This window comes from Candoia aspera, chromosome 1, assembly GCF_035149785.1.
Source record: "Candoia aspera isolate rCanAsp1 chromosome 1, rCanAsp1.hap2, whole genome shotgun sequence".
Taxonomy (NCBI): Eukaryota; Metazoa; Chordata; class Lepidosauria; order Squamata; family Boidae; genus Candoia; species Candoia aspera.
In genome coordinates this window covers 121,596,137-121,740,315 of record NC_086153.1, presented here as the reverse complement: position 1 = coordinate 121,740,315, position 144,179 = coordinate 121,596,137, and the positions used below count along the sequence as shown (strand labels likewise).

At 40.0% G+C, this 144,179-nt stretch overlaps 2 protein-coding genes across 4 annotated transcripts; one reads left to right on the top strand and one right to left on the bottom strand.

Moving 5' to 3' along the window:
• Positions 1-23,590: 23,590 nt before the first annotated feature.
• SLC17A5 (solute carrier family 17 member 5) lies at positions 23,591-51,819 on the bottom strand. 3 transcript variants are annotated; one of them, XM_063313028.1, is made up of 12 exons: positions 51,709-51,819; positions 51,164-51,450; positions 39,850-40,046; positions 37,092-37,325; positions 35,385-35,472; positions 35,038-35,124; positions 34,297-34,415; positions 33,696-33,854; positions 30,306-30,438; positions 28,039-28,186; positions 25,285-25,375; positions 23,591-24,162 (listed from the first exon to the last, which is right to left on the bottom strand). In XM_063313028.1, the coding sequence occupies exons 2-12, from the start codon at positions 51,249-51,251 to the stop codon at positions 24,025-24,027; spliced, it is 1,482 nt and encodes a 493-aa protein (XP_063169098.1). In that variant the 5' UTR covers positions 51,252-51,450; positions 51,709-51,819; the 3' UTR covers positions 23,591-24,024. The 3 variants fall into 3 exon arrangements, with proteins under 3 accessions (XP_063169098.1, XP_063169114.1, XP_063169106.1); XM_063313044.1 differs by lacking the exon at positions 51,164-51,450 and having other exon boundaries at positions 51,709-51,818; XM_063313036.1 differs by lacking the exons at positions 51,164-51,450; positions 51,709-51,819 and adding an exon at positions 43,618-43,788.
• A 1,692-nt stretch (positions 51,820-53,511) lies between these two features.
• CD109 (CD109 molecule) lies at positions 53,512-142,439 on the top strand. The gene is given in 35 exon segments (XM_063291051.1): positions 53,512-53,517; positions 57,107-57,251; positions 67,131-67,159; positions 72,503-72,733; positions 73,658-73,783; positions 74,205-74,243; positions 74,741-74,823; positions 79,237-79,330; positions 81,348-81,471; positions 82,231-82,340; positions 82,870-83,094; positions 83,665-83,763; positions 83,861-83,923; positions 86,044-86,220; positions 95,617-95,769; positions 96,611-96,685; positions 96,921-96,981; positions 99,134-99,272; positions 101,566-101,680; positions 103,453-103,566; positions 105,146-105,364; positions 106,360-106,498; positions 107,306-107,482; positions 110,838-110,919; positions 113,795-114,020; positions 115,379-115,476; positions 118,691-118,737; positions 126,961-127,151; positions 128,065-128,139; positions 128,141-128,222; positions 128,289-128,347; positions 135,260-135,402; positions 136,999-137,155; positions 139,645-139,747; positions 140,343-142,439. Coding segments are annotated over 35 exon segments (4,131 nt in total). The 3' UTR covers positions 140,468-142,439.
• The last annotated feature ends 1,740 nt before the right edge of the window (positions 142,440-144,179 follow it).

Sequence of the window (144,179 nt, the reverse complement as noted above, 5' to 3'; positions counted from 1 at the left end):
GCAAAAATTCAGGTGATTTTAAGTTGGGAACGTCCCCGCACCCGGAGGGAATTGCAAAGTTTCCTCAGGTTCAGTAATTACTATCGCCAATTTATCCAGGGATTCGCTGAGATTGCCTTGCCCCTCACTGATTTACTCTGTACCAAGGGCTTGGGGGAGGCACACAAAGTAAAAAACCCTGGGGCAGTGCTGAATTGGACGCCTGAATGCCAGGCAGCATTTGAGAAGTTAAAAACTCTCTTCACCGCTGAGCCTATTCTACAGCACCCCGATCTTGAACGCCCCTTTGTGGTCCAAGTCAATGCTTCTGACTCCTCAGTTGGGACTATATTGTTACAGAGAGATTCTGAAAATCACTTAAAACCCTGCACTTATCTGTCCAGAAAACTTTCTGAAAACGAACTCTGGTGGCATGTTTGGGAAAAGGAGGCGTTTGCTGTAAAAGCCGATTTGGAAGCCTGGCATCATCTCCTTGAAGGCGCTAAATGCCCTTTCGAGGTTTGGACCGATCACAGGAATTTGGAAGCCCTCCGCACCCCCCAGCATCTCAGTCCTAAACAAATTCGCTGGGCTCAATTTTTCAGTCACTTTAACTTCCAGTTAAAATTTATTCCGGGAAAGAAAAACTTTCTGGCCAATGCTTTGTCACGTTTACCTCAGGACCTTGACCACATGGCAGATGTGGTTGGGACTGTTCTCACTGAACCACAACTGGGCTTAGTTGCTGTCACTCGGAGCCAGACCCGTGTGCAGGCAACCCCGCCCCCAGTCCAGTCTGGGAAGCGGAAAGTGCAAGTTCCTTGCCAGTTACAGAAGGACTTTCTCCAGGCACTGAAATCTGACACTTGGTTGCTAGCTAATAAAGACACTGTTTCTTTTGAAAACGGTCTGGCATGGGTGCAACACCGCCTTTATGTACCCAAAACTTTAAGACCTGACATTTTACAGTGTTCCCATAATGATAAACTTGCTGGGCATTTTGGTTTTGTTAAAACACTACATTTGGTTCGTCGTCAATTCTGGTGGCCTACCTTGAGACGCGATGTAAAAGATTATGTGGCTTCCTGTCCTGTTTGTGCAATGTCAAAACGTAAGGGGGGGAAACCACAGGGGCTTCTACAGCCTGTGGCCAGCCCGTCCCATCCCTGGGATGAGATTTCTATGGATTTTATTGTGGATCTTCCTCCCAGTCAGAAGAAAACTGTCATTTGGGTTGTAAAATATTTTTTTTCCAAACAGGCACATTTCATTCCATGCACATCAATCCCGTCAGCCCCGCAATTGGCGTGCCTATTTCTCGTCCACATCTACTGTCTCCACGGTAGCCCCTCCCGTTTGGTCAGCGACCGCGGGACACAGTTTACTTCCCAGTTTTGGAAATCATTTTTAAAATTGATTGGCACCAAACAAGCGTTGTCCACCTCTTCCCACCCTGAGACTGATGGATCTACTGAGATTTTAAACTCCACCCTTGAACAATTTCTTAGAGCATACATTAACTACCATCAGGACGATTGGGTGGAGTTGCTGCCTTTTGCTGAACTGGCTTACAACAATGCTGTCCATCAAAGTACCGGGCAAACCCCTTTTCGTGTGGTTTCTGGTCACGACTTTGTTCCCATCCCTGAACTGCCACAACCCCCTTCCCAATCATGTTATGCCTCTGACTGGGCTGTTAAGCTGGCTGATTCCTGGCCGGTGATTCAAGAGGCTTTGGCTGATGCCCAGGCTGCTTACAAGTTTCAAGCCGATAAGCATCGTTCTTTGCAACACGACTTCAAGATTGGGGATCAGGTGTATCTATCTACCAAATTTATCAAGTCACCACAACCCTCTAAAAAACTTGCTCCCAAGTTCATTGGTCCTTTCCCTATTGTTGGTCTTATCAATCCAGTTACTGTTAAATTGGACCTGCCTCACAATTTGAAATGCTTGCACCCTGTTTTCCATTGCAGCTTGCTCAAGCCTGTCCACCACTCCTCCCGCTGGCATCCCCAAGCTCCTCCTCCTGCTCCGATCATGATTGACGGCCATCAGCACTTTGAGGTCAAGGAGGTCGTTGATTCTCGCAAGCTTTGAGGCACCCTCCAGTATCTGGTCCGATGGAAACACTTCCCTCATCCTGAATGGGTGTCTGCTCACCATGTTAATGCTCCTGATTTAGTTTGCCGTTTCCACTTGGCTTACCCTTTGAAGCCTGCTGCTTAGTGTTTTCTTTCTTTTGGGGGGCAGTATGTCATGTTCACTGTTTCAATGTACACTGTACATCGTAACGTTTCACATGCCATGGTGCTGACATGCGTTTCTGTTTGGGAGGGAGCTGCTGTGAAACCTTGTACCAAGCTCTGTATCTGTGTTCATTACAATGGAATGTGTTTGGGTTATGTGCTCTGTTCAAGGACTTTTCCCGCAGACCATCAGAAGCCGTTAGGAGCACCTGGGATTGTGAGCCTGGGAAGATTCTACGGGGGGAGGGGTTTCATTTGCACTGAGGGTTTTTAGTTTGCATTTGGCACGTTTTTATCATTCTCAGCTTTCTTTGTGATCCTGCATACTATTCTTTAATAAATCATATATCTTTGAATTCCTGCTCATGAGACTGATAGTGTTTTAGAATAGGCATTCATTACACGAGGAGGAGGTGCTGCAGAATGCAGCTCTTGTCCCTTTCATCTTGCTTGCACGCAGACATTTCTATTCCACATAGAAACGTGTCTACAAAGAGCCAGTGATGAATAAGTGCTTTCTACTATGCAAGATGATGCTGTCAAGGTAATGCATGCAATATGCCAGCAAATTTGGAAAACACAAGAATGGTCATCAGATTGGAAAAAATCAACTTATATCCCCATACCAAAAAAGGGAAACACTAAAGAATGTTCAAACTATCGAACAGTGGCACTCATTTCACGTGCCAGTAAGGTAATGCTCAAGATCCTGCAAGGTAGACTTCAGGAATTCATGGAGCGAGAATTGCCAGATGTACAAGCTGGGTTTAGAAAAGGCAGAGGAACTAGAGACCAAATTGCCAATATCCGCTGGATAATGGAAAAAGCCAGGGAGTTTCAGAAAAACATCTATTTCTGTTTTATTGACTATTCTAAAACCTTTGACTGTGTGGACCATAACAAATTGTGGCAAGTTCTTAGTGGTATGGGGATACCAAGTCATCTTGTCTGCCTCCTGAAGAATCTGTATAACGACCAAGTAGCAACAGTAAGAACAGACCACGGAACAACAGACTGGTTTAAGATTGGGAAAGGAGTACGGCAGGGCTGTATACTCTCACCCTACCTATTCAACTTGTATGCAGAACACATCATGCGACAAGCTGGCCTTGAGGAATCCAAGGCTGGAGTTAAAATCTCTGGAAGAAACATTAACAATCTCAGATATGCAGATGATACCACTTTGATGGCTGAAAGTGAAGAGGAACTGAGGACCCTTATGATGAAGGTGAAAGAAGAAAGTGCAAAAGCTGGTTTGCAGCTAAACCTCAAAAAAACCAAGATTATGGCAACCAGCTTGATTGATAACTGGCAAATAGAGGGAGAAAATGTAGAAGCAGTGAAAGACTTTGTATTCCTAGGTGCAAAGATTACTGCAGATGCTGACTGCAGTCAGGAAATCAGAAGACGCTTAATCCTTGGGAGAAGAGCAATGACAAATCTCGATAAAATAGTTAAGAGCAGAGACATCACACTGACAACAAAGGCCCGCATAGTTAAAGCAATGGTGTTCCCCGTAGTAACATATGGCTGCGAGAGCTGGACCATAAGGAAGGCTGAGTGAAGGAAGATCGATGCTTTTGAACTGTGGTGTTGGAGGAAAATTCTGAGAGTGCCTTGGACTGCAAGAAGATCAAACCAGTCCATCCTCCAGGAAATAAAGCCAGACTGCTCACTTGAGGGAATGATATTAAAGGCAAAACTGAAATACTTTGGCCACTTTGGCCACATAATGAGAAGACAGGACACCCTGGAGAAGATGCTGATGCTAGGGAGAGTGGAAGGCAAAAGGAAGAGGGGCCGACCAAGGGCAAGATGGATGGATGATATTCTAGAGGTGACGGACTCGTCCCTGGGGGAGCTGGGGGTGTTGACGACCGACAGGAAGCTCTGGCGTGGGCTGGTCCATGAAGTCACGAAGAGTCGGAAGCGACTAAACGAATAAACAACAACAACTATGAAGCTGATTGTGTCCAGATCTACTGAATAAATATAAGCTACCTTTTTTTCCCCTCTTCATCTAACTACTGTGTGAAGACTGAATTTATTTTCTGAACATAATTAAGCTTAATGTGTGAGTTTCTTTTTGGTTCATGCTTCTACTTTGTAAGATTGTTGTTAGATGCTTGGAATTCTCTTATTAACCTTTAAAAACTCCATCAAGAACTTGGCTGTTACCAGATATCCCACAGCATAGGCAGCTGGATACAAGTGTCTTTACCTGAGGCTGGGCTCCAGGGTTCAGATGAATTGTTCACCCAACTGTACAATACCTTATCTAACTGAGCATCTGGATCTGTAGCAGAGCTGGTGTTGGATTTCCCCAGACTGCATTTTGTCTTCCTTTCCTCTTCTACCAAAGAGAGAAGGCAGAAAAATCTTAAGTTTATTTCTCACACTTTCTTGCTTTTCTGGGCTAAGCTCACATTTTACTAACTGTTGCCATTTATCTTCTCCAAGGTCACCTCTGTACTCCTCTACAGCTGTCAATAAAACTGCACGGATGCACCATCACTAACTGAGCTCAACTTGATCTTATTTGACCCCTGTACATTACATATTACAAGGTGGTATCAACTTTTTAAAAATGTGAAGCATTTATTGTGGGGGGAACCCATAGTAAGACTATTTTTTCCATTCTCTGGAAGTTGGAAATACACTATTTTCTGTATAATTGGGGACTGATGAGGCATTGTGCTAACAATGCAATGCAGAGAGATCCTCAATTGCACCTGAGAAAGATTGTATTGAATCTGCACAAAGTATTATGAAACAAAGCAGTAACAGCTACCAGGAAATCTTAACTTTCAAAGAAAGATCAAAGGAGCTATCATCATAATTGAAATTTATTACAGGTCTGACTTGGAAGTTGTAACATCAGTCATTCTGTTTGGGTAAAAAAATTAACATTTGATCGAGAAGCAAAAAAATAAGGATGAACAAGAGGAGAGCAGACTGCTTGTAAACAAGAATTTAGAATGAGCCCAGGCTTGCATTTCTTACATGTTTAGAGTCCTGTCCTCTAAACCTTCCTAGCCTAACTTCATTTTCTGGCATAGCTTTTGCTACACTTCTTGAAAGGGATAATCACACACTCATGCTGTTGTCATAAGACTGGTTCCACAAGTTCAAGTTAATGGAAAAAGGCTCAATAATAATACCAATCATCTTTGGCAAATGTTAGAACAAGCTGCTGATCATAAAACTAAGTCATGTCAAGCTGCATTATTAGCTTTTTAATTCAATACATTCTTCTTGGTAGATTGTACCAGGTAGACCATATGGTCTTGCCTGATTTCAGATGAATGAGAAGAAGGCAAGATTGAGCAGGATTTTGCTTTGTATCCTTCCTCTGATCCCCATGCTTTTAACTTAACATTCATGTGCATTCCATTGTAACACCATTTTTCCATGCTATTGGGATGCACTGTAGTAGCAAACCATAGAAAAGAGTATTCCTGCCTAAGGTTCTGGGTTTCCAGCACTCCATTCCATTTCACCACCACTTCTGGCTTTCCACTACTGTACAGTACATTGCCTGAATTGTCAGTACCCCATGACTTAAGGGCATGTTCAGTTTTCATATGATTGTTTTGCTTTGTTTTGAATTAACCTTCAGAGCTTGAAGCTTCTGCAAATCAACGTTCTAAAACTGATTTGGTTTCCAGTTCAACTCAGCACCTAGATCTGGACAGAGTTACAGATGAATGGAACTTTATCCTCTCATGTGGAGTAAATGGTAAAATAAAGGATCTTCACATATTCATAATTTTACTATCTTTCAAGACACATACATTTTCTGCTGACCTGGAAGCTGTGGCCAGGAAGGTCTTTGTCGAACTTCAACTGGTGTGTGAATTCCAGGTCTTTTTGCACCAGGAGGCCTTGAGAGGTCTAGAAAGACCAATATGAATGCACTTCCCCCATCCAGGTCCCAAAGTCATCTGCTAGCACAACCAGTGCTATCCCATCCCATGCCCAAACCTGAACCCTGACTGAAGAGGGTCCAAATAATTTCCTTTATGTGCTCTGTGGCTGTTCCCCCAACATTTGACTCAAAAACCTTGTAATAAGGGAAAGGCGCCCTCAGGGTCAAACCAGCCCCTCCTCTGAGGTACTTTGGTTCAGAGGTCACCCACAATTAGGAGTCAACAGTGACTGGCAAATTAGGTATCCTTGCTGCCACCACCCCTTCACTAGAAACTGGTTTCTCCCTTCCACATCAGCCCTCTGGGGAACCAGGAGAGGACTGAAGGGGAAAGTCTGACTAGATACAGAAAGGGAGACCAAAGAAAAATGTTTGGGAGTCAGTAGCTCAGCCAAGGTGAGGCGGGTGATAGAGGGCAACTGGTCAATTCCAGGACTGAAACAAAAATCAGCTGTATTAAAGGTATAGAAAAAACAAGTTCCACACACACAACACACAGCTTAAATACCCCCCCCCCAAAATCCTTTTGATTTAAAGGGCCAGCTGTTCCCCACTACAAACCTTCCATAGAAAGGGAAATTTGGAGAGCATGCAGTAGTTATCTAACTCTTATGGATTCCGGGAGGACCTCTTTAGGAGGGGGCACACCATAGTCTTCTTTAAGACCATTGGCAATGCAATGAGGCATTGACATCTCCTGGATGCAAGGAACTACTCTCTCCCCAACTCAGCTGTACAAAGTAGCCAGGAGAGGCAAGGATCCAGCCCTCAGATGGCAGAGGACTCCCAAAGAGCACTTTATCCATTTCATTGGAGGTTACAGGCTAAAAGGAATCCACATAACATGACAGGACAGTGCCCCAATCACACCCTAGACCCTGCCCATGTGGAATCAAGACTTGAGTGTATCTGAGCCATTTTATCCGCAAACTGTTGTGCTTATGGGTCACAGTAGTCAGGCAGGAGCTCTTGATGTTGACTCTTCCCCAACAGGGGATTAACCACCCTAAACAAAGATGCTGGATGACAAACCACTGCCATGGAATAGGCCTGAGCACATGAATGTACCCATGCTTGGTCAGATTCACTTTTTGTCTTTCTCCACTGATGCTCCAGGTATTGTTTCTGCTCCCATTTCATCTCCTACAGGTCTTTAGTAAATCAAGAATTGTAATGTATTATACATGGGGCTACCCTTGAAGACCATCCAAAAGGTGCATTTGGTCCAGAATGCATCAGTGTCTCTTTTTATGCCCATGTGACACCTCTACTCTGCAAACTGCACAGGCTCCTAATAGGCTTTCAGGTGCAATTATAAATTATCACCGATAAAGCCCCATATGACATAGGGTGAGTTATTTGGGGGACTGCCTACTCCCAAGGGAATCTGCTTGTTCCACATATGGAGGACACACTCCAGGTCCCTTCCTTGAAACCGTGTCATGTTCTGGGACTCAAGAGGCATCCCTTCTCAGTGTCAGCTCCTGCCCTTTGGAACAATTTCCCCCTCAACATACAGCTGGCTCCTGCCCTGCAGTCCTTTAAGAAGGTGGTTAAGACCTGGCTCTTCCCCCAGGCCTTTTGGCCAGGATGAGTGGAGTCCCCATATTGAGGAGGCATAGTATGTTTCAGCTGCATTTGTTGTTTGTTCTCTACTTGGTTTTAATGATATGCTTTTTTTTTTAGTTTTGACTTTTTTCTTTCCTTGTACAACACCCTGAGTCACTTTGTCTAGGCTGGATGGCCATATACATGTATTATATAAATAAACAAGTAAATAAATTTCAGATCCAAAGTATGATTATGGTTCCCATTTGTAGATTTGTAACACTTATATATTGCTGTGAATTATGAAGATGCTTAAGAAAAAGGACTTCAGCAGAATTGCCATGAATACTTTGTTACTAGATATATAAGTATGGGTATGAAGACTTGGACAAGATGCAAAGCCTGAGCAAGTTTCTGTACTTTTAATATTTCTGCAGAAAAGAGGCTTATTCTACTTGCCTTTGGCCATCATAATGCTGTGTCCATCCGTTGTTTACTGTGGCTTGGTAATTAATTCTTTATTGTTTCAGATGTGATTTATAAAAGACAGAAACTATGCTGCAGACTCAAATAGTAACTGACATCATTTTATGCTTGATTTGATGCTCATCTTTTCCCAAACTTTCTTTGTATTTTCCTCCTTCCTTATTTTAGTGAAATTATTTCATGTTGTCATTTTTCACCTTGCTGGAATATTTTGGAACCATTACAATTCCACAACTCTTTCCTGTAAGATAGAATATTCATTCAGGGATGGGGGAAGGGCCCCATGCTGCAAGCAATCCAGCCGCAGCTCTCTGGATTGTTCCAGAGGCAGCCCACGAGATTAGCTTTGTGTAGTGATTCCTTTTAAATCCCTCTCTTTGTTTCCTCCCTCTGCCAGGAACAGAAGTGCTAAACAAAGTAACTTGCTTGTATGGTACATTAGGGAAAAAGCATTTAATAGCAGTGTGGTTTAATCGTGAATCAGCCCAAAGGCTACCAGTCAGTCTTCTGGGTGCAAGTTAACTTACAGCTATAGATCCTCTACAGGAAAAGTTGTATACCCTGACTTTTCTTTAAAAAGAAGAAAAAAAATCTGTCTCACAAAAGTGTGTAAAGTTCTTAGAAACAATGCAACTTTCCTTTCTGTGAAGTACATACAGGTAGTCCTCGTTTAGCGATTGTTTGTCATGAGTAAGGATGGCGAGCAGGGGGCTCCCATCCAGACTGTCAAGCGCATGCGTAGCACTGATGAATTGTTCAGCCATTCAAAGAGACACAGATCAGGACCGCCTTCACCCTTGGGGGTTATATGTCTGGGTTTTCCCACGCTTCTTCAGTTTGTTAGGATTCCTGTTAAGTACTAGCAATACATATTAGAGACCAGTTCCTTGTCTCAGTGTGTTTCCTGGTTGTTAGGACATTGTTTGCAGTTACGACAGTGATGAAAAAGTAACTTTCCAACCAGTCCTCACATTTATGACCTTTGCAGGTCTGAAAAGCAAAGGAAAGCTGAAGTAAGATTATAAGTACAGTTACAGTTTCGCTTCTTCAGCAAAGGATTGTTACCTTGTCATGGTGCTGGAGCTTGAGCACCTCAATGATGCCATGAGCTAAACCGTGAAGGGCCACCCAAGTTGGGAAGGTCATGACAGAGAGGTCAGACTAAATGCGATCCCTGGGGAAGGTAATGGCAACCCACCCCGGTATTCTTGCCATGAAAACTAAATGGATCAGTACAACCAGAGATACAGTATGTCGGTATGCCATCGGAAGATGAGACTCCCAGGTTGGAACATGGTCAAAATGCTACTAGATGAGTTCAACTAGCCCCAGACGTGATGACGCAGCTAGCTCAAAGCTGAAAGGATGGCTAGTGGCCGACGGTGCTGGTGGTGAACAGTGAATCTGATGTTCTAAGGACCAACACACCATTGGAAGCTGGAAAGTAAGATCTATGAGCCAGGGCAAATTGGATGTGGTTATTGGTGAGATGTCAAGATTAAAGATAGACATTTTGGGTGTCAGTGGACTAAAATGGACTGGAATGGGCCACTTCACATCAGATGACCACCAGATCTACTACTGTGGACAAGAGGACCACAGAAGAAATGGAGAAGAAACTTCATAATTAATAGTCAAGTGGCTAAAGCAGTGCTCGGATGCAATCCAAAAAATGATAGAATGATCTCAATTCGAATTCAGAGCAAGCCTTCTAACATCACAGTGATCCAAATATACGCCCCAACCACAGATGCTGAAGAAGCTGAAGTAGAGCAGTTCTATGAGAATCTGCAGCACCTACTGGACAATACATCTAAAAGAGATGTTATTTTCATCACAGGAGACTGGAAAGCTAAGGTGGGCAGTCAACTGACACCTGGAATTACAGGTAAGCATGGCCTGGGAGAACAAAACGAAGCAGGACATAGGCTGATAAAATTTTGCCAAGACTACTCACTCTGCATAACAAACACTCTTCCAACAACCTAAGGGATGGCTTTATACATGGACTTCACTAGATGGACAACACCGAAATCAGATTGACTACATCCTTTGCAACCAAAGGTGGCGGACATCTGTACAATCGGTAAAAACAAGACCTGGAGCTGACTGTAGTTCCGATCACGAACTTCTTATTGCACAATTTAGGATCAGACTAAAGAGATTAGGGAAGACCCACAGATCAGCTAGATATGAGCTCACTAATATTCCTAAGGAATATGCAGTGGAGGTGAAGAATAGATTTAAGGGACTGGACTTAGTAGATAGGGTCCCGGAAGAACTATGGACAGAAGTTTGCAACATTGTTCAGGAGGCGGCAACAAAATACATCCCAAAGAGAGAGAAAACCAAGAAGGCAAAATGGCTGTCTGCTGAGACACTAGAAGTAGCCCAAGAAAGAAGGAAAGCAAAAGGCAACAGTGATAGGGGGAGATATGCCCAATTAAATGCAAAATTCCAGAGGTTAGCCAGAAGAGACAAGGAATTATTTTTAAACAAGCAATGTGCGGAAGTGGAAGAAGACAATAGAATAGGAAGGACAAGAGACCTCTTTCAGAAAATTAGAAACATTGGAGGTAAATTCCAGGCCAAAATGGGTATGATCAGAAACAAAGATGGCAAGGACCTAACGGAAGAAGAAGAGATCAAGAAAAGGTGGCAAGAATATACAGAAGACCTGTATAGGAAGGATAACAATATTGGGGATAGCTTTGATGGTGTGGTCAGTGAGTTAGAGCCAGACATCCTGAAGAGTGAGGTTGAATGGGCCTTGAGAAGCATTGCTAATAACAAGGCAGCAGGAGATGATGGTATCCCAGCTGAATTGTTTAAAATCTTGCAAGATGATGCTGTCAAGGTAATGCATGCAATATGCCAGCAAATTTGGAAAACACAAGAATGGTCATCAGATTGGAAAAAATCAACTTATATCCCCATACCAAAAAAGGGAAACACTAAAGAATGTTCAAGCTATCGAACAGTGGCACTCATTTCACGTGCCAGTAAGGTAATGCTCAAGATCCTGCAAGGTAGACTTCAGGAATTCATGGAGCGAGAATTGCCAGATGTACAAGCTGGGTTTAGAAAAGGCAGAGGAACTAGGGACCAAATTGCCAATATCCGCTGGATAATGGAAAAAGCCAGGGAGCTTCAGAAAAACATATATTTCTGTTTTATTGACTATTCTAAAGCCTTTGACTGTGTGGACCAGAACAAATTGTGGCAAGTTCTTAGCAGTATGGGGATACCAAGTCATCTTGTCTGCCTCCTGAGGAACCTGTATAATGACCAAGTAGCAACAGTAAGAACAGACCACGGAACAACGGACTGGTTTAAGATTGGGAAAGGACTACAGCAGGGTTGTATACTCTCATCCTACCTATTCAACTTGTACGCAGAGCACATCATGCGACGTGCTGGGCTTGAGGAATCCAAGGCTGGAGTTAAAATCGCTGGAAGAAACATTAACAATCTCAGATATGCAGATGATACCACTTTGATGACTGAAAGTGAAGAGGAACTGAGGAGCCGTATGATGAAGGTGAAAGAAGAAAGTGCAAAAGCTGGCTTGCAACTAAACCTCAAAAAAACCAAGATTATGGCAACCAGCTTGATTGATAACTGGCAAATAGAGGGAGAAAACGTAGAGGCAGTAAAAGACTTGGTATTCCTAGGTGCAAAGATTACTGCAGATGCTGACTGCAGTCAGGAAATCAGAAGATGTTTAATCCTTGGGAGAAGAGCAATGAGCAGAGACATCACGCTGACAACAAAGGTCCACATAGCTAAAGCAATGGTATTCCCAGTAGTAACATATGGCTGCGAGAGCTGGACCATAAGGAAGGCTGAGAGAAGGAAGATAGATGCTTTTGAACTGTGGTGTTGGAGGAAAATTCTGAGAGTGCCTTGGACTGCAAGAAGAACAAACCAGTCCATACTCCAGGAAATAAAGCCAGACTGCTCACTTGAGGGAGTGATATTAAAGGCAAAACTGAAATACTTTGGCCACATAATGAGAAGACAGGACACCCTGGAGAAGATGATGACGCTAGGGAAAGTGGAAGGCAAAAGGAAGAGGGGCCGACCAAGGGCAAGACAGATAGATGATATTCTAGAGGTGACAGACTCATCCTTGAGGGACCTGGGGGTGGTGATGACCGACAGGAAGCTCTGGCATGGGCTGATCCATGAAGTCTCGAAGAGTTGGAGGTGACTAAACGAATAAACAAACAAAGAAAAAAACAGTTTCACTTAGCAAGCACTTCACTTAATGACCAAGTTGCCAGTCCCAATTGTGGTTGTTAAAGGAGGACTACCTGTACATACTTCCAGGTAGAGCACATAAATAGTAATATTCATTGCTGTCAATTTTTAGATCAAAATTGGAGGCCCTTCAATAGCAATACGAGGCAACTGTCATGAGTACTGATGGTGAGCAGGACGGGGCCCCTATCTAGGGGGGATAACACATGCGTAGTACTGAGGAGTTGAGCAGCCATTCAAAGAGACACAGATCAGACCCACCTTAACTTTTGGGGTTTATCGGTCTGGGTTTTTCCCACGCTTCTTCAGTTTGTTAGGATTTTCTGTCTAATGTAGCAGTAATAAACATTAGAGACCTATTCCTTGTCTCAGCATGGTTCCTGGCTGTTAGGACAACAATCCTAACAAACTCACTACTCCCATTGAAAGAGGGAGGAACAAAGAAAAAAGGAAGAGACATTTGGGAAAATGTCTTTGGAAAACCAGGAAATTCGGCAAGCCATCCAACAATTGGCAGCAGCCCTGCAAGAACACCACCACCAACTAGATCTCCAGATCAGCACTTTACAAGCAGCTATGCTACAGCAGTTACAACAACCAGCTCCGGTTAACCCACAACCAGTGCCAGCAGCAGTAGCAGCACCTCTGCCAGTAGTCTTGAGATCCCAGGGCAGTCTACCAGAGAAGTTTGGAGGAGAAGCAGGACAGTTGAGAACTTTTCTCACACAGTGCACAATGTTTTTCAACAGCAGACCGGCAGAGTTTCCCACAGACAGAACCAGAGTCACCTTCATTTTAAGTCTGCTAAAGGGTCCAGCAGCCAAATGGGCTATTCCCATGGTGGAGAACAACGACCCAATTCTCAATGACTACCAGAATTTTCTGGCAGGGTTCCAAGCACACTTTGACGACCCGATCAGAGAGGTCACTGCCAGCTGGGAAATTTGGAAGCTCAAGCAAGGCAACAAGAGAGTGGGAATCTACATTGCTGATTTCAAGTTGTTAGCAGGAGACCTGGACTGGAATGAGAGTGCCTTGAAAGACTAATTCAAACAGGGGCTGGATGAAGAAATTAAAAATGAATTAGTGCACCAGGGAACACCAGCTCTAGAAGGTTTATATCAGTTGTCTGTGGTCATAGATGCCAGGCTAGAAGAGCTCAGACAGATGCAGCTGGTGAGAGGCAGAAGCCTCAGGGTGCTTCCAGGATTTCCAGCTCTCTCCGCAGCATCTCCTTACTCAGGACCAGAGGAGCCGATGCAGATTGGGGCAAGCAGGAGGCTTATTTCCGAGGCTGAGAGACAGAGAAGGAGAGAGAGAGCCCTCTGTTTCTACTGCGGAGTCCAGGGGCACATGGTGAGAGTTTGCCCAGCAAGAAGCCAAGCAAATTCCGTAAGAGCCCCAGGGCAAGCAGCAGAACCAAGAGCCACCTCCGCCTCTACTTCCAACCAGGGAAACTCCGTTGGTCTCCCTCCACAGAGCTCAGCAGGGAGACCATCAATCAATTAAGAAGGGCTCATTCCAAGGATTCCAGGCAATCCCTTTACTACTTACCAGTCATACTGCATGTAAACCCAGAGCACCAGGTCAAGCTAGAGGCCCTCGTGGATTCCGGAGCTTCCACCAATTTTATTGATGTGCAGACTGTACAAGACTTCAACATCCCGACCATAGAATTGCCATGTCCCATAGAAGTGGAGACCATTGACAGTCAGCCCCTCAAGGCAGGGCTGATCAGAAGGTTCACAGAACCTTTGCAACTAACAAGAGGTGACCACACTGAGTGGATCCAACTTTATGTTACGGCATCACTTAATGTGTCTATAGTCCTGGGCACACCTTGGCTGAAGATCCACAACCCATTGTTGAACTGGACTACGGGAGCAATCTCCTTCCCAGCTAAGGAATGCCAGCACCACAAGATTCAAGCCACTCTCCTCTCTCCAGCAACCAACACAGTCATGGAAGCAGGGGGGTTCCAGTTACCAGCCAAGTATGCAGATTTCGCAGACGTTTTCAGCAAACAAGAGGCCACAGCACTACCCCCCCATAGGGACTGTGATTGAACCATTGAGTTGATACCAGGAGCCAAGATTCCAGCAAGGAAACAATATCCCATGTCCCCCAAGGAACTAGCCACCTTAAAGGATTACTTGGATTCTAATCTCCAAAAGGGGTTCATACGACCATCTACTTCCCCAGCATCTGATCCTACCTTCTTCGTACCAAAGAAGCCTGACCCATTGGCACCTGCAACCCAGGAGACACCCATGAGAGTGGTCCACGATTTCAGTTCCCTCAATAAGCTCACGATAAAAGAAAATTATCCCCTCCCACTAATATCTGATCTGCTGGATTGCTTACAGAAAGCACACATTTTTACTAGGTTGGACCTCAGGAATGCATACAATCTGATCCGGATGAAAGAGGGGCATGAATATCTGACTGCCTTTGATACCAGGTTTGGTAAATTTGAGTACCTTGTTTTGCCCTTTGGCTTGTCTAATGCAGGAGCCATATTTTCCCGATTTATGAATCAAATTTTCTCTGATTTACTAGATAAGTATCTGGTCATTTATCTAGATGACATATTAATTTTCTCTGAGGATGCTACAACTCATGTAACCCATGTACGGAATGTTTTACAAAGACAGAACAAGCTGTTTGCCAAGCTAGAGAAGTGTCCCTTCGATTTAACTGAATTACATTTCCTGGGCTATAAAATATCAACAGAAGGCATATCCATGGATCCTTCTAAGGTTCAGGCAATTCTCTCTTGGCAACACCCCCAAAATGTGAAAGAGGTACAAAGATTTCTAGGGTTTTGCAATTTTTACAGGAGATTCATAAATAAATTTAGTGACAGGGCTAGACCCCTCACACAACTTTTGAAGAAAGGATCAACATTCATTTGGGGGAGAGAGAGCAAGCAGCCCTCCAAGAATTTAAGCAACTCTTTGCATCCCAGCCATTTTTAAAGCACCCTGATCCCACGAAGTAATTCATAATGCATTCAGATGCTTCCGATATTGCCATTGGGGCGGTGTTATTGCAATGTATGAACAAAACCGAGAATACCTTGCTTCCTTGTGCCTTTTTTTCACGCATGCTGTCACCAGCAGAGAGAAACTATGATGTTTTTAACAAGGAGCTGCTAGCAATTAAAGCAGCATTTCAAGACTGGAGGCACTGGCTAGAAGGTGCAACCTTTCCTGTGAAAGTTTGCACCGATCACAAGAATTTACAGCTTCTACAAAACACCAGATCCCTCACCCCACGCCAAATCAGATGGAGCCAGTTTTTCTCCCATTTCAATTTTGTTATTTCTTATGTTCCCGGGGCACAGAACTGTTTGGCAGATGCCCCGTCTCGATCCATTCAGGCAACCCCCGCTACTCACCAGGAGGTACAGGCTACTATATTACAACCTCACAACTTTCAGCAGTCTATGAGGGGGAACCGGACAGAGATTTTAGCAGCAGGCAGACAAGCAGAGGACCTATTTACAAGAGTCAGAGCTCAGCAGCAACAGGACCTGTATGCCAGGGACAGGATGGATGACCTCCAGAGCGGCCCACAAGACACTGCCTCCCCCTTTAATGTGGAGGCAGGAATCCTCTGGCATAGCGAGTGATTATACATTCCCCCCTCATTGAGGGAAGAAGTACTGAGACTTTGCCATGACCATCAAACGGCAGGCCACGGAGGTGTTTTGAAAACTCTCCATAGAGCTCTGAGAGACTACTGGTGGCCTAAAATGACTGCACAAATAAAGGGTTACGTTGCTTCTTGTCATACCTGTAGATGAGCCAGACCTCTCCCAGGGAAGCCCACAGGACTCTTGCAACCCCTACCCACCCCCAGTAGGCCTTGGGATACAATCTCCATGGATTTCATCACTGATTTACCCCCGGTCCAGGGGCTGACTTCCATACTAGTGGTGGTGGACCTTTTCACTAAAATGGCGCATTTTATTCCTTGCAAGGGCCTCCCATCTGTGCAAGCCACAGCACCATTGTTTATGGACCATGTTTTTAGGTATAGAGGCATGATAAATCACTTGGTGAGTGACAGAGGCCCACAGTTCACTTCCAGGTTCTGGAGGGCCCTTTTCCAGTCATTAGGGGTCCAGATCCACCTATCATCATCGCATCATCCGGCTAGTAACAGGCAAGCTGAGAAAATTAACCAATGGTTACAGCAGTATCTCAGCTGTTACACCACTTATCAGCAAGACAATTGGCCAGCCCTGCTCCCCATGGCAGAAATTACTTATAACAACTCTGTGCAATCCTCTACCAAGATGTCTCCTTTCCAAGCACTCTACGGGGTTAACCCTCGGGTATTGCCCACCTCCTCCCAGCAGGGAACTGTCCCAGCTGCGGCTGATTTTCTTAAAGAGCAACAAGCCGCACAGGAGTTGTTAAAGGAGCAGCTGAACAGGGCAAAGAGTGCTTACAAGAGGTCTGCAGATGCTCACAGACAAGAGGGGCCAGCGATTGCGGTAGGAGACAAAGTGTGGCTCTCTACCAAGTTTTTAACCTCTACCAGACCCTCCAAGAAGTTGGACTCTAAGTTTGTGGGCCCTTTCACTGTGGTACAGCAGATAAATCCAGTGGCTTATCGCTTAAAGCTGCCAGCATCCATGAAAATCCATCCAGTCTTTCACAGAGCCTTGCTAGCCAAAGACCCTCCCCCAAGTACCTTACAATTGCAAATGCCCCCCCCCACCTCCAGTAATTGTGGAGGGGGAGGAGGAATACGAAGTCGAGGAAATTCTGGACTCTAGGAGGAGGGGAAGGGGCATCCAATATTTAATACACTGGAAAGGGTACCCTGAGGAAGAACGCATGTGTGTAATGGTTGCCTAGTCCAAATACTCAGACTCACAAGAGGTTGCTAAATGAAATCTGATTTATTAGGAAACTTATGGCAAGTACAGAGAAAGCTGAGAATGACAGAAAGCGCGCGAAATACAAACTAAGACCCCTCGCTGCAAACGTAACCCCGCCCCCCTACCAGCCGATCCACCCGTCCCAGGTGCTGGCAACGGTCAGCTCTTCTAGCCTGGGAAAGCAACCTTGAACACATGAGATAACCCAAATACATTCCGAGCTGAGAGCCAAAAGATAAACAAACTCTGAACAGGAATCGTCCTCCCTGCAAAGATGAAACACGCAACAAGCTAATGACATGCAAAACGTTACGATGTACCAAGCACATTGAAACGGTGAACATGACATACCGCCCCCCCAAAAAATTTTAGGGACCCGGTTTAGATGGGTAGATGGAATGGAAACGGGCAACAAGGGTAGGAGAAGCCACGTCATGGGCAGCCACCCACTCAGGATGAGGAAAATGCTTCCAGCGAACTAAATATTGGAGAGTATTGCGAAGCCGTCGAGAGTCTAAAATTTCTTTAACTTCAAAGTGTTGTTGACCGTCAATCATGATGGGGGTTGGAATTGAAGGTTGATCATGCCATCGGTCAGAACGGGTAACGGGCTTAAGCAAACTGCAATGAAAAACAGGATGTAAGCGTTTCAGGTTATGAGGCAAATCCAGTTTAAAAGTGACAGGGTTTATTTGAGCGGTAATGGGGAAAGGACCCACAAATTTAGGTGCCAACTTCTTGGAGGGTTGAGACGACTTGATAAACTTTGTGGACAGATAAACCATGTCCCACACTTGAAAGGCAGGGTGAGGGGCACGCTTCAGGTCAGCATAGTGTTTGTAATCCGACTGTGCATCGGCTAAGGCATTTTGAATGACCGGCCAGAATTCAGCTAGTTGCGTAGACCAATCGGCCGGCGAGGCCGTTCTGACTGAGGGCTGCGGCAGAGCAGGGATGGGTACAAAGTCCCTGCCATGCACAGTACGAAAAGGGGTTTGGCCGGTGCTTTGATGAACTGCATTGTTGTAGGCAACCTCAGCAAAGGGGAGGAGGTCAACCCAGTTGTCTTGTTGGTAATTCACAAAAGCCCGGAGGTATTGCTCCAACGTGGAGTTTAAAGCCTCCGTGGCCCCGTCCGTTTGGGGATGCCACGCCGTAGACAGGGCTTGCTTAGTGCCCAAAAGTTTGAGGAATGCCCGCCAAAATTGAGAGGTGAACTGTGTGCCTCTGTCCGAAATCAAGCGAGAAGGACATCCGTGCAGCCGGTACACGTGTACAAGGAAAAGTCGGGCCAGCTGGCGGGCGGAAGGAATTGACACGCAGGGAATGAAATGGGCTTGCTTAGAAAAATAGTCTTTTACAACCCAAATCACTGTTTTGCGCTGGCTAGGAGGTAACTCCACAATAAAATCCATGGACACCTCATCCCAAGGGCAAGTTGGACTAGCCACGGGTTGCAAGAGTCCCTGAGGCTTACCGACTTTACACTTTGACATCGCGCACACAGGGCAGGAAGTGACATAGTCCTTTACATCCTTGCGTAAGGTGGGCCACCAGAACTGCCGCCGGACTAGGTGTAAGGTTTTCACAAAACCAAAATGTGCCGCAACTTTGTCATCATGTGAACGGAGCAAAACGTCTTTTCGCAAATTCTCAGGGATGTAGAGACGGTTAGATTTCCAAGCGAAACCCCAGTCAATTGAATGCCGTTTTCCACTCATCACCCTCCTTGATCCTTACACGGTAATAAGCTTCTCTCAAATCTAGTTTGGAGAAGATTTTCCCTTTGGCCAGATGTGACAGCATGTCTTTTATCAAAGGCAAGGGATATTTATTGGATACGGAGACTGCATTTAGCCCCCAGAAATCGGTACAGAGTCTTAATGTCCCATCCTTCTTTGGGCGGAAAAGGACCGGTGCTCCCACCGGAGAGTTGGCTGGTTCGATGAACCCACGCGCCAAGTTTTTGTCCACAAATTCCCGAAGTAAAGTTAATTCCTTTTGCGTCATTGAGTAGATTTTCGGCTTAGGTAATTGGGTGTTAGGCACCAGTTCAATGGCACAGTCCATTTTCCGATGAGGGGGCAGTTGATCCGCTTCTTTTTCTCCAAACACATCAGCAAACATCTGGTAATCCACCGGTAGGCCCTCCAGAGGAGGGGCCGGGCAATGCGGAGTTGCAGCTGCCGCTACCCCCACCACCTCCTCTGGGGAGTCCCTTCCCTCCGGTGCTTGATAAAATCCATCCTTAAAGGTGACAGTTCGATAAACCCAATTTATTTGGGGATTTTGCTGGACCAACCAGGGCACTCCCAAAACCACTAGGGGACCCCCCACCGGAGCCACCACAAACGACAACCCTTCCCGATGGCTACCCATTTGCAAAGCCACTAGCCCAGTAAAATGCGTGACCGGTTTGCCACCCGCCATGGACCCATCCAATTGCGTAAATGCAATGGGTCGTTGCAGTGGGAAGGTAGGTAGCTTCAGGGCCGCTACCACATCGGGATGCATCAGACACCGGGAACACCCCGAGTCAATCATGGCCCACACTTCTATTGTCTTAGATCAGGAGCCCAACTTTAACTTCACTGTGAGAATGCGATAACTGCCACTCACCAACGTAGGCTCGCGCCCTTCTTCCACCACCTGCCCTGCGGCGCCCTTTAAAGCAGGTGGCTGGCGTTTCCCGCCGGCTGCAATAATTCAGGTTCCCCCTCGTCTTCATAGAACGGTACGCTGTCCACCTCACTCTCGCCCACCGCTGCTTTCATTTTCCTCGGTAGGGAAGGGGACTTCGCTGTCGACCCTCCGGGTCGTTCCTCACCCTTCGCCCTCGGGCACGCCGCCGCACGATGTCCCTCTTTACCACATCGCAAACACTGCCCCTTGGCATATCACCTCTCCTTCTCCTCTTCCCAGAATCTCTGACCGGTTTTCCCCCCGGTGCCCAGCGGGCGACTAGGTTTCCCATCTCGCCCCGACTTCGCTGTTCTCCTCTGGGCGAACACCTTGTGTGCGTGTTCCACCCTCCCCGCGAGCTGGATCCACTCGTACAAACTGTACGGGTCATCTTGTCCTAGGGACCAGCGTAGCACTTCTGTGTTCAGGCCATCCTTGAACAGCTCAATGATGGTTGCTTGAGACCAGTCATCCACCTTCCCCGCCAGCGCCTTAAACTCCAGCGCATAATCAGCCACTGACCTCGATCCCTGCTTGAGTTCTTTCAGGGCACGCTTCGCCCGCTCCTTCGCTAAGGGATCCTCGAAATGCTGCCGTAGAGCCCAAAGGAACTCGTTGAATTTTTCCAGTTCGGGAGCTTCCGACTGGCACATCTGTACATACCAGTCTGCCGCCCTCCCTTTAAGTTTAGTAGCAATGGTGATAATTTTCGCTTTTTCCGAGCGAAAGAGCGACCCCCACTCCTCCATGTATGCCTTGGCATTTGTTAAGAAGAATGAGAGTTTTGTCGGGTCCCCGTCGAATTTGACAGGGAAGTCCCTCATCCCGCCCACCGACGGGCTGCGCCCCCCCACTGACGGTTCGGGGGGTCCGACCTCTCTTGCCTGCCGCCATTCAGGGACTGGCGGCGACCTTACGGGCGGCGACGCTAATTCCACTCGGACAGCCTGGTCCCCTTCTCTTGGACGTACCACCCTTCTCCGCTCAGGGGACTGCCCATGGGACGAAGGGGTCGAATGCCGCTGGCTTGACCCCTCCCGCGTCTCCTTTAGCGAGCTCAGGTCCAGACTCATCTGTTTCAGGATCAGTTCCAACGAGTCCATTTTTGACTCCAACACTCGGATACGGTCCAGAGTGGGAGAGTCCCCTTTGGGGGGCACTTGGATTACTGTAGGGGATAGTGGGTACCTCTGCTTCCATGACGGGCCCCCCACCACCGAGATGTCCCCCCGGGTTTCATCCCAGGTGACCAATTCGCCCGGTGTGGTTACGGTGGTCTCCGGCGTGGTTTTCATGCCCGCTGCTTCGCCCTCCAACCCAGAACTCGCCTCTTCTCGAATGGCTGAGAGCTCACCCAGCTGGGGAGGCCGGTCGGGGCGCATCACGGTCGAGTCCGGTTCCCCGTCACTCGACTCCTCACTTTCCAGTAGCAGGATGTCAGGTTCGGTCATCGCTAGCACTCTCCCTCACAGGGTCGGACAAACTTGTCTTCTCCTGGAAAGGGGCCAGCGGAATTTCGAGTTTTATGATTCTCAGCTTTATGTAATGGTTGCCTAGTCCAAATACTCAGACTCACAAGAGGTTGCTAAATGAAATCTGATTTATTAGGAAACTTATGGCAAGTACAGAGAAAGCTGAGAATGACAGAAAGCACGGGAAATACAAACTAAGACCCCTCGCTGCAAACGTAACCCCGTCCCCCTACCAGCCGATCCACCCGTCCCAGGTGCTGGCAACGGTCAGCTCTTCTAGCCTGGGAAAGCAACCTTGAACACATGAGATAACCCAAATACATTCCGAGCTGAGAGCCAAAAGATAAACAAACTCTGAACAGGAATCGTCCTCCCTGCAAAGATGAAACACGCAACAAGCTAATGACATGCGAAACGTTACGATGTACCAAGCACATTGAAACGGTGAACATGACAATGTGGGAGAATACCAGAGATGTACATGCACCAACGCTGGTTCATCATTTGTGAGCTTTTCTCTCACAAACCCAAGCCTTGCACTCTACTAGAGATTCCTCACTTGGCTGAGCAAGCAGAGGAATCCCAAGCAGAGGAGTTTGTAAGTTTGCAGCCTCCACCCCTGCCTGAAGCCTTGAGACCAGAAACAGAGGAGGAGGGAGAGCCACAGCCCTCCACCTCGGGCTTGCATTTCCTAAGGGGGAGGGGGGAAGAATCTTCTAATTATCTAGCTATTTTCCAGCAGCAGCCACCTGGGCCAGAAGCATTATCAGACCTGGAGAGCAGCACTGATTCATCCTTGGAGTTTTCCTTTGAAGAATTTCCATCGTTGCCCAGTTCCCATGGGAGCTTGGAAGGAGAGATGGACTCTTATCAGACCTCTGGAAGGGAGGGGGCTGAAATGAAATGTGAATCTGGAGGGGAGGGTGATGTCATGAGTACTGATGGTGAGCAGGAGGGGGCCTCCATCCAGGGGGGAAAACGCATGCGTAGTACTGAGGAATTAAGCAGCCATTCAAAGAGACACAGATCAGACCCACCTTAACCTTTGGGGTTTATCTGTCTGGGTTTTTCCCATGCTTCTTCAGTTTGTTAGGATTTTCTGTCTTATGTAGCAGTAATAAACACTAGAGACCTATTCCTCGTCTCAGCGTGATTCCTGACTGTTAGGACAGGTTCCTTTGGAAATCACGATTTATTTAAAAAATTATTTCAAATTCGGGCAACTTCACATTAAAGAGGTAAGTTTCATTCTTTATTTTTAGTTTAAGAACACCATTAATGGATATATACAGGCCTACATAAGAAACAAATATAATGATTTTGTGATTTCTGGCCTCTATTTGAGTCTGAATGTGCAGGGGTTCCCCAAGGCCTGAAAAATATTTCAAGGGTTCCTCCAGGGTCAAAAAGTTGAGAAAGGCTGGTCTAAGTTATCTACCATTGCCTAATATTTTTTCTCTCTCAAGGAAGGGGTAGATTTTCCTGACATTTCTACATCTCTTATTATGTACAGGAAAGCCCCCTCCTAGTTTAGTGCACTAATGTCAAAGAGGCAGTTTGGGATAAATTTTTCTATGAAAAAGGAGTGATGCAACATATTGAAAAATGTTCATATTTTATGAACATAAAATGTTCATATTCTATGAAAAAGGAGCTATGCAGATATTCTGGATGATATCATAATCAAAATAAATTGACATAGGCCTTATTGCAATGTAGATTGGTACAAGTGAGGTACTAACAGTAGGTTTTCTGATAGTACTTGGGCACATCCAATCCCTAAAGACAGTGTGAGTGATTATAACTGAAGATGAACTAATTGCCAGACATATTTCTGCCAATTGCTGCCTATAATATTAGTATGCTTCTGTGATCATCTTTATTTTTATTTATTTATATGGATAAAGGGGGTTGTTTTTCAATCCCAGTACTGGGAGGGTAAGAAAGAGATAAAAGTGAGATGTCATACTTTCAAATTTTTCTTTTCTGACAGAATGAAGCTGAGGATTTGGGCTTATTCTCCTGAATCATCAGGGTGAGCTACCTTGATTTGTGGAAACTTCATAACAGATTTATGGGGAAACATGTAAATTTTTAGAGAACGTATAATTTAATTTCCATTCGCTTATTTAAATTAATAAGACAAGAAAAGTAATACAGGTAAAATAGTAACAAATCTAACAAGCTTAAGGTAACACAAAAACATTCTTCACTTCTTTTTCTACATTATCACTTATTTACTACTTACTGCCATTTTAACAATCACTCATATTCCATTGATTTCATAAATAAACATTTAAAAAGTAGATACATTGATTAAAACATGACACATCTTCAGGTATCTGCTAAATGAAAGTGTAAATCTGTTGGATTAGATCCCAGTTTACTACAAAATCAGCATATTAAAATGTAAAATGTCTTTACAGTTTCAGGAAAGGAATTCAGTTAGTTTTATAGAGATCCCCATAGAAGGCATTCCGAGTGATACGATTGTAATGCTTTGTGATTCTCTCCAGTGTCCCTTTAGTTCCTATGCATATGATAACCATTGAGTGCCCAGTTTTGTACTTCTCCACTGCCGAACAGTGCAAAGAAAATGGCTCCAAATAAGTTAATGGCACCGGCAATATAAAACACGACCTGCCACTCTCCTATAGTGTTCTGGCAAAAGAAGAATACAAACAAGGATAAATCAATATAGAAGGATCATTCATTCATTCATTCATATTTTGAATTTTGTCACCACCCATCTCACTCAAAGAGAGACTCTGGGTGAGTCGGAAGCGACTAAACGAATAAACAACAACAAAATACAATAAAAACAATATTCTTAAATAACAATATAAATATAAATATAAAATCCAAGATGGGGATGTTAAAAAGTTCTTAATTAAATTCATGTAATTCACAGAGGCACCTTCAAGGCACTAAGCACCCCCAGGATTGATTACCCCTCCTCCTGCCCCAAGCGAGATGGCAGAGCCAGGTCTTCACCCCTTTCATTCTTTGCTAAAGGACATACTTTTACAGGGTTCTATCAATAAATATTAGGAGAAAATAAATCCTTGGTTGGATTTACTTATTAATGAATACAGGTAGTCCTTGCTTAACAACCACAATTGGGACCGGAATTTCAGTTGCTAAGTGAATCCAACCTGATTTTATCACTTTTGTGGTGGTCGTTAAGCGAATCACCACAGGCATTAAGAGAACCATGTGGTCGTTAAGTGAATCATGAGGCTCCCCATTGATTTTGCTTGCCAGAAGCCTGATGGGAAGGTCAAAAATGGCGATCACATGACCACGGGAACACTGCAACAATCATAAATGTGAACTGGTTGCCAAGTGCCCAAATTGTGATTACGTGACTGGGGGAATGCTAAGATGGTTTTAAGTGTGAGGACAGGTTGAAAGTCAGTTTTCCCAGCACTGTTGTAAGTCTGAATTGTCACTAAATGAATGGTTGTTAAGTGAGGACTACCTGTATCTACTTTAAGACACTCTCAGGTCAATCTTATCTTCTGGAGAGTATCTAGACAGATTCATATGATTTTCTTAAATAACAAAATGTGATTTAACATTGCCTTTTTCTGGGATGTTTTTCCAATTTCCCAGTCCAGCCTATAATCTTGGGATTTTGTGGTGATCTCCTATCAAGAACAAACTAGATTCTACACTGCTTAGCTTTTTGAGATCAGCCAAGGGAATACAGTTATTATTCAACTAAGAACAATGCACATGACAAATTTTTTAATCTCTAAAAGTAAAATAAGTGTGACTTACATTATGAGTCAGAACCTTAGCAACAAGCGGTCCCACCATTCCTGGAATAGTACCAAATGAATTTGTGATTCCAAGGAGGATGCCGGCATAGCTAAGTTAATAGGGGAAAACAATGGTTAGTACTTGGAATTTTAAAGCTCTAAATTTTACAATTCTTTTCCTGCCCCTTCAGAACCAGATTAAATTATATGTGTACTTCCATAAGGGAGGAGAGAATTTTCTCAACCCCAGCCCAAGCATTTTGGCATCCAAAGCCCTCCTGACAGATTGAAATGAGAGACACTAGAAAGAATTTCACACATGATTCATCCACTTGTCTGCAAGGGATTAGAAAATCTTCTCATATGCCAAGCATCTCAGGCATTAGCACAGGGATTCCCACTGCAAATTAAATGTTCTCCCTGCAACTTGATTTCAGCACACACTTGACAGCCTAGGTCAAACTACACCTTCTGACAGTATTGTTATTTAATAAATATATACTGTATATACAAAAATATGGTATATATCATGCAAATGTCAAACAAAGCTTCTATCCAAAACAGTTCAGTGCAGCATTTTTTTTCCATGAAAAGATCCTCCTCCCATTAAGAAAATGCTTAGTTATATAATATTACAATGGACCCTTTTGACAACTATGCCACTTACAAGAGAATCACCACATACTCTTCACACATGCACACACACACACACAACTGTGTTTCTGGGAAATATATGAAACACTGGGCTGTTAGTAGGTATAGATTTACTGTGTACTGGTATCAGAATGCAACTGCTGCCTTCTAGATATTTTGCACAATCAATTCTTACATTCCCTCTCTCAGAAATATGGGTTTCCTTTCACTGGATATACTTAAGCTGTACGATATCTGAGAGAAACAATATAAAATTTAATTCTGTAAGTATAACCAGTAATTAGCATTATAATGAGAAAAGCCTAAATTACAATTTAAAAACAGCCAATCAGTTGCATGTATTAGAAGAAACAGGCTGTATCTAGGAAAGTTTATGATAGAATACATTTCTTAAAGATGCCATAAGAATCTGTGTTGTTTTTGCTGCAATGGATTAACAAGTAGGAATTTAAGCATTAAGTTCTGATGTGGCTATTGCTTGAGATTATATTTGCAATGACTGTAGAAGAATTATTAATTTATTGTATCTAATATGCTAGAAAGACTCCAGAAAGTGAAAAATAAACCCAAACATGTCCAGCTGTTTCATAGTTTCTAGGGAACTGAATGGCACATGGTCCATGTATCTGTAGTGAGGGAACAAAAAAACAAAACACACACATGCACACAAAGCCCAAATGGATCAGAGGAGCATTTGATGATACTGGAAGGTGCTACCGTGATGAGAACTACGGCAAGGAGGAGGAGGAACAACAGCTGTTGTCAGACTCCACAATCAAATGATTGATGAATCGTCTGATTGTGTTGTCTGCCATGATGAGTCAACGTGTGTCAAGAACCAGTTGGGAGGGGGAACACCAAGGAGTGTGAAACTATGCTGTTTGGGCTAAGGGGAGAAGTCAAGGTCGTACCATCAGAGACATCTGCGCTTGGCATGCCTGGCCATTGGAATTAAGTGGGAAGAAAAGTAAGGGGGGAGTGGGGTGGTTGCTAACTCTTAATCAAGCAGTTTAGGCAGGAATCTTCAATCACAGCTTTTCTCTTGAACTGTACACATTCTCAATAAATCTGAATTCTGCGTATTTTAAATGTGTATGAGTCAGGCCGTTATTGGGTTTCAAAGTGTCAGTTTCTTACAGCTGTACCCATCTGTTTGTCCACCAGCTCCAGATGGCAGTATGTAGTTGTAAGGGAACAGAACATCTGGTGGCCACTACAATGAGAAGGTGGGAGGAACCATGTTGAGGACAGCATACTTTCTGTTCATAACAAAATAACTTTTTTCCCCAAATTGTCTCTCTGAATTCTTTCGTTCACTTTGGAAACAAAGAATGCTTCTGAATGGAGTTCTCAATGGTAGATTTGTAAGACATGGCCGCACCAAAATCTCTCTCCTCCATGAACATGCCTGGAGGTGGTTTCCTTTGACCAATACCAATGGAGCCAACTACAAAACTATTCAGCAGTCATACTTTGAGAACTTAGGAAGGTAGCTTCTTCTGACTGAGGACACCAGAAAGGGAGCCTGAGATTTGCTTTTTAAGTTTGGCTTTGACAAGTTTTTTGGGTTATCTCCTTCCAGATGGGAGACACCATGGTTAACATGGCACAGCATGCCTAAAATGGGAGCAGGACTGGGTACCTTTGTAGAGAAACTAGCTTTTGTCAAATGCACTGTATAATCTCTCTAGTTTAAACACAAAAGTTATTTTAAAAGACTTCAAATGTTGTTATCTTCTATTTGTCACCCTTCCACATTCTTCTATATTTATCTTTTTTCTTAATGGAAAACTAACAAAAATATTAAGGATGAAAATACTTTTCTCTTTTATTACTAAGTGCTGTCTACCTGGAAGAACCCATAGTGGTCCTCTAGTAGTTGTACCAGTTTTGGAGGAGAACATGCCTGATTTTGATGACAACAGATAATAAAAATTCAAGAACTTGTGAGAACCTCTTATGAAGGGAATGACATGGTTTGCAACAATAATCTACAATTGTCCTTTTAAAAGCATTCTTACTTAATTGAATTCTGTGCCTTATACTATACATAGTAATAATGAGATTATATGTTTCAGGAAAGCTTAATCAACAGCTAGTAAGCCTTAAAAAAACTTACGATGGTGCAATATCCAGGTGGTTGATACTGTAACCAGACATAGAAAACCCTCCAAGTGTCGTTGATATGGTTAAAAATAAAACTGCCACTTGATAATTGCAACCTATAAATCCAGCTGCTATGAGGAATACTGCAGGTCCAACCATTCCTTAATTAAAACAAAAAATAGTAACCTTGTAAACCACTTGTTTATTCTTTCCATGATATTTTGTGTAGTTTTGAGTTTTGTTTGTTTTATACAAGTAATTATACAGAAGCTTTCAGCTCTTGACCTACCACAGAGATCACTGAAGTGTGATTTCATCCTTCATCCCTAAATAAAGAGATAACATTGTCTAAAATAGTCAGTAGCTTGGGCTCTACCATAGTATATTGCTAGGGAACAGGAACGGTCATACATATTCTTTGGAATTCACAGGATGGAGCAAGTGTATTCTCCTCTGATCTACCCAAGCTTAAAGAATCCACTACCACCTTATCAAATTGGCACAAGAAAGAGAATACTTGGAGACACAAGGGATCAGTAGCATGTAGATATTTGGAACCAATCAAAGACAGCATGATATTAGAAGAAAGCAGGTAGAACAAGGGGCACATGTGGATGAAGGTAGTTGTAATTTGATGAAAGCAGAACATATGCACTTCATAGAAAGGTTCAGTCCCTGATTTTTCCATAAATTCTCACTAGCAGGAATAAGATATACATCCTCTTGAAATCCTAGAATATTGCTGTCAGTCTAATTCAACAAACTGATCCATGATCTGAATACAAGGTAGCTTATATAGGAATGCATTCACAAGATAGAGGCATTTCAAGGATGGTTCAGTATATTAAACAGGCAGGAATCTAATGTGGTTACTAAGAGAGATTCAGATTATTGCAAAATGGTAGTGTTTGCTGGAGTAACCCTATGAAACTGTTTTTTTCTGGCTTGCCTCCATTACAGTTGTGCTTTGTACTATCCCATATTATAAAATGTGCATCAAAATTCCGGCTAGACTTTCTTGGAACTTCAACTGCACTTATTTCTAAATATTTGTGCATATGACTGCATCTAAAGAAATCAGCAACTGCTTTTTAATGCAACCATTAAAACCAAGCTAAGAGTTGTATTAATTTGTGTGCTCCTTGTGACACTTTGAGATAGGATGCTTATTACTATTTTGCTATGATAAAAAACTAAAAATTAAATCAGAAAATGTTGAGTGATTATCCTGCATTCTATTGCCACCTAGTGTACAAAGAAACTATAAAAATCAGGTGGCGGCATCAAGCCTTTGAAGTTTTATAGCAGCATCCAAGCTGTTGGTGCAACTTTATTAAAGACAACATACCTGTTTTAAAAATCAATTGGATCATTAAAAAAAACCCAGAACACACGAAGTTATTAATAGTTTTTGTTGTGTTCAAAGCTACTTACTTTAAGACAGGGCCGCAAAGGCCAATGTGGGAAAGAACAGAACTGAAGAATTATCAATAAAAAGATGATACCCATTCTCTTATCAAATTATCTCAAAATTAATTTATGCAATATTATTTCAGTTTGTTTCAAGATATTATGTTATCAAGGGCAAAGGATTGAGGGGGAAGCAGGGGCACGGTAATTGTACTTAAATAGGCAAGCGTAAGTAGCAGAAAGCATACTTGAATCTCTACGTAATCCTGGAGAAGATGTTTGCCTGAACTTTGGGAGAGCTATTTCTGGTCAGGACTACAGAATCTACTTTGTACATGACATTGTACCAGGTGAGCCAAAGTCTGATTTGGCATATGGCAACTTCCTATCATCCTACCACCAGTGGGGTAACTTTGAGCAAAGTTATAATGCCAGCATGATTTGGACATGCTTTCCCCTCCAAAAAATGTTCCTAAAAATTTCAAGGTGATCTTTCTTATTGTTAACAGATTCATATCCAGTAGGACAATCTTGTTGTAGGAATCACGGTAATACAAGATTCATGTGGTTCTTGTAGGCTCTGACCTTCACACATATGCAAGATACGTTGGGGCTGTCCAGGAAGGAGCACGGTCCTCTCTGAGCAACAACTATACTGTAATTGGAAAAGCTCATCTTGCATGAGAAATGCCATGGATTTAGTTTGGGAATGAGTGTGTGTGTGTGTTTAATTATTCAATTCAAAAAATTAAAGGCTGGGGTTGTATTAATGATTAATTATTTAAAATACCAAACCAATTCACTTTCATGACATTCTGTCAGTGTTCTCAATGAATTATAGGCTACATTAAAAACAAATACTTTTCTTACCTATCGCTGTAAATGTTTTGCGAACACAGACTGTTGACATATTTTGCTTTTCCCGTAAATAGTCAGCAAACTGGCCAGATACAATTATACAAATCCAGCAGCCAAAATAAGGAAGTGCAGATAAAAATCCATTCTGTAGAGGAAAAAAAACAGATTGGGATTGGTTCTGTTATTCCAAGTAGTTTGAACAAACCTTTGACTGATCATAGATACGACCTATGATATAAGATAAGCATGAGCAATGTATCATATTGTTAGATATGATCACATAGACAGACAGATAGAGAGAGAGAGATAGGATCATAGCTTTAAGATAAGCATGAACAGAAACAAATCATATATTAGTATAATGCAGGGCAGGTAGCCAGTAATTAACATACAGCTTGCTGTGACTCTTTTTTTGATATTGATGCATCTTCAGGTTACCTCATTCCTTCCAGCCATCAAACAGGTGTTTGGCAAGATGAGAAAACTATAGCCTCTCTCTGGGTTACATTCTGGCCTCCTCTACTATAAAAGCAGAGCTTGTGTGTGTACAAATATGGATATGGCACTCCCAGGCAATTATTGAAATTGCCTGAAGCCTTTGAGAATGAAAGAAATTACTAAAAAAAAAATGAAGTAACAGTTTTTTTAAAAAAACACAACGGAAACACAAAGTAATGAATCTTAAGTAAGTGGCCAAGATGTACCAACTGTTTAATCAGAGGCACACTATAAATTTAAGATAAGAAGCTTTTTTCCATGATTTTGGATTAGAATGGATATTGCCACTGCCCTATCTAGTTTAACTCATTTTACTGGGGGAGAGGCAAATATCAATTCAACAGCCCCTTTTGGATTTAAGGCAATGCAGCAAAAAAAAGTATCAGTTCACCCCAACATACAAACTATGTAAAAAGAAGAAAGCAAGATCCCAAGCACTGATTACATGATAATATAATTGAAGGGAGCATTTAAATTGCTCATTCATACTACTAAGATTCCTCCCTTGTACTTACTACGTACATAACCTTCTGAAGAAATGCAAGTATGCACCAGGCAGTACATGGGAAGCCAACAACTTCCTCCATTATTGTTCCTTTTGGAATAGACCACCCAGAAGACATGATTGCTTGTGAACAGACCCACCAACAGAGTCCATAACGTCCACTCATACCTAATCTGAAGGGGAACACACGTTCATCAGCAGTCCCCCTGTCCTACAGGACTCAAGCCTCAAATCTAATTAGAAAGTTTTCACAACACCCTCTTTCTAGTTACTCAAAGATTCTTTCACCATCTGTACAGGTCTGAGAAGAGCAGGAATGAAATGTGCCAGGAGGAGGATAAACAAGGAGACTTTAAAATTCGTAGTAGCACCTGTTGGCAATCCCTTGGTAATTCTGGGGATCCCCTGGTTGACCTATCGAAGCCCATATATAAACTGGGAACACAGAACTGCGACTTTTAAAGATGGGTTTTACCAAGCTCCTACAGCGGAGAGAGCTTCACGTGCGGGGGTTGGAAGGGCTGCAACTGCCATGCCGCACCCTAACTTAGCACATTTAGAAGGCTTGCCTGATCGATACCAAGACTTTGCAGATGTTTTTGGGGAAACGGAAGCAGATCAGCTACCCCCCCATTGGAAAACTTACTGTGCAATAGAGTTGGTTCCCAATGCTCAATTGCCCAAGCCAAAAATATATCCAATGACTCAGAAGGAGCTTGAGGCATTACGGGACTTTATTGACAAAAATCTGTCAAGGGGGTTTATTGAACCTGCAAATTCCCCAGTTGGGGCCCCTGTGCTATTCCGGGAAAAGAAAGATCGCACACTTCGACTCTGTATGGACTATCGAGGGTTAAATTCCGTCTCAATTTTCAACAAGTACCCTCTTCTGCTCATGAAGGACATGTTAGCTCACTTGTCTAAGGGCAAGATTTTCTCCAAGCTCGATCTTCGTGAAGCCTATTTCCGCATCCGCATACGAGCTGGAGATGAGTGGAAAACTGCTTTTAATTGCCCACTGGGTTCATTTCAGTACAAAGTCCTCCCTTTTGGGTTGGCAGGGGTGCCCGGAGTCTTCATGCAATTGATTAATGAAGTATTACATGATCATTTGTTTAAAGGGGTCCTGGTTTATTTAGATGAAGTTCTCATTTACACTGAAACCGAGGAGGAACACCAACGCCTCCTCAAACAGGTGTTAAGCAAGCTTAGAAATGCCACTCTCTATGCCAAACTTTCCAAATGTGAATTCCACAAGACCCAACTTGACTATCTGGGCTATAGGGTGTCTGACAAGGGTATTGAAATGGAGCTTGCAAAAATTCAGGCGATTTTAAGTTGGGAATGTCCCGGAGGTAATTGCAAAGTTTCCTTGGGTTCAGTAATTACTATCACCAATTTATCCAGGGGTTCGCTGAGATTGCCTTGCCCCTCACTGATTTACTCCGTACCAAGGGCTTGGGGGAGACACGCAAAGTAAAAAACCCTGGGGCAGTGCTGAATTGGACGCCTGAATGCCAGGCAGCATTTGAGAAATTAAAAACCCTTTTCACTGTTGAGCCTATTCTACAGCACCCCGATCCTGAACGCCCCTTTGTGGTCCAAGTCGATGCTTCTGACTCCTCAGGCAATCATTACAGCAAGTCTGCCGTTCTTCCTCATGGAAAAAAGTTGCTGAAACATGTTTGTTGCAGGTGTTCACTCTTGATAAGCTCATTTAATATAAAAGATTAAAAGCATTTTCTCTCAAATAAAGAATTTAGCAATGCTTAGAGCAGAAACATCAATCTTATTGTCTGAAGATTCTTCCCAATTTACATTAGTGCAGCTTCTCCTTTGTTTCAATCTTCTCTCTTTGAAAAAATGACTAAAGAAGATAGCAGGGATGGAAAAGAGTACTTTTCAAAGATGTTTCATCTTACAGACCACTTTTTATCTGCACATGTAAAATCTGGAAGCCTTAACTAAAAAAAAAATTTAAAAACCCAAACTATTTCTATAACATAAAAGGCACACAAAAAGTTGCTTTAAAAAGCAACCAGATATTTTCAAAAACTGCACTGTAATTGTAGTAAAATTACTGGTCCCAAAACTCTCATTTGTTAACTAGAATGAATCTCCAGGAGCACACACAAAAAAACTAATTTAACTGTATCCTAGAAAGATTATTTAATACTTTGGTTCTTACAAAACTCTCAACTTCTGTCCAAATATAAAGAGGGACAGAAATGTTAGATGTGAGCCAAAGATTGGGGATCAAATTCTCATTCAGCCTAAATACTGAATTACTTCAGGCCAATTGTTACAGTCATAAAGTCTCCTGAAAACTAGGCTCACAGTTCTACCACTTTGGAATTAAAGTTAACCTTGGTAAAATTGGAATGCATGGGGTAGCTTACCTCCTGCACATCAAATCTCAAAATCTCCTTCATGTATGTAGGCAGCAGAGTGAGGAGAGTGTAGAATGTCCAATTATAAGAAAAGTGTGCTACAACAATGGCCCACAGTGGAAGAGATGTCAACATGGCTTCCCAAGGCACAGATTTCTGGGTAGAAAGCTAAAGAGAAGGAAATAAATTCATATTGAAATTCAAAACCTTTAGATCTCAAGGAATTTGATTTTTAAAGAGCCTGTTGTTATTCAGCATTATGAAGGATTAATTCTGACATAATGTTAAGTCTTTGACTCATAGATGCAAGACAAAGAATAGGCTCTATGATCAGATTCCTCACTGAGTCTAAATCTTTTTCATTGGAGAACTGCTACCACCATTTCACTATAGTTTGTTAAGCTGTGTTAACTCAAGATGAAAAGCATGGGTCTGAAGAATGGCTTTTTGAAGATGCATGGAACCCTTAGGCATTCTTGTCTTTTAATTGGTAAAAAATTAGCAAGATTAAAAGCATATTTAAGGGTTACTTTTCTCTTTCAGTATACAGCGGATATTTATATATTGTAATTAACTTGGATGATAACCAAGTTTTGGTGATGGTTCATACCTGTTGTGAAAGGGAAGAGACAATGTATTCTTTTTCTGCAGGGGAAATTGTCTTGTGAGTTTCGGGTGTGTCACTAACCATCCATATCCAGAAGAGGAACCACAACACACCTAGAGTACCTTAAAGTGAAAGAAAAAAGTGCTTGTGTTTTAAGTTGAAGGCAGAAAAAAGTCTATGCCTAAACTAACTAGAAATGATCTGCATGCAAATACAAGAGCCTTGTAGTAATCCTTGGCAGGAAAAAAAAAACCTGAAAGATTACAAGGCATTTCAACCTACAGTATTGTTTTTATGAGTGATGTTTGCAAGTACATGTCAATAGGTCCCAAGTATATCAAAATCAATTGTTAGTATATGACAGATATTACTTAACAGATTAACTTTTAGATCAGTTGGCTCTAGTATGGCTAAAGATGTTAAATGTAAAATGATGGAAGCTGGGAGGGGAGAAGCAAACAAAAAAAAGTAAGGGAGATGTTTAGAAAATGGGATTATTACATAAAGACTGAGCTATTAAAGAAAATACAAGCCCACACCCCATCACTGCTTGGAATCATCAAATTTCTTGACAATTTGCATGCATGCATTTCCCTGACAGAAAAAAATCACATAATCAAAAGCTCCAGAAGTTTGAAAGATAAAGCATCTGTGCAAGTATAGTAGTTTAATTAGCTGCACTATTCTAGAATTAAATACAAAAAGCCTTAACCAGAGAATTATGCTTACAAAGAGAGTACTTACCAAATATGTAGAATACATAACTCCAATCTATATAAAAGCATATTAAACCAGACAAAGGAAGTGACACAACGGTTCCTAGCTGTGCACCTACAAATTAAGGATTAAAGAAATGCTGACAGTTTGTATCTTAGTAAACAAAAATGATTTATCAAGCATGGCTAAAGTAACAATTGAGCTAAGGATCACCTTGGTTAAAGGCAATGCCTGCATTACAGTGAGCCATAGCTATGGGTAGCAGGGAGAATACAGGATAAGGGAAGGGAGGAAATTCGCAGTCCTGCAACATGTTCTCAGGGCCACCCCATAGTCAATCATGGTCAAATCTAAGAATGTTTATAAAATCTTACCTGCATATGAAATACTAAGAAGTTTACTGCGTTCTAATGGAGGAGCCCAACTGGACCACATGGCATGCATGGCTGGAAATGTGACACCCTGGAAAATATATCTGCTTATACTATACAGTAACATATATGTCAAAAATAAAATGAACATTCATTTGTTAAATAATGTATTTTATTTTTAATGAAATGTTTCTCCTCAATAAATCCTGGGAAAGCACTGGTTATATTAGTATGAAGCTGTTTTTTTCAGCAAGTACACAGAGCTGAAAAGCAATTAAGCAGACCTAGTTTCCTGCCCACCATAGTTCTTTAGATGAAAATGTTTTGTGGACAATTATACTGAACACTTGATTTTTGCTAAGTAATAGCTACCAAAAGATTTCTTCAATATAGACTGTAAATGCTGATATGTAAGGAGGCAAGATGCAATGTAATCAGGCAGTGAAAAGTTCTTAAAAAAAAAGAAATCTTCATTCTTAAATTAAACTAGAACCCAGACAAAAATAAAGTAATGCAGATTTTAAAATAAAAACAGTAAGGAACAATGTTTAAGATGCAAAGGCCTAAATGCCCCCCCCCCCATTTTATGATCAGCTTCTAACACACTTTTATGATCAGTTTCTAAGAAACTAGTGTTTAGTTCTTCACTAGGGTGGTGAGTTTTATGGGCAGAGTCTTTTCCATAATGGCTGTCATTTTGGATACCTCCCAAGAACACTAAACAATCTTTTATTCAGGTCAACTCTTCAATGTTTCAATCTGCTGACACTATTTTTAAAGATACTCTTATGAGTAGATGTGTCGTATTTTACATTATGAATTTGATTTAATGGCTGAACTATTTTGAGTTCCAAAATACTGATAACTGCCTAGAAAGTGATTATGAAAAAAGAGAGAGAAGGCACTCCATTAAATCCTGCAAGGTATGGGTGGAGATGATGTTTGTCAAATAAGAAAATGGCATTGGATGCAGAATTCCACTGAGGATTTGGACTTCCTGACTGGTTATATGCCATCAGGTTGGTGTCAACTCTTAGTGGACATATAGACAAACCTTCTCTAGAACAATTTTATATTGCCTATCTCCATATGGTTTCTTGGAAACATGCAGGAGTGGTTTACCACTGCCTTCTCCCTGCAGTATGGAATGATGCCTTTGCCATTGTCACTAAAGTGACCTTTTGCCTTTGACATCTTCTTATATCACTGTTGCCTGATACAGGTGCCTGCTGGCATTAGCTGGGTAGCTGGGATGACCCTCATGCCTTGACTCTGCTGAGAGTTTATGGCCTTGGCACTTTTGGTCATCCCTCCAGGGAACATCCTCTGCCAACGTGAGGCAGCAGAACTTGATGGGGTTGGATTACTCAGGTACAGAATAGCACACCGCCCTTCGCATGTACAATTTTTCACAAAGATGGTGCTTTACACACCATACAATACACTTGTCATTATAAACAACAGAGTTGCACCCACAGAAAAGTCATTATTTTCATCGGAAATCTGGAAGAACTGAGAGAAAGGAAGGAATGCTCAAGTCCCATGTCCAAGTCCAACGTGTTCAAATTCTGTGACTAGACTAAGAGACTATTGAGCCAGGAGCTGCTCATGTAAGAAAACTATGAAGAATGGTTGGTCAGCTGGAGAGCTGGTGTCACCCCTCTTATTTCCTACTGTTTTGTCAATATTAAAGGAAAAAGAAGAGATTACCTCACCCAGGCCTTCCAAAACTCTGACTGCTATGAGGAATCCAACTCCTAAATCTGCTGCTAACGGTGTGAACAAGGTGAAAACAGAAGTACCCAAGACGCCAAATCCCAGCAGCAGCTTTCCCCCAAATCGGCGTGCCAGATATCCACCAGGAACCTGAGTAATGATGTAGCCGTAGAAGAAGGACCCAAGGATCCAGCCTTGCATATCAGCATCCCAAGCATATTTTTTTCCCTAAAACGAGAGGAGGAAGAGGCAGGTAGGTCTGGTCAATATTTTTCACATTGTAAACAAAAACCCCCCAAAGCATTGTGTTCTCCCATTCATTAATGGCACATGATCTTTTATGGCATTTGTTCCCAGCTAGACTGGTTAACAAATTCCATTTTCTGTAATAGTGATCTCTATGCTCATTATTATGAGATGAATGAAAAGAGCTTCCTATACTGTATAACTGCTACAAAAACAACGTTATTTTCCAGACATCAATTATTTTTACTCTATTCGCTAATTTAATTCTTACAGTATGTCAAAGAGAAGTGCAATAAACATTGTTTTTAATAATTTAAATAATATATACATTGTTTTGGGATCCTTTTCTTGTTTCCTTTTTATCAATGAATTCAATTGATATGTTACCACAGTCAAGACACAAGACATTATATACTTTTGTTAACAGTCCAAAGAGCATTGTTCCAGGCATGAAAAAAAGAAGTGTCTTATATCAAATCTGACCACTGATATGTCTAGCTTTGTTCTCTGTCTGGCAGCAGCTCTCCCAAGGTTTCAGGCAGAATGTTTTGTATTCCATATCAGAAGATGCCAGAAATTAAATGTGAGGTCTTTTGCTAAAAATTATTTGCTCATTGTGCTGAGCTATGGCTTTGCATGCAGGATTTTTTTACTTCTACTTTCAATAAAGCAGTACCTCCTTCAAGACCTGGCTTTTCCCTCAGGCACTGGGGCCAGAATATTAGTGGAGCCTGATATGTATTATGCTGAGATAAGGGATGGTTTGTTAGGCATCTTGATTGCATTGTATCACTGTTTATTTATATTGTGTTATTTTAGGTTTCATGTATTGTTAGCTGCCCAGAGTCACTAGGTTGAGATGGCTGGCCATCTGAGAGAGAGAGGGAGAGGGAGAGGGAGAGGGAGAGGGAGAGAGGGAGAGAGGGAGGGAGAGAGAGAGAGAGAGAGAGAGAGAGAGAGAGAGAGAGAGAGAGAGAGAGAGATGACAGAGTTGAAGGCATGTTTTCAAATACTCCTAATGCTGTATGGTGGCAGGATGAAAAGTGATTAGCATTCTTTTGGATTTCTTGTCCAAATCAACTTTCCAGCTCATGCAATTTTTAAAAAATCTTGAAGAACATTTTTAATTGCATTACCCTCCCATGGACTTACAATCTTCAGGGAAGATCCTGCTCTTCGTGCTTCAGCCTGCTGCTTGGTGACAACACAAAGGATTTTGCAGCGGCATCTATCTTGTGGAACAAGTTTGTCTTTGCAGTATACCTGGCTACAGTGATGCCGTGATGTTGGCATTTTTTAATAAAATCTTCTAACACTGCCCCACCATTAAATCACCCTAAATCTGTTTTTATAATGGATTGTTTTTATATTTTGTGTACCTTGGTAGAATGTTCGCTAAAGATGGGAGAATGTATGGGAAAATTTTAAGATGTGAAAATGCTTGTAAAAAGGGTAACATATAATCTGTTCTGAGGGTGTTCGGCAGACAAAGTGAAAATGTCTGTAAGACTGTGCTCTTGTCCTCTGTGTTATAGGGAAGTGAGAGCTGGGCATGTCAGGAGAAAGATAAAAGTTGAATGAAGTCGGAATAGGGACTGAAGAAGCATATGTGGCAAAACAAGAAAAGATGAGGCCAAGCATGTATAGGTGCTGAATGTATCTGGGCTGAATACAAAAGTGAGTGACTAATATGAAAGAAGTATGTTGAGGTAGTCTGGTCATTAGAGAGAGAATGAATGAGAATCAAATAGCAGAACAAGCATATAAAAGAAGAGGGAGGGGGCTGGGAGGAGGGAGAAGACTCAGAAAATAATGATTGGAGTTGATGAGACCATCAAAAAGAGGTGAAAAGTCAAAGAACAAAAGGAAATGTATGGACTTGATGAAAGCAAAGATGGTTTGCAAGGATAGAAAGGAATGGTGTGATATAGTGAATGATGTTGGTGTAAACTAGCTTTACTGTGTTTCTTTTTCTTATCTTATGCCATTAATTTCTTTGGATTACTATTTTTTACTCTGTTTCTGTGCCCTGAATAACACTGCTTCCCCTGAAAGGGAATAGCATGATGTATATGTATCTATGTACATACTTATATATTCATAAGGGGCCTTATTCAAATCCAAAACTTCACATACAACGCAATTCTATATAAATTTATCTGACTTGAGTTCCTCTGTGTTCAAATGGCTTATTCCCTGATCATATGTGCAGGATTACAACCTAAATACATTCAGTTAGAAATGTGTACATTACTTTAAAGAAATAGCAGGGCCTCTTTTCCAAGCCTTTTCACTCTAGAACACATCTTTTTGAAGGTTGAGAAACCAACATATGCTTGTCTTTGCTTTTTATCATTTCCACAGACATTCTTCCTGAGAGGAAAACAAATACTCTAACCAATAAATACTTGCAGAAACCCACTGTCATCTCAGTCTTCCAGTACAGATCTAGTTCTTAACAAGTAGATATAGCTCACATTTTCAAAAATAAATTTGTTAAAATTACCGTAGTGTTACGAGGAGCCACTGGAGTGGAAGAATGCTCTGGGCACACATTTGAGGTGATATTCTTGTTCAGGCTTGTATTTGGTTTTATCATGTCCACTAAGGCAACACTTAAATTCACACGAAGTGCATACAAGATAAAGAATCCAAAGAAGGCCCATATTGCTAAACTGAGACGAGCAGAACACCATATTGGCACTAAAAGAAAAACATACAACTGTTAATAGCACTTCCTTCCAAATGCAAATCCTTACAGTCCTGTTCAGCTATAAATTTAACTAAATACAAGGGCCAACACCATTAGGACTAGCCTATTCCCTTAAAAAGCAAGATATAATCAAGGTGCTGTCTACTCCATTAACCTCCAGCAAAGAACCATAGTATTGGATTAGGTAAGACTGTACATGGGAGTAAATAACTGAGATTCACAATAAAATAAACGACTTAATCAATAGAGGTAAATTATTATGGCAGCTTCACATGGGCACAAAACAGGGTAGGAGAGCTGATGTTGGATTCACTTTGATAAATGAAGGGCTTTTGGACACAATAGTTCTATTTCTGTTTCCATCTTACTTCCAGAACACTAATACAAGTATGTTTTTGTCTGCAGAGTTTTCCTTGGTCAAAATTGAGGCTTCCAAAGTAGAGATAGCACGTTCATCCCTAGTAGATGACCACCTACAAGCCTGACCTCTGGTATCAGGTCAGCAAGACTAAGCAGCTAGTAGATCAGCCTAAAGTAAGGGAAAGCTCCTGGTGAAGATTTAATTCCAGCAGAGCGAGTAAAGACTAATGCAGATTGGTGGGCTCCTATCTCCCCAGATATCACATTCTACAGTCCATAGAATTAAACTGAAAAACTTGAAATTCCAATGCTTGACCCCTCTTCAGCTGACATGATCCAATTAGTCATGATGATTGCTGACAAGAAGGGGTGGTGCAGGTGGCAATGATCACAGAATTCTTGTAACACTAAGAACATTAACAGAATTAAGAACAAATGGAATCTGTAAATTGAGTTGAATTCACGGCTGTCTCTTCAAAACTCAGGAACATAAAAGCTGCAGGCAGCACAATCATTTTGTTCGTTTGATTGAAATAGCTGCCCATCTCATATAAGTGACTCTGGGTGGCTTACAAAGATTAAAATATTACCAAAACAGCCAACTCCTCTGCAGGGCTTCTTCAGGAGATCCAAGCTGAGCACACTCCCTTCAGTAGCAATTTCGTGGCAGAATTTATCCTAGAAACTCCAGTAGAGAAGTGACCTCCATTCCTGCAGCTCCCCACCCCAACTCATGGAACCATGATATCACTTGCTACCCATTCACTACCTGAGCTTTTTTAGAAGGAGTAATGATTATCCATACACAGTAGCAATTGTTCCTTCCCTAATCATTCTAGGTTTAAAAAATGAATTTACCTTTATAAATAACTAAATGCTTAAACATTAACTGATTATCTTATGATCAACCATACAAGCAGGTTAAGATCGTATACATATAGTCCTCGCTTAACAACTGTTCATTTACCAATGGTTTGGGGATATGACAGGGCTAAAAATAGTTATGACCTGTCCTCGAAGTTATGACCATCACACCACCCCCATGGTCATGTGATTACAATTTGGGTACTTGGCAACTGGCTTATATCTACAACCGTTTGCAGCTTCCCACAGTCATGTGATTGCGATTTGCAACCTTCCCAGCCAGCTTCTGACACACACAAAAATCAGCTGGAAACAGCTTTACAACTGCTGCAAAAATTGTTGTAAAATGGGGTCTGGTCACATGGTGCCTTGCTTAACTGCATCGCTTAGTGACCAAAATTCTGGTCCCAAATGTGGTTGTTAAGCGAGGACTACCTGTAGATGCAGGCTGCATTTTATAGGGAATAAAGGGCTTTGAATTTTAAAAGAGTCATTTGGAGTTAGGACACGATTTGAGATTTGGGCAGCATGGATATTTGTGGTATGATAAAAGCATAAAATCATTATGTCAGACGTGCCATATTAAGAATATGGAATAGATACAAATCCAGGTTGTGCCCAAAAATGCCTTTGTGGCTCTCAGCACAAGAAGCATATTACAGACAAGAAATGATAAGCAAAAATAAATGGTTAACTTACTGTGTGATACTAGAATTCTTTCAAAGGGAATGTAAAATAAAATCAAGATAAAATCTAGTAGCGGAGGGATATACTTGTCAATGGTTTTCTTATATATAATTATTAGAAAGGTTAAAGGTAGATAAAATAATGTATGGCTTCGAAAACTGTACGACTGAATTTGAAATAGAATTATATACAAATGATGAACATCTAATTGCTAAAATATATAAACTTTTATTGAAATATGACACAGAAGAAGAACAAGTGAAAGAATGTATGATAAAATGGGCTAAAATTGTGGTTACAATATACAAATAGAACAATGGGAAAACATGTGATTGAAAGGACTGAAATTTACATTATGCCATAACCTTAAAGATGACTTCTATAAAACTATGTATCATTGTTATACATATGTCACCAGAGTAACTGTCTAGAATGTATAAAGATACCTCAAATTTATGTTGGAAATGTGAACAATATGAAGGGACATTTTAGCATCTTTGATGGACATGTAAAAAGCCAGAAAATTTTGGATACAAATACATATACTAATGCAGAGGATCTTAAAGATTAATATACAATTGAAACTGGAGGCTTTTCTCTTGGGATTGATGGACAAGCAGCTGGAAAAAAGTCATGGAACTTTGCTTTTATGTATGACAACTGCAGTGAGATTATTATATGCACAACAGTGGAGAGCTTTGGCATTGCCCACAATGGAGGAATGGTTTGTGAAGATGATGGAATTAGCAGGGATGACCAAATTGATCTTGATTAAAGAAAAGAGAGTATCTACATTTATCGCTAAGCCCCTTATAGACTTTTTGTGTGAAATGGGAAAAATGAACGTATGACTTGTGGTTTTGATGATTAGAAAAAAATAGATAAGAGAAAAAAGAGAATGTGTTTTTGCAACCATAGAGTAAGAGGCAACTTTGTACTGTACTTATAACTGTAAGGAAAATCAGAAACTACTTCCTTCTATTTCTTTCTTTTCTTTTCTGCACTTTTGGCTTTTTCTCTGTTCTCTGTTCTTTTTCTTTTTCCTCTTTTCTTTTTACTTTGTATTCTTGTTAGTTTTTATCTTCTGTTTAAAATCCTTAATAAAGATCATTTTAAAAAAAAGAATTTTAAAAGTTTCATTACATGGTATTAGCAACAGCTTCCCTAATACTTCTAGGCTAAACAAAAGAAAAGTAAATGAATAGAACATAAATTTGATCATGCGTGAAGCCTTGGTAGTCAACAATATATAAAGTCTAAGAAATAAACAGGATCAAATAGTAAGTGTTATGAAACTTCATATTATTTTATATTATTATTCTTTTACAAAACTGCAAGCTGGTATATTATAAAGCCTATTGTAATTCTAGCACAATTATTTGAGGACAGGTCCAACTGGAAAAAACAGGAAATAAGGAACGGAATCATAGATAACTATAATTCAAAACAAACATGAAAAACACTCTCCCTTTTTGATCAGCCATGTATTTCTTAACATGGTCCTCAAATATACATAAAAAAAGGAAATACTTTTTTCCCTGAAAAAATAATACAAATTAAAAATAAAAAAGGAAAATGCTTGTTTTCATTCTGGAAAAGATTTTGCCTTGCACCACTTATATAAGTAATCCTTCAAAATTAATTTCTTACCTTTAACATCCCCAGAAGCTTCTGTTTTTGCAACCAATCTTGTTTTCATATCCATATTGTATCATTTCCTAATTACTGTTGTGCTGATTTAATGAAATGTTCCAGAGATCTGAACAGAAACTTCCGGCAGCTTTCTTAGTTTCAGGAAGCTGCTGCCTCTATTTTTTTAAGCAAACGAACACAATCGAAACTAGACGTGGCATATTCTGCAAAGTTAAGATCTTGCTGCCCCTGTATACAACATTAATAGTACATAACCCTTGCTCACAGCAACAATATGCTGCTCTTCATCAGTGACACTACCTGAATCCATTGCTGTTTTTACCAACTACACTTGGGCATTTTCCCCTCCCAGTTCTACTTCTCTGCTGCATGTGGAATATCCTGTTGAACAGCTGCATTTTTTCAGCAACTTCCTTTCTTTTAAACAAAAATATTTTTCCTGTTCTCCCCATCATTTATCTCCATTGTTTCCTACTCACACATGCACACCCACACAAAATATACATTTAGTTTTGTACTAAATGTTTGCTCTAAATCAATCTACTTTTCTTAGCTGCTATTGATTTACAATTTAGCAACATGATCTATTGATCACATGGACTTATTTTCTACTGTGTGAAGGTTTTTAGTCAATGGCATTTTACATGGGGTACACAGGTGTGGGACAAGAAGTACCTTGCTCTTATTTTGCTGGTACAAATCCACACACGTGTGCGCGCACACACACACACACACAAAGTTCTATCAAGTGTAATTTTTGCTGTTAAAACTTAACAAATTAAATTAAAACTGAAATAAAAGAGCAGTGTGAGAAGGGAAAGGGCACACATTTCAATTTTTCTAAAAAATGCACTAATAATTGTAATGCTTTTTATTACATCTTATCTTGAATAAACATAATCATCTATGGTGACCCATTAGATTACATTTTTATGATGAGCTGGGTTTAGCTCAGAGTTAACTGTGGCTAGAGGGCTAGATAGAGTAGACTGAAACAGCAGACTGAAAGAGGTAAGAGCTTTGGGTAGATCAAAGTCCAGAATTCAGTGTCCAACAGCAACAAACCAGAAGCCTTAGAAGCTTAAGAATAAAGCAAGCAGATTATGACAATCACTGCAACCCCACTGCAATGCTAGTACTGTACCAGGGTAACTAGCCAAGCCAGGTAAAGGGAATTCTAAGTTATACATTTCATATAATCAGATATTTATCATCCTGTCGTTCTTCCAACACTACACAATTGTATCCTCCCATTAGCTGAATGATAGCAGCTAATCCTAAATCATCTATGGGAGAGCTTCACAGATTTGAATGAGGGATGTGCACAGACCAGAAGAATCTGCCTAGTTGCCAATTTAGCCATTCATAAAACATGGAACTTCACCAGTAGTTACTTAGAAATCCTTGACCCAATTTGGGGGCTAATTTGCATTTAAACTCAACAAAGGTCAGTGACTTTTAAAAATCTATTTAGCAGAATTGGTTTAAATTAAAAAAAAACCCTTATGTGGGATGAAATTCATTATTTTCTGATAAATAACAGAATTTATCTGTTTAATGACCACTTGACAGTGACTGTTTGAACTTATGATGGTGCTGAACAAGTGGTAGTTATAAGTGGCTCTTGTATTTATGGCTGTCGCAGCGTCCCGTGGTCATGTGATCATGATTTGAGACCTTCCCCATCCGCTTCCCACAAACAAAGTCAATAGGGAAGCTGGCAGGAAGTTGCAACTCAAACAGTCCTTGCTTAATGACAGCAACTGGGATGGCCAGAACTGTTTTGAAGTGGTGCAGTCACATCATTTTTTGACTTACAACCGTGTCACTTAACAAGAGTTCCTGATCTCAATTAGCATTGTTAAGTAAGGACTATTTGTAAGTACAAAATATTTAGATACTGTACTTTTGATTTTTAAAGGAAAATAAAATCATTCTTAGCCCAGAGCATGTGACTGAAGATAAATTCACTGTAATTAGAAGCTAGAGCTAATCATGGAACTGTGAGTTTGCATTTTAAACTAGTTTTTTGTGATAGGCACTCCTTACCTTGCATTGCTATGCTTAATTATACCACATAGAAAACATATTGTTTGAAATTCAAATACCTGAGAGGCATTACCCCATTATTTTAAACTTTTTTCTTTGACCAGGTGACCTCCCATCCAGCCACATCACAGAGAACTTGAAATTCCTCTTAGTTTCGAAAGAAGCTTCCCCTGTGGTATAACGGCCTATAATTGCACAAAAGCAAGTAAGCAATTTGAACTAATTTGCTGCCTAATTATCTGGTAGGCTTTTAGACTAGAGCTATGAAGAGAGGAGGTTCAGTTCCACACTTAGCCACCAAAGCTTTTGGGGTGACTTGTCTGAGAGATACTCCAGTGCAGCTCACAGAGTTGTTCCAGAGGTAAAATTGGTAGAGGGAGGAAGTACTATGTACATCAAAACTCCCCCTCCCCAATTATATTCTCAGATTTGAATACTTTGCAAGATTATATGTACAAGTTTAATTTAATGGGCTTTTGGTATTCCATTCATCTTTCAATCATAAATAAACTTTGCTTTCTTCAATCATAAATAAACTTTGCTTTCTTCTGTATACAGATGCTGCATTTGTTTAGATTATTTTCTGGTATCTCACTCATCTAAAGTCAAAGTATGTGATACAGATACTATAATTTTTCAGACCATGGTCCTGTGAATGTCGTATCCCTATTTTACAATAATTTAGTTTTAAATTATTTAAATGGGCCATCATATCACTTATCTTTGGTATGGAATACTTCAAAAGTCTTTATTTGAGGTCATTCTATGTTTCTCTACTGTTGCCAAGGAAATGCATAGACATATTCATGAAGTTATCAGGAGTCAAGCTTGACCTGAAGATGATTCGTATAAAAAGCAACAATTTGTTAAAATTACAACTTTGAAGGAGAAAGTTAAGTAACTATACATTCTTTATGCTCACACCCAAGCCCTGAATGATACATAACTTATACAGTAAATATGAACTCAAAAACTTTATGCTTTCAAAATAGATTTTTAAGAGGAATATGTATCTCCTGCAAAAAAGCAATTTCAGCTCCATCTTTTTCAATTTGACTAACTTTAACAACTTGCCATATAATATAAAATGAGAAACAGAAAGCAAGAAAAAAGGAATATGCCATTCTTATATTTAGGAATACACAAATGTCAGCACAGCAATTCCAGGCCAAAAAAGTAAAAATAAACTCAGAAATTAAGAACAGAAGAAAGTTCTACAGATTAACCTACTGAAATATATGGATTTTAGCCAAACATTAAATTAAAAAAAGGGCAAGGGAGGGAAAAAAACAAGCCAGAACATAACTGCAAAACCGATTACAATTTGTAGGCTTTTCTTATATCCAGGAATATTCAGATATAACTAGCAAATATTTAATTCGCAATTACAGAGAAAAGCAAGCTAACACTTAGAATGTTAAGCACATTAGCTGAATATGGATATTTGTTAATCTTCCTGCAAAAGAACTTCAGCAGAAATGGGAAGAAATGTGTTTTTCAGCTCCGAAGAATGATGAAATTATTGACTTCAGTGCAATAATTTCAAAACATACTCTGGCTGGAAACCTGATGAAGTATTGAAGATAATTCTGTAAAGCAATAATTCTCGCTGCATTAAAACTTTTTTTATTGTTGTTGGATTTCCTTTGTATAATATGGTAGAGGGAGAGGAAATGTGAGGATTGTTTTCTTCCCATTCAATTACCCAATCATTCAAATGGATTGGGCCAGTTATTAACTGTTATTCCTTCATGGCTTATCTGATGAATTTCACTTATTTGTACAGAAAGGAGAAGTTGAAATACAGCCGGTTCTGTCATACTGAATGGATCATTTTCTGGTAAAGCCAATATTCTTATATATTAGAATTTCCGTAAAGAGAATTGTCAGGCCTTTCTCATCATGCTTTGCAATCCCAGTCACACATCAGTTTCCCAGCAAGCGTGACCTTCTAAGAACATTATTTATTCTGAGGGAATTTATCCGTCTTTAGTAAACAAATTACAGATATTTCCACAGACTTCCTATAGTCTTCTAACTGTATTCTCAGTCATGTGAAATCTGGTGCTAACATCTTACCTTTAATAACTTCTAGGCTCAGAAGGATGAATCATCCCATTTTTCTCAATAGTTACTGAAATTTTCATTTTAACGATCATGGTAAAACTTTCTTCATTGCCAACCCAGACAAACTAAAAACAGGTCCTATCTGATTGCTAAAACAGATAATCATGTTTATTATTTTAATAGAAGCAGCTAAAGGAGCAATGAAGCTATTATAAGAAAACTAACTAATGCAGGTGGTACTAGGAATGTAATGATTATCCAAGTACAATGCTATCTTTTCCAGAAGTCCAGATATATATTTTAGAAGGTCTTCCTACTTTCATCCCTTCACATTGTTTTAAACAAAAGTATAAGCTTCTAAATAACTTTACCTGACAGGGGCATCCTTCAAGATTTCCACTACATAAATTTCAACTTCCTGTTGAAAAAGGTGGATTTTTCATATTTTCATATTTAATATTAGACATTTATTTTAGCTTTGATCACTGGTACAAGAACACATTCCAAGTTCAGCTCTTCTCTGGGATCAACTTGAAGCACTTTTATAATTCTGCAGATATCCTGCAAAGTATCAGGATCCATGTTTGTTCAAGGGTCAGTTTCAATAGTAACTTCCTAACACTTTATTCAGTTTAAGCAACTGTTATTTGGGCTGTTTGGTTCTGATGCTATTGCTGCTTTTAAAGTTCCAGGTCTGTTAAGAGTTCCTGAAAAATATCAATTAAAGTTCCTAAATGAGTTACCAGTTTTCATAAGATGAAGGAATTATTAAATTACCACTTACACGAACCTTTGAATAATGAGTTCAAATACTCTTTTTGTTAACTAAATGGAAGTTACTTTAACGAGTAGGAAATAAATATCTTCTGATCTTACAACATACAATACAAATTATTTTCATGTACATAGACATCTCAGAAAAGATATAACCTGCACATACAGCTAATCCCATTATTACATATTTTGAGCTCAATCTGCAGCATTAATAGGACTTGCATTGTTAACAGGACTTGAGACGTATTATTGCAGGTTGATGCTTATGTTCTTTTTGGCTATATTCCTAGTATTTGAACCTACACACTTTTTCACACAGAGAACATGTGATTTACAGCAGTTAATTTGAGAGCCAGTTTGATGTAGTGGTGAAGGTGTTGGCCTAAAGCCAGGAAATGGTGAGTTCTAGGCCTGCCTGAGGCATGAAAGCCAGCTAGGTACCTTTGGGTCAGACTTTGAGCCCAAGTCACCTCATAGGGTTGTTGTGGGGAAAATATGAGGCAGGAGGATGAGGTAAATTCGCCGCCTTGAGTTATATATTAAAAAGGTGGAATAAAAATCTAATAATAACAACAACAATAAATGTTTATGAATATCTGAAAGAGGGGTTGATAAAGAGATAAAGACAAGGACTTTAATGAAATTTGGAAAAAATTTTTGGAAGTTTTAAGAAAAAGCTTGCCAGGACCTCCACTTCTCCCATTTTCTTTTTTATCTTGTTCTTGAGATTAACAGTTATAGGCATATAATTTTTTTCCCATTGTTTGGTATAAATAACATGTTAAAATTAATCTAACATGCAAATAAAGGACATTAGAAAATCCACTAGCAATGTCTTGCCCAGAGTAACAATTTTCTATGCTACCTTTGGGATGACCACTGTGATTGTTATTAGAGAAAGGAAGCATTTTAAGATTTGCTATCTTGTAAACGTATTTAGAGTTTCAAACAGAAAAACAGTCTGAAATGTTTGTGTCTTTTATAACTCTATCATAATTCAGCACATGTTCACTATTACTTTTACCATGAGTGCCATTTATTCACCTGTTTAATAGTAAATAGTTATGCTGTAATTTTATATAATTGCAGTAAATGGTTTGGCTAAAATTGCAGTGACTTAATTTTCTTTCTTCCCAATGTAAAGCCAGGAAATTAGACTTTCTACCCCTTCTAAATTTATTTTTTAGGTATTTTTTTTAAAAGAAGGTAGAGATGTTAAAAACCCTCAAACATAATTTCTTTTTCAGTGGTGTCTTTGGGCCTTAGAAGCTAGAGAAGGTGACTGAGAACAATCTTACCAATTTGACTTCTAAATGAATGTGGAGTTTGGATGTTTTAATTAGAGCCACAAACAATTTTAGCCCTAATAATTGAAATAATGTAAATGGAGTGTTAAAACATTATCCACAAATGTTAGAATGAATTTGCATGACATACGTAACCTAGTTTGATGCTACCTACCTGATTTATTTGAGGATCCAGCAACAGTCAGATCTGTTTATATTAGTATTTGTCAGTCATTTTTTTCCCTAGTATGCACCACTGCAGATGGAGTGGGAAAAGCTTAGCCTCCCCATTCTGTTCTCTTTTTATTTTTCTGTACAACTCTGGGGGTTAGTGTTTGAAAGACACCAACCAGAGATAGCACAGCAGACCAGCCACAGATGGCTGATCTACCTTCTCATCTCTATAGGCAGAAGACAGGGCTCAAAATATACCAGGTTTGGAGATCCAAAGTAAGTTAAATTACAAGACAAGTAAAACCATATTTTATCCCAGATTCTATGTAGTCTTAAGTTACTTGGGTTATTCTCTATTATATGTACTGTATGTATATACACAGTCTTATTATTGTAATCTGGTGTAGTTCACCATGAGCATGGTCCTGAAATATCTGTGTTGAGGTAATTTAGACATTCCCCACCTGAAGAAGTTATGTCTTGAATCCTTACAAAATACCCCCCCCCCCAAATGTGGGAAATCATTGCAATTCTCTTTATTGTCTACATTGCAAGGCAAATAATGACAGATGGTGTGTCTGGAAGTAACCAGACAACAACGACCTAGAGAGACTAACAATATGATGTAACGCAGCTTCTCTTCTATTCATGCGTTAAGTTGGAGGGACAATATTTCATAGCTCAAAGCATCCTGACCTGCAAGCAATACAATCTATGCTATTTTCTTAAATAATTAATGGCCAGTGACCATTCTTAGTAGGTGAAAGTGGCAGTCAGCCTCTGCTGCTAAAATTTCAGAGCTTTTACATCCCACATTTCCTTTTACCACTGCATGCAAGTGTTTTACAGGCGTATCTGCCAGTTGACAACCCTTCCTCGTCGGCTTGATAAAGGAGAGATGCCTCAATGAATTCGTACGTCCACTACTCTGGCAGCAACCATCTCCCCTGAATGACTCAGGAGTAAGCACCGCTGAATCCAGCGGGGTTTCTCCTTTGAAGATTAGTTAGAGTGCTTTTGTTAGCGACCAGGCAACCAAATCTCCCACTGTTAACAGAGGCACCTGCACGTTCTCCGGCATACCGGCGACGCTCCGATCAGAACGTGGTCTTCCTTCAGAGCCACGAAGTCAGAGGCGAAAAGAGAACCGCAGGAGCAAGGGGAACACAAGAGACTCCAGTAGTTATCCTTACCCTTTTTGGCGGTGGGTCGGGAGTCGGATAGTAAAAGCGGAGTGCGGTCCTCCTCGTCTTCTGCCTCTTCTGGCTCCGGAGTCTGCATGTCGCCCTGCTCCGGATTCCAAAAGACCCCGCAAGGCGCCCCGCCGCTTCTCCGGGATTAGAAAAATAAAGCCCCAGGAGCAAGCACGTGACCGCCCGCCGGCGGAAATACGGCTCCTCTCAGGATTCAGCCGGCCTGCCGGCTTTTCTTCCTTCCCCGCTTCCCGTACTCAGCCATCTTTGGTACTGGCATTCGTCTTCTGCTTGATAAGAGCAAAGGGCGGGGTTGCGGATCCCGCCTCCGGCCGTGGAAACAGCGAAATCTGTCCATACCGCAACGCTAACAAATTTGTGTTCGGTGAACTTTCTTGGGGCAGGGGGAGAAGTGATGGGAAAAGGAGAGGTCAGAGAGGTAGGGTTGTTCCGTAATGCCAGCAGGCGGCGGCATCTAGATGCCCCTGGCTGCTCCCCAAAGCAAAGCAGGGTTGGGCTCGCTTATTCCTATTATTAGAACCCACCCGATAGCCTGGGAAATCCATGAAAACGCCGGAAGGCGTTGGTAAACTTTTTTGCCCTGATACAGTAGTAATCTATGAATTACGGCTCAACAATTTTTCCAGGAAATGGGTCTTTTCAATTTTATCAGTGACCCCCCCCGTTTTTTTTTTTTGTACGTTGTCATTTTTGGACTTATTTGAACTTCTTTCAGTCCAGATACAACTTATGTCAAGAACTGGGGAAGAAAACTAGAAATAAAGTATTTATTGAAAACAGATGGCTTATTTGCAAAATGGAAGATCCTATGATGGACTTGGATATAGTGGATATAAAATGTCTACACACCTGTGTTAAAATGCCAGGTTTTTGACATGTAAAAAAAATCAGACCAAGCTAAATCCCTTCAGAATTTTTTTCCACCTTTAATATAACATATAACCTGTACAATTCAATTGAAAAACAAACTGAAATCTTTTAGGGGGAAAAAACCCTAACTGATGTTAAATAGTCATTACACACTTGCCATCAATTAAAGTGACTCCTCAGTCAGGAGAAGGGTACAAACCAATTTCCAATTCCAATTCTTCTATTTTGCAAATAACCACTGTGTTTGGATTTCTGTGTAGTCCAAAACGAAATTTACATTTATAGAAGTGCTCAGCAGCCTGGATGGTACTTTAAAGTCTTTGTAAGAAATAAGGTATCCTATAGATAGCTATCTATCCTATCTATAGGATATCCTGTTTCTTACACAGACTATAGATAGATATGCTAACTAAAGATATACAGTACAGAAATCATCATAATAAAAAAACTTATTCTAGACTAGATGATAATGAAAGTAGCCTTCTAGAATAAATAGCAAATGCACACTTTTCCACAGGCCTCATTTTTACATTACCACTTTTTGTTTAGAAAAGAGATGCCTAAATTGCTATCCTTGCACTGGCTTCCTCCAGTTGCTGCGCTGATCAGGAACAAAGAATGAGCAGTAAAAAAGAAGCAGTAAGAAAATATAGAAGGGTTGCAAATGAAAGACCGTAGTGTCAGGTCTTGACCCTCTACTGAAACACTTAGAATGAGGCAGGGTACAGTATTTAAACCATTAAAAATAGGAGAGGATAGCATTCTGAGATAAAGTGTCAGGGCAGCTGACTAGAGGAAGACTTTTCATACCCTTTTCCATTGTCTTTTGCAGAGCTGCAGTTCTGCCAAAATACAAATTAATTGCTGTACTGATAAATATTATAAAATGTCCTGTTCTGTTGGAGTGCACAAAAGCCTTATCTTTCCAGACAGAAATATCAGACACAGACACTTGGAATGTTAGTAATTATCTACCAGGGACGCGGTGGCGCTGCGGGTTAAACCGCTGAGCTGTCGATCGGAAGGTCGGCGGTTCGAAACCGCGCGGCGGGGTGAGCTCCCGTTGTTAATCCCAGCTCCTGCTCACCTAGCAGTTCGAAAACATGCAAATGTGAGTAGATCAATAGGTACCGCTTCGGCGGGAAGGTAACGGCGTTCCGAGTCGTCATGCTGGCCACATGACCCGGAAGTGTCTATGACAACGCCGGCTCCAAGGCTTAGAAACGGAGATGAGCACCGCCCCCTAGAGTCGGATTCGACTGGACTTTACGTCAAGGGAAACCTTTACCTTTTTACCAGGCAGTCACAACAGTGTGACAGAGTGTTGGAGTAGAAAGATAAGTTCAAACCCCCCCAGTTACGTTATTTACTGGGTGTCTTTGGGACAATCCCTCTTTTTTTACTGAAGTAGAAAAGCAAAGAATGATAAATGTTACATGGAGGACTTGTGATAAAATATGGAGGTAGAACGCTTCCCACTGTGTAATGTCCCAGTTTAATTTAATTGCAGTGATTGTTTTTATTTACTTTAAGCAAAGTTAGTTAAACAGCCGCAGATATACTGTATATGAAGTGAAAAAACCATCCATTATTTCTAAAGAATGTAAAAAGAGGCAAAGGAATATCTGACATGTGGTGGGCTGATTAATAGTGATGTGACTGTTGAAAACCTGAAATATTATAAAACTATCATTTGTAGACAGTAATTGTTTAGTTAATCTACTTTGTTTATATACAGATTCCCCTAAAATGATTATGGATGTATATATAATAAAGCAGAAAAAAATATTTCAGGGGCAATACAAGGTGCTGTGTTTCATTTTTAAAATCCTTAGTGAAGAAATGGGAATTGGTGGCCCAACAGATGCTGCCTAAGCTACAATATTCAGCATTCCTCACCATAAGTCAGGTTTATTTTGTTGTCGGAGGTGTAACTCTGAAAATATTGAAAGACTACTGATATCCTATCACTAACTTTGTGGCATAGGGCCTAGTTTTTAATAAGCCATCTCTACCAATATAACTGAGCCTAGGAATTAAATCTGCAGAGAGGCTTTATTGCCCAGAAAAATTCTTCGGTAAGATCTATAGGAGAATGCTTCCCTATGTTGATCCCAAAATGTGAAATGTATTTGCTCCAGAATTAAGTTTGGCCCTCATTCTCTTGACTTTTAGGGAAAATGTCAAGATCTGTCAAGAACAGTATGCTGATGACAGTCAGCTCTACATCTCAACCCTGGGCTGAGTAGGTGAAGCTGTCAATGTACTGACCCAGTGTCTAGAGACTGTTTGGGTCTGGAAGGGGAAGAACAGAGTTTAGCTTAATCCTGACAAGACTGAATAGTTGTGGCTGTTGGGTTCCCCTGGGTCAGGGACATTTTCTCTGTTGTTCTTAGATGGGGTTGCATTTCCCCATTTGAATTGTTGTGCAACTTGGGGGTCTTCCTGGACTCACAACTACTGCTTGACAAAACAGGTGGCAGCTGTGACCAGGAGGGTCTTAGCATGGGTTCATCTTGTGTGCCAGTTGCACTCTTTCCTCGAACAGGATGCCATTCAAATGGTCACTCATGCCCTGGTCACCTCATAATTGCAACACATTCTACATGGGAATGCCATAATGGCCACTTCTCATTACACCCATGAGTCATTGCTATGTGAGTTGCATTAGTTGCTAGTCAGCTTCTGGGTGCAATTCAAGGTACTGGTTGTCTACCTATAAAGCCTTTCAAGGCATAGGGCCTGGTTATCTGCAGGACTGCCTAATATATTTGTTTTGGCCCTCCCAGTATATTTAGCAGAGTGAGTAGGCTCCAGGGCCCCTCAATTAAACATTGTCATCTTGTGGGACCAAGGAAGTGTGCCTTCTCTGTTGCTGCCCCTGCCCTCTGTAATAGCATTCCCCCAGAGATGTGTATAGCACCCACTCTCCTGGGGTTTCAGAAGGCCCTTAAGACCCAGCTCTTAAGAGTAACAGCTGACGAGCCCCAATAAGGAGCATGGAGTTTGATGCTAGATGCATGCTTTTTTCCTTTGCTTTTTTTTTAAATAGCTAGGCTAATACATATTTTTAAAAATAGCTAGGCAAAGAATACAGTGTAGATTGGAACTGGGATGTCTGAAATGATCATAGCAGTGTAGGTTAGAACACTCCCCCACCTTTTGCCTCTTTGTGGAACACATAAAATTTCAAGTGCTGTTCGGATGCAAAAGTTCGAAATAGCTTATTTATATGTTCCTGCAAGATAACCCTAGGACAACTCGCTCCCACAAAATAAGCAATCATTCTCTTCATCAAAAGAGCCATATTATTGAGTGATTTCCCAGAAGGCAAATCACTTAGAAACTAATTCTGTTGCAGTGTAAAAATAAGTTGTGGGCCATCTGAAATAATAAACCACTCATCCAGAAAAACCACTGTGTAATGACTTTTCACAAAAGCAGCATATTGTCACACTTAGTAAAACCAAGTCTTGTACCGGTGCTATCCATTCAACAAGCAGTTGACTAATAATAATAGTAACAAAGCATAAAGAACTGGAGCTATTTTTTTAATCTTCTAATTTGGAAATTGTCTCCCTCAAACTTTCTGGCAAGATGCTAAGCCTAGGCTTTTAGCATTATGTCTCGGCGTAGATCCATATTCCAAATAAATTTAGGACTAGTTACAACTTCAGCGAGGCAGGCCGCAGACTGTTGTAAACCAACTAAGCGGGAACATCCCTCTGCTGAAGTCTGTATTTCCACTTCTGACTCAACACATCAGACCTCTTCTTCTAGCAGCCCAGCTTCTTTCCCCCCTAAACTGCTGAGCTTGCGCTGGATCTCTTAAAACCTTGCCTTTCTTTCAGCCGCCAGACTCTGGAGTGAAAGCGCGCGCGCCGTGACTATAAAGGCACAAAATAAAACAGCGCGGGCCCTGCGTGTGGGGAAATACCTCCCTCTCGGCCCAGCTCCTCCACTTGGAGGGTGGGAAAGGCTTGTGGGCGTGAAAGCCCGTCCCCATTTCAGCAGGAGCCTCCGAGTGGAATAGGAGGGGCGGAGGAGAGCTGTGCCTTTGAAGAAGACGCTACCCCAGTTTCGACCCAAGGGGCTGCTTTCACTTCCCGAACCAGTGCGTAGCTCGTCGCGACGTAGCTCGAAAAGGCACGGAGACGCCGCAAGCGGAGGGGAGCACCATCCTCTCCACCGCGGCAGAAGGAGGATGCGGCTCTTACTGGAAGTGGTTCCCGCTACCCGGAGGAGCTCTTGGCTGTTCCCCATCCTCCCCCTCATTTGGGGTTCGTGATAGTTTCATCGCTTGTTGCCGCTGGGTAGGAAAAAAAAAGGGGCGGGGGGGAAGAAGGGACTGAGAAGGGGAATTAAGGCGGGAGGGGAGAAGGGAAGAAAACTGGGGAAAAGCATTTTCCTTGGGAATTGTGTCCTCCATGGGAGGCCTAGGCTTGCATCTCTCAGGAGTTCATAATCTGGAGCAAAAGAGTGCAGAATATTAGGCGCTACGCTCAAAGTTGCCCAAACAACTGCTTAATTTTCTGGATGCAGATGACTGCAGGCATAAATGGATGTGGGGCAGAAGCTTGGGGAAAGATCGTTATGGAGGCATTCTTTTTTCTCCAGAATCTTTTAATTATTGGAGAAAAACATCCTTCCTTGTGCTTCTATACCTTTATCTCAGTATATCTCAGAGACATATGGGGCTTCTTTGCTTAAGTTTTAATCATTTCGTAGAGATAGTTGGTGTCCCATCTATAGGTTTCAGCGTGGCTTCTCCAGAACTGTATGAAGGATACAAACAAGTTGTTTTTCCACTTACAGTATAATTTTCCTCTTTCATTTTGCTCAACCCAAGAAACTTTTAAGAATAAAAAATGGTATAGCTGATGAAAGAAAGATCCCATTTTTGATGGGTTCCTCTAGCACCCTCAGGGTTGAGTCTGGTTAATATAGGTAGCAATAGCAAATTCTAATATTGTGCATTTTAATAACAACTGGGAGTAAGTATCAAGACTTTGTTTCTTCTTATGATTTCTAGACCCACATACCATATTTTAGGCGGTTCCTAAAATAATCCGGCCTGGAGCAAATGTAACTATTGGAGTTGGGCTGTTGAAGGAAAGCCTTTCAAGTGTTATAATAAAAGCGCAAGTGCTCTTGGCAAATAACTTTGTATTACAAGGAGAAGCTGTCTTTCAAAGAGGTGAGATGGTTGCCTTGGCCTGGAATGCAATGAAGTTTCATTTTGTCAGTAATTAGCTTCTATGATTACAGTATAGTCATAAACATGATCATTCAATTCTTAAAGTATTCCAAGTGATTTAATCCCCTAAAAGTGCTTGGGATGGTAGACAAAGATGGAACTTGGATGGGGTGTTGTTGAAGTAACTGTTCATACTAAATTGAGTTCGAAATGTTCACAAAGCTATTTTGTCCTGCAGAGAAGTTCTAAAGTATGTGGGAGTAATCTAGATGGGATTACAAGTACAATTATTTGCTGAGCTATTAGTAGTTTATACATATTATGTCTTGAGTTCTGAAGGAAAAGAAAGCAATACATTACCTATTCCTTCTTCCTTGACTTTGTTACATAAGGAATTGTTGCTATTAGTATATGATCTGCCTGTGATTCGACATGAAACATCTGAAATAAAGTCAAGATATGCTTTTGCATAATCGGTCTACAAGTTCCCTTTCAAAACAATGTATATAGGTGTTGTCATGTCTCCTGCGAGGCCAGGGCAGTGTGCCCACAGTTCGGTTTTCATCCTAACAAAAGTTCCCCTAAACTGATTATCTACTCTAAAGAATGATGAAGATGATTAACTCTGAAGAATAAAGATGTGCATGTAGTTAAGTAGAGATTTAAACTCAACTTCTTCTCTGTTGTGCAGTGCTGCCATCCACATATAATAGCTGGCTAATGGTAGGAGTGGCTTTATAATTTCCTGCCCCTCCCCCTGGCTCCTCCAATGCATTTCAGTGAGATAGATCTTTGCTGGTAATACCTGTTTTAAGAGAAATATGGTTTGATTAGTATGCAATTGTATGGCATATTACATATTGGTGCTTTCAAAGAATTAAAGGTAAGAACATTGATTATGAGTGTTATTAAACATAAAACTAGTTTTGCTACTGATTGGTCACCTCTTTTGCTCTACATAAAGGAAGAGCACTAACTCAAAAGCATTGGCAGGGAGATCTTTTGCTAACCTCCGTTTACTGCTGCAAGCAATATCTAATAAATATCTGTGCCCCTTGTACCATCACATTGTTTCTCACAAATTGAGTATGTAGGGGGTTGTATTGATTGCATTTCTCCAAGTAGAAGAAATGTAATATTTTTACAATAAGAACACAACTTCAGATGCAAGATTTATGGGCTGTTAGCATAAATGAATAACAGCTCTGTGAGCTATTTTCAAATAAGTCAGTCACTGAAACACATTTTGAAAATAGTATTAATAGCAACCCCTTTTCCAAAACCATAGCATTTGGCAAAAATGTAGTGTTGCAACGTTTGGGAGTTTCCATATACAAAGAAAATTCCTGGGAACAGATGAAACTGCAAAAAGTCAATGTCTCCAAATGGATATAAAACAGTCTTAGGGTCTTCCCCATTTGTACCTAACCATTACATAGACACACCCTGTTGTGTCTCCATTGTTAGAGATGAAGTTGTACTGTGTGCATTTGGAGAAATTGTTCCTGAGGGTGAGAATCTGCCCTGACCAATGATTAGTGAAGCAGGTTTTATAAGTATAATGAAAAAGAGATTTATTTAAGAAAGCACATTACAGGTAGTCCTCTGTTAACAACAGTACAGAATTTGTTGCTAAGCAATACGGTTGTAAAGTGCAATGTTGTGTGACTGCATCACTTAGCAGTGGCAATCCTGGCAGTCTTGGTTGCTGTTACTAAGCAAGGTTGTTAAGCGAGGTCTTTAAGTGAGGAGCTTCTTGCAACTTCCTGCTGACTGCCAACAAGCAAAGTCAGTGGAGAAGCCAGCAGGAAGTTGCAAGTCCCAGATGGCTCAGAAGTAGGCCGGCAGAAAGGTAAGTGGCTGCTGCCGGGGAGGGGAAGGGTGCATGGGGGGCCAATGTGGTGTGAACATGGCAGGGCTGGGAGTGGCTGCTGCATGGTGCGGGAGGGTATGCAAAGGGCTGGTGTGGGGCAGTGGGTGGCTGCTGCAGGATGCGTGAGACTTACCAGAACTTGTGACCTTCACAAGCAAAGTCAACGGGGAAGCCGGCGGGGAAGGTCGCAAATGGCAATCATGTGATCTTGGGATGCTGCAACTGTTGTAAGTGTGAGCCAGTTGCCAAGCACCCAAGCACATGACCACGGAGGTGCTGGGATGGCTGGAACTTTGAGAACCAGTCGTAAGTACCACTCATTCAGTGCCATTGTAACTTTGAATGGTTTCTGAATGAGTGGTCATTAACTGAGGACTACTTGTATAGAAATAGGCAGTTTTAGCAGCCTTAGCTACATCCTGCTAGGAAAAGAGCAAGTGCTCTGTGCATCTTTACCCGGGAAGAAAGAAGGAAGTGAACTGAGATTAGCAGTTTCCTAAGCAAACAACAGGCAGAGCTATAGACAAAGAGGGGACAGAGCAAGTCACTAATTCTTTATCTACACTCTGCCTGCACTTTTGGTCCATAAGTCATGAGGTACTTGAAGAATCAATGCCAGCAGTTTCTACTGGGAGGAGGCAAATTCTGCAAGAGGGGTACAATGCAGTTATAGAAGCCCTGCTCCTTTGCAGTGTATTAACATCACATGCCCTTAAAAAGGGATGGGGCTTCAGTTGCAATGCCATGCCTGTCATCTTGCAGATTTTGAACCACCCCATGGATGCATGAGCTCTAGGTCACCAAATTCACACTTTAAACATAAGTGCTGGGAAGCAAGAGAGTATTTGGAAGTGACTCAGGCAGGATCTTTCCTGATTCACTGAGGCATAAGAAGGAGTAAAGTACAATCAGGCTTGCAAGATTCTGTTATTACAGCATATCTCAACAAAATATAGCTCTAGCCTCCCTATGGAGTTGATATTTCTCAGCTGGTCTGCCTAGTGGGGCTGACATCTAGCCACTGGGTTTTATATCTACTGTAGCTTCTGGGGCTTCTCCAAAAGCAACTGCACATGGATGACATTGCAGTAGTCCAGTCAAGCAGTGATTAAGGTATTAATGTTATCAGGACACTCTGGTCCAACCATGGCTGTAATAGGTACTGGTACACCAATCAAAACTGGGCAAAGCCCCCTCTGGCCATGACTTCTACCTGCTGTTACACAGGAATTGCATTTCCAAGAAGATCTCCAGGTCTTTGCCCATCTCCTTTTGGGGCCAGTGCAGTCCCATCCAGAGTAACTACTGGGATTGGTGTTATTAGGTTGCCATATTGTCTATTCACAAACAGCAGTTCTGTCTTGGGCGGATTTTACTTAGGTTTGTTTCACCCCATTCAGATTTGTACAGTCTCTGTTGCCAGTGCATTTCTGACCTGGCCCATGGTGGCAATGTACAGCTTGGTGTCATATTGATAGCAATTCATCCCAAACATCCCTTAGCAGTTTCGTGTTGAATAGCATAGGGGAGAGCACCAGCAATGGAGGAACCACACGTTGGAGAAACCAAGGATGTGACAGCACTTCTCCCCTAGCACTATTGACTGGTACTACCTGTTCAGGTAGTGGAACCACTGTAAAACAGCACCCCCCCCCTCCCAGTTCTTGCCTATGGGTCAGAAAGATACTGTGTTCAATGTTATTGAATACTGAGCAGTCTAAAAGGACCAAAAGGGGCACATTCCACCCTCTAGGCCCTGATGAAGTCATCTACCAGGAGTGACCAGTGTTGCTTCTCTCCTGTGACTAGTCTTGAATCCTGATCATCTACAGAGGATTCTAGATGATAACTGAAGAAAATTCCATCTGTAAAAGCTGTGGACTTGGAAGTGATATAATTGTTTCTTGCCTCAGTGAAGGAAGAAATTATCATACTGGACAAGGAAGTTAGGGAAAAAAATAACCGTCAAGCATATCCCTAAAAAGTTGAGACAGTGATAATAAAATACTGGCAAAAATATCTATGTGAGCAGTTGAGGCCTGCTTGTGTAAGAATATAAAATGGCCAAAACTATATGCCAGGTTAGAAATTGCTGATGAATGTTAAGCTGTAAAAGCAATGCAGCAAAGATATTTAACCCTCTGAATCTCCAATTAAAATATAAACGTTGCTTTAAATCTCACTTGTACCCTGCCAGATGATTCAATTTCCAGGAATTTTGAAGACATAATTCTGAATGAACGATTCTTGAGAACTATTTTGCATGTAGCTAGTCAGAATAGATGAAACAGTTCCAATGCTTCTGTGTTGTTGATTAAAACAAAAGCTAAGAACACAAATTAATAAATGATGTACCTTCTCAGATTGGTGTAACAGCCAAGTTTTGTAATACACTCAGAAGCAAATAGTGACATCCAATATATAATCTCTTATTCACATTTCTCAGATTCAAATGGTGTCACTCAAATAATGAGATTTAGTTTTCTGATATATTGAACCCCATTTCTCCTTCAAAAATGAAGGAGTGATACTTGTAAGTGCAGTGCCAAACTTGGACTGTCACTTCAGTAACATCTGACCAGTGCTGAGGTTTAGGCTGGATCTTAGTCTCACAGTCAAGGACTCCACAGCCCAATTGTTGGGCTCAAATACTATCCAAAGAGTGGCAGATGATGGGATTGCAGTGATAGAATTTGGACCACATGGGTAAATGGAAGCCCACGATAGCTGGCTTTAGTCTACTCAAAAACATTTCTTCATTTCAAATTCTGAGAGTGCCTTGGACTGCAAGAAGATCCAACCAGTCCAAACTCCAGGAAATAAAGCCAGACTGCTCACTTGAGGGAATGGTATTAAAGGCAAAACTGAAATACTTTGGCCACATAATGAGAAGACAGGACACCCTGGAGAAGATGCTGATGCTAGAGAGAGTGGAGGGCAAAAGGAAGAGGGGCCGACCAAGGGCAAGGTGGATGGATGATATTCTAGAGGTGGCGGACTCATCCCTGGGGGAGCTGGGGGTGTTGACAACCGAGAGGAAGCTCTGGCGTGGGCTGGTCCATGAAGTCACGAAGAGTTGGAAGTGACTAAACGAATAAACAACACAGTATACAGTACATACTCACACACATGAATATAATTTATCACATTTCCAAGATCCAGTTTTTAAAAAATCATTTTGCCTCCCGAGAGTACTTGAACATTCAAATGAGTGCAACTATTCTATAAGGTTTTAAGTAGCTAGTAAGGTATTGCTTTCATGCGTTTCTGAAGTTTCTTAACAGTCCTACATACAGCACCGTAAAGGAGTCAGAGTGGAAGACATGTTTCACCATGATCAAATACAGCTCAGTTACTTCCTGAGAACAGGTCATTGTAATACACTTTATATCTGGTTTCCTTTGCAACGTTCTTGTGTAAGTTTATGGGATAGATGACAAACATTTATGGTTCTGTAAGCTCAGCCTCCTGTCTGCTTTACCCAGCCTCCTGTCTGCTAGGTCCCTCCTGAGTTGTGAAAGCTCCCAGGGAGGTGACCTGTGGTTGGGTCCATGCTGTGGTGTCTGCCTCTTTGAGGGAGGGTTTTGTGCCTGCAGCTTTAAAAGAGCCTGTGGTCGGCCCCCTCCTCAAGAAGCTGTTTTTGGACTCAAAGGTTTTAGATAACTCCTTCACTTTGGGGGGAAGGTGGTTGAGAAACTGGTCAGATTGCAGCTGCAGAGAACCTTGGAGAAGCAGATTATCTAGACCCATTTCAGTTGGGTTTCAGGTCAGGATTAAGTATGGAGACAGCCTTGGTTGTGCTTGCAGATGGCCTGTACTATAGTAGAGCTGGGATGGATGTGGTACATATATCCTTGTGCTCCTCGATCTCTCTGTGAGATTCCAGCCAGCATCTGACTCAGAAAATGAAACTCTTTCTGAGTCAGAGGGGGAAATAGAAACTTACTGGGCTGAAACTGGGAAAGCAAAACCCAGAGATGAGCCAGCAGTGCGGGAAGAGTCACAGGCGCTGATTGGTCAGTCTTCAGAGGAGGATTTGAATCCTCCAATCAGCATGCACGAATGATGGGCAGAAAAGTGTGCAAAGGAGAAGGCAGCCTAATTAGCTGCAGAAGGGAATAGGCACACAAAAGATCGGCATAAAAGGCAGACATGTGAAGAGCAAGCAGCCGGAGACAACCGATCCTTCGAGCTTGCAGTTCGAGCAGAAGAGTCTTTACCTGTGTTGGAAACAGTGTCTGTAACTGGAGGGGAATCAGCGCTAGTGTTTCCTATTGGAGAGGACATGGATCCTGCATCTGCTGCCACCGAGGATCTTCTTGCTGAACCCAGCAGCCTCAGTCTCACTTCCAGCTTTGGATCTCTGCATCTTCCTTGTGTGCGTTCCAGGCGCACTTCCAGCCTTGCTTTGAGTTTCCATCTGTGTCCAGAGTCTCCAGTCCAGTCTTGTTGTGCTTCTAGTCCTCCGCCTTGCTTTGAGTCTCCAATTCAGCCTTGTTGCGCCTCTAGCTCCCAGCCTTGTCCAAAGTCTCTGTCCTAACAGCCAGGAACCACGCTGAGACAAGGAATAGGTCTCTAGTTTTATTTACTGCTACATAACAGAGAATCCTAACAAACTGAAAAAGCGTGGGAAAACCCAGACATATAAACCCCAAAGACTAAGGCGGGCCCGATCTGTGTCTCTTTGAATGGCCACCTAATTCCTCAGTACTACACATGCGCTTTACAGCCTGGATGGGAGCCCCCTGCTCGCCATCCTCACTCATGACAGTCTCCAGTATAGCTTTGTTGTGCTTTCGGCCTCTAGCCTTGCCTTGAATCTTCAGCCCAGCCTAGCCGTGCCCTGGTTTCCTGACATTGTTCAGGAACTTCACATCTACCTTGTTGTGAATCAGGTTTCCAACCTTGCCTAGGACCTGTGATCCAGTCTGGTCATGTTTCAAGCACTTCGCCTAATCCAGAACCTCCAGCCCAACCTAGTCGTGTGCCTAGTCTTCAGCCCAGTCCGGAATCTCTAGCTGAGTCCAACCTTGCTTCGAGTTCTCAGCCTTACTCCGAGTCTCTAGTCCAGAGTATTCAGCCTAGTCCAGAGCCTCCAACCAAGTCTAGCCTTGCTTCGAGTTCTCAGCCTTGTTCCGAGTCTCCAGTTCCGAGTCTCCAGTCCAGTCTGAGTCACCGAGTCCAGTCTGGTCCTGTTGTTAGAACCAAGACTTGTCCAGTGGGTCCAGTTTGGCCTCGCCCAGCGTTCTGGTGCCAGCCTAGTTTGAGTGGTGTTCCAGGTCGTGGTCATTCGTTCCCAGTTCCAGTAGTGCCACGTGCCCTAGCTTCTCCCAGCCTTCCAGCCTCTGTCAGTGAATCCTGCTCCGTTGTTTTACTACCAGCTCCTCCCGCAACCTTGCCGGTTTCCTTGTTGCCACCCAGTTGGTCCTGATTGAGGCCAGTCTACTATGAGGTGGCCAGGCAGATTTTATATCAAAAAATACTCTTTATTAAATAACTATTTACAATAAATAAGTAAATAGTTATTTAATAAAGAGTATTTTTTGATATTAAATCTGCCTGGCGGCCTCATAGTCTAAACAGGATACTCTTAGTGGCTTTTGATACTGTCAACTGGTATCCTTCTGGACTGGCTCCTGGGAATGGGGGCGGCACCATTTTATGGTGGTTTCCTTCCTTCAGAGCCAGGTCCAGTTGGTGTTGGTTGGGGTGGAGAGGTCATTCCCTAGCCCCTTGTTTTGTGGGGTGCCACAGGGTTTGATTCTCGTTCCCCTCCATTTCAACATCAACATGAAACCGACGGGTGATGTCATCTGCCGGTTTGGTGTTCAAGTATCATCAGTATGCTGATGATATTTAATTAAATATTTTGATCCCAGGCTGGCCAAGAGAGGTTGCTGAAGTCTTGTCCCTCTGCTTGGAGGTTGCGCAGGCCTGGATGGGGAGGAATCATCTCCAGCCCAGATCAGCTCAGCTGGTTACTCTCACCATCCAAACATAATCATAGTTCAGTTTTCAGTCTGTTTATTTTCAGAGTTCTCTTATATAGCAAGGAATTTTAAAGTTGAAGTTGATGGAGCAGGAATCCTGGGGACTGGGGGTGGTAAAGGGAGGTGTCTGCCCACACATTTGTGCCCATGGGAGCTATGTTGATTAAACTGTAGCACAGTGTGATCTGATTACATGAATCAAAGTAAAAGTTAATCCCAAATCCAATGGATAATTGATAATCATTAAAAGGCTCTGGTTTTGAGCTTGATTACTACTCCCTAAGCTAACTCATTGCAGTTTTGTGACAATAGTTTGCATAGCAGATAAAAAGTAATTTAAGAGAATTTCAAAATCAAACAAATATTAAATACCTGTCATTACAAGTCTGTAGGAATTAAAGTATGCAATTAGTTCAAAGGAACAAGACCATAAATCAATTCTGCTTTTGAAAAGTTGTTTTTAAATTGTTGCCCCTCAGCCTCTCAATTTATTCTGAAAAGTAGATTATTGTTTAAAACGATTCTGTTCCCTGAGAGGTGGGGTTTTGAGTAGTTTTAAGTGAACATTAGATTAAAGGTAGGCAGTGTGATGCCCTTGGGATGAGCACTACTCTGCCTTTAGGCAACTTTTCTGGGTGCCTCCTTGCCCTATTTTTTAAATGTTTTTGATTCCTTTAATTAAAAGGGGGGGTGGCATGCTGAAAAACACCGTCCCCTAGTATCATCTTTATTTATCAGAAAGATTTTACTTCTCTCTGTGAATTATTGTCTTACACATTTTTGTGCATGCAATTAACCTTACCCAAATGACTGGTCCAAAAAGGCTGCCTGTTCATGGACATACATATTGCATTCAGATTTTAATTTCTATTATAATCACAGTCCCACATATGGAACATAGTATTTTTTTCTTTTATCTTTAGACCTGAATAATATTTTGTGACTAGATCAAGCACATGAAAAGGAATTCTTCTTTCAGTGCATGGTAGTAAGGTGGGGCTAGCTTAATTGAATGATATTAGGAAAGGACCAGAAGCCTAGCACAACTTCCTTGTCACAGTGTTAGAATTTTTTTTTATTTCCTTACCAGGTTCGCTTCTGAGCCGGGACCAAAGAAACAGGCAGTTGCATGAAATTAAGTTCTCTATTTTTCACCCAAGAGCAAAAGCAAGGACAGCAAGCTGTTAGGTGGGTGATCGCACAGGACCCGCCCCTTACAGCACATGATATACATTCCATTCAACTCCTCCTCCAGAATACCGCCCCTTACTCAGTTACCCATACTCTACCTTAGCATCATTCCATACTGGGAATTTCCTTCCTTCACTGTATCTTAACATCATTCCATATAAGGGACCTTGCTAGGGCCCCTTGACTGTTCCTAAACAATGCCTTTTCTCTGGAGAAGCTATCCTTGGAATGTACACTTTACCTTGTTTCTGTGGGCGTAGCTATCTGTCAAGGTCTGTTAGAAAGGAAGAGTAAGAAAGCCAACAAAACTCTTCAAGGAAATAAAACATGGTTTCAGAGCCATAATACAAGTGCAAATGTTTCTAATATATGAAACATTCATACTAAATATATGAAAATGAAATATATGTGTATTTAAGTACTATATATCTAAAATCTTCTATCAATAGAATGGACTTACGTTATGAGAATAATATCTGAGAAAGTTCCTTCATACAGGCTGAATAGAAAGTATCTTCCCTAACTTACCTCTTCATGGTGGATCAGATAAGAGAGAGAGCCTGTTAAACAAGTTCCCTCATTTCTTATGTTCCTGCTGTTTCAAGCCTAGGGAAATTCCTCCCAATCTTACTAAGTAGTTTTATAGGCTGGATATCTCATTGTTGAAGCATAGGATGAAGTGAAGATTTTTAAGAAGAATGTTGCTGGGGTCATATGTTTAAATAAGGGCAATGTAAAGAAGACATGCTTGAATAGGGAGAATATTTGGCATATGGGCATGGGAAACCTTTTAATTATTTTCTTCTTTTTTCCCCCCAAATATAGATTCCTTTGGGACACTGGTCCTTCAAGCTGTAAGTATTCTTAAAATACTAGAAATACCGAACAAATGTTTCCAGCATAGAATTTATTTGCTCTTTCATTTCGTTATCTTAATTATGTTATATTTATATTACCATTATTTTTATTACCCTTAAAAATCTATAATTCTTGAGTAGCTGTGGATTCAGTGTCTAGGCGTTATTTTCTTTCTTTAGATAAATAACTATTTTGAGTCCCCACTCGGAAGCACCTGGGATTTCAATTTGAATATCTTAAATTCATATTCAGGTTATGGGCAAACAATATTTATTCAATTTAACAAAATGGTGCATTAATAAAAGATGAGAAATATATGCAAAAATATGAACTTATTTATATCCAATGTATATCCAAAAGATTTTATTTCCTCCCAGTCTAGATGTACTAATTGAAGTTTGTCCTTGGGCTTTGCTCACACTTAATCTCAGACTGCAGACAAGGAATATCAATTCCTTCTATGAGCCACAAACTTGAAGAAATGTACAGAACCTGCAATATATCTAGTAAAGTAAAGCAAGAACTTTGGTGTATTGTAAAGTAGCTTATTCTAGCCATGAACTGCAGTCTGACATCATCAGAATAGAGAAAAACTATTAGCATACTAAATACTGGATGGAAGAGGTTATAACTTATAACCTCTCTTACGATCATATGTTGAAATTTATATTGGTTGAGAACATAAAATAGATGTCCTTATCTTTCCTAGAAGGACAAACAGTTTTCAGTTTCAGTAACACCTTGGATCTACCTTAATTTCTGTTGACTTGGAACTGCAAATACCAAGAGCCCCCTTCAGTTCCTATGGCCTTTGTTAAAATCCTTTAGAAGTTACTGATGAAAGGAGATGCTTGAAAGGTTGATAAAAAACAGGGAGGACAAGAACAATTAAAAGGGGCTGAGGGAAGTCCTTTCCACTGGCACACCAGGGAGCTACTGCTACTAGGTAAAGGTAAAGGTTTCCCTTGACGTAAAGTCCAGTCGTGTCCGACTCTAGGGGGCGGTGCTCATCTCCGTTTCAAAGCCTTGGAGCCGGCGTTGTCATAGACACTTCCGGGTCATGTGGCCAGCATGACTCACGGAACGCCGTTACCTTCCCGCCGAAGCGGTACCAATTAATCTACTCACATTTGCATGTTTTCGAACTGCTTGGTGTGCAGGAGCTGGGACGAGCAACGGGAGCTCACCCCGCCGCGCGGTTTCGAACCGCCGACCTTCCGATCGACAGCTCAGCGGTTTAACCCGCAGCGCCACCGCGTCCCTTACTGCTACTACAAAAGGCAAAAATTAGCAGAGTTAAGAGCTGGACAGTTTGATTTGTAACAAAAAGATAAGATAGAATTAGGAAAAAAAATGCAGGAATTTGTATGGATTGTCTTAAGATAACACCAGGTGACTGTTGTATATACTGTATGTAAAAGCCACTTAGAGTTGCTTCAGTGATTGAGGCAATGAATAAATGATGGAGGAGAGGAGAGGATCTAGTTCCAGGAGATTTGGGAATGGAAATAATGCTGGAAAGAGTAATGAGGAGCCACTTAAATTCCAAGTCAATCTCAAAACTTGTCCGAAAGTCCAGAATTGGAATATTGAGTGCCCAAACGTGGTGTAGTTTTAGCCTTTTGAACAAAGGATTCCAATGACTGGAAATCCTATTATGATTCAGAATAGGGACTCTAAATCACTTGACTGTGCATCTCTATAGCAAACAGCTACATCCTTTAAACAAAAGGAAATGTTTCCTTCATCAGATTTCCTTTCCCACCAGAGGTTCAAAGTGGACATTTCAGAGTTGGCTTTATTTACCAGCAAGTTGTAATTCTTTATTAGACATTCAGTGAATATTTCTGTTAACTTTCAAGGAAATTGTCTTAATCTAATCATTGGAACTATGTAGATACTACTCCTTATTTCAGTTTTTTCTTTAAATAGAGATGCTCCAGCTGGCTTTGGATCCAGCTACTTTAGCTGGATTACACTAAGAATAAAGTAGAACCTGAACTCATGTCCTGAGCCAATGTCCTTGAATAATGTCAAGCTAAAGTGTAGAGCACCAAAATATGTGTTCAGTGTCTTATTGACAGCATTTTTCAAAAAGTCCAGATGGTTTCTTTTATTTTTAATGTTCCTTTTTTGAGATACCATTATTTCCATCCCTTTTTGAAAAATAAATTAAGAAAGGCATTAGTGGTCCTCAGCAGGAGCCCATGAGTCTCTCACACCACTTCCAGCTGACTACAGATGAGACAGAGTAGGCCCTGATAAGGCAGGGTGATTCGTGGAATTTTCAGATTCCTAGAGGCAGGTAACTTATTAGCATTCATCAAATTTCGACCTTTCCTAAGTGGCTACTTTGTTCTACCAAAAACAAGCATTGCGACTATAAATTCTACTTCAACTGCAAAGAAGCAGTTTTGTTTCTGAACAAAATGTTTGCACCTTCCTAATAAAGTGGAGCAGGAGCAGCATAGGTGATATGAGTCACATACTTTAGGCATGGAAAACTAATGCTTCAAGTAACAAGTATGAACTGAATAAACATTTAGCATTCTGCTTCTAAAACTTGTTTTCTAAGAATTTAGGCTGATTCTAATGCTGCCTTGACATCTGAGTAAATTATATGTAGATATTTGTATGTGGCTGAAGTTGAATTACAAAGTCAAGTAGGTCCTACATGCAAATGCAAAATATTATTTCTGAATTGAGGGATTAAGCTTAATTGTTTAGATTAATTGAAAAAATACAGTACGAACATGCTGAGATAAATTGAGGAGAGGATTTTTTTTTAAAAAAACATACTTTATGTTTAATAAAAGCATACGTTACAATACAACATGCTTGGAAGTATTGTAGGGTTGTCTCTGGTTAGTACTTGAAATTTCCATATGGCCCCCCACCTAGGGCTGTTGCTGGATTGGGAAGTTGAAAAATGGAAGAAGGCAGTGGTGAACCATTTCTATAATGCTGCCATGAAAATGTGTGGATGTAGCAACCAGGATTTGAGCTTGACATATGGGCATCTGTGTCTTTTACTAAAAACTTAAAATAGGGAAAAAATAGATATTTGCATTTTCTCTTGTAATAGGGATTACCTTTTCAGCTATGACACATACTTGCTCTATTTTTAAACAAAGGAAGTTAGCATATTCTTCAGAATGAAACGTTTGGTCATATGCAAGTACCTGCACATTTTGTTGAATAATTAATTTATTTAATTGACTAAGATCCTGTGACTTGAATCCTAAGCTACTTTCATGTAAGGTGAAAGCCAAATTTGCTTTCATGTACTGCTTTCTACATTTTACACATAATTCTAAAGCCCAGTCCCCTTCTCCCCCAGTTTCCAGGAACAGATTGTAATACAATGCAGGGGATGTTAAAGGGTATGAAAAATAGGATCCCTGTTTTAACTTTATTCCATTTCCAGAAAGAAGGGAGGTACTCCACCCCATTATATTCTTCTAAAAATGTTCATCTGAATGAAAAACGTATTTATGACATAATTTAATAATCTGTCATAAATACATATATGCATTTTAAAATATGTTTATCTTCTAATTATATTCTCTTTCACTTCCTGGGTGGTGGTAAAAACACTTGTGTTGCGATCCAGCTCTTACTAATATACTGGAAAAACTACCACTGATGCAAATGGAGTTGGATTGCATTCCAGCTTAATTTCTCTATTTTACAGAGAAAATAAAGCCAAGGCTGTTTCATACTGTGTGCAACAGCAAATCCTTGTTTTCTGCTTGAGGATTGTCTCCTGATAAGCATTCTTCTAGGAAATACTGTATCCAGAAAAGACACTTTAAAGCAGGGACCTCAGTCTCACACCCCCCCCAAGTCATTTTCTTTGGCTTACAAAATACTTTATAGAACTGAAGATGCTACCCAACAAGGTTGAGCTGTTGAAGGCCATGCAGACATGCAGAGTGAGCCATAGGAAGCTCTCCAGGATGAGGGGAGCCATGGTGGCTTGCCTTGGCCTGGTCCAGCAGGTCTCTGGGCAGTAGCAAGGCCCAGTCAGCCATGCTGCACAGTTGGTGCCCTGAGGTTTGTGATGCCATGCAGCACTGCAGTCTGGGAGCCTACCCACTTTTATGCTTTGTAGCAGGTGCTGGTTGTGAGTTGTGGTAGCTCTCCAGAGGATGCAGCTGAGAAGTGAAGCTTGGCAGTAAAGGATGAACTAGGAGTCTGGGACCACCTGGGAAGGAAAGAGGAGGCCAAGGAAGAGAGTGAGGGTCTTTGCCAAGCAAGGAGTGGAAGAGACAGTCAGCCACCATGCAAGTGAGTAGGATCTCTGCTAGGCAGGGGGAGAGGAAGAATAAAGGAAAAGCAAACAAGAAAAAGACCAAAGGAACGAAAGATTTTTCTCTTCAGCAAGGAAAGAGAAGAAAAACAGAATTTGGGCAGTACTAGGTTGGACTTCCTAGTTCATAATCATGCCAAATATGTTTTTGAAAATAATAGGATGTATTAGCCTAGGAACAAACCCAAACTTTGGTGTTCTGGTTAATGAAAAATGCTGCCGGCTAAGTGGCCAAAGTGACTTGGCTCTGTTTCACCGCATTGCCAGAAGCTCAGTTTTGCAGTGAAGTATTTTTTATTTAATAAATGTACATTTAATGGCATGGGAAGGTAGTCTTCATTTTATTCATTTTTGATTCTCTAGAGAGTTTTCTATCAACGTATGTAAAGTCTGCAGTACTGTGGCTCTTGGGGTAATGAACTAGCCCTCCTACATCACTCACAACTATTGGAGTTTGAGATCCCTGCCTTAAAGACTAATAACTTCACTATTGCACAAGCTTTTGTGGATCACTGTCCCCTTCTTCAGGCACATACAGTATAGTCTTGTGAGAGGAATGCTGTATACTGTATAAACACAGTTATTTGTGGGGTGGGGAAGGTTGTGGAAATTAACAATAGTGGCAGTAAAGCATTGAGTAGCTAGTTAATGTATGTAGTATGAGAAAATTCTGATCTGTTTAATTCCTGAGAAATGGTATTAAAATGGTATTCAAATTAATTCTAACAAAAGAGAGAAAACTGTACTTCAGAAGCAGAGCAGAGAAACGGGACCGGAGGTTGTTTGGAAGATAAATGGGGAATTAATAGAGGGTGATTTCATTAGTTTCTGCCCTCCAGAACAAGTTGCCTGGGTGCTCTAGGGACAGAGCAACTGGGTAGTGCAGAAAAACTCTTAGACTCGCAATCTTAGTGTGTATAATCTTTCTGTATATTGACCTCCAGTCACCTGTTCCACCATGTCTCTAAGAACATGTAAGAATGACTAAAACAATACCAGTGGTGATGAAATGTGTTTTTTTCCTCAGCTCCCGTTGGGCAGTGCTGAAGCCTATTATGAGTTATTAGTGAATGGATATTCAAAAGGACAACTGCTGTTTTCTAATCATACTTCACTGTCGTTTGCAAGCAAAAGTTTTTCAGTCTTCATCCAGACTGACAAGGCAACTTACAAACCAGGACAAGATGTGAAAATACGGGTTGTTACTCTGCATCCTGACCTCACGCCATACAGTACTCCTGTAAATATATACATTCAGGTAACCATAGATTTAAAATTGTTTGGCAAAGAAGGGATTACATGTGGAGTACGTGAGAATTACTTTTGTGTATCCCCACAAGATATAGCAGCAGGAAGATGACTTCTTGTAAAAGAGACCCAAAATAAATATGCATTTGTACATAATTCCCAACGTGGTCCAAATTATATGTTCTTCCAAGCTAAATTTATGCTTTTAGAGCAAAAATGATATAAATTCAGGGGAAAATTTCTTGCTGTTTTGGAAACAGTTACTGTAAGAAAAAGACTGGCAAAATAGGCAGGGTGTTTAGCTTTTTAATCAGGAGACTCTTGGAAAGCATCAGTTTTCATTATTTATGTATTTATTTACAGCATTTATATGGCCACCCAACTCAAACAGTGTGACTCTGGGTGGCATAAAAGCATCTTTTTAAATGTTGGGGTTTCATTAAATATGTTCATGTGTAGAAAATACTTTGCCATCAGAAAATGTGCTTCAGTGGGCCTGGTAGGCATTGTATAGCAAGCCATAATATTGCTGTTTCGTTTCAGTGAGTTATGGTTAAACAACTATAGCGTAGCAACTAGCTAAGTAAGAAATGAGAATTTGGTAACAAATGAGAATTTTCTCTAGAAATGAAGTCCTCCAAAAAACAGTAGCATAGAGGGTCCATAACAAATGATGAAACTCATTGTGATATAATGATAAAGTGAAAGCATTTGCGACAATTAACTCCTGTTGTCACAGGAACTTCCAATCTTATCATCTGCAAGGAGAAGGCAATGTTTTTGAATATATAATACAGTTGATGAAGAAGTTTTTTAATTGGATGTTTTCTACTGAAGCATATTTTGTTGCCATGAACCTATTTTAGTAGTCATATGTTGCACTAAATTCTCTATTCTGAATATATACAGTAGTTTTAACCTATACTTTTTTAAGGATCCTCAGCGAAATTTGATTCAGCAATGGCTGACGCAGAATGGAAAACTGGGCAAGATTGCTAAGCAGTTCAAATTATCCAAATATCCTCTCTTGGGTGTTTGGTCTGTAGAAGTTCAAGTAAATGTGAGTATCAACAAGATGTGTTTATATTTAAGGTAGAGGTGGACCAACAGCTTTTTTTTTCTTTAATCAGGACTAAAGGTTGCAGAGTGGGTGGAGCTATATCACTTAGTTAGATTAAGCTCCAGGGGCCTTAGAAAGGTTGATTCAGGACCACAGACTGCCTGCTTTTGATTTAAGATGTCATAGTATACTTTTCACATTTTTGTAATCTGAATAATTCATTCTATAGAACATTAAAGGAGTTTGGTTCTTGATTGTTGAAACTGAGATTATTGTGAAACAAAAGTATTCTTATCACTTTTGGAAAAAAATATCTGTTATTTGCCAAGATAATTTTGAACAAGGTCTTACCTTAGATGCAGTAAACAAAGAAATTCAACATGCCTTTCATAGACTTTTATGTTTGTTTGTGTCTCCATAGAATCAAGCCTATTATCAGTCATTTACTGTAGAGATATGGTAAGTGATGACTGCTCTTAAAAACATGCGCTGATAACTCCTTTGGGGCAGAAGGCAGAATAAGATTTTAAACTCAGGAAGGCAGTGATTTTCCTACAACACTGTAATCCAGAATTTTATTTAAAAATTTTAAAAATTAAATCATAGAAAATTACAATACTCAGATTGAAAGACTATTTAACATAAAGTTCAACAGTTTGGATCCTGACACTAATTCTTAGAATAAACTGACTGAAATCACTGGGACTTAAGTAATCATGATTAACATCTCCTAATATGAACAAGATCAGATCCAGCTTTGAGTATCCATTTATCTTTGATGTTCATCTTTTAGAGCTTGCAGAAGAAAAAGTCATTTTGAGGTCTGTCTATTAATTCATGTAATAAGGTCTTCCTTGAATAATATATAGTAGAGGAACACTGAAGCTTTGTATTCCATTCTTTCAGTTGCTTCAGACAGTTTCTCCATTATGTAATTGTTGCTTTTGGGTGTTTTCAGTGTTGCCAAAGTTTGAAGTCTCTTTAACAACACTTAAGTATTATTCTATGCAAAGTAGTTTGAATGGCACTATCACAGCAAAGTAAGTAAAAAGTATATATTGGCATTGAGGGCTATATCTTTGTGTCATATATATAAATCATGTAATGCTGGAGTAAATTATTCAATTTAGAGTGTTTCTCTAAATTGGAGGAGGTGGGGTGCAAATAGGTACAATATGCCACTGTTGCATTATTGTGTGGTGGCAATATTATTGTATTTTCGTCGCTTTATGGCATCATATTTTATATTCTATATCTTATAGTGGCTGATGCCCAACTTTCTGATACAGTCATTTGACTAATTAATAAAGTTACTTAATTACTTGTGTGGTGGCAACAAAAAATATCCTGAGTATATATCAGTACGTTGTATATACTTGCTACTTGATGGAATGCTGGCAATAGTGTATTGGCTAGCAAGATAGTCTATAGATAAAGATTCTCACTTGCGCACAATGGCATGAGCTGAGCAATATTATTTATATTATTAAAAGTGAGTGCTACATGTGGCACAGGTACACCTAGGACTGATAACCTAGTTTACATCTTCTTTATCTTACTTACAACTACAGCTTATAGAATATTGTGATTGGAATGTAATAGGAGTAAATGTTAAAGAAAATGAATGAATGAATGAATGAATGAATTAAAAATAGATAGTTCTATATCTGTGAAACTAAGGGGAAGGGAATGATGTAATACAGGTGATCTGAATGAAAGTGATCTGATCATATGGAGTGAAATTGATGAGTACATGCAGGGAAATGAAGGTATAGGTTTAACTATGAATGAAAAGGCTAAAATGTACATCAGAAAATATGAATTACTATCCTTCAGGTTGTTAGTGCATATGAAAATAGGAATCCATAAGTTGGTGATAGTTCTATATTACTATTCAGTGAGTGGAATATTAGAAAAACTAGAAATTAGTTTTGGGAAAAATTGTGTAATGCTCTGAATGAATGTCATCCAAGGGGAGAAAATTATTCTGATAGATGACATGAATGGATGGCTGAGAACAAGATGAGAGAGTATAGAAGATGTGATTGAGCCATTTGAAGAAACAAGAATAATGAGAATGGTGACTGCTTGGTGAGTATCTGCTTGGTAGGTATGTAGGTATGTACAGTGAAAAAATTGTTTGTTTGTTTATTACCACATTTATCTAGCCACCCATCTCACAATAAAGTGACTCTAGGTGGCATACAATAAAACAATTATAAAATCAAAATATTAAAACTACAATTAAAAACATCAACAATATTATTAATAACAAGACAGTGGAGAAAATTGATGTTAAAAACAATGCAGCCATCTCATCAAATCTCCATTTCCTTTTTTTGTAGAAAGTACAAAAAAAATGCTTGGTGTAGTGGAGGAGTAGAAGAGGCTGTGGATGAAAAAAAAAGGCATATAGGAGAATGATCACTACAACACATGAGGATGGAAGTTATGGTATAACATGTATACAGAGAAGAACATATCTGCAAAAAATGTAGTTAGAGAAAGCAAGGAACATTTAAGATTTAAAAAGAAATTGCAGAGTGATTTTGATGGTAACAAAAATTGTTTGGGGAATAGGTGAAGAGGGATAAACATTGTTTTATTACTTTATTTTTCTTAAAATGTTAAACATACACAATTAACAATATTTAAACTAAAAAAACTTTAAAAAACAGAAAAGAGATACCCCCAAACTAAAAATACAAGCTAAGGAAGAAAAGAAAAAGAAAAAAACTACCTTATATTTTATACTTATCAGCATTTGCTGGTTTACTATTGAATATGCTACTATAATATGACCAGGAGAAAATATTATTGTAAAATATCACAAAATCACTGCCACAGTAACACATAATGCTGCATCCTTTGATTTGTAGAAAATATTGTCTTTTTCAAAGCAGGCAGATCACACATTTCTGACAATCATTCCTTGACATCTGGAATAATATCACATTTCCAATTTCTCGATATGATTTTTTAGCCACCCCTCATGCTTGATGTTGTTATTTATTCGTTTAGTCACTTCCGACTCTTCGTGACTTCACGGACCAGCCCACGCCAGAGCTTCCTGTCGGTCGTCAACACCCCCAGCTCCCCCTGGGACGAGTCTGTCACCTCTAGAATATCATCCATCCACCTTGCCCGTGGTCGGCCCCTCTTCCTTTTGCCCTCCGCTCTCCCCAGCATCAGCATCTTCTCCAGGGTGTCCTGTCTTCTCATTATGTGGCCAAAGTATTTCAGTTTTGCCTTTAATACCATTCCCTCAAGTGAGCAGTCTGGCTTTATTTCCTGGAGTTTGGACTGGTTGGATCTTCTTGCAGTCCAAGGCACTCTCAGAATTTTCCTCCAACACCACAGTTCCAAAGCATCGATCTTCCTTCTCTCAGCCTTCCTTATGCTCCAGCTCTCGCAGCCATATGTTACTACGGGGAACACCATTGCTTTAACTATGCGGACCTTTGTTGTCAGTGTGATGTCTCTGCTCTTAACTATTTTATCAAGATTTGTCATTGCTCTTCTCCCAAGGATTAAGCATCTTCTGATTTCCTGACTGCAGTCAGCATCCGCAGTAATCTTTGCACCTAGAAATACAAAGTCTTTCACTGCTTCTACATTTTCTCCCTCTATTTGCCAGTTATCAATCAAGCTGGTTGCCATAATCTTGGTTTTTTTGAGGTTTAGCTGCAAGCCAGCTTTTGCACTTTCTTCTTTCACCTTCATCATAAGGCTCCTCAGTTCCTCTTCGCTTTCAGCCATCAGAGTGGTATCATCTGCATATCTGAGATTGTTAATGTTTCTTCCAGAGATTTTAACTCCAGCCTTGGATTCCTCAAGCCCAGCTTGTCGCATGATGTGTTCTGCGTACAAGTTGAATAGGTAGGGTGAGAGTATACAGCCCTGCCGTACTCCTTTCCCAATCTTAAACCAGTCCGTTGTTCCGTGGTCTGTTCTTACTGTTGCTACTTGGGACCAACTATAATTTCTGCTAAACAGTCAGATTCCAAGGCTTTGGTATAGAGTTCAACATTACATTAACATCTTTAACATTTAAAAGATTTTCCCATAAATCTGTTTACATAAACATGGAGCTTCCAGCAGAGTCAATGGAATTATAAGTAACAGCCATGAAGTGATTTGGCTGAAATTGAAAAGAGGAAGTGCTAGAAGCAGAACTCTTGAGATCTGTATAGGAATGGTAATGGTAAAAATTGGAAGGGAAAATGAATGCTATAAATGTTAATACCCAAGAAAAGGAAGTCATAAATACTGTGAAAATGTTGAAAAATAGTAAGGCTGCAGGTGTAGATAGTGTAACTGGATTAATGTTAAGATATAGATCTGATTTGCTTATGGGTGACTGTACAATTTGTTTAACTGAATGCAGATTGCCTGACTTTTGGAAGAATGTCATTATTGTTCCCCTATGCAGGAATCAGGGATTGGAGGAAAGATAGCAAGGGTGAGAACAAACGCTGCAGAGGAATTAGTTGGTTAAGTGTGCCTGGGAAGGTGTTTGGCAGAATTCTGACTGCAAGAACACAAGAATAGGCTTGAACTATGGAACATTTTGCATAAATACTGGTGGAAGTAAAGCATGTATGACGTAAAAGAATGCTCAGTGAATGGTTCTGCACTGAGGAGGGAATAAGACAAGGATGTGTGATGTCTCCTTGATTGTTTAGCATATTTGTGGATAAATGTAAGGAATGCTTGTGATGACATTAGAGGTGTGTTGTCTTGGGATGTGAGTGTATGTGTACTTCTGTACAGAAAGAATGCTGGGCTGTTGGCTGAGAACGCAAAAGATTTGCTGAGAGTATTAGATAGTTTGGGCAATACAACAAGGAGCATGGATCTGAAAATTAATGTAGCAAAGGCCAAGGGAGTGACGTTTGAGAGGAAAATAGAGTGAATGATTGCAAGTTTAACCATCAGTGGTGAAAAACTAGAGCAAGTATATCAAGTTGTGCATCTTTTAAGTTGTTCAAATGCTGGCAGAAAGGTAGTGGTGTAGTATGTGGTCTGTTGGGAGGAATTAATGTTTGTAAAAATAAGTAAAAACAGATGTACATTCTCTTATACAGATGTGAGGATTGGGTATGACAGGAGAAAAATAAAAGTTGACCACAGTGAGAATGGCATACTTAAAAAGTGAATCTGTTTGTTCATGTGGAAAGAAAGAAATGATAATCAAAATGCAGAATAAATATATAGAGAAAGACTGCATGGATTGAGACGGAGGGGAAGAAAAAGTTACGGCTGGATGTTGTTGAAGAGATGTTCAAAAGAAAAAGGTGAGGAGAAAAAAAGCAATTTTTTCCCCCAGAATTAACTGTCCAGGTAGAAATACTGTAGGTACTTTGTAGGTTATCATATCCTTTCCGTCTGTCTTTTGAAACTAAATATTTCCAATTGATACTTTTTTGGGGTGGTTGGGTTATTCCTTTCAGGTACACATATGGAAAACCAATGAAAGGAAAGGTCACTATTGATTTCTTCACATTGTTTCGAGCACAGAAGACAAAGATAACTAAAATATTGGAGGTGAGTCATATTCAGTTCCTGACAATATACTTATATTTCAGGAAATTTGTGTATCTTAGGTCACCCTCAAAATTTTCTAGTGATTTCTCCTGTGGTCTTTCTATTTCCCTTGCTGTTTTCTGGTCTGGAATAGCTTCTTCCTCTCCCTCCTATTACTACTTTGAGCTTTTATCACAGTGTTTCTCAATCTTGGCAACTTCAACTCCCAGAATTCCCAAGCCAGCCAAGCCAGTCCACACATCTTAGAGTTACCGATGTTGAGAAATACTGCTTTATCAGAACAAAATTAAGTTAAAACAGCTTTTTGTACTATTTCTTGCTTTTTTTTTTATCTCAAAGCTGACATATATCTATATGCAGTGGCATTTCAGAGTGTTGGAATCAAGTTGGTTTGGAGACTGTTGGATATAAAAATCACGAAAACTGGACCAGAGAGTTCTGAAAAGGAATTTACTTTATTGAGCGGTTTGCAAAGCGCGGTGGGCACCTCAACCAGGCTACGCAGAGTCTGATTGAAAGGAGAGATGCCACACCCTTTTCCTTTGTTCGGACCCTTATATACATTCTTTGGTTGCTCTTTCCTGCCCCGAGATAGGTGGGTTCACAATCTATAGGTCATCCCTTTGCCCGTCACCTTTTCCCTAGCCTGATCTCCCATTGATTGGGGGTCTCAGATGCACAATCTTCTGACCGCCTCATCCCCTGGACTCTCACCCTTATTTTACATGTGTTAATAGACATTCTTATCTTGAGACATCCCGGACGTTCCAAGGCCTTCACACATTGAAAGTTTTAATTGGGTTAGCTATTATCATTTGATGAGTTTCCCACTATCTCTTCCTGACTTGTTGTTAGTTTAAATGTGTAACATTGTGTTGCTCACTAGTTTAAACTTTTTACATATATTGCTTCCCCCCCTTGCTATTAACTAGTATTAGTATTTGCACCTAAAAATCTCCCCCAACCAAGATCTATATGATATTGCTTTATATGGATATATATATAGATCTTCCTTATTTACGAATTGTATTTTTCTATACCTTACAAGACCATGCCTGAAATCTTATTGGCAGGCGTTTTAGAAAGACGAATTTTAGAAGTATGACGTTTTATATTTATTTGCCTTGTAAAATCTGGTTTCTTTTAAAATAAGATTTAAATTGTAACCCTGGCTTTGACTTGCTGAACCAAGTGCCTACCCATAACTGCCATGAGTTGTACAAACCAGTTGAACATCTAGAAGATTCCTTACCCACTTGAACACTCAGAAAATGAGGATAGAGGGAGATACTCAGAAAGAAAGGAGTAAAGTCTGTGGTAAATAGGGAGATTAACTGTAACCAAATATCATGACTTGCACAAACTGAAGTCTTTTCTTCCAAGTTAACTTCATCACTGAAAACAATCCCCTAATTTTAATTTTATATCAACTTTATAACACTTCAGCTGTCATGGCTATCTTTCCACAAGAATCTTCTGAACTGAAGCTAAGCCGAGAGAGAGGAATACAGTGCTAACAGATCTCTGGTTCTATTTCCTTTTCCCCTCAGAATATAGTTTTAGGGAGGAGGAATAGTGGTTAAATACATTGTGGTGTAGATACGTGCTAACCTCAGCACATATAAATTTGTCTATGGACAAAGCATCAACAATACAGTGTAACGGTGATATATGGACAAGGATAACATCTAGAAGTTCCGGCTAGTGTGCGAATCTGATCTAAAAACATTTATAGCTTTGGGAAACCTATGATCCTTAAAATACATAAAGAGGATTCTGTGATTGTGTTAGGTGATTTAAGGCAACTCCTTAAATTGTCCAAAACAGACTAACGGTGCTTAGAGTAAATTGCAACCTAAAACTTACTCAGATTCAGATGTTGACATGATATTTTACTAATATTGCTTTGACTTCACAGTGAAATGCAGTAACAAACACATTGTGTCCTAATATTATTTCTGGTTATTTTGCTTAAAAGATAACATAGAATTAATCAGTATTCTTTTCCTGATCTCAGATTAATGGTTCTTTGAACTTTACGCTGGAGAGTCCAGAGATAAAAGATATAAATTTCAGAGATGAGGGTATGTTGTGCCCAGCACCTATAGAAATTATAGCTGTTGTTACAGAATCAGTTACAGGTATGTTGTTTAAGGGGCTTTAATAGAACATTGGGAGAGATCAGATCAAAGGCCTATTTAATCCAGCAGTATCTTTTCACAGTGGGTGTCCTGACTAAGCAAGAACCACGCCGAGACCAGGAAGAAGTCTCTAGTGTTTTATTACTGCTGTTGTAGACAGAAAATCCTACCAAACTGAAGAAGCGTGGGAAAACCCAGACAGATAAACCCCAAAACTCAAGGCGGGTCTGTTCTGGGTTTCTTTGAATGGCAGCTCAAAGTCTCTAAACTACGCATGCATTTTCCCCCCTGGAAAGGGGCCCCCTCCTGCTCACCATCAGTACTCATGACAGTGGGCTAGCAGAATCCCACAAGCACGATATGAGTGCAGTCACAATATCACACTCATATTTCTTAGCAATTGATATTTAGAAGCATGGTGCTTCTAATTTAGGTACCACAGCTTGTTGTTGCCTTTTTGTGGTTTGTTGAGGGGGGAGGGGTTTGATGGGATTTGCAGAGGCTTAATCTACCTATTTTACTCATTTACACAATAAAAGTGAAAAACTAGCACCTAAAATTGGCAATTTGCAGCTCAATTTCAGCGAAGTAATCTTAAAGGCTCTGGACCCCCCACCCAAAAAATAAAATAAAAAATGGGATAAGGACATACTGCACAGAGTGTTGTCACTTAGAATAATGAACGTGACCCCTCTTGCTACAGTTAGGAACAAATAAATCTGGGTATGTCATTTTTAAAATCTCTAAATGTCATAACAGGAACCTCCCAAAATGCAAGTGCTACAGTATTTCCACAGCTGTATGATTATGTAGTAGACTTCCTTGAGTATCCAAGATTCCTGAAGCCTTCTCTGAACTTCATTGGTATGGTGAGTAGTGTTGTTACTATTTGCTTTATCAGTATCATTCCAGAAATTGACTGAATGAAAAATGCATCAAAAAGACAGATGTAATGACTGCCTACATGACAACAGAATTATGTTCTAAAAAACAGTTGGAAGAGCTAAAGGGTTCAATTGCAAGCCATTTTTTTTTCTGAAAACCTCCCATTCCACATCAAAACAAAACAGGCCAGAAATATTCATCCCTGTCTGAAAAGTTCATCTGGGGTCTATATGTAGACTGTGAATCACAGTATTTAGTATTTTTATTTGGCATGCACATATCCAAGGTTGTCCATCCCTGAGTTTATTTCTTTATTTTGGTATTTATTAGATTTATATCCTGCCTTTATTTTCTACAACTCAAGGTGGGGAGTTAGAGCAACACTGAAGTCACCAGGTATTCTAATTGTTCTCTGTTACCAAAGACAGTATTGCCATTTCTAACAAGGGTGTTCTACATAAAAGTTACTGTTGTTTTAAAGAATTTTGTTTCTAAAGTTTGATTCATTTTCAGCTGAAAGTAAGAAGAACTGATGATAATCCACTAACATCTGATGAACAAAAGAATAATGTCATGATCATGGTCAGACAGCCAAAAACTGCTTATCACATGTATGATGATGAAGATGAATTACAGAAAAATAACACAGTTCATAAGCTAAGTTATCCTGTTCCAGAAAATGGGGTTATTCAGGTTGAGTTTCCAGTTTCAGCTGATACAACAATTTTGCATATTAAGGTATATTCCTTTTCTGTCATTTTGTCTACAGCAAAGCCTTAACTGGCCAGTGAAAATAATCTCAGTATGGAAACTTGTTTAATGCCCTCTTATTACTCAAATACATCTTACTACACATGGGATATGTATATTGTTTTGTAGTAATTACAATAGAATAGGAGAAGGAAAGAAGGAAAGTTTCTTCTATTGCTGTGTTACTAAGCCACAGTTTCCCATTAGATACAAATTCTTAGAATTGTGATTTGGGTTTGGGCTTTCCCATAAATGATCAGGCAAGCATGTGGGGAGGGGAGTATATGAACCGAAAGGTTACTATGGCTCATTTGCAGTCATCTAAACCACTTTAAATGGTAGTTTGAACAGGGCAAGTGCTTATAGGTATGCTGTTAGCAATAGTAAAAAGTTCATCTTAGTTTTTCCAACTGAATGGTAAAATAAAAAGGTTGGGGTTGTATTTCAGGACCTATATTAAGTGTTGAGTCTTCCACCTTTAGTATTTCATTTGTAAGGGGGAGATAGTTTTTATTATTGTCTTATGTGCTCTTTTTTCTTTTTCTTTTTTTTAAACAGGCCAAATTTCTGGAGAGTCAAACTTCCAAAACAATACATGATGTGTTCTACTCAGCCAGTTTGACTTATCTCCAGATTAAAAAAACCAAGGATTTAAAAGTAATTGCTTTTATCAGTAATTTACCAAGTTTCTAAAATAAACAACTATATTACATTGTGATTGGTGTGTTCAATCAAGACCTCTTATTTTTCCTAGGTTGGGACACCCTTGGAACTCACTGTTCAAAGCAGCATGCCCTTGAATGAGATCAATTATATGGTAGATCTTAATTATTTTAATTTTTGTTTTTGCAAAAAAAAAATTCAGAGATGAGCTTTATTAAACCTGTCTGAGCTGAGGACCTTCTTCTGTCTTGCATGGCGTGTAGGCGGGGTCTTCCAAAAAGTGGGTATAGTCAAGGAGAAAAACAGGGCAAAGGAAGAAACAGGTAAACAAAGGCAAAAAAAGAGCTTAGCTGTTTTCTAATGGGCCTGATTTTCAGCTGAACTTGTGCCCTCTAGTAATAGAAGTATCTCATTAGACTTCAGTTACTTTAGACCAGCCTTTCTCAACCTTCTGACCCTGGAGGAACCCTTGAAATATTCTTCAGGACTCGGGGAACCCCTACACATTCAGGCTCAAATATAGGCCAGAAGTTACAGAATTATTATATTTGTTCCATGGGTAGGCCTGTATATATGCATTAACAGTGTTCTTAAACTAAAAATAAAGACTGAAACTTACCTCTTTAATGAGAAGTTGCCTGAATTTGAAATAATTTTTAAAATAAATTGTGATCTCCCAGGGAATCCCCAGTGATCTCTTGTGGAACCCTAGGGTTCTGTGGAACCCTGGTTGAGAAACCCTGCTTTAGAACAACATGGTAAGTCTGAATAGTGCCTATTTTCTCAGGAAAGTGTAGAAATATTATGTAGAGAATAATGGTCGCAACCTGTGTTGTTATTTGCCTTGTTGATATAATGATCATCAGTTTGCTTGCACAAGTACTTTTGGGGGAATTGGGAATTGAGAAATTTGCATGTACAGGAGTTGTTCAGAAGAATAAGGATGTCTAAAATTCTTTCCAAATTCTTTGTAACTTTTTCTTTCCTTTCCTTTCTATTTTTCTTTTTCTTTTTTCTTTCTCTTTGATTTCTTTTTTTCTCTTTTCTTCTTTACTTTATATTAGTTTGTATTCGTTACCTTCTTTTTAAAAGGTTTTAATGAAAATTATATAAAAACTTTGTATCTTTTTTTCTTTTCTATTTTTCTATTTTTCTTGCCCTTTTTGCTTTCTCTTTGCTTGCTTTTTTCTTTTCTTCTTTTCTTTATATTAGTTTATATTACTTTTTCTGTTTTTTAAAAGTTTTAATAAAAATCAGATATATAAAATTAAATTCTTTACAAATTGATTATCTATCAAATAGATTATTGGTCTATCTATCCAAAAGCAATGCATAAAATAGCAATAATTAAATAAAGAATAAAAATAAAGAATTTTTGTAAGTAATGTTAAAGTAATGAAATTTTAAAAAATTAAAATATTAATTGATTGATTATGTGTCATCATTCAACTAGGAAGGATTTCTACTGGTTATGTACAGACTTCCTAGATTAATTCATCAGGCCATAGTTACCAAATATGTATGTACTGAGAAAGTGTAGTTACTCAAACAAGAATTTAATTGTTCCAAATCAGTTTTGGATCCTGAAACTTAGATTGCATATTTATGCTTCTGAGTTCAGTAAGCTTTACTTCCCAACAACGCTGCTTAGGCTTGCATTGTTAATATCCAAAAGTAATCTAAAGAGTAATCTGAACTAGTATATACATTTTATAACCTTGTAGTATATTTAAAGAATTCTTAAATAGATTCAGTGAGCATTATATTTCTGACACAATAATGCCAATCTAGTGTTTGTGTAATATTTATATCTAGTAATAGAATGATCCAGTATTAAAAATAAAATTCTTTACAATCAGAACTTGATATGATTAGATGGCAAATATAATTCTTATGTAAAAAGAATAAAAAATACAAATTAAAGCTAAAATTTTAGAAATGAAATATTTAACACTCCCTTAAATTAAACTTGTATCTCTGATTAAAGAAACAATCCTTAGCCACTTCTAACTAACTACATTTTTAGACTATAATTTTGTATGGTACCTGAGGAAAAAATCTCATGAACTCAGTTTGTCCCTGAGTTGACATGGTCAACTGATGAAAGCTTTAATTTCAAATTACATGTTGTTAATTCTGATCCTGCCGAGAGTAACCTTGTATGTTTTTCTTTTTTAAAAAGTGATGTTTGGATTAGAAACCATTACGTGTCTATTCGTATTATTTCTGTAAGGGCTTCGTATGTTTTAGGTGTGATAATTTTTTTCCTCATAGGTAATGTCCAGAGGTCAGATTGTGGATGCAGGGAAAAAGAAGACCACAATGTTAAATTTAACCCCAGAAAATTCTTGGGCTCCCATGGCTTGCATAATTGCCTTCTACGTGCATGATAATGGGGAAATAATAAATGATGTTCTACATATTCCTGTTCAACCAACCTTTAAAAATCAGGTAAACGTACAAGCCTTCCTTTTATAATAAACTGAAAGGTGGAATTTTATAAACCAGCTGTGTAATACACCATAGTTGTAACGGTTGCCTATTCTAAAACACCATCAGACTCATGAGCAGGAATTCAAAGATATCTGATTTATTAAAGAATAGTATGCAGGATCACAGAGAAAGCTGAGAATGATGAAAGCGTGCCAAATTCAAACTAAAAACCTTCGGTACAAATGAAATCCCTCCCCCCGTAGAATCTTCTCAAATTTGCAATCCCAGGTGCTCCTAACGGTTTCTGATGGTCTGCGGGAAAAGTCCTTGAACAGAGAACATAATCCAAACACATTCCATTGTACTGATTTCACATACAGAGCTTGGTACAAGGTTTCACAGCAGCTCCCTCCCAAACAGAAATGTGCGTCAGCGCCATGGCATGTGAAACATTACGATGTATACTGTACATTGAATCAGTGAACATGACATACTGCCCCCCCAAAATAAAGAATACATTAAGCAGCAGGCTTCAAAGGGTAAGCAAGGTGGAAACGGTTAACTAAATCAGGAGCGTTAACATGGTGGGCAGACACCCATTCAGGATGAGGAAAGTGTTTCCATCGGACCAGATACTGCAGGGTGCCTTGAAGCTTGCGAGAATCAGCGATGTCCTTGACTTCAAAGTGTTGTTGGCCATCAGTCATAATTGAAGCAGGAGGAGGAGGTTGAGGGTGCCAACACGGAGAGTGGTGCACAGGCTTAAGCAAGCTGCAATGGAAAACAGGGTGCAAGCGTTTCAAATTGTGAGGCAGTTCCAATTTAACAGTAACTGGATTGACAAGACCAACAATAGGGAAAGGACCAATGAATTTGGGAGCAAGTTTTTTAGAGGGTTGTGGCAATTTGATAAATTTAGTAGATAGATACACCTGATCCCCAACTTTGAAGTTGTGTTGTAAAGAGCGATGCTTATTAGCTTGAGATTTGTAAGCAGCCTTGGCGTCAGCTAAAGCCTGTTGAATTACTGGCCAGGAATCAGACAGTTTAACAGCCCAGTCAAACGCAGAACATGTTTGGGAAGGGGGCTGTGGCAGTTCAGGGATGGGAACAAAGTCGTGACCAGAAACCATGCAAAAAGGGGTTTGTCTGGTACTTTAATGCACAGCATTGTTGTAAGCAACTTCAGCAAAAGGTAATAAGTCCGCCCAATCGTCCTGATGTATGCTCTTTAGTAGTTAATGTATGCTCTTAGAAACTGTTCAAGAGTGGAGTTTAAAATCTCAGTAGAACCATCAGTCTGAGGATGGGACGATGTGGATAGTGCTTGTTTGGTGCCAATCAATTTTAAAAATGATTTCCAAAACTGGGAAGTAAACTGTGCCACGGTCAGAGATCAAACGGGAGGGGCTATCGTGGAGGCGGTAGATGTGGTGGAGAAATAGGCATGCCAATTGTGGGGCTGACAGGATGGCTGCACATGGAATGAAATGAGCTTGTTTAGAGAAAAAATCTTTTACAACCCAAATGACAGTTTTCTTCTGACTGGGAGGTAGGTCCACAATGAAATCCAGAGAAATTTCATCCCAGGGGCGGGATGGCAGGCCACTGGCTGTAGAAGCCCCTGTGGTTTCCCCTCTTTTCGTTTTGACATGGCACAAACAGGACAGGAAGCAACATAGTCTTTTACATCACGCCTTAAGGTTGGCCACCAAAATTGACGGCGAACCAAATGCAATGTTTTGACAAAACCAAAGTGTCCAGCAAGTTTATCATCATGGGAACGCTGCAAAACATCAGCTCTTAAAGTTTCAGGCACATAAAGGCGGTGTTCCACCCACGCCAGACCGTTTTCAAAAGAAACATTGTCTCTATTAGCTAGCAACCAAGTGTCAGATTTCAGTGCCTGGAGAAAGTCCTTCTGTAACTGACAAGGAACTTGCACTTTCCGCTTCCCAGACTGGGCTGGGGGTGGGGTTGCCTGCGCACGGGTCTGGCTCTGAGTGACCACAACCAAGCCCAGTTGTGGTTCAGTGAGAACAGTCCCAACCACATCTGCTACCTGGTTAAGGTCCTGAGGTAAACGTGACAAAGCATTGGCCAGAAAGTTTTTCTTTCCCAGAATTTTAACTGGAAGTTAAAGCGGTGGAAAAACTGAGCCCAGTGAATCTGTTTAGGGCTGAGACATGGGGTGCGGAGGGCTTCCAAATTCCTGTGATCGGTCCAAACCTCGAAAGGGCATTTAGCGCCTTCAAGGAGATGGTGCCAGGTTTCTAAAGCTGCTTTTACAGCAAACACCTCCTTTTCCCAAACATGCCAACGGCGTTCTGTTTCAGAAAATTTCCTGGATGGATAAGCGCAGGGTTTTAAGCGATTTTCTAAATCCCTTTGTAACGAAATAGCCCCAATAGAGGAGTCAGAAGCATCAACTTGGACCACAAAGGCGCGTTCAAGATCAGGGTGCTGTAGAATAGGCTCAGCAGTGAAAAGGGTTTTTAATTTCTCAAATGCTGCCTGGCATTCAGGCGTCCAATCAAGCCCTTGGTACGGAGTAAATCAGTGAGGGGCAGAGCAATCTCAGTGAACCTCTGGATAAATTGCCGATAGAAATTACTGAACCCTAGGAAACTTTGTAATTGCCTCTGGGTGCGGGGACGTTCCCAACTTAGAATCGCCTGAATTTTTGCAGGGTCCATTTGTATACCGCTTTCATCATTCTCAGCTTTCTCTGTGATCCTGCATACTATTCTTTAATAAATCAGATATCTTTGAATTCCTGTTCATGAGTCTGATGGTGTTTTAGAATAGGCAACCGTTACAACTATGGTGTATTACACAGATGGTTTATAAAATTCCACCTCTCAGTTTATTATAAAAGGAAGGCTTGTACAGGAAGGCCTTCTGAGTCATCGGATAAATTTTTGGCTTGGGCAATTGAGCATTGGGGACCAACTCTATTACACAGTCAGTTCTGCAGTGGGGGAGTAAATGATCTGCTTCCATCTCCCCAAATACGTCTGCAAAGTCTTGGTATTGATCAGGTAAGCCTTCTAAATGTGGCAAGTTAGGGCGTGGCATGGTGATCGCTGCCCTTCCAACCCCCGCACATGCAACTATCTCCGCTGTAGGAGCTTGGTAAAATCCATCTTTAAAAGTCACAGTTCTGTGCTCCCAGTTTATATAGGGGCTTCGATAGGTCAACCAGGGGATCCCCAGAATTACCAAGGGATTGCCAACAGGTGCTGCAACAAATTTCAAAGTCTCACGGTGGCTGCCCATTTGCATTGCCACAGTTCCAGTGAAATGGGTTGCCGGGCCCCCCTCTGCCATTGAACCATCCAACTGTGTGAAGATCAAAGGCTGCTGGAGGGGGAAACTAGGCAGGTCCAAAGCAGCAACCAGATCAGGGTGAATTGAACACCTGGAACACCCAGAGTCAACTAAAGCCCATACCTCTGTAGTTTTTGTGCGGGAACCCAATTTCACTTTTACTGCTAAAGTGGGACAGTCAGCACTCACCATAGCATCTTCGCGCCCATCCTCTTCCACCTGCCCGCTGGCGCTCTTCATGGCAGGTGGCTGGTGTTTCCCGCCAGCTCCTTAGAGTCATCTTCAGCCTCTCCTGAGAAGTAAATTACTTCTTCAGCATCGGCTGTCCCTTTGGCTGCTGTCATTCGCTGCGGGGGGGGGGCGATTTGGCCGGCGGCTTCCCTGCTCGATCTCCAGCCTTGGTTTTTGGGCAATCAGCTGCTCGATGGCCCTCCTTTTTGCATCGGAGACACTGACCCCTCGTGTAGCGCCAATCTCTCTCCTCATCCCAGGCTCTATAGCTTGGCCGGGCGGCAGTCGCAGCACTTCAGGGTTCCCTCATGGGGGCAGGTGGTTTTTCAGATTTTCTAGTTTGCATGAAGGTATGCTGAGCGTGCTCAGCCTTGCCTGCCAGACAGATCCAGTCATACAATGACTCGGGGTCGTCTCTACACAATGCCCACCGTAGGATGTCCCGGTTGAGTCCCTCTTTAAACCGTTCTATTAAGGTTGACTCAGACCAGTCAGTGATTTTCCCAGCCAGAGCTTTAAACTCTAGGGCATAATCAGCTACTGACAGTTGGCCCTGGGTGAGATCCTTCAGCTCCTTCTTAGCTCTTGCCTTGGCCAGAGGATCTTCAAAATGCAGCTTTAATGCCCACATGAAATCATCAAAATAATCAAGTGCAGGGGAGTCAGCATCTCTTAATTGGACATACCAGTCAGCTGCTTGACCCTTCAATTTGGTGGCAATGGCAGTTATTTTAGCCTCTTCAGAAGGGAAGCATGCCCCAAACTGCCTCATATAACTTTTAGCATTAGTTAAAAAGAAAGATAACTTGGTTGGATCCCCATCAAACTTAACAGAAAAGTCTCTCACTCCGCCTCCGGTTGGAGTGGGACCAGCAGTCCCTTGGGTGGTTGGGCCCCAGGTTACAGTAGCTTTCCCTTTTCGGGTTGGGGATACTGATGGCCGGCGGGCTCTGCGGGGTGGACATTCATCCCGGAGCCGTCTCCGGCCCTGCTCCACCGGCGGTCTGGATGGGAGGATGGGGGATGGTTGTGGGAATCTGGGATCTCCTCTGTGCCTCCCCTGCCCCTCCAGTGACAAAGACAGGTTTCTCAACATGTACTCCATCGATTCTAATTTGGCTTCCACCATTCTTAGTCTCTCAGGGGTTTCAGAGTCCCCTCTCCTTCGCATGCCCGGTTTTCTATCCATTGACACCATAGTAGATTCTTTGTCTGGGATTAGCGGGAGCTGATACTTCCAGGACGTCCCCGACGTCCCTGGTTGGGGTTCCCCCGCTTCATCCAAGGTGATCAACTCTGCAAGCAATTTGATGGGTGCCGGTTGCTTTGGCTCTTCCCCATTGTCAGTTTCCTCTGCATCAGAATTGGAACTCAATTCCTCCCTTGACAGGTCTTGGGATTCTGAATGTCCTGGGGTGAGATCCAGTTCTCCGCTCTTGACTGTCGACTTAGGCATCAAGCTAGCCATCTCCTCGAGTCCCCTGGTCGTGGATTTTGACTCAGCCATCGTTAACTATTTTCCCTCACAAGAGACTGATCTTGGTAGGAGCTAATGGTACAACTTTGGGATTCTCAGCTTTATGTAACGGTTGCCTATTCTAAAACACCATCAGACTCATGAGCAGGAATTCAAAGATATCTGATTTATTAAAGAATAGTGTGCAGGATCACAAAGAAAGCTGAGAATGATGAAAGTGCGCCAAATTCAAACTAAAAACCCTCGGTACAAATGAAATCCCTCCCCCAGTAGAATCTTCTCAAGTTTGCAATCCCAGGTGCTCCTAACAGTTTTTGATGGTCTGCAGGAAAAGTCCTTGAACAGAGAAAATAACCCAAACACATTCCATTGTACTGATTTCACATACAGAGCTTGGTACAAGGTTTCACAGCAGCTCCCTCCCAAGCAGAAACGCGTGTCAGCGCCATGGCATGGGAAACGTTGTGATGTTTAAGATACATTGAATCAGTGAACATGACAATAGTTTTATATTAGTCTATCTGCAGAGATAGACTTTGGTAGCTTACAAGGATGCAGCAGTGCAAAAGCATAGGATGTGGGTGGTTAGATTAGGAAAATATTGAAAGGTATTCTCTTACTAAAAAAAAAATCTTCTAAAGAAGAATCCGTTATGAAAAGCTAGCATAAACCTTCAAACCAAGTCTTCCTGACATAATAGATAATTAAATCAGTGCCTGAACAAAGAGATATACTCTCCTTGCTAGAGTTTTCATCTGTAGGGTTACATTTCCCTTGGCTTATATGTTTTTTTTGAAAAACAAAGGAAAAGAAAGAAAAGGAGGTGATAACAAAAATTGTGCATGTTGCAGTTCATAACTTATGTGTTGCTTTCTAACAATAACGATGTTGAAAGTGAAATCACACATATTAAAATTACATTTGATTAAAATTAAGATTACATAAAGTAGAAAATATAGCTATAAAAATAAAGTATCTTTAAAATCAAACGATATTTGCAATATTATTATCTTCATAGTACTATTCTTGCAATTTCTATTCCACTGTTGACCTAAAAAATTACTATAAAAACAACAATTGCAGCCATAAGGGGAAAAAAAGTAAAAATTAATGCTAAACCACAGAGTAATATGGCCCAAAATATCTGAGGCAATAAAATATCTCTGCTAGTCATGAAAAGTATATTAAGATGGGCATTTGGGAGAAGGCAACTTCCAGGGCTGAAAAGCCTTGTAAGTTACAGCAACTTCAAGAAGAGCTCTAACCAGCGAACTTAAAACATTGATAAGGACAGATGGTAAGATACAATCTTTCAGATACTGCTCCACCAAACCATGAAGAACCTTTTTAAAGCTGGTAGTTTGAATGGACTGAGATCTACTCCATTCATAGTTAGGACTATGATATCCAGAGAGCCACTAGATGGTAGCAAAGATGTGTTTCCTGTATCTTGGCAGCTGTTCTATTTTCTGTAGCCCAGAATTGGTAACCATACAGTGGTGCTTAAAAGTTTGTGAACCTGTTTGAATTTTCAATATTTCTGCATAAATATGGCCTAAAATGTAATCTGTTCTCCACTCAACTCCTAAAACTAGATAAAGAGAGCCCAGTTAAACAGATGAGTCAAAAGCATTATACTTGTTCATTTACTTATTGAGGAAAATGATGGAAAGCTACATCGTAATGGCTTTTAATGGATGCCTATTGGCAAATCTATGCATAACACACTGAACTTTATTCCAGCTTCAGATGAAATGGTTTCCCCATATTCAGCAAGGCCTATTTTTAAGTAGGCATGCTTAGGATTTCAACCACAATTTGAGTCATTATCCAAGTAGCTCTTTGTGTCTCATTAAATGTCCATTTTGTATGGGTTTAAAGAAAGGCCTCTCAGTAAAGAGCAATGTTTCATTTTGAGAGATACATTTTCACTTCTCCATAGTTAAAACATGCTCTCTGTATACATGCTGGCATATACCAATCACACCATTCCCTTTTGGGATAAGCAATGCTATACAAATTGCAAAAAATAAATAAAAAATGGTAAACTGAAGTCCATTGGGATTGACCTATAAACCCTGTACAATTAATTAATTCTTGATTAGGGTGTGAGGTTAAAAAAAGAAAAAAAATACAGCCAAATCTAGTTTACACCACCACCATTTTGAAAACATCCATTCTTCACAACAGACCAAAAATTCCTTTCTACGAGTTTTTGCGCAACTTGAAATTTATGCATCCACTTTCTCATCTTTATATTCTAGCAAGATACACACACTTATCTACTTGTTCTGATTGTATACCATGTATGTATAACTTGTAATTATCCAGTTCTTTTTCCTATCAAACACAACTACCATGGTCTTTGATACATTAATTTGTAGATAGATTCTCTTCATGGTGTGACACAGTCTAATTACCATTTGCAGCAAATCATGCAGCTCCTCAGCCAACAGCACAGCGCTGTCTGCATCCAAAAACACCTGGATATTTACACCTTCAATCAACACACCTTCAATGTTGCTACAAGCATTCCTTACATATTTATCCATAACAGGAGGATAAAAATCTTGACTGTAAATCCCTTGCCTGGCATAAAGCCGTACTGTACTTCTCAAATGTTGCTTGCTGTCACCTCTTACCATCTTTCAGTCAGAGTACTGCCAAACACTTTCCTAGGCACATTTCACACATGGATCTCCCTATAGTTTTTGTATTTACTGTTGCTGTCTTTCCCACAGTATTCTTCATCATCAGGCACACTCACAACCATTCTATAAGCAAACCACTTCCATATTTTAACATTCCTCCTGTTGCACCATTTCTGCAAGCTTTCCATTTTCCAACATTCTCATAGTATTTACGATTTCCCTTTTCCTGGGCATTAACATTTACAGCATTTGTTTCAATTCCACTCATAGACATATCACTATTATTCCTATACATATGTCTAAACCATTCACTCCAGTTTCATTTCAAATCATGTAATCATCTTTATTTTTAATTCCTTTCAGTCTGTTGAAGGCTCCCTGTTCAGTTCCCCTCTATATTGGGTGGGAGGGGATTTTTTATTAATTTTATTAACTATTTCCTTTTCTTTGGATTTTTAGAATTACTTCAAAAATAAATCCTTCATTTAGTTACTCTGTATTGTAAAACTGTTGCTTGAAGCTGTTACTGGGTTTCTGGGCCATCAACATCTGCTTACAGTACAGTGTAGTAAAAGGCAAGGGAAAAAACTGAAATGATGGAGTGTTTCAATGTGTCCAAAAAAACGTTAATATAGAGGTTTGAAAAACAAAAAACCCAAGAACCTACAATTGATTAATTACTGCTTGCTCTGCCATGTGAAACAAGACATGGTGTAGTTAATCTTAAGTACAGGTGATACTACCAAGCCAGCTTGAATCTATATTTTAAGAAAGTGGCTTGTTTTTACTTGCCATAAACTAAAATAGAAATGGAGTCTTTTGAACTGGTTCTATCAGGAAAGTATAAGAATACACAAGACCCTGAGGCTACTCTGAGCTTATTCTTGTAATGCTAAGCTATTGTTTAAAATTACATCCAGTGCAGCCGAAGTGAAGTGCAAGATGTTTGTTGCCATAAAGTACCAAGTGGACGGTTGATTGCTGGATCCAATACCCTTCTCTTGTCTTTGGTCCATCCTTCCCCTTTTCTTTTTCTAGTTTCAACTTGGAAACAGTTTTGACTGTGGCCTCCACTCCTTTACATTCCTTGTCTGCTGTCTTGTTACCTGTTCTCTTTCTTCAGATGTCCTGTCTTATGTTTCATCTTATGCTATATTCCAAGCTGGTCCATGACTCTGGCTTGTTCAGACTATGGTAGCTCTGCCATCAAAAAAATCTGATTGGAGAACCTCTCATTTTTTAAATAGTAAATGCAGGAGGGATTCATCTGGGGTCATGCAATTGGAAATAGTCTGTTTTTTAAACCTTTTCCACCTCTCAGTATTCCTTTCATAATCCAGATTACCATTCTGAGCTACTATTTTCCCCCCACAAAAGAAAATATTCTGAAGCTGAGAAGAAAAATAATACGTTTAAGGGAAGTGTTTCAGGGAGAATAGTACACAGAGAAATAATAAAATACTTTCTCTAGCTCCCTGGCCTCAACTCAAATCTTTCCCCTTAATTTATACTTGCATTTACCAGGGGAAAAAAAAGATGTATGATCTTCCACTCAGAAGTAGAACCGCTGAGTTCAACAGATCTTTCTGTCAGAAAGTATATATAGTATTACTGTCCTAGTTCTGAATCTGATTTGACTCTTCCACAGTTTTGGGACCAATTCAACTGCATCAAAGATAAACCTATTTCAAATTACCTATTGCATAATATTTGATATTCCCTCAGATTAATATGCATTGGAGTAAAAATAGAGCAGGGCCTGCTGAGGATATTACCCTCAAAATCAAAATGACAGAACCTCAAACCACAATTGGACTTTTAGTTGTTGACAAAAGCACAAATTTGCTGGGAAAAAGAAATGATATCACAGAGGATGCTGTAAGTTTTTTATTTTTTGCAAGGGTGCATTAGTTTAGAAGCAGTATGTTTTATTGTGACTAGTTCCCTTAAAATGTCAAAACAAGAAATTGAAGCCATACAACAATTAATATTATGCATTAATGTTAATGGTCTAGGTTATTTACAATAAACTTCATTCTCTGATAATCAGAGTAAGTCTTGGTGCATTCTATATCAAACATAGTTGCATTTATTTACTTCATTTTCTGATAAGCATGCACAATTAAGAAGGAATGTATAAGGATGTGTAATTCTACATTTTTGTTAAACTAGAATATTCATAACAAAAGAAATAATGGAAATTAAAAACGAATGTAGTGAGTTCACACGCACTTACAAATCATCCACAAACTCTTAATCAGTGATGAAAAAGAAATGAAATGTGTCTAGACATTTCCAAGAGGCTCTATGCTGATGATAAAGTTGATGGCCAATTATAGTTCAGTCTTTGGTGGCATTCTTCACTGCCCCAGTCCAAAATCTTAATTAGTAAATTACTCCCTTGTGCAGCAATTCAGTTACTGGGCTTCCATCAAACAATCCTCTTCAGAGAAAGGTCATAATGAATGAACTTCATGTGAAGATTCTTTCATATGCCTTCCACATTGGCATATTAAAATATCATGCAGTAATTATTCACAGTGTTCTGTTTTATTTCATCCAGTTCCTTGGGCTGAAAACCTTCTGGGCATACTAATGTAGATACTAATATCTTTTATTATTTCATCACTGGTTAACTGTTCCTTGATAATATGATTTTATTTTTTTTTAAAAAAACTGTTTAACTGTTTCTTGATTTATTTTTACTTTTTTAAAATAGATATACCATGAGCTAAGTTTATATGATACAAAGTCATCTGATGGGAAAGCTGGAAATGCTTTCAGTGTCTTTCAGGTACAGTTTCATATATAGATGCTAATTTTTATATTTCCCAATGTGTTTTGGTTCCTGGAGGAGTACGAAAATCTCTTTCTCTCTCTCTTTCAACACATACACTACATGCACACGTAAATAGGTGTATGTGTGTAAGTCCTTTTCTGTTTGCTCTAAAATATATTAAAAAATAATAGAATGTACTGATATCTTGCATATATTTAAACTGAAAAATCTTTTTATGTACTGTATTCAGAATAGCAATCTCTGGATATTGACTGATGCCAACCTTTCAGAACATGTGGACTATTTCGATAGTAAGTAAAGACAAATCAAGAAATGAATACAGCATTTCTTGGGGTAGATACCTATTCGACCTTTAAACCTCTATATCTTCTTTGTCTGCCTCAGAACAAAGGCCCTCCCTTTTTTCCTTTAAAATATAATTACTCCCTGCCATAATCTTTCCTCAGGAATGGAGACCAAAATTTATCTTTTCAAAACCAGCTACCCTTTAGTGGATATAGAGTGAAGATGACGTAATCAAAGACAGATTGAATGTTCAATTAAGGATAACTTTATTTGAAATAAAACAGTCACCAAGTTAGATCAAATTTGTGTATGCGTATTTACATACAGTAGGATTCCTGATGAATTTTGGATTCATCCAGGTTTCTTCTAGAGCATCTTTGCTTCTTCACGGAAATAATCGTGTAGGCATATTCTTACTCCTTTTATGTTACTTTTATGTTACCCTCTGTTGTTTCCTCAAAATGTTCAGCCAGCTCACTGCAGAAAAACTTTGCTGATCTCTAAAACTCTGATCTGATTCTATGGTTTCAGTTCTCTCCCCCCCCCCATCTCTGAATTTCTTCACTGTTACAGTTTTGTTATGATGGCCTATTGTCTCCCTGTGTTTACGGCTGCTTATGTTCTACTTTCCCTCCAAACCCAATCTTAATGAGATGAGTGGATTAGTTTACTGGTTCAAATGTTCTTTTTGCGGGGAAATGTTCGTATAGATTTTTAAATTTAAAAATACATAGAAAAAAAATTAGACAATGTTTGGGATGGGAGGAAGATGGGATTGCACTTTCTAAAGTATATGAGATGGCCAATTTTTAAAAAGCTAGGTGTTCTACAATCAGACAGGCACTTTGAAGAATGTAGACTTTGTCTCTGGTTATATGATCGTACAAAGTTGGCAAAAATTATGAAAAATATGAGAGACTCCTCAGTTGTGGTGTAAGTTTCAGAAGGTAAGAGTTCTCACAGTAGATTTCTCCTGGGAAAAGATTAATGCCAGTCAGTCATTGTTCTAGATACAGTAGTGTTTATCCAACTGTGAATCACACAGCAAAATACACCTCTTCACTGGTGCTGTAGGTAGGTAGATAGGCAGGCAGACAGGCAGACTTTTTTTTTTAATCTCAACTTTCAGTTGATTGATAAAATAGCTTTTCATTCAGCTATTTACTGGTTCTTAGCATGGTTATAATTCCTTAGGAGACGGTACTCATCAGCCTATATTTTCTAGTGCATATTCTGGCTGGCTGAAAAAGATTAGGTTTTTAATGCCCTGAATACGAATTTAGATAGCAGCAGCAGTATTCCACAAGCTATGCTTTGCCAGTAGTTCAATTTTGCCAGCTAATGCGCTAGACACAGTATAGTGGAAGCTGTTTGCACAAAACTTGCAGAGGAAAATAAAAAGAGTGCAAATCCAGGCTGAAAACTCTGCTATAGATAGCTTGTTTGTGGCTTCTGATACTTTGATCAAAAGGAGTTGACAAAGAGAGATAATTTATAATGCAGTGCAGTGTAGATATTAAACATAATATCTGGAACCTGTATTCCCTTCTATCAGCAGAAGGTGTGATATCATTTGCATAATACAGGCAAAATAAAGTCTGGCTTCTCTGAAATGAATCCCTTAGCTATTCCTCCATTCATGTAGCTACAAACTATCTCTCCTTCATTTGTTTTAAGGCTGCTATTTTATGTGAGTGCGTTATGATTGCTACTTCTTTTAGCAAGAAGAAGCCAGAGAGGTTGCTTATGTTTCTTTCTAAATTCCCTTTAAAATTGACACAGGAGAGTTTTTTTCAGCTGTGCTGGCACAGTTTCATCTCATGTCTTTCATGCTCTATATTAGTTTTGTGAGTCTTCCTCTCCTGTGGGAGGAATTTTGGCTAATTACATTTTAAACGTTTACCCTCCAAAATTTTCTATTATTTTTAATTAATTATTGCAATACTCTTCAGAACAATGTGAGACATGTTGTTGGGGGTGGGGGAAACAGAACAGGGAAAATTGGCAAAAGTCAAGCCCTTTTCATTAGTAGCATCTCCTCACACATCTTCTGGGGATGAAACAAGCCATTCTGTTGACAAAAATTAAACTCCCTATCTGGTCCAATTTATGTTGCTCACTTGTATCAAACACCTCACCCTATTCTTTTCTCCTCAGTGATTGTTTATTCTGATATGGATTATGACCTGGATAGCCTATCTATATCCTATAAATATAACCCGACACTGTATGATGGTGATCCCTATGTGAGGACCAATTTTCCAGAGACTTGGCTTTGGCAGGAAATCATGACAAGGTATAAACTTCTGTGAAGATAGCTTTCTTTATATTTCCTTACAAATAATTATAAATGCTTGTCGGACCTCCGGGGAAGAAATGGTGAACTGAACACGGCTCCATTGAAAGCAGAGCTGACAACAGTGGCAGAATGAGGAGCTGTTGAGTAGATTGGCTCTTCATAATTCCTCTCTGGAAAAGGAGAGGACTTGAGGTTGCTCACAAGTTCTCCAGACAGCTGCTCCTCATGAGATCACAGGACAGCGGTCTCCAGTGGATTTAGAGCTCTTGGAGATGAAGGAATAGCCATCTTGCTCAAACCACAGTTAGCATCTTTAAAAGGAACTGGGTTTGCGTACTTCCTTTTCTAATCACTTTTGGAAATTGCTTGTCAACTGCTTTTCAGCTGTTAGGAACCTTTGGATCGACAAGTTTGAAAACACTGGGTGAGTTTATACAAGTAACAAACCAAGAGAGTGACCTGGATAATTTTCCTATATTGGATTTACAAAAGAGGCTTGTTAATTCTTCAAATTTTGTGAGAAGGGACAAAAAGAGTTGAAAAGAAATCAAGTTCTAGGACATTATTTGAAGGGATTAAAGATCAAGATTGTTAAAAGGAAGGAATATAAAGTTGGTTTATTTGATCAAAGTTAAAATAGATATGTTGTTATCTCTGGTAACCCTTAATGGACTTTTGCTGGCATCAGGACTGAAATGACATGGCTTTGTTTATAAATAAGAGATGGGATATGGGAAGGAGAGATCATTTGTTGTATTTTAAGAGAAAGTAATAAGTTACAAAAATTGTTTATACTTGTGATGAAGGTGAAGTCATTTCTTTATATATTTTCTTTTTCTTTACTATATTCTTTTTTCTTTTTATTTCTATTTTTTTTTCTGCACCTTCTATTCTTTCTTTTTATTCTTTTATTTTTTTTTAGTTTGTATTCGTTTTTATGGTTGAAATTGTAATTTTTAATAGAATTACTATTAAAAAAACAAATTATTGTTTAGGTATTGTTTTGTTTACTTAATTATTTCAAAAGACTTAGCAAAAGTCCTCATATTCCAAATTCTCATCTCTTAATTTGTTTAGAGCTTTCTTGAATTAAATTCTTATTTAGCTTTTTGCCATTTATTTTGTATTCTTTAAATTCTTTAAGCTGTTAGTTTGGTTTTCCTCTATTTTGGGTTGAAGTTGTACTTACCAGGTAGTTTTTCAAACTTGTTGCTTGGAAGACCTCTTTTAACTTTATAATCCAAAAGTGTTTAGAAAGTATGGTTGGGCAAACCCGGTGTCCTTAAAGGCTCTGCCATGGTTGCCATTTCTTGTCCACTCCTTATCTGGAGAGGTTCTATTGGAACAGGCTGATCACCGGTCTGTTGGTCCTAGCTGCATCTCCTCCTCAAGAGACATCTTAGCTTGCCATTGCCTCACCTGGAAGTCCCCGAGGAGAATGAAACCTTACATACGTGAGTTTTATTTATTTGTAGTTGATAGTGGGAAGTTTTTTTTCTAAAAATTGGACTGTTCTATTGAAAAACATCTTGTCAAATGGCCATTTTTTCTAATCATCTATCTCCCTGAACTGGATTTGAACTAAACTGAAACTGATAAATATTTTGCTTCATATTTTCCCCAAATGTATATATTTCTTATGGACCAGTGTATTGTGAGACCCAGTCTGGTGTAAGGCACCAGACTAGAAACCAGGAGACAATGAGTTCTAGTCCTGCCTGAGGCATGAAGCCAGCTTGGTGACTTTGGGCCAGTCAGTGTCTCTCAGCCCTAGGGATAAGGTAATGGCAAACCTCCTCTGAAAAACTTTGCAAAGAAAACTGCAGGGACTTGTCTAGGAGTCAGGAGTCAGCACTGGCTCAAAGGCACTCACACAGTGTATTGTGGCAAACTATAAAGTGTAGGAAAAAAATAATGTCTAAACATGTAGCAAATACTTGCTGGGACATATACCCATCTGGAGATCTTTAGATTAGATTATGTTAAGTGAATGTTTAGAATCAAGTATTTCCATGCCTTGTAATGTTTTCAACTCCAAAATACATACATACATACATACATACATACATACATACATACATACGACAATCACCTTCATGCTGTGAGGCATGAATGGATTTTTGGGCCTACCGTGAGCGTAATGTATGAGTGTAATGTAAATAATCCTTATTTGTACTTCTGCAAATATTCCTGTAAGAAATTAACTTGATTAAACAAAACAAGTTTACTATATCAGGAAAGTCACCCTAGTTTTGCTGTCTCTTATTATTCTGTCTTTTCCCATCTTTAGATCTACTGAAACAACAACAAATGTTACCGTTCCTGATACCATTACATCCTGGGTAACCAGCGCATTTATAGTATCTGAAAATCTTGGATTGGGTGTGATGAAAATACCCTTTGAGGTAATAAACCACTAGTTGATTCTCCCCTGATTTGCTGTGAAAATAAGAACTTTCAAACATGCACCACTGGATGAAGCTCGTACTCAGTAGCATAGCTTCTGCTGAGTATTATTTAGTCATGAATTTGTTTTTTTTTAAAATATTTGTATACCACTCTTCATCAGCATTTTATATCAGGATAGGTTATATTAATGCCATAAAACAAAATGAAATTGAAAATACAGTTATCATTATCTATGAATTCAGCAGCCTTAAAAGAAGATAATTTTCAGGTGATATTTTTTTAGCATACAGTCTGTAGTTAAAGAAGCTGGGATATTTCAAGCACCTTTCCAATATTCCAATGATTATTTTGTGTGTGCCAAGGACATACCTTTGGGGGGAAGGAATCAGGATAGAGAAAGAAGATCCTCCAAGTGAAACTCAATCATATTTAAATAGTGAGAGATTCAGTCATTTATTAATAGTATCAGGTAGCAGGGCACAATGACTCTTCTGCTTTATAGAAAGATTATGGACTTTCTATAAAGAGTGGTAGATACTAGCAGATTTAATCTAACCCTGATTTCAGTCCATTGATGGAATCTATTTTGGTGGATATGTCGATGAAGATTCTCAGTCATCCAGGTGGAATTGTCTGTAGTTTGAGTCATGGCAACTGGATTTCTTTCTTTTTGGCTGAAACGTTTTGCTGCTTGTCCAAGCAGCTTCTTCAGTCTGGGCAAAGTCTTTTGCCAGTCTTTTGCCCAGACTGAAGAAGCTGTTTGGACAAGCAGCAAAACGTTTCAACCAAAAAGAAAGAAATCCAGTTGCCATGACTCAAACTACAGACTATTTTGGTGGATTTTGCAAACACACTTCCATAGGAATCTGGTCCCAGCATGCTTTAGCTCAGTGTGCTCTGTCAATCTATTGAAATTGCAGAGATGGTGAAACCAACTGAGGAGAACACAGCAAATTGCTGAGTAGAAGACCTTTTGGTATGCTGCGTCTAGTTCCAAGGCCAAGGGAAAAGCAACTAGAACATTGCAAGAGATAACAGACTGTAGAGGGCAGTCCAGTATAAGAAAAAGGTTGGCAAGTGAACAACCAAAGAGTTTTCAAAGTAAAGGTAACTTTTTGTTGCCTTAGAAATAGAGAAGACTTCCTGTTCTCTATTACATCTGGAATATTCTGCATTCTTGGCTCCTCTTCCAGGGCTTCTCGGATGACATAGGAATAGTATGGGATTAGTGCTCTGAGGTCCTTACCTGAATTTTTTTAAGATAAGAATTGTAAAGAATTTTAGTTTAAAAATATATAATTATTATAATAAACAACATTAATCTTAGATTTTACTAAATCTTAAATCTTAGATTTTACTAAATCTTAAATCTTAGATTTTACTAAAGCAAAAAGGATGTGGGGCATATTTTTGTCATGTGAAGCACCATCTAATCAGTATCATTACCCCCTTCTCTTGCTTCTTTCTTTCCTTTTTTTATAGAATCTGAAAATTGAGAATTTTAAACAAGCTTCTCTATCTCTTAACTAATTTATTTGACGTGTATTTCAAAGCATGGTTCAATTTATTTAATCTCTTAGTCTTTTTAGGTACAATATAAAGCTAGGAAATGTTTCATAATCTTTTTTTCCAAATTTTCCAATTTTTCAGGAAAAAAATCCTCAAAAAGGGGGAAAACTATTCTCCCTTCTGATCTTCATATCTCTAATTCTTAATTAACAAATTGTACCGCACAGTGGTTTACTATTGTATAACTTTTGTTGTTCAGTTAGAAGTCTTCCAGCCCTTTTTTGTTTCCTTAAACCTTCCTGCTAGTGTCATAAGAGGAGAACAATTTATATTAGAAGTAAACATCTTCAATTATTTGAAAGAAAGCACTGAGGTAAAAATATTGAAACTTCATTTGTTTTAATCTGCTTTTTATTGCATTCTCTGTGCTATTACCACTCTGTGTTAATTTCATTCTGATTGAAATTTTTATACTTAATTGTTAAAGAAATAATATTCCCTCAATAGTTTAAAAGAAAATTATGAACATAGTTATACTTATGCATATATTAAGGTTTTGCACCAACCCTAGGATTTAATTTGGGTGCAAATGTGGAAAACAGCTAGGTTTGACTCATAGGCCATTCAGTTCAAGCACTCCTCCTATCTATCTGTTTATTTATTTATTTATCTAATTTGTCCTCACCCATCTCCTCCTATCGGAGGACTCTGGGCAGTTTACAACAATCAATTGAAAACAATAACCATAAAATACACAGAATAAAATACAATAATAAATAATATAAATAAAGTTAAAAATAAAGAATCCAGGTGGTGAAGAATCTAAAACAGTCCAAGTGTGGGAGGAGTGGTCTATAGCAACCATCCCCATGTAGATCTATTCCCCTCTCCGCCCCAAGCAAGGTGGCAGAAACAGGTCTTCAGACTCCGCCAAAAGTCCAGGAGCGATGGGGCCAATCTCACCTCCAGGGGCAGCATGTTCCACAGGGCGGGAGCTACTGCGGAGAAGGCCCACTTCCTGGACCCCGCCAGATGAAATTCTCTTACAGACGGGGTCCGCAGCATGCCCACTCTGCATGATCGGGTGGGATGGGTTGATGTAATGGGGAAGAGGTGGTCCCATAAGAAGTTGATTTGGGAAGGTGGATATGGAGATCCAGCTGGGTGGGTTGATAGTGAGGATCAATTTTGCCTCTGCTCCTCTGAAAGGGCTCAACAAAGCACCTCAAAATCCTTCTTCTGAGATAAGGCAGAACTAAAGATGAGCACAGAGAGAGAACAAACCAAGATCCCCTTCCCCAAATATTGTAATTTGGGAGTTCCAGGTAAACCATTCCCTGTAATTATTAGACATTCAGGTCTACTCTTCATTCTGGCATTTTTCTTGTAGGGAACAATAAAACTAAGCTCTACCTTGCTAGGGTCCCTCAAAATGTTGAATCACTTCTGAAGCTTTAATGAGGTTCAGATTGTTTTGGTTACTTCTTATCAGACAGCTGCAAAACTTTAATAAAGTGGCCAAGCTCAGGTGATTCTGTGCATATCAGTGTTTTGGTAGGAGCATTTTTATGTTCTGCCAACTTTAGGAACTTACAGATGTAGCTCAATATTTCTTGTTTCCAGAGGGATTTTCCCTCTGATACCTTGTTTTGCTTTTTTTCTTTTCGAAGTATGCTCTGCTCTCTGTTCTTTTCCCCAACTCCTGGTGTCATAGTCTTCCTAGTTCTCAATTGCCCAATTCCCTTTTTTGTTTGCATTTTTCTTGGCTGATGCTGGATCCTCCAAAATTCATATGTACAGTTCAGCAATCTGGAGTAGTTACATCTGTGTGGGAACTCTCCTGTGCCCCCATGAGGCACATTATTGCATTTTTTCTGTACTACTTAATGCTGTTGTGTTAATGGTTGCTGCTAGTAGCAAAAAAACATTAACTAACCACTTCTGTTTCGTAGGTTACAGTTACCCTTGACACAAGTGATACCTTTGAAATTCTTATTTTCTCTAATGATATAAATGCCATTGGAAACCAACAATCTGTTTGGACACCAAGTGAAGATGGGAAGACAGTCTTCTTCCCAGTTAAGCCAAAGCAGATTGGAGAGATTCCCATCAGAGTGACAGCAACATCATCCATTGCTTCAGATGCTCTTCTCCAGAGACTATTAGTGAAGGTATTTTAAAGCAGCCATATTTCAAGAACCTTGATTTGGGACAGATGAGAAGCTTTACCCAAATCCTATTTTGAACATTGTTTAAAGCACTTGTGGATCATTTAAAAAGAAGCCAGAAAATCTTGCCATATTGTACTGAAGAAGATGAGGTTGGGGTTTCAGTACCCTGTTGACTGCCTTAGGGGTGCCAGGACATTGTGTGAAATAAGGCCTAATAAACCAGCTTCATAGTTTTTAGATACATTTCCTTTAGAGTTTATTAAGTAAGGCAGGGATTCTGGTTTGCCAAGTGAGGTGATGGCAGGCACATTGACATCTACATTGCCAGTTCCTGGTACAGAACATGGAGTGGCAGGACAAAGCCACGTTTATATATCATAATAAGATTCAGTTCTGATGAAATTTTTCAAGCTTATGAAACGAGCCTATGAAAAAATGCATACTTTTGCAATATTTTTCATTTGCTTTGTAAAATGGAAAAACCTTGAAGGTAGTCCTCAGTGTTCCTTTACAATTCAAGTTGTTGAATTGTAACTTTTAATAGACAGAATGAAAAAGGATTAAAGAAATGAGAATATTATATCAACTTTAATTGTGTGCTGGCCTTCTGTGTTCGGAATATATTCCCTCTCCTGCACACAGTCAAAGACAAAGCTGTTACCTTCACAAAAATTGTGTATCACATAAATGTTGTGCTGGCTACCAGCTTGGCTGGCTTCAAAAAAGGGCTGGACCAATTCATAGAAGTCATGGGGATCAGTGGCCTGTTGGCAGTGTGACTGTCTCTGATGGCCGTCTGCTGGGAGACTAGTGGGCTTCCTTCTTCAGTTGGTTGGCCTTTGTGAGAAGAGGCTGCTGGGCTAGATGGATCAAAGTTCTGAGCCAGCAGGGCATTGCGTAAGGGGTGCACCCCCTGAATGGTGGAGCAGAGGCATCCACACCTATTGTCTTAATAGTTATTGTTTATGTGTGTAATACTTGTTTATTTTTAATAGGCTGAAGGATTAGAACAATGTTACTCAGAGACAGTTCTTTTGGACTTAACCAAAAGAACTAATCTTACAGAAACTTTGAATTTCAATTTCCCCTCTGATGTAGTTCCTGGCAGTGAAAGAGTGCAAGTCACAGTTACTGGTAAGCATCACTGCATTTCCTCAGAGCTCATTTGAGGGAAGTAAAAAGTAAAAATAGGATTGTTTTAGCTGTATCTAATTGTTGGATGAATCATCACGCAAGTTATTAATTGTTGGTGTTACTTTATAATCACCGTTGTCTGGATGGAAAAACGATGATTCCTGAGATACTTTTATATATCAACTTATGTAACAGTTTTGTTTCGCTATCTTTCATTTTTGCTTACATTAGCATAGTTCTCTTGCTAACTTAACATGTCATTCTGTATCTGCTGAATATATGAAATATGTTTTTTGTTGATATTATCAAATTTGTTCGCATATTTTTTTAAAAAACAGATTTATTACTAAAACTTCTAGTGATTTCTTGTCTAGGTGACTAATCTAGTCCCTACCTTCTAAGCTTCAGTGCTGCTCTAATCTTGCTGCCCATTACCTGAAGACTGATAAAGTGTGTGGTTGAATGGTAGTACCATAACAGGGGTTCCTATATTACACTTCCCTTCCCAATTGACATGTGAATTTCAACTCCCACAATTAGTAATGGCCGCACAGGCTGGGTATTCTGAAAACTGAAGTCTACCCATTAGGAGACTAGTTAGATTGGGGATGCCTGTATTTAAAGTACCATTTTTATGGTGACGCTTGCATTGATTTTGAGTTTAAAAGCAAGTTAGCAAACTGGTTCAGAGAAGTGGCTAAAAAGTTTATTATAGAACATTTTAATTTTTTTTCTTTAGTCTTTGTTTACATGTTTACTTGTTGGTGTTGCCTCTTCCGTCATTGACTTGCAAATTTTATCTTTCAGGGGACAAACTTAGTTCCTCTATCAGTGGATTGGAGTCACTGGTCAAGATGCCTTATGGATGCGGGGAGCAAAACATGATTAACTTTGCACCTAATATTTATATTCTGGATTATCTGAGTAAAACAGGCAACCTGCAAACCAACTTCAAATCAAAAGTTGTGTCATATATGAGGGAAGGTAGGGATATCTTTGCGTGATGAACACACAATTCAATGTGCATTTCTTTGAAAGCATTTATACCAACTGTTCATTTGTGAAGGAGGCTTTATATGACAGAAGCTGTGACACTATATTGTAGCATAAAGATTAGAGACTTTAAAAAGTTACTCACCTTAGGAAGCTGGACTAGTGTACAGTTCCATATTATTGTGCCATTTCAGTACTGTTATGTTCAAATTACTTTCAGACTTGTCCCTGCACTACATAGTTGCCTTTTGAATGCAACTGGCCCATTTTAAGTTTTAATTTAAATTTGGTAGTGTCACATTGTATCTAAATTTGAACTTACATCCCAGATCAATCTCCCACAAAGATGGAACAAAAGCTACCAACTACAGGAACAGTTTTATTTGCTTTGTTTAACTCCATGGGTTATATTTGGCCTGGCTTCTGAACTTTGGCTACCCTGAAGTTGCACAGTTAGTTTCAAAAATAATGAACATCTGTTTTTAAGAACTTCTTTGAAGTCTTCAAGCAGTCTGTCACTCCCTGTAGATTGATTTATATTCCCATGATTTTTTAAAGCTCTCTAAACATTAGTTTTATTAAAGCTATTTTAAATGAGTCATAATGTTATGCTAAATTGATCTTCAGTAATTATTGTTTCGCTTAAATACTGCTTGTTTTGGGGATTTAAACCAATGTTCTTTGAATCCTTTTCTAGACAAAACAAGAACTGTCTTTAACTTTAAAAACAGAAGTATTCATCTTTGCATTGTTGGGTAGTAGTAATGGTTGTTATTATTGGTAATAGTATTTAATTGTTTTATGTTCCCCATTTTAAGCCTGATGCTTAATTGTGAATTATGTGAATATGATAGTAGCCAACCAATATAATTCCAACTTTATATCATATATCTGTATTTGTGAGGTTTTGCTTGGTAATTATTTAAGCTTTGCTATTCTCAGCTTTGTATTGTAGAACTCTTTATAAAAGCCTCTATTTTTTAGACTTGAAAAGTTGAGAAATATTTTACTCTAAAGTACAATCTTAGAAGTAAGCTCCAATTATGTTCAGTAGTACTCTCTGTCTAGATGGTGTGCTTAGTATTGCAGACTCAGAGTCAGCTGACTAATATTTCTTTCATAGTTAAGTGTCATTATGTTTGTTAAATCTATATTTTTAAAGCACCAAAATATGAATGTAACCAACATAGGTATTATGTGAATGAAATCAGGAGATGGCAATTGGCAAAAGTTCCTTGCTAGGTGTATGTATAAAGGCAAACCCAAATTTGCCTCTTTCTAATTTGAGACAGAGACAATAATGAGAGCCAGTTTGGTGTAGTAGTTAAGGCATTAGGCTAGAAACTGGGAGACTGAGTTCTAGTCCCGCTTTAGGCATGAAGGCACCCCAGCTGGGTCACCTTGGACCAGTCACTCTCTCTCAGCTCTGGGAAGAAGGCAATGGCAAACCACTTCCAAAAACCTTGCCAAGAAAATTGCAGGGACTAGTCCAGTCAGTCGCCAGGAGTCTAAAACTGACTCAAAGGTCCGTGCATGTGTGTACACACACACCCACACACCCACACACACTGTAAAATGTCCCAGACATCTCCCTCTGATATTTTATTCTGAATTCTTAATCTGCCTCCAGTGGATCTGATTGTTTTTCTTCTTTTTGAAGTGTCCTATCATGTAATAGTAAATTGATTTGTGTTCATGGCACACAAATATGATTCACTTAGATTACCCTACGGAAGCCTAGGTGACCTGTAACACATGAAGCAACTCCAAATTTATTATTGAATCACACCACCCTTTGATTTTAACAGTCTGGATGTTTGGGGAATTATTCAATCCTTTCCATATGTGTGTTTTTTTTACTACTATTTTTACATAGTCTATATTTTGAGGAATATTGCCAGTCCATTTGCTCTATGAGTTAATTATTTTTTTTCCTTAGACTATGAACACAAGATATTTTTAACTGTAAATATTTCAGATTTTATATAGTAAAAGAGCAAGAAAAATTGAGTGCACTGAAAATGTGTTGTGGGTGTATTCCTTTGTCCAGCTTGCTTTTCACGTTACCATGTTTTTGCATACAACATGATATCAATGTAACTTTGATGTGATGCATGAATAGTCCTAGCTTTCTAGCCCAACATTTGAAGAGGCTCTGTTTTTAGCCACTCTTGTTTCTCTCCTCCTCCCTCTGTTTATTACAGATACCAAATGCATTTTTCATTTGGGCAGTTCTCCTCTCTTAACTATATCCCGCTTTTCCTCTGTTCTGGTTATCATTTTCATTTTCAAGATCAGAGCTAACTCAAATATATATGGGATATTGTTTACAAGGATCTCACTTAAGTAGGCAGTTTACAGGAGATACAGATATATAAGGTTGTACTTGCAGGAGATTTGGGGGTAAACCTTATACATTGCCTGTTATAAGATAGAAACAATTGTTTTGCTAAGATAAAGGACTTTGCCCTAGAAGATGCAACTGGTTAATTGAAAAGTCCCTCCACAAGCTCACCAGTTTTTTTACAAACTTGGCTTTGTGTTTCATCATGGGCCTATTCATTCTCCTATTACTTCTGGGATATTCAACCCATGGGCTGCATGCAACCTTATTTGCAGCCCTACAAATCCTGAAATGGTGCCCCTGATATTCCATGGCAAAATGACCACTTTTGGGTAGCATTACTTCATATTATTTTTCAGGTTTTGGTGTGGAGTTAATAGGGGAAATAGTAGGTTTTTGCCTCCCAAAACTTCTCTGTTCCCATTCCCACCCTTAATCCATTAAATGCCCTTTCCAGTGATACTACATTGTCATTGGATAACTTTCTTTTATCCTTCAGAAGGTTGGCAAGCTGAATTTCAGCCTCCAACCCCTCAGAAGCTGCCTATCTGTTTATTATGTTATTTACACTTGATAATGGTAACCTGTAAACATTGCTTGAATAAATTCAGTCCTTGTGTCATAAGTAATGATGGCGAGCAGGAAGGGGCTCCCATCCAGGGTGGAAAACGCATGCATAGTACTGAGGAATTAAGCAGCCATTCAAAGAGACACAGATCAGGCCCGCCTTAGCTTTTGGGGTTTATATGTCTGGGTTTTTCCCATGCTTATTCAGTTTGTTAGGATTCTGTTTATGTAGCAGTAATAAACACTAGAGAACTACTCCTCATCTCAGTGTGTGTCTCACTGTTAGGACACCTTGTGGATCTTGCATTTTAGCAGATTTAGGCTATGAGCTTGCAGTGGGTGATAAGCCTTTCAGAGCCTTCCCTGAAATTGTATCTCCTGCCATTGCAGACTGCTTGGTTTGTTCAATACTGTTCTCATATTTCGTTTGTTCAGGTTATCAAAGAGAGCTTCTCTATAAAAGACCTGATGGCTCTTTCAGTGCTTTTGGAAAGAGTGATCCCTCTGGGAGTACATGGTAAGTATTTATATTGTCACACAATACCCAGTATGTAGTTTTCATAGTTTTTTTTTTATTACAACTCAAATCCACATCATAAAATGGGCCATTTAGGCCACTGAGCCCTACTTCCTCCAAATTAAAGCATCCTTGATAGATGTATGTCTAGGATCTGTATGAACACACCAAGTGAAGGAGAGACCATTACCTTTCTGGATCTTTGATTCCACTGGCAAGCTGCTACGATTTTTTTTTCTAATTTCCTTTTTGTTGTGCAACCAATCAGTAAAGAAAAAAAAATACCACTAGCCTTAAACTTTTATGATTCCTGGATTTTGCAATGTATACTCTTTCTGTGAGCATAAACCTAGGAAAAGTAAAGACCATTGTTAACTAATTTTCTGGACTCCAGGAAGGACAAACTGGAAAAAAGGCAAGTATTAGGTATTAGATATTAGATATGATGTGAGATAATATATAATCAGCCTGAAACTATCCACTGCAAGATAGAGGCCTCTTCTTTGAAAATTATGGACCATATTGTATGTATTTTTGGCAATGGGTTTGTTTATTTTATTTGAAGTATTTGTGCTTAGTCCTTCATACATTTCTTGAGGGGCCTTACTATAGGTTAAAAACAACAAATACAGTAGCTTAACTATATATGCCTCTTTCTTTCAAGAGGCAAAGACTTACAAAGAGTAAGTTTCCCAGAGTCTTTTTGGAGTTGGGTAGGCTCAAAATCCAATAAATTAAATTAAGCCTTTTGCAAGGAAAGCTATAGATAAATGTCAGTTGTTTACAGATACTCTCAGAAATAGCTTAAGACTGTTAAAGGGTCCCAAGCCTTATGGGGCCATTGACCTCACTTGGAATTCTGAAAGTATTCCACAGAACAGGTCCACCACCAAGAAGGCCCATCTACTAGTGACTGCAAAATAACACTTATGGTACACATAGTAGGACCTCTCTGGATGATCTTAACAATTGTGCAGGTTTACAGTGGGGAAGGTCACCTATTTAGGGATTTATACACCAAAAATAAAACACTGAAATTGGTCCAGTAGCTTATTCGTGGCCATTGCAATTGCTTCAACAAAGTGTAATATGTGTATCGCTAGGCAACCAATTAGCAACTTAGTCATTGCATTCTGAGCCAGGAGCAATTTCTGAACAAGTACAAGGGTAGTCCCATATAGAACACATGCAGTTACTAGCATATGGACAACACTGGCTAGACTATCCCTGTTTACAGGAGCATGTAGCTAGTAAACCAGCTGAACCTGGTAATAAGTGCTCCTAGCCACAAAAATCACTTGGATCTCTAGTGACAAAGTTGATTCTAGGAGCACTTCCAAACTATATTTCCAAGTTCTCCCCAAAACCACTGTTCCCACAAGATCTCTTTCCCATCAGGATTCAGTCTCAATTTATGGCTGTCATCCAATCCATCACTGTATCCAGGCATCAATTCAAGACATGCAGAAACCTTGCTTGGTTTGGAAACTGTAGACACATTGAACTGAGTGTTATCAGCATATTGATCACACGTCACCTCAAACATCTGATGATCACCCAGTGACCTTATATGGAAGTTAAAGAGCAAAGGCAGTTAAAGAGCAAGGACAGATGCCAAGTCATAGCTATCCAATATTACTCCCTGAGACTGTGCCTGCCAGGAGTTGAACCACTACAAAACTGTTGCTCCAATCCCCCCTGTACAGGGACAATTCAGAAACCTGCCATTAAATGCCTCTGAAAGATCCCTCAAGATTACAGAGTTGTCTGTCTCCATTTCGTAGGTGGTCATCCATCAGGATGACCAAGGCTGATTAAGTCCCCAAATATGCCTGATCCTACAGAAAAAGGCCAAGATGTTGTTTTCTTCCAAGGACATCTACAGATACATGAGCATTGCCCTCTGCAACATTTTGCTCCAAAGGTATTTGTGATTGTACAGAAGTTTGCATACCTTAATCCAGGGAAGGTTTTTTCAGGAAAGGGTACATTGCTGCCTCTTTTAAAGCTGGCTGGCAGGATCATTCCATCGTGCAACAAAGTGTTCCCTTCTTCCTGGATCCACCTTGTCATTCCTTTCTTGGCTAAGGAACATCAAAGAGAACCAGCTACAATGGAGGAGTAATTGAGTTGTACTGAGCTTTCTTTCTGTCCCCCCCTCTCAATCCCTCCTTCCCTCTTGAAGCTGAGCAGAAAGTTGTTCAAGATGCAAGTGTATGGAAAGGAGAACAGGACTATATATTTTTTATGTTAAAAAAATCTGAAATGTATTTCAAGCCACTCCCTAGTAGTGGCAGCGATTAGGAAAACTGTATATTGATGTATCTTCCTTCACTTTTATATTTATTCACAAATTACTACAATGAGACCAGGGAGCAGTATCCTTATTATCATTTAACCTCATGTAAACTTCATGTAGCCAGAGGATTTTACCTCTGTGATCATATCTGAAGCTAAGTTAGCTGAGGGGGTTTGTTTTCTCCCTTTTATTCTGGTGATCTGTAGGGAGAAGGTGGGATTTAGCATCATCAATTGCTGCTGCTGATTACTAGGTACATGAACTACCTAGGGCCCTGCCCAGTAGCATACGCGGTATGTGTGTAAAACTAGCAAGATGGAGGACAGAGCATGAGTGATGAGCGTGGAGTGTAGACCTGGTGAAGTTAGAAGGCCAGCTTGAGTGCAGTTGCTGAGAAGGCTCTCCCAAGTCCCCATCAAACGTACCACTAATGATAAAGGGACTGTGAGAAGGGCCTCTCCTGAAGATCCTTGCCTGCATATCTCTTAATTTAAATTAACTAGCAACTTCGTGTTTAATAGAATTATATTGGGTGAAAGTGCTTAGCTGTATGCTTTAATGACAGTTTCATTCTAGGTTATCAGCTTTTGTATTAAGTTTCATTCAAGCACAGCCATACATTGATATTGATCCATATATCCTGGAGAGAACAGCTGCTTGGATTCTCAGTCATCAGAAATCCAGTGGAGAATTTGAGGGCCCTGGAAGAGTTCTACATACAGAACTGCAAGAAGGCACTAGCGGCTCTGTTTCGTGTACAGCTTATATTTTGACTGCTCAATTAGAGTATCAATTCAGTAAGGTAATAATGATGGTGATGTTAATATTAATATATCTGAAAAAAAAACTACAGTAAAGCTGTCTATCATATAGGCTAGTACTTTAAATCAGGATAATGTGGAAGAATGCATTTGAAGCTACAATATCCTCAGTCAGGTGACCAATCCTTTTTTCCCAATCTGATTTCTTCCAGATGTGTTGGATTACACATCTGATTAGTTTTATGGGAGTTGGAGTATATAAGTCATCTGGACAGTAGAGGAAGGGTGATCCATATTGATTGCCATAAGCTCACAGATTTAGTTGGGAGTTATTTCCAGTTCTACTTCAAAGTTCCAGGAATTGAACCTGGGACCTCTTGTGCTTAGATATTGTGTCTTGCTCTTCTCAGCTGAGGTTTTATCTCTGCAGAACAGCATTCTGCTTGATTAATGGAGAGATTAATACTTTAATTAATAATTGTGCAGGAAAGGGGAGCTTTGATATTCAAGGAGACTCTTCCTTTACGAAGTGGGCTAGGGCAGGAAAGTCTTTTGCAGCATGAATTGACTCTTGTTTCATAAAGAGTCACACTCCTAGTAGGTAAATATCTTTTCAAGAGGTTTTGCAATGAAGGAGCACTTGGGTGTTGATAGTTATGTCTGTATGGTATAACAACAGCACATTTACATTTCTGAAATAATTTCTCTTTTCCTTTGTATGGAATTAAACAGCTTGGCTTGGCCCAAGATAGAAATAGGTAGAAGCCCTAGTACTGCTATGCGCATTCTAACAGGAACAGTGTTAGTTCAAAGCCTTCCAGCATCATCTCATTCTAAGTCAGTTGTGTGCCTCCTAACAGTTGTTTGAACTATATGAACATGTGAACATTATTACTAAGGCAGTTTTCATTCATGGGATTATAATGTAAAAACACATACAGCTTGCAGTTATCACCATCACCATCATCACCATTACCATCACTATCAATAATGTATATTTCTGTTAGGCCCAAAATTAAAGCAGGCAGCAAATACTATTTTTCTTCCAAACATGGAATTTTGAAAATTACTGGTCTCATTGTGTTGAGATGCGTTCTATATGGTTTGTACAGACTGGCACCACCTTTCCTTGCTAACTGTCTTCTGTCTTTTGAGGTTTCAATAGGCCACTCCTCTCAGGCATATTTAGAGACTTAGACTTAGTACATTCTTGCTCAATTCCAGCTTGCTGTGCTGTTTTATAGCACATCCCACATTTTAGCATTATATGTTTTTATCTTGAATATAAATTTGCAATTCAACAGTTCACCATAAAGACTGCTACTAATTATTCTAGCCTACTGTAAAATATTTCTTAAGATGCTATTTTTCTTTCTCCAGAATGATAAATCTATAAAAAAAAGCACTGGACTTTCTTGAATTTCAATTAAGTGACATATTGGATAATCATACGCTGGCTCTTGTGACTTATGCATTATCGCTTGCTAAGAGTACAACCTTCAGCAAAGGATTGTTACCTTGTCGTGGTGCTGGAGCTTGAGCACCTCAATGCCATGAGCTAAACCGTGAAGGGCCACCCAAGACGGGAAGGTCATGACAGAGAGGTCAGACTAAATGCGATCCCTGGGGAAGGTAATGGCAACCCACCCCAGTATTCTTGCTGTGAAAACTAAATGGATCAGTACAACCAGAGATATGTCAGTATACCATCGGAAGATGAGACCCCCAGGTCGGAAGATGGTCAAAACGCTACTGGGAAGGAACAGAGGATGAGTTCAACTAGCCCCAGACGTGATGACGCAGCTAGCTCAAAGCCGAAAGGACGGCTAGCGGCCGACGGTGCTGGTGGTGAATGGCGAATCCGATGTTCTAAGGATCAACACACCATTGGAACCTGGAATGTAAGATCTATGAGCCAGGGCAAATTGGATGTGGTTATTGGTGAGATGTCAAGATTAAAGATAGACATTTTGGGCATCAGTGAATTGAAATGGACTGGAATGGGCCACTTCACATCAAATGACCACCAGATCTACTACTGTGGACAAGAGGACCACAGAAGAAATGGAGTAGCCTTCATAATTAATAGTAAAGTGGCGAAAGCAGTGCTCGGATACAATCCAAAAAACGACAGAATGATCTCAATTCGAATTCAGGGCAAGCCATCTAACATCACAGTGATCCAAATATACGCCCCAACCACAAATGCTGAAGAAGCTGAAGTAGAGCAATTCTATGAGGATCTGCAGCACCTACTGGACAACACGCCTAAAAGAGATGTTATTTTCATCACGGGAGACTGGAATGCTAAGGTGGGCAGTCAAATGACACCTGGAATTACAGGTAAGCATGGCCTGGGAGAACAAAACGAAGCAGGACATAGGCTGATAGAATTTTGCCAAGACAACTCACTCTGCATAACAAACACTCTCTTCCAACAACCTAAGAGACGGCTTTATACATGGACTTCACCAGATGGACAACACCGAAATCAGATTGACTACATCCTTTGCAGCCAAAGGTGGCGGACATATATACAGTCGGTAAAAACAAGACCTGGAGCTGACTGTAGTTCAGATCACAAACTTCTTCTTGCACAATTTAGGATCAGACTCAAGAGATTAGGGAAGACCCACAGATCAGCTAGATATGAGCTCACTAATATTCCTAAGGAATATGCAGTGGAGGTGAAGAAAAGATTTAAGGGACTGGACATAGTAGATAGGGTCCCGGAAGAACTCTGGACAGAAGTTCGCAACATTGTTCAGGAGGCAGCAACAAAATACATCCCAAAGAAAGAGAAAACCAAGAAGGCAAAGTGGCTGTCTGCTGAGACACTAGAAGTAGCCCAAGAAAGAAGGAAAGCAAAAGGCAACAGTGATAGGGGGAGATATGCCCAATTAAATGCAAAATTCCAGAGGTTAGCCAGAAGAGATAAGGAATTATTTTTAAACAAGCAATGCGTGGAAGTGGAAGAAGACAATAGAATAGGAAGGACAAGAGACCTCTTCCAGAAAATTAGAAACATTGGAGGTAAATTCCAGGCAAAAATGGGTATGTTCAAAAACAAAGATGGCAAGGACCTATCAGAAGAAGAAGAGATCAAGAAAAGGTGGCAAGAATATACGGAAGACCTGTATAGGAAGGATAACAATATCGGGGATAGCTTTGACGGTGTGGTCAGTGAGTTACAGCCAGAGTGAGGTTGAATGGGCCTTAAGAAGCATTGCTAATAAGAAGGCAGCATGAGACGACGGCATCCCAGCTGAACTGTTCAAAATCTTGCAAGATGATGCTGCCAAGGTAATGCAGGCTATATGCCAGCAAATTTGGAAAACACAAGAATGGCCATCAGACTGGAAAAAATCAACTTATATCGCCATACCAAAAAAGGGAAACACTAAAGAATGTTCAAACTATCGAACAGTGGCACTCATTTCACATGCCAGTAAGGTAATGCTCAAGATCCTGCAAGGTAGACTTCAGCAGTTCATGGAGCGAGAATTGCCAGATGTACAAGCTGGGTTTAGAAAAGGCAGAGGAACTAGAGACCAAATTGCCAATATCTGATGGATAATGGAAAAAGCCAGGGAGTTTCAGAAAAACATCTATTTTTGTTTTATTGACTATTCTAAAGCCTTTGACTGTGTGGACCATAACAAATTGTAGCAAGTTCTTAGTGGTATGGGGATACCAAGTCATCTTGTCTGCCTCCTGAAGAATCTGTATAACGACCAAATAGCAACAGTAAGAACAGATCACGGAACAACGGACTGGTTTAAGATTGGGAAAGGAGTACGGCAGGGCTGTATACTCTGACCCTACCTATTCAACTTGTACGCAGAACACATCATGCGACATGGTGGGCTTGAGGAATCCAAGGCTGGAGTTAAAATCTCTGGAAGAAACATTAACAATCTCAGATATGCAGATGATACCACTTTGATGGCTGAAAGCGAAGAGGAACTGAGGAGCCTTATGATGAAGGTGAAAGAAGAAAGTGCAAAAGCTGGCTTGCAGCTAAACCTCAAAAAAACCAGAATTATGGCAACCAGCTTGATTGATAACTGGCAAAAGAGGGAGAAAATGTAGGAGCAGTGAAAGACTTTGTATTTCTAGGTGCGAAGATTACTGCAGATGTGACTGCAGTCAGGAAATCAGAAGACGCTTAATCCTCGGGAGAAGAGCAATGACAAATCTCGATAAAATAGTTAAGAGCAGAGACATCACACTGACAACAAAGGCCCGCATAGTTAAAGCAATGGTGTTCCCCGTAGTAACATATGGCTGCGAGAGCTGGACCATGAGGAAGGCTGTGCGAAGGAAGATCGATGCTTTTGAACTGTGGTGTTGGAGGAAAATCCTGAGAGTGCCTTGGACTGCAAGAAGATCCAACCAGTCCATCCTCCAGGAAATAAAGCCAGACTGCTCACTTGAGGGAATGATATTAAAGGCAAAACTGAAATACTTTGGCCACATAATGAGAAGACAGGACACCCTGGAGAAGATGCTGATGCTAGGGAGAGTGGAGGGCAAAAGGAAGAGGGGCCGACCAAGGGCAAGGTGGATGGATGATATTCTAGAGTTGATGGACTCGTCCCTGGGGGAGCTGGGGGTGTTGACGACCGACAGGAAGCTCTGGCGTGGGCTGGTCCATGAAGTCACGGAGAGTCGGAAGCAACTAAACGAATAAACAACAAGAGTACAAAACAGCAAAGAGAGCTCTCAACAAACTGAATGAGAGATCAGAACGACGAGGTAGTGTAAGATAGTCTTTATGCTTGGGTGAGTAATCTGACATTCCAGTTACACTTGTGGCAAGATATGCCAGTGGAATAAAAGAAAGAAACATGAAATGGGTTGATGTGATCTAGTTAAAAGTGATTTATGATATTAAAGACCTTTTAATCATGTTTAAAATGCTTCGTGTTACAATACAATCGTAGGAAACCTTTCAGTATTGAATTCAGTTCCATAATCTATTTAAATTTTAAAAATGTGCAGATAGCGATTAATAATTGCCTGTGAACTATTGCCTGATTTATGCTCTTGTATTGCTTTAAAGAAAATGTAGATCACATTCATAGAGCCTATCATCTGTAGCAACCCCACAACTAGTTGTTCAATTTTCCACTTCTTAAAATTTAGTAAGATGGAAGTTAATCTGAATTTCTGCACTGAGCAAACAGTTGGATCTGATGGCTTAAATGGCCCCTTCCAACAGTAAGATTTTATACTTGGTGATATCTTTTTGATATACAATATTTATTACAAAATGCAGGTTTTACTAACTTATATTCTGAAAGAAGAGCAAACCTCCAGCCTCACTGCTTTGCCACGTTCTTAAGTAGGGTTTCTGCCAGCCAGTCATGTTCTTACTCAGGTATTTGTTTCCCAGCCTGCTACGTGCAGTTGTCATTGGGCTAGTTTTGGCTTCCTTCCTTAAAGAATGTCCCTTTCTCTTTAGGGACTTCTATAAACCTTTGTGTTTCTCCATAGCAGCTGATACCACTGTGCATGAATTGTACTTTTTTGGCTGCAGAAGGATCAACATCTAGAGAATGAATCTGCAATAGCATATATATTTGTGTTATACTGTGATATAATAGCATATCCACCATATAACCAAGATAGCTGGTGGGAGGGGAAAATTTCTAATCAGCAACATTTCCTTCATTTAGATGCCACTTTGGCAATAGCAAGTGTTAATTTACAAATCTGGCCTAAAAATGTGAAATGTGAATGTGAAAAGCAGGCCTGAAAACACATACAGTGGGAATATTGTTGGCTGTAGGTCTTGTTTGACTATGGGCTGATCTGCTCTTCCTGCTTGCCCCAGCATGAGGATGGACTACCTATTGCTTTGAGAGGACAGGAACAGATGAAATTGTCCTCAGCTGATGTCCCCTGCCTCCTGAGAAGGCCAACCCGACCTGAGTTTTCTAGCTCTGCATCAAAAATTGTGTTTTTTTCTCTCTTGCTGGTACAAGCAGGGCAGTCTGGTCTGCCTGTTGTGCTTCATTCTGACTTATATAAATATCTCTGTTCCAATTGGCTGAAGTGTGCTCAGGAGGGGGCACACCCATGTCCTCACTCTCCCTTCAATGGCCCTTTTGTATTGGGCTGCGGAAACTATGTTTGTTTGAACTGGTAAGTGTTCTGCCAAGTTTCTCCTTCTAGCCCAAGTGATAGGAACCTGTAGTGGTAGTAGTTATAGTAGTAGTTTTTATTATAGTTTTATTGAAAATTTTAAAAACAAGAGTAAAAATTAATGCAAACTAAAATAGAGTAAGAAGGAAAAAAGAAAAAGGAAGAAATAAAAGAGAAAGCTAATGTGCAAAAAAAGAAAAAAGAAAAGATTGAAAAAGATATAAAGAAGTGGCTTCTGATCTTCTTTACAGCAGTTTTAAGTACAGTTGTAGATTTATCTCTATCTCTAAAGTTACATCGTGATTCTCTTCTTTCTATAATCTATTCTGTCATAAAAACCGAAAGTTCATTTTTTGTTTGTTTTACGCAAAAAGTCCATGAGGGGTTTCCAGTCAGCAATACTGTCTTTTCTCTAACCAGACAGGTCAATCTGGCCATCTCAGCAAATTTTATCATCTTCACCAACCGTTCCTCCCTTGTAGTTGTTGTTTTTTTAAAAGTTCAGCAGATGTCTGTGAAATGCTGTTAAATTTCTTCCTTTGGTTTTTAACTGGGAGAAATTGGCAAGAGGTTTGCCAAGTTTCCCCTTCTAGCCCAAATGAAATCATTAAATGCAACTTAAAAGATGGAAGGGAAAACAATTGGTGTTTGCTTTCCTGGCATGGATGGGAAAGGAGCAGGGATATTCACCAGTTGGGAGCCACCTTATACACGGAACTGAACATCTAGTCATCACTGTGGCCAAAGTAGAGGAATTCAGGAAGGGATTTCTTCAGCTAGTTTCATTTCTAGCCAGTTCATGCATGGGAGACAAGCAGCTGAAAGCTGCAGTACAGAAAAGCCATATATGCAGTACAACAAATCCTAGTTCATTAATTTGATAAATGTGAAATTGATTGGGGAGGAATAATTATCTGTCATGTTCTCATTTCAATGTGCTGTTAACATTGTAACGTTTCACATGTCCTCTTCTGTTCCGTGTTCCTTCACCCGGGGTTTTTCCATTCCTTCACCCTCCGTTGTTTTGAGGGCTTGGAATGTATGTTTGGGTTTGCGCTCCTGCTCAAGGTTACTTTCCCAGGCGCGTCTAACGGCTTCTAGCACCTGGGAGGGGGAGCGTCCTGACGAGGGATGGGGCGGAACTTGCTTACAGGCAAGGCTTTTAAGTTTGTATTTGGCGCGCTTTTGCTCATTCTCAGCTTTCTCTGTATTTGCATACTATTCCTTTAATAAATCAGTTATCTTTAAGCCCGAGCTTGTGAGACTGAGTATTTGGGATTAGGCAACCGTTACATAAAGCTGAGAATCATTTCATCCATTTTCCGCTAGCCCCATCCAATCGTTGGATAAGAGGGAACGCTAGCGATGACAGAACCTCAGCTTCGCGCAAGTGAGGGAAGCGAGGAGGAACGGGAGGCGGCCAGAATCCGGCCAGCGCTAACCTCGAGAGCGCAAAGAGCAGCACGTCGGGAGTTGCGAGATATCCAATTAGACGAGCTGCTGATATCCATGCAGGAGAGTCTCAGGAGTGAACATAGAACTGTTATGGAAAGAGCACCGGGGAGGGGGTCTCCACAATTGTCCTGGGAGCCCGAAGTCCCCTTGTCACCGAGGGTGGTGGTAACCAACCAACCTCCGGAAGAGCCGGTCACTCCAGCCCGTATGAGGGCATTAGAGGATAAAATGGATTTAATAGTGACAATCCTTAAGGATCTACCCAGAGAGGCAGAGCCCACCCCGGAGGATTGGGAGGAAGAGCCGGCACAGTACCCCAGGCACAGTACCCTATCAACCCGGGGGAGAAGCAAGACTCGATCAGCCCGTCAAGGGGGGGAGCGAGAGGCAAGACCTCCTAGGGATCGACCACCCATGGGGGCTCGGCGTACGCTGACATTCGCGGCACCGCCACAGCCAGCTGAGCCGGCAAGAACCTTCCCACCATTTGGAGTGAAATTCGATGGGGATCCCACAACGCTCTCCTTCTTTATCACTAATGCCAAGCATTATATAGAAGATTGGGGTCGGAACTTTCGGTCAGAACATGGCAAGATCAATTTCATTGCCAACAAGCTGAGAGGAAGGGCAGCGGATTGGTATGTGCAACTATGCCAGGCTGAGGCAACTGAGTTAGAGGACTTCGATGACTTTTTGTGGGCACTTAAACAGCATTTCGAAGACCCCCTAGCTCAAGAAACAGCTAAAAATGACCTGCGGAAACTCTACCAAGGGTCCCTCTCAGTTGCCAAATATGCGTTGGAATTTAAAGCTTTGGCAGGAAAAGTGGAAGACTGGTCTGAGCCAACAATAATTGAATTGTTCAAACAGGGGCTAGAACCCGAAATCCTTCGATGGGCACTAGGAAGAGATGATCCCAAAACGCTATATGGGTGGATTCAGTTGGCGGGCAGCGCAGAAAATGCCCTACAAACCTATGCCCATACCAAAGAGCTTAGACAAACGCGTCTTGCTAGAGGAGCGCGCACATCTGGACTTGCCAGCCGCCCCAAACCGAAAACCTGGGAAGAGGAGAGGGAGCGACGGTTCTCCAAGGGTCAGTGCCTCAGATGTGGGAAAGAAGGGCATCGAGCCACGTCGTGCCCGAGACGCCGTCCAGAGGAACGACAGACGAAACCTACGGTAAAGTCGCCTGCTCCTGCTCCACCGCGAAAACTGAAAGCAGCCGTCGCGGAACTGGACCCCCCAGAACTACCCTTCGGAGAAGAGGAAGAAGAGTTGCAATTCGAGCAGCCGGCGGGAAAAGCCTACCACCTGCCCTGAAGGGCGCCCTAGGGCAGGTGGAAGAAACCGGGCGTAACCACGATTCGGTGAGTGGAAATTTCCCCACACTGACTGTTAAAGTTAAACTGAGCTCAAAAACCAAAACTGTGGAAGTGTGGGCCATGCTAGATTCGGGTTGCTCCCGTTCCCTTATGCACCCTGATGTCGTAGCGGCTCTGGAACTGCCCACGTTCCCTTTGCCAAGACCTATGATTTTCACCCAATTGGATGGAACTATGGCGGGAGGGAAAGCAGTCAATCATTCCACGGGACTGGTCGCCTTGCAGATGGGCTCCCACCAAGAAAAGCTGCCATTTGTGGTAGCTCCAGTGGGGGGTCCTCTGGTAATCTTGGGGATGCCTTGGTTTGTGCAACAGAACCCTTTTATCAACTGGCTGCATAGAACTGTGACTTTTGCAGATGGATTTTACAAAGTACCCGAAAAGGACCTACTGGAAGACATGGAGGGTGGAGGGGTAGCGTATACTACTGTGCAAACGCTTCAACCTCTTGAGGGACTACCCAATCAGTATCAGGATTTTGCTGAGGTATTTGGGGAAAAGGAAGCGGATCGCTTGCCACCCCACCGAAAAACGGACTGTGCCATTGAGTTTTTACCAAACGTAAAATTGCCTCACCCAAAAATATACCCCATGTCTCCCAAAGAGCTCACTACGCTAAGGGAGTTCATTGACAAAAACCTGGCTAGGGGTTTCATTGAGCCGGCTAATTCCCCGGTAGGAGCCCCTGTCCTATTCAGGCCAAAAAAGGATGGGTCATTAAGGCTTTGTACCGATTTCCGCGGGCTCAATGCGGTCTCAATATTAAATAAATATCCTTTGCCCCTGATCAAAGATATGTTATCACATCTGGCCAGAGGCAAAATTTTCTCAAAACTGGATTTGAGAGAAGCTTATTTTCGTATTCGCATAAGGGAAGGGGATGAGTGGAAAACAGCATTTAACTGTCCTCTTGGGGCTTTCCAATACAAAGTCTTACCATTTGGTTTATCCGGAGCACCTGGGGTTTTTATGCAACTAATCAATGAGGTCTTGCATGACCACCTATTTAAGGGGGTACTGGTATATTTGGATGATGTATTGATTTATACTGAAACCATGTCAGAACATATCCACTTGGTGCGTCAGGTACTGGCTAAATTGAAAAAAGCAGAGTTGTACGCAAAACTGTCAAAATGTGCATTTCATCAGTCACAAATTGACTACCTAGGCTATCGAATTTCAGCTCAGGGCATTGAAATGGACCCTGCAAAAGTAGACGCTATTGTGGCATGGGAGCCTCCCCGTACCAGGAGACAATTACAAAGTTTCCTTGGATTCTCTAATTTTTATCGGGCATTCGCCCAAAATTTTGCTGAAATCGCCCTCCCCCTTACTGAACTGTTAAAAACTAAAGGACAGGGGGATACGCGACGTTCAAAGAACCCAGGCGCGCTCCTTAAATGGACTCCTGCCTGTCAGCAAGCGTTCGAAGCGCTCAAACAAATCTTTACCACAGAACCAATTTTACAGCATCCAAACCCCTCTAAACCCTTCGTTGTACAAGTCGATGCTTCTGATTTCTCCATAGGAGCAATTTTGTTACAATCTGACCAATCTGGCGCCTTAAAACCCTGTGCCTACCTCTCTCGCAAATTCACTGAAACGGAGAGACGATGGCACGTTTGGGAAAAAGAGGCTTTTGCTGTAAAAACGGCTTTAGAAACATGGCGACACCTATTGGAAGGCACTTCAAGCCCTTTTGAAGTCTGGACCGACCATAAAAACCTGGAAGCTCTAAGCACCAGTCGAAAACTCAGTCCCAAACAGCTGCGCTGGGCTGAGTTTTTCAGCCGCTTCGACTTCACCCTTAAATTTATACCAGGCAAGAAAAACTTTTTAGCTGATGCACTCTCCCGCAGACCCCAAGATGCTGGCCCAGGGCCAACGGTCCAAGGCACCGTCTGGACCGACAAACAATTAAGTTTGGCAGCAGTGACTCGCAGCCAGACCCGAGCGCAATCAACGCAACCTCCAGCCGCTCTGCCTTCCAGCCGCTCGCCGCACTTGTCAATTCCCTCCGATTTGCAACAACAGTTGCTTTCCCACCTTAAAACAGATACTTGGTTGCAAACCAATAGACACATTTTAACTTTCACCGACGATCTTGCCTGGCGCAACGATCGCCTTTATGTACCCGATGCTATGCGAAAAACCATACTCCAGCGCTGCCACGATGACAAGCTTGCTGGACATTTTGGCTACGTAAAAACTTTGCACCTTGTTCGCCGGCAATTCTGGTGGCCAACTTTACTCAAAGACCTGAAGGCATATGTGACTGCGTGCCCTGTATGTGCTGCGATAAAGCGCAAACCAGGCAAACCCCAAGGTCTCCTTCAACCCGTTGCCACCCCATCTGTCCCTTGGCAGGACATTTCCATGGACTTTATCGTTGATCTACCCCCTAGTCAACGCAAAACTGTCATTTGGGTGGTCAAAGACTTTTTCTCCAAACAAGCCCACTTTATTCCATGCGCGTCCATCCCCACCGCACAACAGCTGGCACGCCTCTTCCTCACCCACGTGTACCGCCTCCACGGTATCCCCGCCCGTTTGGTGAGTGACAGAGGCACACAATTTACGTCACAATTCTGGCGGGCATTTTTAAAACTTTTGGGTACAAAACAGTCACTTTCCACCGCCTGGCATCCGGAAACGGACGGATCTACAGAGGCGGTTAATTCCACACTGGAACAGTACCTCAGGGCTTTTGTTAACTACCAACAGGACAATTGGGTCGACTTACTCCCATTTGCTGAGGTCGCTTACAACAATGCCGTTCATCAAACCACTGGTCAAGTTCCTTTTAAAACAGTTTTTGGACGTGAGTTTGTTCCTATTCCTGAACTTCCTCATCCTCAACCGCTACCAGCCTCCCTTACTGACTGGGCGGACTCTCTAAAAGACTCATGGTCTAATATTCAACTGGCTCTCCTCCATGCCCAGGCTACCTATAAACGCCATGCCGATGCAAAGCGTTCCCCAGAACCATCCTTTGCTGTCGGGGATAAAGTCTACTTATCCACTAAGTTTATCAAGACCCCACAGCCCTCTAAGAAACTTGGCCCTAAATTTGTCGGACCTTTTCCAATTATTGCTCAACTCAACCCTGTTACGTTTAAACTTGATTTGCCTCACAACCTTAAACGTTTACATCCTGTTTTCCATTGTAGTTTACTCAAACCCTGCCTGTCGTCGGACCGCTGGCATCCACAACCCATTCCACCACCTCCACTCATGATCGACAACCAGCAACACTTCGAGGTGACATCCATCCTCGACTCCCGACGCCAGCGCTCCACTTTACAATACCTCGTCCGCTGGAAACATTTCCCTCATCCTGAATGGGTTGCTGCTCCGGACGTGCTTTCCCCTCGTCTCGTAGCCCAATTCCACTCTGCCTACCCTGACAAGCCTGCTCCATAGTTTTTTTTTGGAGGGGCAATATGTCATGTTCTCATTTCAATGTGCTGTTAACATTGTAACGTTTCACATGTCCTCTTCTGTTCCGTGTTCCTTCACCCGGGGTTTTTCCATTCCTTCACCCTCCGTTGTTTTGAGGGCTTGGAATGTATGTTTGGGTTTGCGCTCCTGCTCAAGGTTACTTTCCCAGGCGCGTCTAACGGCTTCTAGCACCTGGGAGGGGGAGCGTCCTGACGAGGGATGGGGCGGAACTTGCTTACAGGCAAGGCTTTTAAGTTTGTATTTGGCGCGCTTTTGCTCATTCTCAGCTTTCTCTGTATTTGCATACTATTCCTTTAATAAATCAGTTATCTTTAAGCCCGAGCTTGTGAGACTGAGTATTTGGGATTAGGCAACCGTTACATTATCTTTAAATATGAGAAACTATAGGATTAAGAAGTAATTGACTTCAATCTGCTGAAAAAATACTTGCCAGTATATAAACTTTGGAAGACTAAATGCTTCCTACATTACAAAAGCTGTATCTTTTTCTTATGAGGTGAAGGTTTGCGTCTTTTTTCTTTCTTTCCAGGAGAACTAAGGCTCTGGACATCACCATCTTCTGGACTGTCCAGTTCCTGGCAGCCACATTCTGCAGATATCGAAGTTGCAAGTTATGCTCTCTTGTCGCATTTTATTCAACAAAGACTATTAGAGGGGATTCCAGTTATGAAATGGCTAAGCAAGCAAAGAAACCACCTGGGAGGTTATTCTTCTACACAGGTTAGAAATTATCTCAAGAAAACTAATTACCAGGCATTTTTAGAATTAACCATTAAACTTTTATGTGGCTCCAGGAATGTATTATTTTCATTTAAAACTTCCAACCAGGAATCTGCCAAGCACTGTGTGAAGTTTGATTGATGAGATCCTTAGTCAGGGCCTTCTGGATTGCCAGAAATGTGTATATAAATGTTTCTAAGAATGATAAGAAAATATTTTGATTCTCTAGGGGAGCCAGCCAGAACCTTCTACTCTATGTGCAGGCCAAAGATTCAGTTAATTTTCTAAATGGGCCAAATGGTTGCACTTAATGCATCAGTCCCACTTAAAAATAGACAGAAAGTCAAATTTGGGCTGGGAAGACCTAAGTTCATATCTTTACACCAAGGCGATATTATGGGTTCATGCACAGTGCTAAGATAAGCTTTTTGTAAACATGCTTTATTGAACAAGCCATAGTGGCCTGGTTCTGATACAATGATAAGCCACAAGCTCATGCATCATGTTAAGCTAAAAGCAAATCAAATGATGTCTCAGTGCTGTATGTGAAGCAGGCCAGTTTGTCTTACTTTTGTAAGAGTTACTGAGTGAATAAATGTCTTGCAAGATAAAACTATAGTTGCTGTTATAAATGACTACCTATTGACTATGCCCTTTCTAATAGAAAAACACAATACTTAAATGACCATTTGGACTGAATATGTATAGAGGACCATTTTTTTAAAAAATTCCTAATCTAGCCTACTGCTCTAGGGTTTCCAGATGACTTCTCATCCAAGTACTAGCCAGATCTATCCCTGCTTAGCTTTCTGAGATCAGCCAAGCTTCATTAGGTATTGCCTGCTAACTTCGCTGACCTACTTACTTCATCCATATTCATATTAACAAGGATTGTTCTTTCCTGTCTAAGTAGGACACTATAGTAGCACTGCAGGCTTTGAGTACCTTTGCAACGCTTACAGCTGATTCTGTGACAGAAATAGATGTTAACAGTCAATGGATCCACAGAAGATAATCCAACTGTTTTCCAAATTGATCATGAAAACTGTTTTAAAGAAATAAGACTTTCAGGCAATTCATTCAGTTTGGTATGCTTTTCTGACCATACTAAAATCTGCCATTTCTTTCAGTTTCCAGCTACACAGCCTGTTAGAGTTACAATTTCTGCAAATGGCCATGGTTTTGCTATTTTTCAGGTAAGCATATATTGATTTTTGTCACTTTTCTTTCTTTAAGGATTTTGGACTCAATCCAAAAGCTCCATTTGGTTGGATGATATTTGGATTATCTAGGGTGGAGTCAATATTATATTAATAAACCACACAGTAGAGCTAGAATCAAATCAGAGCTTTATTTATGACTTAATTACTTTAGATTTTCTCTCCATATGTTCTTAAGTTGGGTCGTTTTAAAAATGCTCTGCTTACTATCATATTAAGACAGCTATTCTGTTGTAACATAATATCCCTAATGTACCTGTCATGTTGGAAAGTATGGTTTTGATTCTGATTATTGTGAGTGAATGTCTCACCCAAAGGGATTTTGCTTTCTCCTTTCCGGTAAGCTCCTGGTGTTCTCCCAAAGGGTAAGTGTACTAGCTTTAGGATCCTGTTAAATGTTACCTTAAGGCTAGCATTCTGTGTGCTGGGTGGATCTTCTAAATCACCAACAAGACTTTTTGATGTGAATAGTTTTATTCTGAGCTGCAGTATAGCCTGCATAACAGTAAATTCTGCTGACAGACAAGTTGTTAACTTCATTTTGGATATACGGTGGCTTCTAGGAAATCCTGAACATCACTACTATCAGTATTGGAGTGTTGTCCTTTACAAAAGCGCTGCCCAGTCCACAATTCAATAGAGTAATCCTGGGCTCCTTGTAAGTAGTGTGGAATGTGGAAGTGCTATTCTCCATGCGATTCCTTACTTGGAGCAATTTCTTCCTCTCTTTCTTCAGCCCTTGTGGCCAATCTACTATGTTAAAAAAGAGTCACTTGATTTTCCAGAGAAGGTCTCCTGCTTCTCTTCCCTCCCTCTGCTCTGCAACCTGACAGAACAGCTGTGGCTTAGATTTTTCAGTGGTGGTTATACTTCTTTGCTTTTTAACCCTTGCAAAATGCATATTTGCCACTCTATTGTCAGCCAGTAGCATATTGCCTCTTTTGTCCAATTCTGACACCCTACCCAACAGAAAACCAAATGCTGTCTGGTAGCCCAGGGGAAGATGAGAGAAGGGGAATGAAAACAACTCATAAAAGTATCTTTGCATGTGGGACCTGCCTCCATATTTGGACTGAAATGGTGTTCTTTGTGGATTAAAGGGATGCTAAGGATACAGAATCCAGTTTAGCATAGAAACCCAGGCCTGTTTTACATCTTCTTATCTTTAATCCTTGTAGAATGATTGGATTACATGAGCCAAATTTCATGTTTATTAGAATCCAGTACAAATAAGCAGTAGAACATGTGACATTAGCAATGTAAGAGCCATAATGGACCACAAACAGAATTTTAAGAATAAGCTATGTATTATTTTATAAAATTTCAGAGAAGGCTGGACTTGTTGTGATATGCCATTATTCTGGTATATGCATTTTCATAAATCATATTTCTTTTTACCCCCCAAAAAATCATACAGACTTGAAAATAACTTCAGGTCCACTAATGAAGGCTGACATTTGAAAATAACACAGCAGGCAATAATTTGCTCATCCATCATATCTGACAGTGGTGGACTCAGCTGGAATTGTTTTTAACAGCAGTCAAACTGCTAGAAGTTGTCTACACATGCAAAAATATTACAAACTTATTTAAAAAAAACAATCAAAACTGATGTGCTATCTAGTTATTAATAACTTAAAGCACTTTCTTTTGAATTAAATATAAATAAATTTTAGATGCTAAATGCATGGACACAAACATTATATAGATTTGAAAACTAATAACGTTAATTCTGTGCTTGTTATTACCACATGGAAAAAGTGGGTTTTTCACCTAATCAATTATCATGTGATAATATGAGTCTTTTTCACATACAGTCATGTGATAATATGAGTCTTTTTCACATACAGTCATGTGAAAAAGAAAGTACACCCTCTTCGAGTTCTATGGTTTTACATATCATCATACATTGCTAATCCAGAAAAATGGCATCATAGGTAGTGACTGGTGTCTCCTGGAGGTCCCATGTTACTCCTGGCTGAAACAACTTCACTGGTTGCCAGTTGCTTCCAAGCCCAGTTCAGGGTGTTCACAGTGGAATTTTTAAAAATTATTTATTTTCTATCCCACCTTTATTATTTTTATAAATAACTCAAGGTGGCGAACATACCTAATACTCCTTCCTCCTCCTCTTTAAAGCCTTATCACTGAGGAAATCACCTTCTGAGAGTCCAGCCCTGGCTGCATTCAGCCTGCTGATTTTCTAGGCCCTAAATGTTTTTGAGGTAGTTTTAATATTTTTACTTGTTATATCTTTTAATAACATTCAGAGTCATAAGGGGAAAGGACAGCATATACATAGTTTAACTGAATAAGCAAATGGGGAAACAATAGATTACCTTTCATTCTTGAAGACTGTTCATTCCCTTTCATTCTGGAGCTGTGAGGGCAGTGGGCTTTCCTAGAAACTTAGTACAAGTTCAAACAAAGGACAGTGATGATTTTTCAAGTAATTATTTTTTTCTCTTTAGCTCATTAGGTAGATGAGCCAAATGAACCCTTATCCAAAGAGCCGTTTCGGCAGAGCCACAGCTCATGGTCCATTGCACCTGGAGTGGCAGAATGGTTTTTCCCCACATGCAGATGCCGTGCTCTAAACTCTGCCACAGCTCTTATCAAGGCAGTGCTCTGCCAGTATTCTCTCATTTATGGCACAGCTGTTCTACACAAAGAACTTGTGCAGGCTGAAGATAACTCTTCCTGAGCATCCTAAGAATGTTACTTCCAGGCTGGAGAGCTCTAAACTCTGCCCTGTTCTTGTTCTTTTAATAATGCTCCATCATTTAAACTTTATTGCAGCTTGTTATCAGGATTGAATTGCCCTAAGAAAAGTAGACAGATAAAATAACAATAATATGATTTATGATTGTGGTTTACAGTCAAACCAACCAACTTACCTACCCTTTTCTAGTAAAATACTCTAACATTAGGATTAATATGCTAAATGTATATTACTAGATTAATATGCCAAAATGTAAAAAAAAAAACTTTAAGGAAATGTTATGTGATATTCCCATTAAAAAAAAATACACATACATATACACATGCGCTTATGCATGTGTATATATACAGTACGTGTGTATTTAAATAGCCCATTTGACAAATATAGAATGCAATAATTGATGGTAACAATAGCAATTAATATTGTATAACTTATCATCTGCTATGCATTGCATGTGAGCAGCCTATAAAGAATGATCACATTTGGAATTTATGGGTAGATGAATCAAAACAATATGATTTACTATCATTACATCATATGCAAAGAGGAACACTTGTCCCTTCACCTAGAGTTAGCAATGGCAGACCCTACCAGTTGTAATCCACCAGGTCAAAAGTAGCCCTTCAGCCATGTCTAGCTGTTCACTAGAGGCTCAATAGACTTCCTAATTTATGCCCCTACAGGATTGGGCAGAAAAAATAGGGGAGAGGGAAGCTTGTTAAACATTTGGTAAGAATGAATCATGTCATTTGAGAACTCGATTTCACCTTTTGAATCCCTTCTGGATAGTGTAATATATAATATATCAAAGTCTAATGACCACTTACTTCCAAGGGAAATACCAATTCTGATACACTTTTTCCACAACACTGATTTTTCAAAAAATCTAACGTATTTTTCCTCTAAACTTTTCATTGTTTGACATAAGTTTGATCCATAAATTGGTTAGTAGGCCTCTGAACTTCTTTTAACTGCATTCAAAAAATTCATATGGATGCTCAGCCTATCTGAACCTTTATTTATCTTGGATAAAGCAGAATTATGCTTTCTGTGTCTATTGCTGATAAACATACGGACTGCTTTCCTAGATTTAAGGAAAGCAGCATTTATTCAACTCTTTAAAAAGATAAAGAAGCTCTTGTGTCTCATTTGAGTCTTTCTGACTGTGTCCATAATTTTCTTGTCAGCAAGGAGACTTCCCATTGCCTTCTTCAGGGATGTTTTTCAGCTTCTAGTCTAGTGAGCAGTCCTGATTTTTCAATTCTGTATATGCCAATAAAGTGAAAAAACATGGCATGATGAGGCAAATTAATGGCCAACTGTGTCCGTGTGTGTGTCCATGTGTGTGTGTTTAATGCACACATATTCCTGAAGCAAAGGAATACATTCAGATGTATGTAACCACCCGGAGTCCATCCTTGGGGGGAGATGGGTGGTGATAAAATTTGATAAACAAACAAACAAATAAATAAGTTTTTATTTTGACAGTAGGGTTTTAACCACACTTACCAAGCTTAAACAACATATATCTGGAGCTTCTTATTAGAAAAAGGCCAGATCAGGATTGTGTGAATCTTCCCACCCATTTTCACACCTGCTGAAATTCTTTTTTCTTTTAATGCAAGCTCATTTACATTATCCTTTTTTCCTCAGAGCCTAATTCAGCAGCCAAAGAGAATGCTGCCAAAAATTTCTTGCTGAAAATAACCCTTTAACCATATACCTTTATCCAGATATCTGTTTAAGATCCCACCATAAGGATAAACATGGGAGAGCAAAGATTCCTGGACTGACAGGCAGTTTTCCAAATTCTTGATATTTTTTAGCTGGAATATTGTGAAGGTTGCAGCTAAAAGGATTTTAATAATGCTTTCAGAAGGAAGTTCCTTGCTTTCAATAATTGTTGAAGCAAAATAGTTCCAGGATTGTAGAATGTCTTGCAGTTTCATAAATGTGAAGGATAACATCTCCTTGCCATTTATCTTGGAAAAACATTGGAGATTCTTTGCAATCAAGAACTGGCCAAGTTTATGCATCATGGTAAGCCAAGGTTTATTTTAACCTTAGTTTGTTGTTTAAGCCACAGGGATATATTTACATACATGGCTTAGCCATAACAATAGTTTACCAACTAGAATAGCTAGGTTCACATACCACACTAAGCCAAAATCAACATATATTGTGGTTTAATATGATGTATGGTAAACATGATATGTGTTAAACATTCTATTTCAAGCATCTTCCATGAAGACAGAACTACCCCATATTCCCTTAGGTGAAATTTTGCTGTCTCTGTGTGTACTAAGTAAGAATTGTAGGTAGACGAGAAGATGAATGTTGAAACAGCGTGTTTTTTGCCAATGAACCTGAACATGACATCTGCTAAGGAGAATGGTCACCGTCTGATATACTTAAACAAAGCTTGCTCAAACCTCCCAGATCCAGCCTCCAGTTTGCAATATTTCATCTGACCATGAAGATGGAGGAATTTTATCACAGAAATCAAAATGTATAAAATCGCAACATGCAAAATGTATGTACACAAGCACAAATTTAGGCACTCTTGGTCAAATTGCATGTTCTAGTGAATCACTAAATGAACAGTAGAGGATATAAACTCTGCATAGTACAAAGCTAAACACTCTGCAAATATGAATGCGTATTTGCTATTTATTTTGCAGATTTTCACTTTAAATCATTTTTGATTCTTGCAACTACATAGACAGGTCTATGCAGTTTTCTTGGCAAGATTTTTAGAAGTGGCCCTTAACCACTACACCAAACTGGCTCTTATGTAGCTGTCTGCTTATTCAGAATAAGAAAACAATGAATATGGCAGGTGCAGATCTTTATAACATAGTACAATAGTACTTTGGCAGAAATAATAATTTCCAGATAGTTCCTAACCCTAACCCTAAGAGTCTTTCTGTTCTTGGTTTTGGATTTTTTTCCCCTGTTCTTCCTTGCAGATATCTGTTTGCATCTCCCCAAAGGTGCTTAATCACAACATAAAACCAATACAAAAGCTGATGCAAAATGTGCACTGCATGCTAGTTATTGTTTAGCTAAATGTTTACAAAATAAATAAGTGAGAGACTTTGCCATTTAGAAAAATGTAGTTGTATTATCATTCTAGTTTTGGAGTTAGCGGATTTTTTTAAAAAAAAGAAACGTAATATCACAAAATGACATAAATATCAGTTTAGTTGACTCATTGACCCAGATGTGGGAAACTCACATCATATTCACAATCAGTCATAGAAGCAGTGGATGCCTAGCCTAGAGAAATCAGTAATTTCATAACAGAAGTGAACCTTTAAGGAAAGGTGTGTGGTTTGCCGAAGAATAGGAACTGTGTATGAACTGTACCAGAGTTTCTAGATCTCTTGAATGATGTTTTGCAGTTTCCAGAAATTACATACTGGCAGGTGTGAGTATAAGCCAGGATGCCAGTCATCATGAGTGTGTCAGCTAGTGAATATATGTTGCATGCATTTCCACCACCCCTGTCTAAATTGTGATATCAAAGTACTTTTTAAAATGTGTAGATACAATTCTTTCTGCCTATGACAGCCTATCTTGCTTTGCCCTGTTTGTAGCAGGCTGGGTAGGAAAATGAAGCTGATGCTGCAACCAGCTGAAAGCATACTTGGTCATTCCTTTGTAGACTTTTCTTTCTTCATGGATTTCTCTTTGTTCAAAGCCAAGAAGGAATGAAAAATTGAACATAAAATTCCTTCCAGTAAAATAGTTGTTTAAGAGGCTATCCTGTATGTTGATCCAGATGTTTCTGAATTGCCAGTAAATTCTTACCATTTTGCTTTTCTTGGCAAATACTGAAACAACAGCATTTGGGTGATGACAAAGTTTTGATTTGTTTCCAACTTGATTTGACCAAGTTCACAGCAGCTCCAGTGAGAAGAAAGCATGTTTGACTTGTTATTTTGAGGGGCTTTTGATAGGTTTGTTTTGAGGCTTTGAAACTGGAGGTTTTATTTCAGAAAATGATCCATTGTGCCACATTTATTTTTTGAATGTGTGTTACAGTATTGAATATATGAATTTAATTTGATAAACCATGAAATAGCTCTGTTATTACCCTTCTCTACAAAAGATTGTGTTTTCTTCACTGAATGCGACTAATTTTTATTTTTGCATCTTTATAGCTCAATGCTATATACAATGTGAAAAGTTCACATACTAGCAAAAGGCGTAGATCTGCACAAAATCAAGAAGCTTTTGACTTAAATGTCTATGTAAAGGATGACAAAGAAGACATAAATAGCTTAATTTTAAATGTGTGTACCAGGTAAGAAAATATATTAAATCATCAGTTCCCTTTTTTTTTACAGTTTTTAAAATGACTTTTGAGATGAATTTCTCTAACAGATATATCTTTATATTTCAGAGGAATCAAAGTTTGTGCATGGCACTCCATTATGAATGAATGAATCAAATAAACAAAAATTCATATCAAAGTTAAAGTCCAGTTAAATCCAAGGAGGCAGTTCAGTTCAAAAGGCCTTAAAAAGTAGGCTCTTCCCTCAGGCCTTAAGGGCAAAAAGTTTGTAGAGTTCAGTTTGTGTGTTTTGTCTTGCCCTGAATGAGGAGTTTCGCATTTTAACCTGGCATCTTTTTACTCTTTTTATAGGCAAGTTTTTGTTTTTATGCCTTTGCTAGTTGCGCAGAATTATTTAAGATGGGCAGCCATATAAATTTGCAGAATAAAGAATAAATATATTTGTCCTTCAGTAAAACCTTGCCATTTCCCTGAACACAATGCAGGCCAGTCACTTCATTGGCTTCCCGTTTTCATATTGGTTTGGTAATAAATGATTCTACCTACAAGTACTGTGCAGCGAGAACTTTTTCTTCTACAATTACAACAAAGACATAATTAAAACCAGTTTTGGTTATTTGCTTTCAATAGCAGCTTTGAGGGCTGGTGATCTGCCCCGCAGGTGGTTTTATTTCTTTTAGTCTCAGGAGCCAACGTCAAACAACAGTACTTCATATCATGCATTGCTAAACTTTGGAAGTCACCGCCACATGACGTAATGTTGGCTGCCCATTTGGATTGCCTTAAAAGGGACTGAAAAATTAAGGCAAGAAAAGGCCGTCAGGGGCTACTCGTCCCTTTAGCTATATATTATCGAAAGAAGTACATCTCTCATTGCCAGTCACTGAAGAAAAGGAGAAGGAAGCTGGTGCTGCTCACTTGTCCTTGGATCTTCCCAAAGGCACGTGGTTGGGGAAAGATGCTGGGCTCGAGCGGCCTTTGCTCTGATCCTGCATGACTGTTCTGGTCTTCAGGTATACTGAATCCCTGTCCAAATATGATCTGTGTTTAGGCAATCCTACTTCCAGGCCCAAGAGCCTTGCTTGGATAAGCGAGACTTTGTAAATTTCCCCCATATAACAAGAAACATTGTTTTACTCAGTTTCCCAACATTCAGAGCACAAATGTGAAAAGAGTCCCCCTTTGGAGGAGATGGGCGGTGACAGAAATTTGAAATATAAATAACTAAATCTGTTGAAAAATTATAGCAGAAATGTCCTGTTCATGCCAAGTGGATATCTTCTGTCATCCCCTTGAAGAACTTTTGTCATTGCTGTTTGATGTTTTCACTTACTGTAGCTTGTCCTATCAGTAGTTCCTGTCATAAAGTTTCAGCTGGAAATGAAGATTTGTTCTTGGTATATATGTCTGGCTCCTTTAAAATGGGATGGGGAGAGATGTACAGAAACACTATAAATAATATTGGGGCCTAAGTATTTGTTCTCTTTTTCAAGGTCTGTACTTTAAGCTGTATTCTGTACTAAGAATTAATAACACTGCATGCTTGTGTATGCATATGTGTGTGCACAATTATTTCCATCTAAATCATTCTTTTTTCTTTGTTAGGTATCTGGGTACTGGCTCATCTTCAAGGAGTGGTATGGCTCTCATTGAGATTGGACTACTGAGTGGTTTCTCTCTGTCACCCAGTTTTGTGTCGTTAGATGACCCAGTTAAAAAGGTGGAAAAAGATGAAGGAAAAATCCATTTATATTTGGACTCTGTAAGTCAAAATAAGGACATACTGGTCAGAATGATGAGCTGAAGCTTTGATTCAAAAACTACTAAAATTGAGATGTGTATTTGTGAAAAGATTTTTTTAAATTTATTATTTAAAATATACATTTTGTCAACACTGTAGACAAAATTTTGAGGTAACTTAATTGGAATCCTCCAGTTCATTCATGAGAGGCCATATTTTATGAAGTATACTTGTGTAAGTTTCACCAAGCCCTGTAAGAATAAGTAGAAACAGATGTTTAAGGTCCAAAAGGCCGAATAAAAATTATTAAGTTACAGGCTCTGATAGAAGCCTGTACTTCTAAACTTTCTGTCTTGATAGTTGAGGAAAGGAGAACCAGGAAGGAATAACTCTATTCTTCTTATTTTGAAGCCATCTGAATGAGTGAGGCTAAGGAATGGTATAAGAAGCTTAAATTACCAAAAGAATTGCTTGAATAAAAAAGCACACGCATAGGCTTACAACTTTTTTTTTTGCATTCAAACACAATATATGGCAATCTTGCTAATTTCGAAAGTGACTTCACTCATAATGACATCAGAATAATTACATCCCATAATTTAACTCAGCATATTCTCATAATACGGGAACTTTACCAGTATTTACCACTTTTACAATCATGTAAAGTTACATTTTTATTGACTCTTGTTAACAGGACTTCGTTAATCAGATTATTTTAGAATCTAGCCATTTTGTATCCAAACATTTTTTATTATTTATTTTCAGAAATGCAAAACATGTAAACAATCCTTCCTGCAACTTATAATACAGGGCAATATTGCCCTAAAAAGGTGGCAACGTTTTAGAAAGAGCATTATGTTCTGAAAAATTGTTATAGCCAGTTTGCTCTGTTTGGTTTTTCTGTTTGGGGGCCATTCTGTGTCAAGATTAAGCACACTAATAGTGCAAGCATCTGTGTGTTTACTCAGGAATAAACTCCAGGTAGATGTGTATAAGACTGATGCCTAAAGGTGGATTCACATGGTGCAGATAGCCCTCATTTACTGACCACACATTCAGTGACTGTTCATAGTTACAATGGCACTGAAAAATGAGACTTACAACGTGGTCCTCAAAGTTATGGCTATTGCAGTGTCCCCGCAGTCATGTGATTGTGATTTGGGTGCTTGGCAACCAGTGTGCATTCACAATGGTTGTAGTGTCTTGTGGTCATGTGATTGCCATTTGTGACCTTCACAGCCTGCTTCTGACAAGCAAAGTCAGTGGGGAAGCTGGCAGGAAGTCACAAATCATGGTCATGTCACTTTGCTCTTAAAGACCCTGCCACTTAGCAATGGAGTTGTCGGTCCCAATTATGGTTGGTAAGTGTAATGTACAGGTAGTCCTTGTTTAGCGATCACAGTTGGGACTGGCAACTCGGTCGCTAAGTGGAAAAACATGTGACCATGACTGTGCTTACAATTTTACTTCAGCTTTCCTTTGCTTTACAGCATCAGAAGGACATGACCCCAAAAAGGCAGGGAAGGTTTCCAGAACTTGACTCACAAGGAAGCTGGGTAAAAGGGCAAATCTTATAGCCCTTCTTCCCCACTCCTTGCCCTTTGGAAGCTTACCTTGGCACTGGGATAATTAGCAAGAAAGGAATTAATGTTTGTATTTACATTCATTAGAGATGAAGGGATTACAAGAGAGAGAGCAGGCACACAATGGGGCTTACGCATCAAAAGGAATGTGTTGGCTGGCTGTTTGCCTAGCAGCTCAGGGCTGGGAGCTCTGAGCCACTTAGGAGGCAAACAGAAGGTGTGAAACTGATTAAAGTCTTGTCAGTTACAGGCAGCAGCTGCAAACCAGCTAATTAAGGCTACAGAGCTAAGTTTGTTAAGTTGCAGTTAGCAGCTTTTGGGGAATTGCTGTGCTGCAGAGAAAAGCATAGTGTTTTTTGTTTAAGCAATCTCTCTGCTCTCTGAGATGGGGAAAAAGGAAAAAAGGGGGACAATGTATACTAACTGACTATAATGGCGAACATGTGACAGAGAGACACTGAAGGTTATAAATGTGGGCATTGGTCACAAATTACTTTTTCATCACTGTCGTAACTTCAAATAGTCACTGTCTGAGGCAGTTGCTAAGTGAGGTCTACTTATATTTACTTTCAAAACAAGTACTGTAGAGCAATAAGAATGAATTTTGGTATGCATGATTCTGTACCGGATATGGACTGTTTTTACTTTTTGTGTTTGTGTGTGTGAATCAGCTCCTATTTGTGATTCCATTCTATTAGTGCAATATGTCTATTCTTATTGGTGAACTACAGATAACATTTCCAGAAAGGATGGTTTTCTGTGAATATACAGCTTATCTACTGTTCTGGGTAATGCAGTTAAAGATGGATAGAAGTTTCTCTTTTTTTTTATAAGACGTTAACATATTAATTAAACATCTAGTTTTCCATACACATTCATTATGAAAGCATACAGACTTCTCTGAAGGTTTTATCTTTCATTTTCTAGTTAAACGAAACACAGGTTTGTGTGGATATTCCAGCTGTGAGAGACTTCAAAGTGTCAAATACCCAGGATGCTTCTGTGACTGTGATGGATTATTATGAACCCAGTATGTGTCAATCATTTTTATTTATTCAGTGCTGAAGTATGCAGTTTAGGTTGGAAAGTGAAGAATGAACTGTTGTATGTTAAGGAAGGACCACATTCAATTAAAGTTACAGTAAAGATTGTAAATGAGTCATAGGCATAAGTGGAAACCACAGGAACTTAAATCATTCCATTGATGCTAATGCTTGAGGAAGGGGGTGGGTCGGTGGGGGGGGAGAAGGCAGTGTTCAGTAGAACATGAAGTCCATTTGATTTATACTCTTTGAAAGATCGATTCTTATATTTCAGGATACAATTCTTCAACAAAGAATGATTTCGTTACTTAATCCATTCCTCATTTCAACAAATTTAACAATAGTTTGGATTCACAGCTAAATAGTAAAAAAAGTCTTTTATTCATTCTACTCCAGATAGAAAATTGAAATCAGGGCATCATACAAAATCTCTGCCAAGTACAGTGGGATTTCTGAGACTGAAGACATATGATAGTTTTGTTTCTGATATTGTTTCAGCAGCATATAAATACCATCAAATTACAGTTTGTTTGAATATGATGGGCCTTAACCACATTAAAATTGCTTTTCAATTCACAATAGGGAGAAGAGCAGTGAAAAGCTACAACTCCCTGGTGATGCAGAGTTTGTCGTCTTGTACCTTCTGTGAAGACAATGAATGTAATCTTTGTAAAACAGATGGCTCTTCACCAGTTTCTCTCTTTTGAACTGTTAGTACTGCTAGTACTGTCAGCTTGCTATGTAGCTGTCTAATTTAATAACTGGGTGACTGACCCTTACTGCACTTTTTAGAGTACTTTTGATTGTATCTTCCTGCACAAGGAGAGGTTTGGACCCTGTGAAAATTGAGTTATGGGTCTAGACTCTGTGCAAGAACTTGCATCTCCAAAATAACTATATATAACTATCAGGAAGGGTGAGTTCCCCAGAAGGGAAAACTTCAAGTCTGTACCATTTTTATTCTCACTGGCATCTTCTATACCAGTGTTTCTCACCCTTGGCAACTTTAAGATGTGTGGATTTCAACTCCCAGAATTCCCCAGATGGAAAATCCACACAGCTTAAAATTGCCAAGACTGAGAAACACTGCTCTTTACCTATTAAATGTTTAGGGACTTGCTGCAAAATCTGATATACTGTATGTTTACCTAGAAATAAATCTGAATGGGCCTTACTTCTAATAGGTGCATATAAGATTGCAGCCTAAACTATTTTGTCCAGTGAATTAGGGGAAGATCCAGAATCTAAAGTTTGCTCTGAATTAGTTAACGTTAAATTAAAACAAATTAAATTGTTTTGTCAAAAACTTTAACCTTTTTTAAAATTAAAACATGTCTGAATGTATGAGGCCAAACTGATATGGAGGAAAAAAACTGAACCAGGGTGTATATATTTTATGCAGTTTCTTTATTTTTATAGTAAATTTAAAAGTATTTTTAAAGGAGTATTTTAGTTTTAGTACTTTCATAATGTATTATTTAAGCCTTACATCCAGTTTAGTTTATAGTACATTTTAGGCTAACATTTAATTTACAAGTGTTATTGACTGTACTGGCACAGGATTGAGTCTCACCTTCAAAGTGGTTTAAATAATTAGTACTTTGGACCAGATTGCCATTCAGTGTAATGATTACTTGTTTCCTAAATCTAAATTCCTCTTCTTATATGCATATGATTGTACAATGTGCACACAAGGAGAAGTAGTGAACTACAACTCAGACAAGACAAAACATCTGGAGTTGCTTTCAAGCAGCTGGCCATAATTGATACTTAAATAGTCACATCATGAAAAATGCTTAAACTGTGTTAAAAACAAAATGTGCCTCATTATGTGTCTGAATGCATGTCTTTGTGTGTGTGTTAAAGGTAAATAAACTGTATGAAAGCAACTGATTTAGATCGCATTTTGACTTTTTAGCTTGAAATTTGGTAAGTATTTTTTTATAGTATGAAATTTATTACTTGCCCTATTTGTTACTAGGGAGTAAGATAAGGCAGTTTAGTGGCTTGCTCCAAACTGAACCCAGCATGAATCTTGCCCTGCCAGTCCTGTGGAAAGAAACCAGAAGCTTTTAAACTAGAAGACTAGCCCCATATGTGCTCTAGCTCTGAGAAATTTTGATGCGGTACAACTCTGTGATAGGTTGATCTGATATAGAACACCTTCCAGAACAACAAAGAACAGCAGCCTAGGAACAAACAAAATGCTGACAAATAGGTTAGATGGGTGGAATCAAGTCTCTGTCAGTCTAAATAAGAACAGAAAGAAGAGCATGAAGACAAATATGTGGTGAATATTAAGATTCAAGTAAGCGAACTTTCAGCAACTTTAGCTGCGTTACGTCTTAAGTGCGTAAGGTCAATTCTTAGGGTTTTTGGCCTGCCTATCTGCCTATTTTTCTTGGCACTGTATGCTCTAGTTTGAATATTATATTGAGTAGCCTTGGGGAAAGAGTGCATGGAGTAAAGATTACATAAACACATTTAGAAACACAGATTTCTGTATTCACATATGTATACATCTGTCTAACATTGAATGAAGAAATGTGTGTTGTGGCTACAAGGAAATATATGATTAGGATTTCAGGATTTTGTACATGTATGTGGAGGCAGGGGTGCTTACTTATGTTGTCATTCCCTATTAAACCATATATTTCTTGGTGAAAATTTAAAGTATGCATCTCTTTGCATTTGTACCAGCTCAAGAAAAAAAAACCCACTTCGTATACTTTAATAAATATATCCATAGGGCTGGTCCATACTGAAATAAACACAGTGTTTCTTTTGGGCCATCCCTCTGTGTGTCTATTCAAAAGACAGCCCCACTTAATCCAACATTTTAATTTCAGATTTGTTTGTTTATTTGCCAGCCTTTGTATGCTGTCTACTTATACTACCATAGGTGGCTTACAATATGTACAGCTAAAACATATTGTAAAAACGTTAAATAAAAACTGCTCATCGAAATACTTGGTGCTGGAAGTAGTTCTATAGTACTCTTTTATCAAGAATGCTTAACATACTTGAATATGTTCCAAGTCTTCAGCAATTTTATATATCGCTGGTATAGGGGAAGAGGTTTAAATATGCACTTGAATACAGCAAGACTGAAGTGTACTTAACTTGGCTGTATCCATTGCCATTGGAAAACAGGTATGCAAAGCCTTATCAGCTGAGGAGAGAGTTGGTTGCAAGTTTCTAAGTAACATAGGGCAATTGCTGCCCCCACTTTTAAGATAATAGTATTAAACTCATTCCAATTGTCACTTGTGCTTCAAAAAGCCATCAGCTTGGAAATTAACCACACTGCATAAGCTGTGAAGACTTTGCTGAGCCCTGTATGTCTGGATTTAGAAATGAAAGACCCTCCAGCTACGTTTGCAGTAGTATTTCAGGTCAAGCATGGGCTAGAGAAGCTGAAGAGGGGGCAAATGAAGGAATGGAGAGCAGATGAAGCCGGTAGATGAAGCTGCTAGCAATGGGTGAAGGCGAGCACAGCAGTTGAGTGCAGGTATATAGAGAAGGTTGTGGGCCAAGCTCAGGAATGGACAGCTAAAGAATGGAGCAATAGCAATGATTGAGGGTTGGGTTGGGGGGGTCCTTATCTTGGCTTAGTCAGCCAGCTCTCAAGAAATGGTTGTTGTTGTTTATTCGTTTAGTCGCTTCCGACTCTTCGTGACTTCATGGACCAGCCCACGCCAGAGCTTCCTGTCGGTCGTCGACACCCCCAGCTCCCCCAGGGACAAGTCCGTCACCTCTAGAATATCATCCATCTTGCCTTTGGTCGGCCCCTCTTCCTTTTGCCTTCCACTCTCCCTAGCATCAGCATCTTCTCCAGGGTGTCCTGTCTTCTCATTATGTGGCCAAAGTATTTCAGTTTGGCCTTTAATAACATTCCCTCAAGTGAGCAGTCTGGCTTTAATTCCTGGAGCATGGACTGGTTTGATCTTCTTGCAGTCCAAGGCACTCTCAGAATTTTCCTCCAACACCACAGTTCCAAAGCATCGATCTTCCTTCTCTCAGCCTTCCTTATGGTCCCGCTCTCGCAGCCATATGTTACTACGGGGAACACCATTGCTTTAACTATGCGGGCCTTTGTTGTCAGTGTGATGTCTCTGCTCTTAACTATTTGATCGAGATTTGTCATTGCTCTTCTCCCAAGGATTAAGCGTCTTCTGATTTCCTGACTGCAGTCAGCATCTGCAGTAATCTTCGCACCTAGGAATACAAAGTCTTTCACTGCTTCTACATTTTCTCCCTCTATTTGCCAGTTATCAATCAAGCTGGTTGCCATAATCTTGGTTTTTTTGAGGTTTAGCTGCAAGCCAGCTTTTGCACTTTCTTCTTTCACCTTCATCATAAGGCTCCTCAGTTCCTCTTCACTTTCAGCCATCGAAGTGGTATCATCTGCCTATCTGA

What these genes read in the sequence shown, in the direction of transcription:
- SLC17A5 (XM_063313028.1), bottom strand. Translation starts at nt 51,251, where the DNA reads ATGCAGACTCCGGAGCCAGAAGAGGCAGAAGACGAGGAGGACCGCACT. An exon ending in TTTTGGAAGGCCTGGGTGAG is followed by an intron (nt 35,473 to 37,091) that starts GTAATCTCTTCT and finishes TATATTTTCCAG; the next exon opens with GGTGTCACATTTCCAGCCAT. An exon ending in CAAAACATTTACAGCGATAG is followed by an intron (nt 28,187 to 30,305) that starts GTAAGAAAAGTA and finishes GTTTTAATTAAG; the next exon opens with GAATGGTTGGACCTGCAGTA.